General features: G+C 39.3%; 1 protein-coding gene across 1 annotated transcript; it reads right to left on the bottom strand.

Moving 5' to 3' along the window:
* Positions 1-5,259: 5,259 nt before the first annotated feature.
* ZNF292 (zinc finger protein 292) lies at positions 5,260-83,249 on the bottom strand (the record flags this gene model as incomplete). Its single annotated transcript, XM_080700189.1, has 8 exons — positions 83,067-83,249; positions 45,217-45,371; positions 44,951-45,029; positions 42,389-42,524; positions 29,162-29,364; positions 20,749-20,885; positions 18,724-18,865; positions 5,260-12,399 (listed from the first exon to the last, which is right to left on the bottom strand). Exons 1-8 carry the CDS (start codon positions 83,232-83,234, stop codon positions 5,260-5,262), a joined length of 8,160 nt encoding a protein of 2,719 aa, XP_080556315.1. The 5' UTR covers positions 83,235-83,249.
* Positions 83,250-121,896: the final 38,647 nt, after the last annotated feature.

Genomic DNA, 121,896 nt, shown 5'->3' with positions numbered 1-121,896 from the left:
AGAGAAACATCCTACCTCCGTATACTTTGAAATCAAGTGTTTTCCCCCTCAAATTACTTCACAAGCCAGGAGTGGTAGTACTTGTCTGTAGCACTAGCTACCTGGGAAGCTGAGGCAAGAGTCACTTTGGCCCATGAGTTGGGAGATGAGCGAGGGCAACAAAACAACTTTAAAAAGGAGGGGTGTGTGTGTATCTACCTGCTTGATGGGGATATTCTGAAAGAAAGCCAATAGGAAGAATATCATAATGGTTGAGGAAAGAGATGGTAGTGATTTAGTGTTAGTGTTGTGATAACATGGAAAGAAACAGAAAGGTTCTTTTCCACATAGAAGGTAAAAATAAACATAACTATGACTGTAGGCAAAGGACACAAATTGATTATTAGGATGACATTATCAAACACCCTAGTTTGAGAAACACAGGCATATTCCACCTTACCAGATAAAAAATATTGGTAAAGAAATACAAGTAGGGATGGAGAAGAAAACGTACACAATACACTTAACTGAGGTAGGCAGCTGTATATACAACTATAATTATGCAGTTTGATCCTAGCAAAAAAAAAAAAATTTTTTTTGGTGGTACTGGGGTTCCTGAAAGCCCTTCTACCTCTGGGCTACACTCCCAGACCTATTTTTATATTTTTATTTGAAAACAGGGTCTCTTAAGCCAGCGCACGTGGCTGGCTTCGAACCTGCGTGATCCTCCTGTCTCCACCTCCCAAGCATAGGGATTACAAGCATGTGCCACTACGCCCGGCTTGATCCTAGTATAAATTTGAGTGTGATAGGAACATTGATTAATACTAAATTCTACAGAATAAACTAAACCATCCAAGGAGACTTGATAGTACACAATGACCCAGAGCACATACTGTGAGATGAATGAAGGGTAGAGTAACAAACAAGCAAAAACACTTCAAGAGAAAACAAAAAATAATAAAAAGTATTTCAAGGAGAGCTATTAATCTTACTGAATTCTCCTGAGGAAATGAAAGAGGGCATTAAAAGCTAGTAGACATGACAGCATAGAAGAGGCTGGTAATCCTAATAAGAGCAACTTTAGGAGTTTTGGTACATGTTTAGTAGTAAATGACAAGTAGGAAAATTGAATGTGCAACCACATTAGCTATGAATGGGATCAAACAACTGAGGTTAAATTTGGATGAGATGTCTCTCCCCATTGTTTGAGAGTAGGAGTTACTATGGCCTCTCTATAAAATTGTTGAAAAGGATTTAGTAAAATAAAGGTTGATTAAATTAGACAGCAGTTAATTGAGAGTTCTTGAGAGGTTGGGGTGGAATCTAAAAGTTATTTTTTTGTATGAGTACAGATACAAGCAGATTTCTAAATTTAATGGTGAGTATTGCCAACTTTTAAAAATTTCTCAGCAAACTGTGATTAAAAGATTAGGCAATAAGGGAAATATGTCAGTTAAGCATGTGGAAGAAAACTAGAAGGACATTTTGAGATTATCAATCCAGTCTTTGAAAAAATTTCCTTCATTCAACTGCTCAAGAATAGACCAAAGACTTTGGACTTTCTCCAAAAAATAATAACCAAGGCACATGGTTTGAGAACATGTGATAAAGACTGTGCAGAAAAATGAGATCTGGCTGGGCGTGGTGGCGCAAGCTTGTAATCACAGTACTTGGGAAGCTGACATAGGAGGATCCAAGTTCACAGTCAGCCTCAGGTACTTAGGCTCTCTGCAACTTAGTAAGACCCTGTCTCAAAAAAATAAAGTCGGGCGTGGTGGCGCACGTTTGTAATCTCAGTGCTTGGGAAGCGGAGACAGGAGGATCATGCAGGTTCAAAGCCAGCCTCGCTGGCTTAAGAGATTCTGTTTCCAAATAAAATATAAAATAGGTCTGGGAGTGTAAGGGTTCCATCCCCAGTACCACCAAAAAAAAAAAATTATTATTAATAATAATAATAATAATAATAATAATAAATAAACGGGCTGGGGGTTCAGCTCGGAGGTAGAATGCCCCTGGTTTTAAGCCCCAGCACCACATACCAGAGCAAGGGGAGGTAGGTAGATATCTGGGCTCTAAGCCAAATAAACTGAGGACAAGAGAGAGAGGAAGTGTTAGCAAGCCGTAGTTGTGATGGGGCACAAGTATCTCTTCTGTGGAGGAAGAGGAACACATCACTGAAGTGGGCAAGGTCACTGGAGAAAACCAGTAGTATTTTCTTCATTAAGTGGTAGTGATGAAGGGTACAGAAAGTAAACAAGCAACAAATACAAAACATAAAAGCAATAATGTAAAAAGTGGGCATGTAAAAATCTTAGCAACTGGGGTATTCTCTGAGGTGACATTTAAACTGAGAATCGATGAATAAGGAGTCTCCCATAAAATTCACCTTCTATATCCCTGCTATTCCCTAGAACACACATTGTGAAAAAGGCTGGTTAGACTGCACTGCTTTTTACCACCTCTCAAAAACAATAGTCTTTTCCCCAACTCCACTAACATTATTTTTCTTCTGGCTCTCATAAGTTTTGACAGGACTATTTCAAGTCTCCTTGATATAAATCTTGAATTTACTCTATCCTCTACACAGTTCCAATTACCCTTCTAAAATTCATACCTGATTAAACTGTTCAACCTAAATGCATTCAGTAGCCAATTTTTTTTCTCTTGAAAATGTACATTTGTCTAGCCCCTTAAAATACTTCAACTATAGTGAATTTAATATTGCTGAAAACTGTACATTTAACTTAAGACAGTGAAGTATTTTTTAATAACATGGTTCAGAACTGTAATACTAAAATTCTCCAGGACGAAAAGAAAAAAATGTTTTTTTATACGATAAAATCTTGAGCCAATTTAGATTGTAGAAAGAAAATATCCCAAAAGCAAAAGAATGAGGAAAAGTATACCATGAAAAATACAAACTTTTTGATTCTTTTTTTAATACTTAGACGGTACATTCAAAATCAAATTTACCAACATGCTATTCTATAAACTTATATTTATAAATACCATAGTTTGATTTTTTCTGTTCCATGCTATAAAGCTCACTCTACCATAATTACTTTCAGCACACAATACCTGGGATATTCTTAAATTTTTTTTTTCATTTAATGTTGGCAAATCTGTTCCTATAAGATGTAGGAGAATAATTACAGAACTGCCTACTGGTCAGTTTTCTTAAGCTAATAAACAAAAGAAAAGCCCCCCATACATTGGCATTTTCACTAAACAGTGGCTCATCCTTTTCATTATCATAACTAAACCTAATACCACTGCCTGTATCAGACTATTTTGTTAAATGTCCACCTTTACAAGCTAGGTCAACTTGTAAGAAAACTGTATGAAAACACTTAATTTTAACAAAAATTTAATATTAAATTACTTAAATTATTGTTTAGGAAAAAACATGGATTAACCACCAACAAAAACAACTTTTATTTTAATAAATAAGTGGGCTTACCAACGGGGAGGGATTTTAATGGGTCAACTTTTGTGCATATTGATAATAAACCTTAAGAAAGTGAAACCAACTATTCAATATAACCCACTAGGCCCTAAAAATAAAAATTTAATATTTTAATAATAAAACTTAAAAAAATATTTTTTCCAAAAGAAAATAGTTCACTTCTTGACCATGCTTATTTATTCAGAGTACCAGCAATTTCAATTAAGTGCTTCATTTTTTTTCCTGCAAATCTGATGCTACACAGGGAATATACATATTTTTTTCATTATCACAATATCATCAATATCTCAGGCTAATAATATTGTGAATGCAATTGCTTCATAACAAACACAACATAAAAAAAACAATGCTACTATGTATGGCAAACAAAACAAAACAAAAGCAAATATTGAAAGGATGTCTTCTTTTGTTTCCAGTACTGAATGTAGCTGAAAATTGAATGAAGTTTATCAACTTTCCTGAAATAACCTATCTTTCTGGCTGTGAATCCACAGTATAAATATGGTGAATTAAACTAAATGAGAAGAGCTTCCCTATATACTGAATAATCAAAATAATTATAACTAATACTGCTCTTGAAGACTGATCTAATGAAAAAAGTATCATTAGATATGGTGAGAAAATACAAATCTGTACAATCTAACATCGATAAACAGTAAAATCAAAACATCCAACTTCCTTATAGAAAGTGTTTTATCTATGTAACTATAAATGTTAAGGATTCTTGTATTTTATAAACACAAGATGGGCTCGCTTTGATGATACCAATTTTAAGATTTATAAAAATGTTTAAAAAATTCTTTCCACAAAAGTTTATACAATTTAAAGCTATACACCAAGCTATAAATCTCAGAAAATGGGGGAAAAAAACTTTTATAAGATCACATGTATAAAACAAGAAATGAAATGTGATTTTATTTAAGGCAATACTGGGCTACTTCACAAATCACCACCTCAAGTATTTACACTGCTCCACACTACTAGTTTCTATCACATTCACAAAGGATTTTTTAAAATACCAATATTTAAAATCTTCAATGTAGCAAATTTTTAATTCACATTTCCATTATATTTCATGAACTCATAGTAACGTTTTTCAATAAGAAGTAATGGGGAAAAATTCTGTAGCTATAGGAAACTACTAAAGAATCTGTTTTAATTTCACATGAAAACCACCCAAAAATCCTGGATGGCAAATTTACAAAGCAGAGCAAAGTGTTGATATAATGTGCCTACTTTGTGAAACATAGTTTTGAAATCATTTTGTAAATAAATGTTTCATGTAAAAATCAATGAACTATGGCAGAGTTTCTAGTTTTAGTTCAAAAAGTTCTTAATTTAAAATAAAAGTTTAAAAATTTGATCACTTAGTTAAAAATTAAATTCCAAATATAAATGTATCATTTAATAGTTTAAACTTACAGACTGCTGGTGGCAGCAAATGATTTACAATAATAAATATGTACAAAAAAAAGATATCTACAAATAAAAAGAGTACTGTTATACATGAGCAGTGACCTGGTGAAACATACCAATCACAAAGACAATTCAGTCTAGTTCATGGAAAGGACTACTGGGTGATAGAAATTTGAGGCTTAACTCAAATATTTACAATAACTGAATTCTGTTCCTCAAGTCCCATAGGGATAAAAAAAAGTTTTACATGACAAATGTCATGGTGGTTTTTTTTTTTTTTTTGGCCAGGTTAATTCATCTCAACAAAAAATAGTAAAAGTTTCACAATCACAGCATGCTTGATGGCTTCCTATTTAAAATAAAACTAAATAGATGTGTTTATAGTACATTAGTTATCAGTACTGCCCTCTGCCTGTGGCTTTACCTATACTGATTTCTTTCATAACAGACATATCTGGATCATTTGAATGTACTTCAAGTTTTTTCAGACTGACTGTAGGTTTCATTTCCTGAAGTTGCTTTAGGACAAGCTCAGTGCAATCTTTAAGAGTCTTGTCTAAAACAATTTTTACATTATCACTGCACTGAAGCTGCGAAGGGTTGGCAAACTGTATAAAAATTTCACTTTCTTTACAAGAACATACATGATTTCCACTAGTCATAACATTCTTATCAGCATTTTTTCTTGAATTTGAATGAGACCCTCTTTTAGTTCCACCATTTGGATGGTCTTTGTCAGTACTCTTTTTCTGCTTTACTGCAGACTCCTCGAGAAACTTAAGAAAAGATACTTCAAACCCCATTGGCTTAAATGAGCTCCAGTCAAAAGAGGCGGGATGCTCCTCAGTGGTTTGAATTGCAACAGCCGTTTCTTCTTCTTTATGCATGTTACTTAGCTTAACTGCTAAATCCGGTTCGGCTTTTTCAACTTTCCTTTTTTTATTTTGTGAGACATTTTTTTCTTTATTGACTCTCTTCAAATTACTTGCTTTTTGTCTTTCTGTCTGGCATAAATTATTTTCTTGAAAATCATTATTTACATTTGAAGAGGTATTAGTCTGGGTCTCCACAGTTGTGCTATCTTCATTTATTAATTTTGTAATAAACAATTCTGTTAGCTCATCCATTTCATCTTTTTCTTTCTTTTCAACCTCCTTCTGCAGAACAGTAGTTGTCGAGTTATCATTGTTCTCTGACAGACATGTGTCAGACTCTTTCACATCATTCTTATCAACTTCTTGCTCAGAAGTTTCCTTCATTTGCAAGTTGCCACACCGTTTGAAGACAATAAGAAGATTGCGGTGTTGTGATGTAAATGCCTTAGACAATTTATGGCACTTATAATGTCTAATTATATTGCTTTCACTTGTAACAACTGAAGTACATCCCTTTATCATACATGGATACTGGGTTACAAATCTGCTTGTACACTCAGACAAGGCATCATTTCTAGCCTTTATAGAATATACATGCTTCCCACGTTTCAAAGAATAGGGCTTATTTTCTTCAATTTGCACTATCTTTGCATTCTTGTTTTCTAAATTATTTTTTTTCTTTCGTTTGGTCTTAGCCATTTTGATTCCTTCCTTTCCAGATCTGCTGTGTTTTGTTCCCCTATGTTTAGACTTTGATTTTTCTTGGTTTGCCTTGCTTGATATATTTTCCTGGCCAGGCGTTAATTTTCTTGGCCGAATCAAATGAGCTTTATGTTTGTCATTATGCTTATTAAAAATATGTCGGAGGAGATTTGACCGAGTTGCATATATACGGTCACAGCCTTCACAATCACACTTGAATATGCCATCTTCTTCTGTTTTACTTGCCCTTGAACCAATTCCATGGTCTGCCTCAAGATGAACAACATAGTTCAAATATGTTGTAAATGAAGATTTGCACTCTAGCTGGTCACATGAAAATTTACCAACATCCACAGAAGCAGTCATGCTTTCAATCTCCTCAGGAGTCATTTCATGAAGCTTCATGTAGTGCTGTATTAGGCCAGTAATGGCTTGGAAAATGCGAGAACAGTCACTCACTTGACATCGAAATTCTTTCATAGTTTGTTTAGCTTCAGTTTCTTCAATCTCTTTGCCAGCTTCATTGTCTTCTTCAACCTCTGCAGAAAATGCAGGAAGATCTGACTTGTGAACAGCCTGATAATGAAGAATCAAATTTTGCTGTATTGTAAAGGCAGCAAAACATCCCTGGTGAACACAACGGTAAGGTCTATAGGGACTGTATGTTGTTGGATATTCAAGGGATTGGGAAACTGGCTTCTTTCGCTTTTTTTCCTCCTTTTCTTTTTTATGCCTCCTAATTTTCCGTCCTTTGGTTTGTATGTTTGTGAGGGAATTTGTATTATATTGTCCAGAAGTAACTGTAATCAGTTGTGAAGAATTACCTGTGGGTTCAGGACTTTTTTTTTCTGTAAGCTGTTTTTCTGAGATCACTGCTACATTGCTGAGGACATTTTCTGTGTCTGATCCCAACTGTAACACAGGCTGGAATTCTCTTTTATTTTCTTCTGTCAGAGCTGGCTGCTTTTTTACCTGTGTAATTCGTGGGGCTGACACATTTTCACTCTGAGATTTCCTTCCATAAGGCCTTTTTATTTTTAACTTTACCATTTCTTCTGTTGTAAAATGATGTACCAACTGACAATGAGCCCGCAGATTAGAATTCCTTGTAAATGTTTTTGTACACGTAGGTACTACACATTTAAATGGAGCAAATTTCAACTGATTCTTCTTAATTTCAAGAATCATTTCTGGAGTGTACTGATGGATTTTACCATAGTGCTTAAATAGTGCATCCTTTGTCATAGCACTGTAGTTACAGCCTTGATTTTGACACACGAAGGGTTTGTTAACTTTGTCACTAAGCTGAACGTGGATCACTTCAGAAACTGGCTGAACAACTGTGACACTTGGAATTGGTTTATCAGGAGCAGGAGTTGGTGTCACTGATGCATTTATTAGTATACATTGAGATGCTGGAGTAGACAGGTCATTTTCTAGTTTTAATTTTTGTAATCCTTCTAAAATTTCCTGTATTTGATCCTCTTTATGTAATACTTCAGACTGAGAAGTGTTACTTTTTATTGGCATGACACTTATAAAAGAGGAAAACTGAGAAGAATCAGGTAATTTATTATTTTGTACAGGGTTCACTGAAGGAAGCTGAACGTTATAACTTATTTGAGCATTCTGTGATGTTTCACCAGTAGGCTGAGATCCACTTTTTACCTCAAGTATTTGAGAATTCATAGCAGTTTTAATAATTTCAAAAGTCTTTTCAAAGTTCTGTATACCACTGTTCTCTGAAATCTGCAAATCAGAATTCACTGAAGTTTTGCACGAGTTCAAAGTCATCATTTGTGAATCACCATTTTCAGTTTTTAAAGGTAAAGGGGCTAACACTGTATGGGCCTCTAGATTGGTTTTGAAGTTTTCTTTTACATCAGTCATAAACAACTGATTGTCAACATTATTTAATTTCTGTGCTAGATTTTCCACCAAACTCTGAGGTTCACATTTGGAAATTACATTTGAATGAAGATTAGTAGAAGGGATCTCAATACTCTTTGCTATAAGTCCTACTGTTGCTAAGTCGCTTGTTACCAGGTTTTGAGAAGTGTTAGGTGCAATTAGTGGGGGAGCAGCTTTCTTTCTTCTCTTAGAAGCACTATTTCCCTTTTTATTTAAGTGACTGGATCGAGTGTTCTGAGGCCCAGTTATAACCGAAATACGTGAACTGTTACTGGAAAAATTTTGTGATGGTCCAGTGGAATCAGGGAATGAATTAGAACACAAACCATTTTCAACAGTCTTCAGTAGTAAGTCATTTGTTGGAAAAACAGGCAAACTGCTACATTCCTCAATGTTGGGAGTTTTGGAGTTTGGTGTCCTATTCTGGTCTGTCAGCAGGGTGTTTGGGTGGCATACAGTCTGCAACAAGGGTGATACAGTAGGATTTGGCATCACAGTTGCATTTACTTGTGCTGTATCTGAGACACAACCTGTTGGAACAACCTGAGAAAGCATTTCAGCACCATCAAATGTACTAGGAATGCCAGCAGTTTCCAAAGCCTGTTTAATAATTTCACTTCCTTCTTGACTAACAGTGGAATTAAAGTTATTCACACCAGATCGAGGAAACGTATTTGGTAAAAATGTTGAGCGATTTTCAGCAGCAAGAAGCTGTAGAAATGATGGATCTTTAAAACATGCTTCTGGGTTAAAGGTAGACTGTTGTGGCTGCTGCAAATTTATTGCATTTGTGGAGAGAATCATGCTGGCAAGAAGAGAAGGCTGTCCATTATTCTGTAGCAGTTCTTGAGCAATTTCTGCTCCATCCAGTGGTTTACAGTAAGATCGTTTAGATAAGTGTCCACCCAATGACCTGGGATTAGTAAAAGCCCTGTAACACCTGCTACAGATAAATTTCCCATCTCTGATAATTGCAGGCCACTTAGCCCTTTTGTTTTGCTTGGGTTTTCTTTCCTTCCCATTTGGGCCCCGCCCACGGTCTTTTTTTACCTTTTTCGGTGTAGACTGTTGGGCACTGGTGCTACTAAGGTCATCTGCAACATTCACTTTTGAAGAAAAAACTGCATTTTCACCATTGCCCCCATTTAAAAAGGAGGAATTAGTGTTTCCTTCAATCTGTGAGGAATAATGATTTGTATTATTTTCCAGCTGAGAAAAAACGGAATTAGTCCCACTATCTGCTGGTGAAGGGAAGAGAGACATTGAACTACTTTCTGTAGGTAAAGGAAGGAAAGGATCAGAGCCACTGTCAATATTCAAAGGCAAAACTGTTTTGGTTATGTCTTCCATTTGTGTTGGCAAAGTGGTATTAGATAAATTTTCCATTTGAGAACATAACATACCACCACTTTGTTCATTTTTATCCTGAGAAGGTATATCTGGATTTATGACATTTTCCATTGAGGGCAACAAGGGAGCTGACACACTTGCTAAATGAGATGGAAAAATGGAAGGTGAGACATGCTGCAACGAGGCTGAAGGATTCCCATTGGCTTTGGTCTGTGGTGTAAAAAATGCATTATTAGAGCTCACCTGTGATGGCAAAAAATAAACAAACTTTCCATTATTTGGTGTATTTAAGTTATTAGACTTCTGACTTTTTTTACTTTTTTGCTGCATTTTAAATGCAGCATATTGGTCAGGGTGTGCTGTCTTCATGTGTTTCCCAATACTCTGTGAAGAATTATAACTTCGAGTACATCCCTCAACCTGGCAGTTGAATTTCTGAACTGGAGCTTTTGGAGGCACTGAAGGAGTTCCCAATGAACTACTTAGGCTGGGCTGTGATGGAACAAATGCTATACTTTCCAGTGTCTTAAGAGGTAAATTATAAAGACTGGATGATGTTTTAACATTACTTTCACAGTCAAACTTGGAAGTTGGTAAATTGTTTTGAAATCCTGCCTGATTTTGCACAGAAAAGGTCATCAGGTTGTTTACTTGTCTTTCTAAGTTTTGTGGGTTAAGAGCCCCTATTTTGAGGGTTTCTGAATTTACTAAAGAATTCTGAGCAATCTGGGCTTCATTAAAGCAATCCTGCACTTTTCTCTCTTGAAAACCAGGATGACACAAATCATTACAAGTATCTTCAACTGTTGGACGTAAGTTTGTGACTAGTGACTCATCTGGGCCTTCTGCAGTTGAGTGTTCTTGCTTTTCAAAGTTATCCTCGACCCCCTGATTGAGGGATACCTTGATGGAAACAGCTACTTCACTGGCCTGAAGAATAGTAGGAGAGTTGTTTTCCAAACCATTTGTTAATGGTCCATTAGCTTGCCTAACCTCAGAGGCAGAAATCTGGTCTTGTTTGGCCACGACTGACTCTGCCTTGCTTTTATCCCAAGCATTACTTCTATCTGGTAGTAAGGTGTTTTCGATGTTATTTTCTGAAGGAACCATAGCTCTTTCTTTCTCTGTATTCCCTTCTGTATCCTGATTCACTTTGGAGGGCTGGACAGAATCTTCAGATGAATTAAGTTGGCCTTCAGGAGGCAGTGCTCTTTCAGGAGTGCTATGGTCATCTAGATGCTTTTCTAGCTCGCTCTGAGAGCGATAAACTTTACCACAACCTGTGAACTTACAAGTGTATGTATTATAATGTTGTGCTTCGTGGTCATACAGTAAATGAGCTTCTGAAAAAATTCTGCCACATTTAGGAAACATGCACTTTGCTCTAAAGGCTTGATGCTCCTTTCGGTGAGTTAAAAGCTCTGCATAACTATTAAAACCGGCCTTACATTTCATCTGTATACAGATGTATGGTTTACTGCCACAGTGCATTTGTAAGTGATCATTGAGATGAGTAACACTTACAAAATGTCGTCTACAGTACTGGCAAATAACTTTTTTGCTTTGCATTTCAAGAAAGCGCTTGGCATCTTCATTATCCTTATGCCCCTTTACGTGAGCAATTAAATTTTTAAAGTACTTAAAGCCCTTTTTACAAAAAGTTACAGGGCAATTAAATTCATTAACAGGTACTGGTTTCTGGACTGGGATAACTTCTGGCTCGTAAGATTTATCTTTGTCATCATTCTCATCATCTGATCCATCATTGTCATTAAATACTATGAAATCTGTTGAATAGAGACTATTCTTTTTTATAGGTCGCTGTTCCTGCTTAGCCACAGTATTTGTCTTTTGATTCTCCTGGGTGTTTGTAATCTTAGGAGGCCTTCCCAATCTTCTTAATGGTTTCATAGCTGCTAGTCTCTCTTTACTAGACTGCTTAACATGCAATGTGACATGAGGAACAAAAGTTTCTTTAGAATTAAAGTTCTTTGCACATATGGGGCAACTGTAAATGCCATCTTTGTAATGTTTCTGAGCATGTCGTACTATTCTGTGACCAAGGAATTCTTTATCACACAGCACGCAATATTGCATGTAAGCTTGCCAATTCCTAAACCTAGCAGATATAAATCCCCTCTCTCTTAATTGTTTTATCTCCTTCTTCTTTTGTTTTTCATCACCAATGTCTTTAAGAAGGACGGACTTAGCACCAACTCCACCAGAAAGTCCATTCAAAGAAGATTCTTTACTCTCTTCCTGGTAGTCTACTACTTTCTCATATACTTCACTGTCATTTAATTCATCAATTGAAGACACAATGGATGCTTCTTCTCCCATAAGTGCAAGACATTGCCGTTTTAAGGTTTTCCAGTCCCAGAATTCTGGATCAAAAGGCCATTGCATTTTCAAAACAAGTAAGAGCTCACAGCGTAGAGAATTTGGTATTGGAAGATTCTCTTCATCATATTTCTGGTCTGGCTGGTTATACAACATTTCCACAGCATAATATGCATCTACTGTAGGCTCAATTAGAAATTCACTCAGTTGACAAGCACGTTTAACTTCCAGATCATCAGGCAACAAACATGAAATGGTCTTGCAAATGGATATTTTCACTTCATGATTTTCTGAAGATTCCAAACGAAGAGCTTTTACACATAGTTCTATACAGGTAGCAAGTCCAGCACCTTCAGTCTGTGAAAAAGCAAACAGGAAATGTTAATCTATACCAATGAACACATTTACTTTTGAATTTAGTTTTAAAAATGCAGATGTGCTTTTCTCAAGCCCTGGAATAGCAGCAACCATAAATATGGCTCTTCCACAGCAATGCAGTTTAGGGGTGTGTGTGTGTGTGTGTGTGTGTGTGTGTGTGTGTGTGTGTGTGTGTACATGTACATATAAAATGAACTGCATTGAAAAAAATGAGCACTGGAAGCTAAGAAAAGACCTGGCTATGAAATAATCTAATATAGGCAAACTTGAAAGTTATTTGACTTCTGTGACTTCTCATATCCTATTTTAAACAGAAGTCAAAAGAACAATTAGATGTCATATAATTGTTGTTGTAAGCTTTAAAGAAGATTAAACATCTAATGTACCTAGCATAGTTTAGTATAATGTCTAGCACATAATAAATGATCAATAATGTTCTCTTTATCATAAATCCTACTTCCAAGCATATTCTCGAGAGCCTTCTGAAACAACCCAGTTAATCCAATTACAAAATAAAGAATATGCTCAAATCCCTTAGCAGGTAAGTAATAAAAAAAAATTGTTTCTTCTTTCTTTCTTTCTTTCTTCCTTTCTTTCTTTCTTTTTGTGGTACTGGGGTTCCTGGAAGCCCTTCTACCTCTGGGCTACACTCCCAGACCTATTTTGTATTTTTTTATTTGGAAACAGGGTCTCTTATTTGATAATTAATAGTGAGGATTTTAGTGTTGTCATACAGCTGAACGTCAAATCACCTACCGTAGTTATGGCTAAACTGAGAATGAAGAGTAAGAGACATGGCCCAATAAGCAGGCTTTTTTCTTTAGAATTAGCATCCTGAACTATTATTATTAGAATAGTAGTAATGAAGTTAAGAATTACTTGATACATGGAGTGAAGAGATAAAAATGCATTTTAGGGGATATAATGTATAATGCAAGAAACAGGATGTGGCCACATTTATTGGAATGAAATATATGTGACATAAGATAAAAAGGCAAGAAGGAAAAGGAACAAATAAAACTGATGGAGTCTGTATTTTCACCACCCAAGGAAATAAAATATACTAAAATAGAAGCCAAGATTTCTATTTGTGGGGCAAAAAAAGAGTTAGGGGGAAAGGTTAGGATAATAAACTACCCTTGATCTTAAGAAAAACAAGGGGATGAAGACAAAGAAGAAGTGGACAGGAAGGGCAGATATACCTATTTCATAAGTGACAGGGAATACAGGCTATCTTCAGCTTTCACATAAACTTGTGTACTTATTTTACAGTACTTTGAGATAGAACTGAGCTATACAATTTTTATAATAAAACATTTGCATCTCTGTTACATGACCTAGGAACTGCTGATAACAGTAGATAATTATTTTGTCATAAGACACAAGAAAGAAGATATGTAGTCAATGAAGCAACATACAAGAGAAGAGGATGCAAAGAAGTCCTGGAGCAGTCAAAACTGAAGCCAACCATAAGGGTGGTCTGAGGACACAAGTAATAATGTCAATAGGACTGGTTCAAATATAAAGGATGAGTTCTGGAAAAGGCTGTGACTATTTAGAAAGCTTAGAAATGACAGCAAAATAAACTAAGAAAATATTCATAGCTCAGCAGATTTTTGGATGAAGGATAGATATATTTGCTTGGGGAAAAGAATTTTGTCATATGAAAATCAAACCTTTACTCAACAAATGAAAAATGCTGATTCAAAAACTTATGAAAAACAGTTAAAGTTATTTCATAGTTAAAATTATTTTAAAAAATTAATTCGAGAACTTACAAAATTTTTTGTAATTGGATTAAAATTATTTCAGAGGGGAATCTCACTGACACTTCTGGTTCATTTCAACTGATAAATAGCAAATACTTTTAATAAATTTACTTCATATACATTGCAAGTGATAACATTTCAAACATGAAAAAATAATGCTAACAAAATAAACTTACTCAAGATTTTTATTCCTCTTAGTTTTCATGTATAGGTATAAACTAGAAAATTAAGTTGATAGGCAATATTCAAATCATAAGTAGGTCATAAAACAAGTATGTTTTAAGAGTATGTTTTATAACAAGTATGTTTTAAAAACTTTCAATAATACAATGTGATTATCCAGGTGAGGTGGCGCACACGTGAAATCCCAGCATTTGGAAGGCTGGTTCGCCAGCCTCAGCTACTTTGGCCCTTTGCAACTCAGTGAGACCCTGTTTCAAAATAAAGAATAAAAAATAGGGCTGAGGGTGTAGCTCGGAGGAAGAATGCCCCTGGGTTCCATCCCCAGTACTGAAAAACAACAACAACGTGATTAAAGAAGTGATTAACCTATAAAAATCTACTTAAGTCACAACATCAGTTAATAAAATAGTGACAGTACAAGCTTAAGTTTATAGTCACAGGAACAGAAAGCTAAGTGGTATGAATTCAGAAGAATAGATTGACCCCCTTTCTGGTACAAAAAGGATACCAGGCAAGCTTGTCTTTGGTACCCCTTCTATAGTCTTTCTATTCATTTCCTCTGGATATTTAGTTTTCTTGATCCAGAGTTTTCATGTTGATTTTACCTTCACATGTGATTTTCCTTTCAGCCCTCCCTTGTCTAATCATAGCATCATGCCTTACTCTGCTTTAAACTTCTTTAAATGAGCCAAGTATGATGGTGTATGCCTGTAATCCCAGTACTTGAGAGGCTGAGAGAGGAGGATCACAGGTTTGTGGCCAGCTCGACTTAGTGAGACCATGTTTCAAAATAAAGAATAAAATGTAGCACTAAAGCCGGGTGTGGTGGCGCACGCTTGTAATCCGCTTGTAATCCCTGCGCTTGGGAGGCTGAGACAGGAGGATCATACGGGTTCAAAGCCAGCCTCAGCTACTTATTGAGGTGAGACCCTGTTTCCAAATAAAATATAAAAAGGTCTGGGAGTATAACCCAGGGGTAGAAAGCCTCTGGGTTCCACCCCCAGTACCACCAAAAAAAAAAAAAAAAAAAAAGTAGCGCTAGGGATATAGCTTGGAGGTAGAATGCCTCTGGGATAAATCTTCAGTACTGCAAAAATAAATTAATTAATTAAATTCCTTTAGTGGCTACCTGTGTATTTCACAATCAAATAAAACTTAATATGAAATACAAAAGGCCCTTCACAATTGGGCCTCTACCTCATCTATTCTAGCATTTTCTCCCTCTTTCCCACTATCTAAATAGCCTATATTTCAGGCAAATTGAGCTATCTAGTTTCCCAATTATCCATCCCATCCTCTCATTTGCCTCAAAACCCACTTTACATGTTTTTTCTGTGACAGAAACTTTCTCCTCCCTCTTTGGCCATTACTATTTGAGTGTCAAAACAGATGGGTAAGTTAAATGACCCACTTCTTTTGTTCACTTAGCACCTACTTTCTACCAAGCACTATGCTAAACAACGTGTTCTTCAGGAGTCTTGACATTTCACTGGAGGAGAACGCCTATGTTACACTGCAATTGTTTTTGTGTCTCCAACAACAGACTATGAAATCCTGAGCAGGGCAAGCCTTTAACTTCAAGGAATCTAGAAAAGATGATATTCCCTGAATAAAAAGATGTGCCAAGCTATCTGCTCCAATTCCTTTGAAGATCTCAAGATTTAAGAAGAAAACAGTTATTTTTAAATTAGTATCTGAGTGGCTAGTCAACAGTCATTAATTCCTGGAGTTTTGAAAGAAGATGGTTGGTTACCAGTTAACAAATTACTTAACCTTGTAGTTAAGTTTGATCATTTAAGAAAGTGAAAAATTACAGTAGAAAGTGAAAACAGTTATGTTAATACCTATTAACTAAAGCTTAACTTCAAGGTCTCAGTGGTTCTAAAACTGTAACAATCTGTGATTTCTGTTTTAAGATAAAACCTCTGCTTGTTCAGAACTCAGAAAGGAAAAAATTTCATGCAAATATTAACAAATTTTGAGGAGCAAAGAACAAATACCATGTTGCATACTATCCCTTTCAGGAAATGTCCTGCCCTGGCCAACTTTTCCAAGCTATTCATATTTTTAACTGCTTTTTAAAACCTACTCTATTACTCTCTGGAGGAGGGCAACCCCAAAATGCTATTCATGGTGATGAGAATATTCTATATCTATGCTATCTAACAAAAAACCCCACTCAACCACATGAAACTACTAAGCACTAAAATGTGGCTATCATAATGGACATTAAATCTCCTGTCCAAGTTTTCCCCCTCCCCCAACATAACACTGAAGACAGAAAGCCATTTTAGCTAGTTTCCATGATGCATCTGATTAAAAAATGAAACTCAAAGTAGTTAAAGATCATTGAGTGGTCAATAGTGAGTCAAGACATACCCAGTTTGGTTTCTTAGTTCCAAGTTCCTCCTGCTTTGCCATGTAGCTTGTTAAGATAAGATTTATAAGCAGTAAAAGCCTGCATTTTTAAACCTGCATTTAAAAAATTGCATAGCCCAAGAATCAATCTTATCTTAGTTTTTGTTTTTTTTTTAACTATAGCACCACAAAATACCAAAAAAAAAAAAAAAAGATGAGTTACAGGTGGCACATACCTGTAATTTCAGTACTTGGGAGGTTGAGACAGGAGGATTGCAAGTTTGAAGCCAGCCTCAGGAACTTAGTGAGAATCTGTTTCAAAATTAAAGGATATAACTCAAAGGTAAACCGTCCCTCGATTCAACCCAAAGTACACAAAAAAGTAGGGTGGGGGGAAATGAGTTAACATTGATACAGGAAAAACTGTAAAGAAGAATTTGTTTTTATTCTTTACTCCTGAAATAGAAGTTATTTCAAGAGAGAAAAATAAAGCTACAGCAAGACTTATTGACAAAAGGCAGGTTTTAAAAGGCACTTTTAAAGGAGATAGGAGTATCTTTTGGTCTCTCCTTAAAAAAAAAAAAAAAAAAAGAAATTATATACCTAAAATTAATGTGTGTGTGTGTGTGTGTGTGTGTGTATGAACTTAAAAATACTTGTCCTACTGAATCCTAACTTTTAGAATCTATACAATGATGGCACTTTAGGAAGATGTCTTCTATATACATATAAACTGAAACAATAGCATTTCTACAAGAGTTACTCCTGTCCCTACTTGAATATTACAACTTGAACTACCTAGTTACTTCAAGGTCCAACATGTTCTACTTTCTACCAGGTTACACAAGACCAGAATCAATCAGTTCAGGCTTTTTGTTCTATTTTTTAGGTTTCTCTTCATTTTGAATCCTAGGATTTCCTTAATACTCTTGAGGTCTCAGCTGCTTTAAAAAAAAAATGTATAGCTGGGTATGGTGCTGCACACCTGTAATCCCAGTACTTGGGAGGCCAGACAAGAAAATCGCAGGTTCAAGGACAGCCTCAGCAAATTTTGAGACTCCAATCAACCTAGTGAGACCCTAATTCCAAACAAAAAATAAAATTCTGGGGCATAGCCTAGAAGTAGAATGCCTCTGGGTTCTGTCCCCAACAACATACATAACACACACACAGACACACACACAGACACACACACACATTTATCAAGTATTTGTGGTTGATTTGTAGTAGGGTTATTTTTAGACAATATAATCTTCTCTACTGATAGCAATGGAATCCACTTCTATATTCCTTTCACACATTATAAATTTCTACAGAGGCATATTTTCTTTTTCTTTTTTTTGGTGGTACTGGGGTTCCTAGAAGCCCTTCTACCTCCAGGTTACACTTTTTAATTTTTGGAAACAGGGTCTCTTAAACCAGAGCGGCTGGCTTTGAACCTGCACAATCCTCCTGTCTCCACCTCCCAAGCATGGGGATTACAAGCGTGAGCCACCACGCCCAGCTACAGAGGCATATTTTCAAAGAAGTAAAATACCGAGAAGCAAAACCGAAGAAGAAAAAAATAGGTGCATATTATGTATATTACTGTCCTACAGGCTAAAGGCAAACTCTTTGCTCTCCACTGCATTTTTAAGTTTCTCTGGATCAAATAAATTTCTTAAAGGAGCCAGGCGTGGTGGCGCATGCTTGTAATCCCTGCACTTGGGAGGCTGAGACAGGAGGATCAAACAGGTTTGAAGCCAGCCTCAGCTACTTAGTGAGACCCTGTTTCCAAATAAAATATAAAATAGGTCTGGAAGTATAGCCCAAAGGTAGAAAACCCCTGGGTTTTACGCCCAGTACCACCAAAAAAAAAAAAAAAAAAAAAATCTTAACGGAGTAATAAAAAAGTCCAAACAATAAATGAAAGAAAAAAATGACTAAAGAAATTTTCAAAACAAGTCTTTTATTAGAGATGACTTACACATTAAAATATCTTAATAACTCTTACCTCTGAATTAATAACTTTAATCAAGAAGAAAATATGATACACAGTCTTCGTTAACAAAGAAAGCTGACGACACCTCTCTAAGTATACTTGTATAGATGGTTCTACCCTTTGCTGTAATTTACTCCAAAAGAGGGTGAGTTCCCTAAAAAAAAAAAAAAAAAAAAAAAAGATTAAAAAGATCATGGCCCATGTCAGTTTTTGAAACTAAAATTGGTTTTAGATTTCAATTCTGAATGTGGAATGAAGTATAAATACAGGATAATGATTTTCTAAAGACCAAACAAAATCAGGATAAAATTTATCATTTTACTGATCAGTATTCTTTAATCCCAGACAGTTTTACTACAAAAGTACTTAACCTTTAAACAAGTTATAAGCATAGTAATTGAGTGACATCTGGACTTTAAATTATGTAATATAGAAGTACAAAATATGAGTGTATGTAATATATCAAAGTACAATGGATTTTTAAAAAGCATTCATCCAGGATTAGGGGTGTCTATCGATGGTAGAGTACTTGCCTAACATTTGCGAGACCCTGAGTTCAATTTCACCATCACAAAAAAGAGGCATTTATTTCTTAACAATTTTAAGCCACCAATAAAGCCACTATAGTATTTAATATTAGGTGAACAAAAGAACCAATGACAACACAGAACAGAGAAGAAACTAATTTGTGCCAGTTGTTAAACAATGAAAGAAATCTGGAAAAATAAAATTAACCTTGAAATTTATTTCAAATGCAGTAACAATATACTTTTCAGAGAAAAATAATCCGACTAGAGTGGTACTCTTTTACTTATCCTATTCTCTTCGGTCCTCCATAGTTAATTTCAACAAGAATCTTCTTGGCTTTAACTTTTTTCACCAGGTATTCTCAACACAGGTCTTTTCTATTAATTTCCACTCCTAGGAACCATGTCCTTTTCACTGCCCACTTGAGGGCTTCAAAATCTGTTCCTCTAGTCTTGACCATGCTCACCTTTGTCTTTTTTTTTTTTCTTCAGTACTGGGGGTGAAACCCAGAGGCATTCTACCTCCATACAAGCCTTTTTAACTTTGTATCTTCTGCAATCTAAAACCTAGTACAGTCATGTATCCTGATGTTTCAGTAAGTAATAAGCCACATACAGAATGGTTGTCTTATAAGATTTTAAAGCCTGGTGATGTACAATTGTATCCATAATTTATATAGATATACTCTATGATATCCACACAAGCCAAAATAGCCTCTAACCATACATTTTCAAAATGTTTACCTTAGGTAAATCAACGTGTGACAACATATGAAAAAGGTGATTGTCCTTCTTCCCAGTTTATCATCTTCCAAATTTAATGCATCAGTATCACTGAACTTATTGGCCTCTTGCTTTCACCATTCTTGATACTGTTATCTTTGTCTTATTTTTCACCTCATGCCACACATGGAAGCCTATACCGCTTCTTAGATGAACTGTTTATTGGCCTTCCAGCTGATTTCTGCCTCAACTCTGAAGGGCTATTTTCTTCCCCATACTTGCCCTCACTGTTTTCTCTAATCAATTCTCAACTGTTTATCTTCAAGATAAAATCCTATGATGGCCTTTTACTCATGAGTTTATATAATAGACTACTTTTGCTTATCATGTAAAATTCAGACTTAAATGTTTTTATACCAGATTTCTTAGTTACCACTGATTCTTACACTGTAGTGTATCTATAAATCTACTTGTCCTGTATATCTTATTTATTATCCCTTCAGAATCTATCTCCTATTTGTATCAAGCCTATAATTTTTTATTCATAACAATGCTAAACTACTCAGGGGGTAGAAAGCCCCTGGGTTCCATTCCAGTACCACAAACAAAACAAAACAAAAAACAAACTCCCTGATTATCAATTACATAGAATGTAGTACCTTAAAATAAGCTTTTTGTCTTGAAAGGACTTAGAAAGATTTCTAAAATATTACTAAGCTATTTGAATTCTCAGTATCTTTTGTATTTTATTTAACCAACTTTCCTTTAAAAATAAAAATCATCTTACCAAGCACAGTACATATCCCCTTGTTGGAGCTGACGTGATAAAAATGCAGTGCATAAAACAAGAGCACTTTTTTCATCACCTTCAGATTCTAAGTTACAGATCATTTCTAGTGCATCTTTGCAATCAACTTCCGAAATCTACAGAAAAGGAAACAAATATGCAGTAAAATGGCTTTATATTAGGATTTATATATACATATATAAACACACATATATAGTAGTAATATGTTTTACATTTTTCATCAGATATCTACAAATCATTTTCACCAGTAAAATGTCATTAATATATAAATTATCAAGTCATAACTGGTCATCATGACACAAAGTCTGTAGTTTAAGTATTTTTAAGAATTACTATGTTTAGTAAAAAAGTAATATTGATTATAAACACCCTTTTACTCATTAAAAGTCAAATCGATGATATTGGGGAAAAAACAACTTCTTTTACTTTTCCCCCCTTTTATTCAATTTAAATGGGCACTAAAATCAGCAGAGACAATTATACTGAAAAAAAAACTAACAAATTTGTTTATTCACCTCAAAATACAATAGAACATTTTATATAACTATACCACTACTAAAATAAGTTCACCATGATTTTTTGCTTCTAACAAATTTACTCAATTTCAAAGCTTGCCAAAAGCCAGCCATGTATGCATATGCATAACCTAGAGAACATCAATTTGTTTCATTTACTGATACATCTAATACTTAACTCTTTTTGTTTTGTTTTGTTACTGGGGATTGAACCAAGCTGCTCCCCTAGCCCAACTTTATTTCTTATTTGGAAATAGGGTCTCATTAGGTTGCTGAAAGACTAGCTATATTGTGGAGGATGGCTTTGAATCTGTGATTCTCCTATTTCTGCCTAATGTACTGGGATTACAAGTGTGAGCCACAAAACCTGGCTTTACTTAACTCTTTTTTAAAAAATATCTTATTTCAATGATACATAAACAGAACTAACCTACGATGATCTCTACAGGTATTTGCTATAAGACAAGGGGTGAGATAAGCAGCATATAATTACAAGGACAGAAAGATTACTTCCAACTTGGTACAAGTGACAGATGACAAAATAAAGAGCTGAAGACCAAACATAGATCATTAGCACCCACGTACCACAGAACTATGACCCTCCTAGATTATATTCTCTTCCTCTTCCTTAAATACTGGGTAAGCAAAGTTTGTGTATGTGTAAAATGTAATGTAGACCAAGCAAATATTTAAATGGGTGATGAAGACAATCTTTAAGGCCAATATTTACCTATTTATTTATTTATATATACTGGGAATTAACATTCCATCTCTGAACTGCACTCTCAGCCCTATTTTTTTTTTTTTAACAATAGGGTGTCACTAAGTTGCTAAGGCTCGCCTCGAACCTGGGACCCAACTACCTCAGGCTCTCAAGTACTGGGATTACAAGCATGCACCACCACACCCACCACACCCAGCTGAAGATCAATCTTTGACAATGAGGAGGAAGACTGTGGCAATAGAGTCAGGGGTTCCATTTTATATGTGAAATCAGGCTAGAAAACAGGAAAACAAGAAAGATCAAGCTCTGTCTATGTGACTAACATCACTGATTTCTTGAAGTGCGGAGTGGCAGAATTAAGGCCGAAACCTAAATCTTAGTGTAACCTGGTGCATGCTCTTTCTACTAATCCTGTCTGCCACTCTCTAACAAATCTTTATCTAGAAGCAACCCCATTTATAAATAAAAGAAGGGCTGAAGAATATACATTCATACAATAAATATTTTAAATATTTATAGAGTTAAGCATATTGTCAGTTTATGTTTATTATTATTTATATCATAACTTTTCTACAAGATAGGTACTATCATTAACATTTTATATATAATGAATGTGGGGTTCATTCAAAAAAGTTCTGTGATTTGCCCAACTCAAAACAATTAGTAGAGTTAAAAAAAAAATCAAAGCATATCAAACTGACATCAAAGATACACGCTCTTGCCATCTCATCATACTCACTGACTAAAATTGGTGCTAACTTTAAAAAAACAAATACCCTGACACACCCATGCAGACAAACATTAGTAAGTCAACCCCTCAGGTTTGTTTACCTTAGAAAGAGCAATACAAAGCTGGGCATAGTGGTGCACACTTGTAATCCCACTGCTTGGGAAGCTGAGACAGGAGGATTCGGGTTCATGGCTAGCTTCAGCAACTTAGTGAGACCCTGTTTCAAAATAAAGAATAAAAAATCAGACTGGGGATGTAGCTTGAAAGTAGAATGCCTCTGGGCTCAGTCCCAGCACAAGAAAGGAAGGAAGGAAGGAAGGAAGGAAGGAAGGAAGGAAGGAAGGAAGGAAGGAAGGAAGGGAGAGAGAGAGAGAAAGAAAGAAAGAGAGAAAAGAAAGAAGAAATAGCAATGCTAATTCACACAAGAGCCTGCAGAGTAGGTACTGCCACAGGTTGAATGTCCTTATCCCAAAGACTTAATGACTACAAGTGTTTCAAAATTTTGGATTAAAAAAAAATGTAAATATCTGCATGTACATAATGTGATACCTTGGAGTTGAGACCCAAATCTGAATACAGAATTTCTTTATGTCCCATTTAAATTTTACTAATCATATATCCAATTTTATACAATATTTTGGTAGTTGTGTACCTTGTCCTTGACTTGTCACAGGATAGGAGGTGTGAAATTTTCCACTTATGGTGTTATGTCAGTGTTCAAAAAGCTACAGATTTTTGGAGCATTTCAGGTTTCATACAAGGAATGCTCAAACTATGCTTCTTTTTCGAAGCAGGCCAAGAAATTAAGCTCCTTGCCCAAAGTCACACACTTAGTGCCTGTGTCAAGACTTCAACTCAGATTTACTTTCACAGTCTGTATTCTTTTAAGAATTTCATATGGGCATTGTGTTGCACACTTACAGCCCTTGTACTTGGGAGGTTGAGACAGGAGGATCGCGAGCTACTTAGCGAGGCTCTTTGCAACTCAGTGAAACCCTGTTTCAAAAATAAAGGGGAAGGCAGGGCGTGGTGGCGCATGCTTGTAATCTCCACGCTTGGGCGCTGGCTTAAGAGACCCTGTTTCCAAATAAAAATGTAAAAATAGGTCTGAGAGTGTAGCCTGGAGGTAGAAGGGCTTCCAGGAACCCCAGTACCACAAAAAAGGTGGGGGGAGAATTCCATATGCACAAGTACACTGGGCTCTTATATTGCTAAATATGTATTTTTTAACTTGTTTGGGTTATAAAAATCCTTATTTCTTGAAAGTGTGACTTATCTTGTATCTGAACATTTTATTGTTCTAAAAATAAGCCATTCCAATTGAATGCACACATGGCACCAAATATGTACATTATTTCTAAGAAATTTTATTTCACTGATAAGATTACCCTCATTAGTTTATTCTTAGTATTTAAAAATAATACTTGTATGATCACCTATGAGTATTCATATACATAAATACACCAACAGAGCCGGGTATGGTGGTGCACGCTTATAATCCCAGAATTTGGGAAGCTAAGACAGAAGAATCTCACAGGTTTGAAACCAGCTTCAGCTACTTAGTGAGGCCCTCAGCAACTTAGTGAGACCCTGTTTCTAAATAAAATATAAAATAGAGCTGGGGATATAGCCTGGGTTCCATTTCCAGTACCACAAAAATAAATATGTAAATAAACAAACCAACAGAAAATTTTGCTATACTCAAATATATTTCAAATATTTGAAAACGTATACAGAAAGCTTTGTATTTTTTGTTGGCATATTAATAAAATAATTTTGCAGTGCATTTAAGAGCCTTCATTTTTTTTACTTGGAGTGTGATGGCCCTCTTTAAAAAAATATGATAAAGACAAAATGTCAAGAATAATATAACCATTTATAAACTGATAAATGGCTGGGTTAAAATTATAAAAAGTAAAATACAGTGACCAACAAGTAATTATTTTAAAAATCCAAGGCAGCACAATTCAGAAATTACCAATATATTAACTGCCTGTGTAGGAACGAAGCATTCTCTATTTTTTTTTTTTAAAGTAGGCAAACTTTTTAAAACCAGAAAACTTAAAACTTTAAAACCATTTAAAATGATGTATTTCTACAAAATCTTTTAAAGCAGAAAAATCATTTCAGAGATTTTTTATGTTAAGGTATTCTTTACTTTTTTTTTTTTTGTGGTACTAGGGTTCCTGGAAGCCCTTCTACCTCCGGGCTACACTCCTAGACCTATATTTTTTACATTTTTATTTGGAAACAGGGTCTCCTAAGCCAGCACACGAGGCTGGCTTCAAACCTGCGCGATCCTCCTGTCTCTACCTCCCAAGCGCGGGGATTACAAGCGTGCGCCACCACGCCCGGCTCGTTACTTATTCTTGTACTTTTCTTGGTACATTATAGTCTCACATCATAATGTAAGTCATGTTGACTCATTTCAGGGATTTGTTTTGTTTTTGCAGGTCTGGGGATGGAACCCAGGGGCATTCGACCTCTGAGCTACACCCCCTGCCCTATTTTTTTATTCTTTATTTTGAAATTGGGTATCATTGAGTTGCAGAGAGCCCCATTAAGTAGCTGAGGCTGTCCGCGAACTGTGATCCTCCAGTCTCAGCCTCCCGAATGCTGGGATGACAAGCGTGTGCCACCGCGCCCGGCTCTCATTTCAGGGATTTAAATAGTAATTTATAAGTTTTAGCATGCCTCTTTATGCCAGGTATTAAAAAATATAATACACTGTCATTATTTTATATATTTACAAAATTTATTTTTCAAAATTGGTTTTAATCATACTTCACATTTCACACTGATTTGCTTATCAGAATCACTTTCCACACAACTAAGAATTTAAGATGATACACCTATCACAACTAAGAAAATGTGAAAATCAAACATGAGATATTATATCTTAACTCTTGGACTAACTAATATTTAAGAGACTAATAATCTCTAGTATTACAAACAAAAAGTTCATATACTACTTTTACAGAGCATAAATTTGCATTATCTTTTTTCAGTGACAGTTTAGCTCTCTCCATTTAAAATATGTAGATACTTTGATTCAGAAATTTTTCTTCTAGAAACTTACCCTACCAATATACTCCCCAAGGAATGCTAGAATGCATGGACAATTCAACAATGTAAATATCCACCTATCTTATTAAAGAAACCACAAATACAGCCAGGCATAGTGGTGCATGCCTACAATTGCAGTACCTGGGAGACTAAGACAGAATGACTAAAGGTTTAAGGACAGCTTCAGCAATGTAGCAAGACTCTTAATCCAGCAAGACGCTGTTTCAAAAACAAACAAGCAAAAAATAATAAAAAGGACCATAGCTCAGAGATAGAGTGTCCCTGGGTTCAATCCCTAATATTTATTTAAAAAAAGAGAAAAGAACAAAATCTCCCAAACTACAAATCCATACCATGGGATTATGCAGTCATGAAAACGAATGAGGTTGACCTACATGGAACAAAATGAAAAGATATCACGAGAGGGAATAAAGTGGCGGCCAGGGTATGTACATGTGGTTTGAGGCATATAAATTATATATATATATGAATTATGTGCATAGAAAAATGTAAGAAAGTTTATATGTCAAAATTCAAACTTAAAGATTACCTAGGGGTATGTTAAATAAGAAAATGATGATTAGACAAAGACTAGAGAGGATTTTCCTTTTTAAACTTCTGTTACTTTTATTTTAAAAATTGCATTTTAAAACTGCCAACTTTATTTTTACTACCTATACCAAGAACCCAAGCCAAGCTCAATCCTTCCAGAGAAGATAGATGAACACTTACCTCTTCCAGTTCGATTCCTCTGACATATACCAAGTCATATCTGCTATTTCTATAACACTGAAAGGATCCTGAAAAATCAACCGTGGCCTACTAAGGTTCCTTTAGACAAGTTTTTTCTCAGAAGGACCATCAATCCAAGCCATGACTAACTCCTAACAAAGTCTACTCCCATCATCCTCTAAGGAACAGGTTAAAAAACCTCACAACCAATTCTAACTCACTTACCTCATAAAGTACAAGCAAGAATAATTTTCTAAAGTGTGTGTAATATAAACATAATAAAAGAGAAATCAAACAACCTCTATGAAAAAAGGCCTTCTAATAAGGAATATGTAATGTAGACTTAACACATATCCTGATCTTTTCCCCCTGAGATAGAATACAAAGACCTTAGTGAACTCTGCTTAAGAACATAAAAAAAAAAAAAATCGTAATTATACCTACTTAACAAGAGAAAGGATTGAAAAAAATCATTTCATATGACATTTGAGGTTCCCAGGATTCTCACAGAGAATTTCCCTAAGCATCTCCCAGAGCAGATTGTGCTACAACCACTATACTCTGAATAATTATATCAAGAGGAAAATTAGGCTCAGTATTTCAAGATCTGATTATTTAGAGAACTAGAAATAAACATTTTTACTTGAAAACTACAAATTGATCTAACCTTCAAAGCAAATCCAACAATCATATGTTTAGATAATTAGTTACATGCTAGTTAAGCTTCTTAAGGGCAGGGCTTATGCCTTATTTACTTTTAACTTCCCCAGTACCTACAAAGCACACACTATGCACTTAATTAAAATGTTACACAAATTTCAAAGGCTTTTTCATGAAATTCTGTGCTTCTGTCAATTAACTTGTCCAATTCAGTTTTTGCTCTGATATATAACAATTTTTTTTCCATGGTGTGGGGGATCAAACTCAGGGCCTCACATGTGTTAGGCAAGTATTCTACCACTGAGATATTGGCCCTGATATGCAGCAACTTAAAAAGCAAATTACTAGCTGGGCAAGGTAGCATATACTGTAATCCAAGTACTTGGGAGGCTGGGACAGAACGATTGTAGGTTTGAGGCCAGCTCAGCAATTTAGTGAGAACCCATTTCAAAATAAAAAAATAAAAAGAGCTGGCTCTTGGGTTCAATCCTCAGTGGGGGAAAAAAAGAGAGAGAGCGAGAGAGAGGAAAAGATAGAAAATAAGAAGAAAAAAGTAAATTACCTATAATAATACAAAAATTATTCCTTAACTTTTATAAGGAAAAAAAATCTAAAGATTAGCCAATGTCCAAACTAAAGAAAAAATATCCTAGGCTAGAGACTTTGGTTCTACTCCATCTAGCCTAGACATTGCACAAAATCACTCTTCACAGTATTGTCAATATCCTTACTCTTACCCCAAATCCTTATTTCATATTTCAGTCCAAGATTATGACCTGCCTCTTTCTATTCAAGAGAAAAATCATAAAATCACCACACAGTTACAATCTCTAACCTAGTATGGCAATCAGCTTTCTGTATGATGCTTTTGGATTCTTGATTAAAAGCCATGTCTGCACATGAGATCATACATACTCATACTGCTTTCTCTGTCTTACATCTTGTCCTTTCCCTTACTATATCCTCAAGTTTATCACACAGTCCCTTTGTTCTCCTCCCTCTACTGCTCTGCAGTCAACAAATATGTACACTCAAGATAAAGATACTTGTATACAGTGTTCACAGAACACTGTTTATCTGAAGGCTTTACAAGTTGTTACACATCAACTCTTAATTCTCCTACACTGTCTCCAACTTCAGTTTCAAGTTGAGTCCTTCAAAATGCATAAATCACAGTTTTTATTCTATTCTCAGAATTCTGTCATCAAATACGTATGAATACTATTGCTTTCTGCCATAGTGTAAATAAAAACAGAGCCAAGTGTGGTGGTGCATGGTTGTAATCCCAGTACTTGGGAGGCTGAGAGAGGAGGATCCAGGCTCATGGCCAGCCTCAGTTACTTAATGAGGCCCTTCACAACTTAGTGAGACCCTGTTTCTAAATAAAAAATTAAAAAAAGGCCTGGAGGTGTAGCTCGGAGGTAGAATGCCCCCTGGGTCAATCCCCAGCACCACATACACAAAAAAAGTAAAAACAGGATCATTTCTCGGAAAATAAAGTTTTACATTAAATATGCAAATAAAAATATTACATAAAATTAGATATATACTATATATTCTCTCTATAGAGAGAGAATTTATATGACTTCTTTCTAAAAATACTTTGTTACTTAAATTAGCCAGGCAAAAAGATCTGCAAATATCCTAAAGTCAGATAAAACTCAATTACTGCCCAAATACTGCCAAATATAAATAGCCTACTAAACTGATATGCCACCACTATCTTTCTCTTAATTTAGCCAAAGCATTTAAAAGATCCACATCATTTAAAATAGAAGCTAGGTGCAATCAGTTTCCATATAATTCTGAAGGCTGCTTCAAGTCAAGTTGCCACTGCCCAGGAGCATATCAAAACTATAAAATTGACAATGGTCCCTTAACTATTTAAGGAGAAAGGAAGTCAAAGACATTCTAATCTAATTAAAAATTTCTTCACTTTATAAACTAACAAAAAAATATACTCACCTCTTCGATTAACTTTTCATTTGGTGATGATGTGCAAAGACAGACAAGGTAAGTTTGCTTAAAACTACCTTTTGTACCAATCTCTGGATGGTCAGAACACAGCTTTGCTAGAGCAGTTGCTTGACTTAACTGATTTGTTTTGATTAGATGTTTAATTCTCATGTCCAACAAGATGGGACCCTCAAAAGCTAAAAATTCATTCACTTTAAAAAACAAGACATAATAGATTATTAACATTTGGTGATAATTCATTTGCAATACAAATACTTATAAAAATTTTTAAATTTGAAAGTAAAATTTTTTTAATTTGGCAATTTTTCATTACTGCAAATAATGCTATCATAAATATTTAACCTTTTAAGAAGAGGTTATACTCCTAATTTTTAAAAATTTGCATTAAATATTTTTGCCCCTTAGAGTACCACTTGAAAAGAACTGAATAAACTGCTTGATAATAATTCTGCATTTAACTGTAACAGTCAGTAGCATTAAAATTATTACACTAAATTCTTTGTCCCAAAGCAGTTGTTCTTGAATGATAAGAGTTAGTATACCTCAAATTTGTAATGCATTACACAATTTGAGTGATCACAAAGGATATTGGATATTCTAAAAGAAATTCAATACATAATTATTGAGTACATAATTTAATATTGATATATTTTTCATTTTACAAGATAAAGTCTGTATTTTTTAGATATTTAGAATGAATTACATATATATATGGAAGGGGGAAAGTTTGCTAAAGGACAAATCCCTTTAGTAAATCCTTTATAGATTATTATTATTTTTTTAAAAATATCAAAAGATAAACCTCAATATATGCCTGAGATACACTTATGCATAAATAGTTTCTATTCTTTTCAAACATGTGAACCTCTCAGTGTTTTTGTGGTTATCTACAACTAAGAATTTTTAATTTTGTACTTATGAAAGAGAATTCAAGTTTTAATGAGTACAAATTTATATTTTTTTCCTAAGTTTTCTTTACCAGGATGAAAATCATGTTTAAACATTTGGTAATAACTAGCCTAATACCTTTGGAAAATCCTGTGTAATAAAACTTAAAATGCCCTATAAATAAAACACATTATTTTCTCTACTTGTAACAGACTAAAAGATACATCTAGTAAATAGTTTATGGGTTAGAAGATGGAAAATGAGATGTTGTCCTTTCCTTCTTAAAATACCCTATGCTCTTTTGAAGTACCTTTATTTTTATATCTAACTGTACTCCACTCTACTGTGAAAACATTCTTCTATAAAGTACTATGATCATGGCTCCTCAATAACAAAGCCATGAACCTAGAAGCAATATAACATAGGATTCCAAATATCATTGTTTCTTTTCTAGACCTCTCTCCATTCCTTATATTGGACTACATTAAAAAATTACAAAGATTGAACTAAACTATATGCATAAGTATATGGTAACTATCTGAGATAATTGGCATTACTTTTTTAAATATCATATAACTGTATCAGTATACTTATGTTACAAATATTTTCTCACAGTTCAGTTCACTATCAAAATGAAATCTAAAAAGATTTTAAATGAAAGATTTAAGAAAAAACAAAACTAAAAACAGCTATTTCTGGATGTGAGTAATTGACATTTTAAAATAATGGCTTTAATTTCTTCATACAAAATTCCCTCAAAAAGAAAATCTAGAGATACAAAGTCTGTGATTTATTTCAAATACACTCACAAAAACTCTTTACAGAAATATCATGGCAAAGAAATTTAAAAGGTGGCAAGTATCTAACAAAACTGATGGCACTCCTAAAAGACATCTTGAATAGTCTCTAAAAAAATCTCTAACATCAGCATAAAAGTTAGAATGACCAAATTGTACAAAATAACTTCTGTGCTAAACCAATGTTTTAAGAGGATATAGAAATATCAAATGTTTTGAAACCATAGGTGATTGTTTTTTAATGATGGGGAAACATTACCACACTTAGAACAAAGCAGATTTCAAAGAAATACCTAATATTAGAGCAGAAGGGACCTTAGAGATCATTTTGTCCAGCTCCATCATTTGGCAGATGAGTAAACTGAGGCTCACAGAAGGCAAGTAACTTCCTACAGTCATAAAGCTATCTACTGAAAGAACCAAGACTACAATAATGGGTCCTTTGACTTTTAGCTTTATATAGTGTGAGACCAAAAAAAAAAAAAAAAAAAAACCACATTTAATTACTATATCTACTTCTAATTAGAACAGTACTTTTTTTTTTATATAAAAGGGTTGTAAAATAGCATTAGCCTGTACAGGAAAACAACCACATAGCCAAAAGTTCATGATTCAAATGAATCAAAAGAAGATCTTACACTATACTCAAATCAGACCCACTGAAAGCTCACTTCACTCCCTCTTCTCTCTCCAAAATTTCCTTTACTGACTTTCTTTTACCCATTCCTCTGTGGCTTTTAATACTCTCTCTAATCTAGCACATTTTTCTTTATAGAAACAAAGACTACCTGTTTAGTGTGTGACAGATCTTTGAGTAGATGTATCAAAATTTCTCTCCCTATCCCGCACTTCCCACTCTCACCCCACAAAAATATAATTTTATTTATATGTAGCATTTCTATTCATATTCTTTGCATTTATATTCAAGAGAAAATCAGGTTTTACTAAAGTCAAACCTATCAAGCCTAAAAACATAAAATGGCATGTAAATATATATTCAGCCAGTTTATTGTAAACAAAAGCAAAATTACCCTTTCCCTTAAAAATTCTACTTTTATTATATTAAAAATATTACTAGTTCCTACATTAAAGATAATCACCTTAAATACATCACAATTATTTATTGTAATGAATTTTGGTGATACACTGCTCAAATACTGAGTGGGTAAGACAGCACAACTTAGCTATCTTAATTCCCCAAAGTAGGGCCAACTTATTTGCTGAGTGTATAGTTTCATGCCTAGACTGCACATAACTGCCTCAGTGTCATCTCTGACTAGCTGGTTCATGAGCATCTCAAACAGCATACAAATGTCCTTACATCATAATCCGTACTATCTCCATCCACTCAGCTGTGCTCATGCCACAAACTTAACTAAAATTTTGCCTTTCTTATAGCTATCACATTAGCTAGTTCTGCCACTCTATATACTTGATTCTATTGTTTCTCCATTTCTACCTCCCAACCTCCTGCCCAGCCCAAATTCCAGAGCAGACCACCTTAGCAGCAGTCTGCTAATGTTCTGCATGGAATCTTGCCCCTTCTTCATCATTTCTCCATTAGGATTTGGGTTGCTTAGTTTTGTTTTTAAAGCACATATGTAATGGACATCTTTTAAAAAACCTTCCAGTGAGCGAAGCATGGTAGTGAAGGCTTGTAATCCCAGTACTTGGGAGGCTGAGACAGGAGGATTGTAGGTTTGCTGCTAGCCTCAGCTACTTAATGAGGCTCTCAGCAATTTAGTGAGATCCTGTTTCAAAAAAAAGAATAAAAAATAGAGCTAGGGTTGTAGCTCAAAGGTAGAATTGCCCCTGGGTTCAATCCCCAGTGCTGCAATAAGTAAATAAATAAATAAAGCCAATTCAGTGGCTTTCCCTTCAAAGGATAAATTACAAAATTCTCACCGTGGCCTACATGAATATGCATAATTTGTTTCCTTTAAAAGCATACAATTAGGCTGGGCATGGTGGCGCAAGCTTGTAATCCCTGTGCTTGGGAGGCGGAAACAGGAGGACCACGCAGGTTCGAAGCCAGCCACGCTGGTTTAAGAGACCCTGTTTCCAAATAAAAATATAAAATAGGTCTGGGAGTATAGCCCGGAGATAGAAGGGTTTCCAGGAACCCCAGTACCACCAAAATAAATAAATAAATAAATAAATAAATAAATAAATAAATAAATTTTAAAAAGCATACAATTAGTATTTTCTCTTAGAAACAGCTCAGCAATTAGACAAGGAAAAGAAAGACATTCAAACCGGAGAGGAAGAAATACAATTGTTTTAGCAGATGAAATGATCTTACTTGAAGAAACTCCTAAAAAATTCCTCTTTAAAACTGTTAAAATTTACAAAGTTGCAAAACATAGAAATCAACACACAAAAATCAGTTGAATTCCTATATACTAACAATGAAAAATCTGAAAAGGAAATTAACAGAAGAATTCTATATACAGCAGCATCCAAACTAGGAATAAAGCTAACATGAAAGACTTATACAGTGAAGATTACAAACACTGCCGAAAGAAATTAAAGATGACACTGAAAACTGGGAAGGTGGTTTGTGGATTAGAAGAGCTAATAAAGATAAGATATCCATAATATCTAAACAAGTCTACATATTCAACATAATCCCTACTCAAAATCAATAGCAGTTTATGCAGATATAGAAAAATTCATCCTAAAATTCATATGGACTCACAAAGCATGCCAAAAAGTCAAAATAATTTGACAAACTAAGCATGGGGTGCACATCTGTAATCCCAGGACTTGGGAGGCTGAGACAGGAGAATTTCAGGTTTCAGTCTCAGCAACATGGAGAAGCCCTTGGGAACTTGCTGTGTACTTGTTTCAAAATGTAAAATCAAATTGGCTGGGAGTATAGTTCAGAGTAGAGTGACCCTGGATTTAATCCCCAGTGCAAAAAAAAAAAAAAAAAAAAAAATTAACAAAGAACAACAAGGTTGAAGGTATCACACTGCAATCTTATAAATTATCATGTATATCATCTTAAAAGAATGAAGTCAGACCTTATTGTGTACTGTATACAATTAAATTGAATTAAAGACTTAAACCAAAGACCCTAAACTATAAAACTTCTAAAAAAAATCAGAGGAAAAACTTTATGACACTGGACTTGGCAATAATTTCTTGGCTATAATTCTAAAAGTATAAGCAACAAAAGCAAAGTCAGACAGATGGGACTAAGTAACTGAAACTTTTGTGTACCAAAAGCAACCTGGTACACCAATAATCCCAGTACTTGGGAGGTTGAGATGGGAGGATAGTGGACTCAAGGCTAGCCTCAGCAACTTAGCAAGACCCTGGACAGCTTAGTAAGATCCTGTTTCAAAATAAAAAAATAAAAGGGACATAGCTCAGAGGTAAAATCCTTCTTGATTCAATCCCCAGCATAAAAACAAACAAAACAACACAACAAATTATGTTACATTTCTCACAAAAATCTAAAAGTAGATCATAGACCCAAAATGTAAAATCTGAAACTATGAAACATCAAGGAAAAGACCAGGAAAGAAAAATCTATACAATGTTCCTTTTGGTGATGAATTTTCAGATAAAACCATGATTCGTAAAAGTGAAAACTGGCAAGTTGGACTTTATTAATAAAGTGTGGAACTTCTCCTCTAAGTCACTGTTAGGAGAAAAGACAAGCCAGAGTAAAAAACAGATTTGCAAAACATAGCTGATATAAAGACTTGTATCCAAAATATACAAGCAAATGTTGAAACTCAATAAGAAAACAACCCATTATCACTCTCAAGTACAGTTTGACGTGAGACTACAACATACCAATGAAAGTATTTAAATAAAAGAAAGAAAGAAAACTCAACCAGGCATGATGGTACACATCTGTTATCCCAGTACTGGGCAGGCCAAGACAAGAAGACCACAGGTTTGAACATAGCTTCAGCAACATGGTAAGATTCTCAGTAACCTACCTAGTGAGACCTTGTTTTGAAACAAAATATTAAAAAAGGGGGCTCATCTTGCATATTGCATTCTACTCCAAGGTAGATGCCTCTGGGTTCAATGCCAGTACTAAAAAAACAAAACAAAACAAAACACCCACAATCCAATTAAAAAATGGGCAGAAGATTTGAACAGATGCTTCACCAAAGATATAGAGATGGCAGATATACATGAAAGAGTGTTCAGTATCACATTATTACAGAAATGCAAATCAAAACAACCTGACATCACTATACACCCATCAGAATGGCAAAAAGAAAACACAGATAATACTCAATGCTAGTGAAGATGTGGAACAACAGAAATTACCATTCATCACTGACAAGAATATAAAACAGTACAAAGCTAAACAGAGTAAATCTTACTCCTAAGTACTTATGGAATTGATGTGATTCTTACACCCATACAAAAGCCTGCGTTCAAATGTTTATAGCTGCTTTATCCAAATCACCAAGAATGACAGCAAACAGGATGTTCTTTAATAGGTGGATGAATATACATGGTACATACATATAAGGAATTACTATCTATTGATAAAAAGAGATGAGCTATTAAGCTACCTAATAGCATGGATAAATGTTAAGTGTATATTACTAAGTAAAAGAAGCCAGAATAAAAGGGCTATAGTTATATGACATTCAGAAAAGGCAAAATTACAGAGATGGCAAATAAATTACTAATTGCCAGGCATTTGTAAGAAGATCAAATAGGTGATACACCGGTGACATATTTCCTTTTGGGGGGATGGGGCACTGGGAGATTGAACCCAAGTAAATTCTACCTCTGAGGTACACCCCTGGCCCTAATTTTTTTTTTTTTTTAAAAAAAACAGGGTCTTATTGAGTTGCTGAGGTTGGCTTCAAACCTGCAATCCTCCTGTCCCAGCCTCCCAGGTACTGGGATTACAAGTGTGTACCACCACAACCAGCTAAAACTATTCTTTATGATATTTAACAGTGAGTAGATACCATATATTATGCATTTGTCAAAACCACAAACTTTATGGTACAAAGAGGGAAGCTTAACGTACACAAACTTTAAAAAATCAGAAGCCCAGGATGGAATAAAGAATGTGACAAATGTGTCTAACTGTATTACAAATGTGTAAAAAAAAAACCTTACTGAAAGTGATAGAGAAATAGAGTGTTAATCTTTATAAATGAGTTGTTTGTGTAAGAATAAAGGCAAAGAACTTTACATAAGGACTATACTCTAATTCACAGTTGTTTCCCACAGAGGTACAAGTTAACAATTCTGAAATCACTACAAATGTATACCAGAATCAAATGGATGGCTAACAGTAGGAAAAGCTAATCTGAAAACGGCATACATATACTCCATATATATGACTTTCTGTTGAAGTTGGAGATTACAGATAAGCAAGGGAAGGAAGATAGAATGGTCCTTATATAATGGATTAGTGTTGGGCATCAATATGAACTCATAATCTGGTCCAAGATAAATGTGTAGCTGGTTATTACATAAAATATTTATAGATATGCACATACAAACAGGGTTGTATACACACATCTAATTCTTTGCTCAGCCCACTGAGCAGATCTAGAGGTAAAGATACTGCAGGAGCAACAAGTCACTGAGTTCATGTCTTGGTTTATAAGACCATTCTCCAGTAAAAGGAAACATAGCTCCTTGGAAAAAAACATTAGTTTTTTTCCAGGCCCAAGAAATACACAAGATGAGTCTGAAGCATCTTATAATGCAGAAAGCTAGGAAGCAGTGCAAATAAATCAAAACAGATGATTACACAATTGTCAATAGGATGCAGGAATCAACTAAAGAAGCTCCCAGAGCCGGGCGTGGTGGCGCACGCTTGTAATCCCAGCATTCGGGAGGCTGAGACCTGGAGGATCGCTGTTCGCGGACAGCCTCAGCTACTTAGTGAGGCCCTCTGCAACTCAGTGAGACCCGGTTTCAAAATAAAGAATAAAAAATAGGGCAGGGGGTATAGCCCGGAGGTCAAATGCCCCTGGGTTCCATCCCCAGACCCGCAAAAAAAAAAAAAAAAAAAAAAAAAAAGAAGCTCCCACTGTCCAAAGATGAAATGATTTGAGGAACAAAATAAGGTAGTACTGGATTAGAACCAAACTACAAAAATAACTATACATGAACACATACTCATTTAAATACATTACTGAATAAGTATACCTCCGCAGAATTCTAAATTAGTGATGTACATCCTGCTCCCTCAAGGAGGTGGAACATAACTTCCCACCTCTTAAGTGTGGGCTGTACCTAGTAACCTTTGAAGAGCAGAATGGAAGGTAGTGAGATAAAGTAACTTTACAGTGCAGAACCTGACAGACCACCGCAACAGGTAGTCAAGGTTCACAATGTGGGTGGGTAAGTCATGTTGATAATATGCACCCTTGATATGATGTGATGGCAATGGCACTTTACTTGTGCTCTATCCTCCCCAAAACCCATAAACCCAATCTAATCATGAGAACATCAGACAAATCCCAATTGAGGGACTCTACGTAATACCTGACCAGTACTCCTCAAAACTGTCAAGGTCATTAAAAACAAAGAAAGTCTGAAAAACTGTCACAGCCAAGAGAAGCCAAAGGAGACATGATGACTAAATGTAATGTGGTATCCCAGATGGAATTCTGGAACAGAAAAGGGACATTAGGTAAAAACTAAGAAGTCTGAATAAAGTATGGATTTAATAACAAGTATCAATATTGTTTATTAATTGTGACAAATGTACCATAGTAATGTAAAATGTTAATAATAGTGGAACCTGGCCATGGGGTTACATAGGAATACAATAATTATTTACAATAATCATGTAAATCTATAACTACTCTAAAACAGAAGGGTTAATTTAAAAATAATAAATTAAGGGCAAACTGCCATACTGAACAGTCTTATTTGAGACATAACCAAATATTGGTTATGGTCTATCAATGAGTCCTTACAGGAAATAAACTGGAGTATTATGGGCCACATATAAGGAAATATAGGTATATTTGATAAAACAGCAGCAATCAAGGGTAAAAGAACTGGAGGCAAGTGAAAGATTTCTCTCAGTATCCAACGGTCTCTGTTTCTGGACCCAATCTCTCTATGGTTATAATCAAAGACCTGGATGCCAATAGAATGTATGCTAATAAGGTCTGCTAATGAGAAGAAATTGGGAAGAACAAAAACCTTGAATAACAATCATAGGAACCACATGTGATAGTTCATGCCTGTAATCCCAGTACTGGGAGGCTGAGACAGAAGGATCACAGATTCACGGCCAGCCTCAACAATTTGTGAGGCCCTCTACAACTTAGTGAGACCCTGTTTTAAATTAAAAAATAAAACAGGCTGAGGATATTAACTTGGAGGTAGAATGCCCTTGGGTTCTATCCATCCTCAGTATCACACACATACACAGAGATCCAAAAGCATCTTAAAAATTTTGGGACATAGAATGAATGAAATACAGTAAAATTAAACAGAAACAAAAAACTCTGTAAGCCAGGTGTGGTGGCGTGTGCTTGTAATCCCAGTGCTTGGGAGGCTGAGACAGGAGGAGCACACAGGTTCGAAGCCAGCCTCAGCTATTTAGTGAGGCTCTCAGCAACTTAGTGAGACCCTGTTTCCAAATAAAATATAAAATAGGTCTAGGAGTATAGCCCGGAGGTAGAAAGCCTCTGGGTTCCACCCCCAGTACCACACACACACACACAAAAAAAAAAAAAACACAAAAAAAAAACCCACACAAAAAAAAACCACTTGTGTACAAATGAAGAAAAGGTATAACAAGAATACAATTTGATAGTAGTATTTGTTTAAAAATTTTTTGTTTACTATCAGTAACGAGTTGTAAGAATTATGTACTACTAAAAAAAATGATACTATCTTAGGTCATACTAATTCAAATTTAAACTGTTAGGATAAAGGGAGTCAGGGTGTCACTAATCTAAAGCTCACTAACTCATATTTAGGATATAAATTAAATGCTAAAATGACTTATTAAAAAGAATAACGGACATAAAATGCACTTGAAGATAAAGAATCATGTAGGTTTACAATTATGCTGTATCAAAAAGGTCTTCAGTCTACATTAAAAAAATAGTTAACAACTGGGCATAGAAATGATGATAATTACATGCCTATAATCCTACTACTTGGGAGGCTAAGACCGCAGGATTGAAGGTTTTGAGGACAGCCTCAGCAAGCAGTCAGACTCTCATTAACCTAGCAAAACCCTGTTTGAAAATAAAAATTAAGCCAGGTGTGGTGGTGCACACTTGTAATCCCGGCGCTTGGGAGGCTGAAACAGGAGGATCACACATGTTTGAAGCCAGCCTCAGCTACTTAATAAGGCTCTCAGCAACTTAGTGAGAACCTGTTTCCAAATAAAATATAAAATAGGTCTGGGAGTATATAGCCCAGAGGTAGAAAAGCTCCTGGGTTCCACACCAGTACCCCCAAAAAATATTAAAAATAGGGCTGGGGGTATAGTTTGGCAGTAGAATGCTCCTGGGTTCAACCCCTACTACAATATACACAGACAGACAGACAGACAGACACGCGCACACACACACACACACACACACACACACACACACACACACGGTCTTTAAAAATAATAACTGCTCCTGAGTGAAAGAGGTATTCAATATTTGTTTGCAATAGATTTAGGGATACCACTAAATCCAAAAGAGGAAATTCCACAAATGTGGTTATCAAAATGAAGACTTCTAATAGAAGGCTAGGAATGGACAAAACTATTCATTTATCTAGAAGTTTTCAATATAATTTTATTTTTTCAATGATGTTTTAGAGGGGAGTTACAATTAGATAACAAATAATTGAGGATTAATATCTTTCTAATCTAGACTATGACTACAGAAAAGCATGTGTAATATGTTAAGTAAACAGTAACTTCCTTGATATTCAAAACTATCTACTTGACTTGTGCTGGTTTAGTTATTAAAGTTACCTCATTCTAGGTTGTTAAACCTTAAGAAACCAGCAACTTTAAGTACTGCCTATCCTTACACTTCCAAATCAAAGAGCATTTTATTGGTTTAGGTGGAATTTAGCATATCTAAATTTAATCAATTAAAAGGCCCAAGTCAGGATTAAGTAGATTACCCACTGTTAAAATACATCAGAACTCCAACATCTTCCTTATAAACAAACCAATGAGTACAGCCTTTATACTAAGTTTTCGCTCTTCTCTTCAAACTTGCTGTAGGCTAGATTTAAGTTAAATCATGGAGCTACATACAGAAGATAATAGCTACAAGTTTCCCATCTTTGCTCCACCAAACTTGAAAATATGAATTAATTAGTATATAGGTATAATAAGCTAATTTCTTCAACTTTTTCAAAGAAGGAAATAAACATACACATGTAGCTTATGTGATTATTCATCACAGAAGCATTCCAAATAATAGAAGACCTAATAAATATTTTTGGATGCAAACTCTCTCAAATCATATAACATCTCTCTGGGTGCTACATGAGCTCTGTTAGAATCCGACTACCTACAATCTATCTGCTTTGTGGACACTCCTTCTGGCTGCATAGTCCAAATTATTCCAGTGTCTGTATCAGGTGAAGACCAAGAATCAAAGCATCAAAGACATAGGCAAAGATATTTGCTAATATAAAAATGTTAGACACATTCAAACAAGTAAGGAAATTGAGCACATTGTCTTTTAAAATAAAGTTTAAAACTCTGATATTCTTTTTTTCCTGCTTTCATATAATGCGTGCGTTTGGTAAAACACTATTTTAAATAGATAACTGAAAAAAATTTTTATTTGGGTATGGTTAGGTTGAGTTCACTGGGCTAGGTACAACTGGAAATAATATTAGATGTAAGAGATTAATGAGAACCTTACTTTAACTCCTGGCTCTGCCTCTCTCATCATTACAATGTGACCTGGGGGCAGGGATGGGGGAAACTAAACCAGGGTGGCACACGCTTGTAATCTCAGTACTTGGAAGGCTGAAAAAGGATCATAGGTTTCCAGCTAGCCTCAGCAACTTAGCAAGGCCCTCCACAACTTAGTGAGACTCTATTTCAAAATAAAAAGCAAAATAGAGCTGGGGGTATAGCTCAGAGGTAGAACAACCCTGGATTTAAGCCCCAGTACATCCCCCTCCACACACACACACAAATAAAAATAAACAACTATACTTTTTTCACCTCTATTTTCTCAGCTGTAAAATACAGGCAAGAGATAATAAATATCCTATCTTTATCACAGGATCACTCTAAAGGTTAAATTAAACCATGCATATAAAAGAACTTTCCAAACTGTTAGGCACTATATGTCATCTGCTATTACTATTAATACATCATACCCAGTATTTCCAAAAGCTGGGATGATTAGAAAGTATAATTTGATGCTAGAAATAAAACATATCGGTGCTAATCTCATAGGAATGACTCTAATGTCACAGGCCAAAAATAAAAGGTTCTTGATTTTTAGTTAATATCATTATTATTATTTCAAATAATGAGAATCTAGTTTCATTTCTCCAAGGTATTAAGAATACTACAGCTAATCTGTGGATATTCCTGAAGGAAAGGGATGATAACAATAAACCTGCGAGAACCAAGAAAGAGGTAATGTTGCTAGAAAGCATGGAGAAAATGGCAAAGAGAAAAGACAGGAAGGAACAATTAGCCTGAAGAAAAGTTTGTCAGTTGACTTAACATTATCTTCATATGACCTACATAACTTGCTGTCACATCACAAATTTACACAGAATTTGCCATCAGTCAATAAGAAAAGCAGAAATAAATAATGGAAGAAGCAGATAGTGGTAAATATGTTTTTTAATAGGACATGTTAATTTTTTCTTATTTACTTCTCCAGTTAAATACCTTGGAAAAGTTAAGGGTGAAATCTGGGTATACTGTCCTAAATAATTAAAAAGAAAAAAGCATCCAGAAGAAGTGTGCTTTTTCTTCATAGTATATGTAAATTTTAAATTGTGAATATTGTTTCATATATGTATCAGTGACTTAATCAATGTACTTCTAGCAGAATACCTGCCAATTTTGGGTTTAACTGTAATTACCCAAATTCATATAGCAACAGAGCACAATAAAATAAGATTGAATAAAAAACTAAAAAAGAATACTAATCTTAGACACATAAGACTTGAGAATTCTAGCACTGGTTTGTTATTCTATTTTGAGTGAAATCATTTAACTACCCTATTTCTGCTTCTCCATCTGTCAAATAAGTTAATTAGCATGTGTGAACTAGATTGCCACCTGTCGGGATGTTGTTGAGGGAACTCTGTTGAAAAGACACTGAGGAAAAAAAAGATTCCAGTTTCTCTGTTATTCTAAGATTCTATAATGCTATAAATACACCTTCCCCCAAGTTTAAGGAAAAAAAAAAGGTAAAGGGCCTCAAGTACCTCAGGTAAAATTTAATTAAATGGACCTTTGGAATATTTTGAGATGAATTATATTCAAACAGTTTTATTTTTCTAAAGTTTTTTTTTTTTTTTTTTTTTTTGTCTCTCTCTCTCTCTCTCTCACTAGAAAATTTACCTTTATCCTTATCCAATGGTTCCTGGGAAAGAATAGTGGACAGTACCGGGTTTTTCCACACCCCAGTCTCTTGAGCTAGAGTAGCTAAAAAATGCAATTCACAGCTGCCATTCTCCATCAGCTTTTCATGAGCTACCTATAAATATTAAATAAACATCCAAAGAATTACAACAGATTTTTAAAGCAAGCTTATCAGGTTTTAAATATAATACTAAACTTTTGAAAAGAATTTTATCATAAAAATTTCAATAGCATTACAAAGTCCTGAATTCCTTTACTTCTGATATTTAAAGATGAATTCCAAGGATAAGAAATCAATCAATTGTAAATCTTAAATATAAAGTACTCATAGAAATAAGTCCATGTTATTTCTTTTTTCAAAGGAAACCAAAAGTAAAATTATTTCTCAAGGAAACTATCAGAATACCCATGGGTAGCTGGGCATGGTGACACATACTTATAATCCCAGTAATTGGGAGGCTGAGATAGGAGGATTACAGGTTCACAACCACCCTCAGCAACTTAGAGACCCTGTTTCAAAATAAAAAATAAAATGAGATTGGGGTATAGCTCAGAGGTAGAATGTCCCTGTGTCCAATCCCCAGTACCACCACCCAAAAAAAGGGGGGGGGGGGTAAAAGACCTTACACATATTATTTCTTCTAGGTTAATTAAATTTTTTTTCCTCAAAATTCTCCTACTTTTAACAAAAAGAGCTGTAGCATGACCTAAGTAACAGCTTACACACATTCCCATAAAAGAAAATAAATCCATGATTTTTCATTTATTCATTATGTAGCCTTGGCAATTCCACATTAAAGATGATATTGAACCTTGCTTGCTAGTTGATTCCAAGTGCTCAAGTAATTCGCATATTCTTCAATCCACAAAAGACCAATCGTTCTTAGTCAATTCATAAAAATATTTATTGAAACCTTACTATAAGGGAAATACTGGGATGAAAACAATTAGTTGTGTTTATGAGGCTTATGTTTTAGTTGGACAAAGAAGTAGTTAAACAGTTAAAGCACAGAGAAAAAAATTAATGCTACTAAGTAAGAATAAAATAACTTGAAGAAACTCTATAATACAAGAGCAAAGTGTCATGGAAACGCCTAAAGCTGCATGTTATGTTCAAACAAATAACAATGCTTCAAAATTATAAACATCTTCCCATTTTGACAAAGTTCAAGTACTATGAGAAATTTTCTTTCATTTGCAGCTGAATGTACAGATTAAAGTTATTTCCTAGGGCTGGAGATGTAGCTCAGTGATAGAACACTTGTCTGACATACAAAAGGCCCTGAATGTGATTCTCCAGCACTGCTTCCTGCAAAGTTATTTTCTTTTTATTGACCTATATGAGAAAATATCAACTAGTAATTCTGATTCAAAAGTATAATTTTAAAAGTTTGTTTTAATTTGGCAAACAAAACTCAGTTTACAGCGTACAGTATTGTATTTGTAAATAAAGATATGTAATTCTAAATGCCAAACAATAAAAATCTCTGAAATAATTATCTGAAAATAAACACGTGATTGGAGGGGGGGAGAAGACATAAATTACTGGTATGCTAAGGCAGAAACTGCATGATCAAAAGTTAGTTGAATTACGACAAACAGGACAAGACACTTTCATCTCGACAGTTATTAAGCATCTAGTATGTGTCAGGCACTATTTTCAAATACTGTGGTATTGTATACAATATAAATTTCACCTTCAAGGACCTTGCACTGGATATAGAGTTTAATATTAAAATAGAAAAGCTGATCTTCTCTGCCTAACTCTAGCTTATTTCACATGCTTCTAAAATTTAAAACTAATCCTCTTTAAAATATATCTTATAGCGAATAAGGCCATACAGTATTTTAAGAACTCTGGCTAGAGAAAGGAGATGGACAGAACCATATATTTGGAAACAAACTAGCAGGAACATACTTTTTAACTTACAAATTAATCAAAATTTACTCGAAGCAATAACTAGCACAACCTAGTGCTTGAAATAAAATCTAATATTCTTAAAAGTATTCAAAACTATGCTATGCTAAATCGTGTAGTATTCTATATGAGTAAGCACTAAAGAGACAAACGTATTTTCTGATATAGAAAGAAAAGCAAGGGCTTTGAATAAAGAACTCTAGTTCAAGTAACTACTCTATGATAGCTATGCAGGTCTGGAGCAGATAAATATTTAAGAGTATGAGCCTCAGTTTCCTCACCTTTAAAATGGGGAAAACATGCCTATCCCCACAAAGATTTTTATAAGAATTAAATGAGATGTTAAATTCCGTTACAGCATACTGGAGATTTTCGCAAATAGCTAGTATTTCCAAATCCAAATGAGAACGTTTTCTTCTATCTTCCCTTACTGCTTTGGCAAAGTCCTAATTGTCTGATTTTATTCATTTAGCAAACATTTATTGAGCAACTAACTCTATGTAAGACAATAGTGTTAATAAGAGCAGCAAAATATTTGTCATTACTAGCTAAATAAATTTTTAAGAATAAGAAAAACAGACATAAAATAAAACTCATTAAATCTAATAGGTAAATATTCTCACCTGTACCAGTGTCTGAAATTGTTCCCATTGTTTTTCTGATAATTCAACAGGCAAACACAGTAAAAGTTCAACACAGCTTCTAAAAAACAGAAAGTTGGTAACGACACAAATAATTATTATTATTAAAACTCAAAATAAAACCAGTAATTCTAACATCATCAGCAGACTCCCCATAATTAATCTACTTAAAAATTAAACCATAGCACTTGAGATATAAAGGTTTTTAGAAAGCTATAGCTTTGTATTTAACTCAAAGCACTACTCACAATGCCAAGCGTTCCAGAACCAAGGCAACATTTTCACACTCAGAGGTAAGATAAGGTCGAGCCTTAACATAACTTTGGATAGCCACTGTGTATACCTCCAATAAAGGTAAGGGATCTTCTGAAGTTTTCCATTTCTCTGCATATTCAAGGAGTGTCTGTTTTAGAAGGAATAAGAAAATGTATTCAAAATATAAATCAAAATATAGATTAAATCCTGTGTTTTTCCTTCCTCCCTGGAAATTATTTTAAAATAGCATTTTAAATTTATAAAAACAAGCCGGGAGTGGTGGCACACACTTGGAATCCCCATGCTTGGGAGGCGGACACAGGAGGATCGCACAGGTTCGAAGCCAGCCTAGCTGGTTAAGAGATCGTTACCAAATAAAAGTATAAAATATGTCTGGGAGTGTAGCCCAGAGGTAGAAGGGTTTCTAGGAACCCCAGTACCACCATACATACATACATACATACATACATACATACATACATACAAACAAAAATAGGTTGTACTAATTAAAATATTAAAAGAAATAGCGTCCTGTCCTATTTCTAGCAGCTCTCTGTGAGAGAAAACATTAATGTTAATTCATTCAGCAACAGCATCAATTTATCAAGTCTAATTTTATTTTAATTAATTAATTTTTATTTATTTTGGTGGTACTGGGGGTGGAACCCAGAGGGTTTTCTATCTCGGGCTATACTCTCAGACCTATTTTATACTTTATTTGGAAACAGGGTCTTACTAAGTAGCTGAGGCTGGCTTTGAACCTGTGCGATCCTCCTGTCTCATCCTCCCAAGTGCTAGGATTACAAGCATGCGCCAACATGCCCAGCTTCAAGGCTAATTTTAAATAGTACATATAAGTATTTTCCCCCTTTTCTCCCTAGTCAAAATGCCACTTTTCACCCAATAATTGCTAAAGTTTAAAAGTTATTTAAAAAGAAGACACTCAGGCAAGCAATAGCTAACCAACTATAAAGCACTTTAAAAATAATTATGTTTACTATTTTTTGTATAGGAAGCAGAAAGTTCAATATCTATATGGTCAACAAAAATTGTAATTTTTCAGTTCATTAAAAAAAAACTGGACAAGGTGGCATGCGCCTTTAATCCCAGTACTTGGGAGGCTGAGACAGGAGGATCACAGGTTCAAGGTAATCCTCAGCAAGTAATGAGACTTTCAGCAACCTAGTGAGATCCTGTTTGAAAATAAAATTTAAAAAGGGCTGGGGTGGCCAAGTGTGGTGGCGCACGCTTGTAATCCCCGTGCTTGGGAGGCTGAGACAGGAGGAGCGCACAGGTTTGAAGCCGGTCTCAGCTACTTAGTGAGGCTCTCAGCAACTTAGTGAGACCCTGTTTCCAAATAAAACATAAAAAAGGTCTGGGAGTATAGCCCGGAGGTAGAAAGCCTCTGGGTTCCATCCCCAGTACCACCAAAAATAAATAAATAATAATAATATAAATAAATAAATAAAATTTTATTATTTAAAAAGGTATCTAAGCAGGGCGTGGTGGCGTAAGCTTGTAATCCCCGTACTTGGGAGGCTGAGACAGGAGGATCGCGAGACAGGAGGATCGCGGAGGTTCGAAGCCAGCCTCAGTTGGTTTAAGAGACCCTGTTTCCAAATAAAATATAAAATAGGTCTGGGAGTGTAGCGCGGAGGTAGAAGGCCTCTGGGTTCCACCCCCAGTACCACCAACACCAAAAAAAAAAAAAAAAAAAAAAAAAAAGCCAGTGGCAGGAACGTGGTGAGACTCTCAGCAACTTTGTGGGACTTGTTTCCAAATAGTAGGGCTGGGGGTGTGGCTCAAAGATAGAATGCCCCTGGGTTCTATTCCTCTGCACCCCCAAATCAAACTGAGCGTGGTGATGCATACTTGGAATCCTAGTACTTGGGAGGCTGAGACAGGAGGATCACAAGTTTGAAGCCAGCCCCCAAAACTTTTAATGAATCTTTTAGAAACCTAGCAAAACTCTGTTTCAAAATAAAGAATAAAATAGGGCTGGGAGTGTAGCTCAGAGGTAGAATAGCTCTAGGTTTAGTTCCCAGAACCACTATGGAGATCAGTATGGAGGTTCTTCAAAAGATTAGAAATAAATCCATCATATTATCCAGCTCTCCATTCCCTACTATCTTTCTAAAATAACTACTCAGATACTATTATGATACACACATACCTATGTTTATTACAGCATAATTAACAATAGCCAAATTATGGAACCAACACAGGTGTCCATCAACAGATGAATGGGTTAATGTGGTATATACACTCAGTGGAGTTTTATTCAGCCATAAAACCCAAAATTATGTCATTTGCAAGAAAAGGAATGGAACTAGAGAATACTATGCTAAATATGATTAGCCAGTTTGAGAAAGTAAAGGGTCATAAGTTTTCTCTCCTATGTGGATACTAAAGGAAAAAAAAAAAGAGAGACTTCAGATAGCCGGGCGTGGTGGCGCACACTTGTAATCCCTGCACTTGGGAGGCTGAGACAGGAGGATCACACAGGTTCAAAGCCAGCCTCAGCTACTTAGTGAGGCTCTCAGCAATAGTGAGACCCTGTTTCCACATAAAATATAAAAGAGGGCTGGGAGTATAGCCCGGAGGTAGAAAGCCTCTGGCTTCCACCCCCAGTACCACCCCACCCCCCAAAAAAGGAGACTTCAGATAAATGAGCAAAGAAACCAATAGAACAGTGGAAAGAGTTTGGGAGAGGAAAATGGGAGAGGAAAAATTAGTCTCGAGAAAGGAAATGTTCAAATACTGTTATGTTCATATATGAAGGTATCACTACCAGTCTAACAGATATGAAGAGATAGGAGGTGGGAGAGGGGCATATGGAGAGAACTACACTACATGATATATACATGTATGAATCACTCCAAATCTATCATGTATAACTACAACAACAAAAACATAAAAATTAAAGACCTCAACAAATAAAACCAATATTAAGGATACTAAAAAATGATTATAAGGTCAAGTAATTGTTGTACTTAAATACTGGGTTGTTTTTAATTAAGAAATATTCAACATCCTTCAAATTACTCCTCATCAAACCTGGTTATAGTGGCATACTCCTGTAATCCCAGTACTTGGGAGGCTGAGACAAGAAGGTTGCGGTTCGAGGGCAGCCTCAGTAAGTAGAGAGGCATTCAATCTAGTGAAATCCCATTTCAAAATAAAAATAAAAAATAGGGCTGGGAGGGAAGCTCAGAGGTAGAATGCCCAATCCCCAGTACCATACACATACACACACCAAGGGAAAAAAACTTACCTCATCAGAATTAGTTTTTTAAAATGCTGTTGATCTATTCAACAAAAAAATGGAAAAAACTGGAAACAGCAAGTACACAGAAATACATGCTAATTAAGAGTCAAGAGTTATTAAAATCATGAATTATTAAAAACATTAAAAGGTTCTACAGTTATGCTAAATGAAGTGAGACTCTAATTAAATTATTTTACAACATAGAAGACTGTCATACTTGGTTCTCTTTACACGTCAAGGTTTTGTTTTGTTTTTTGCGGGTCTGGGGATAGAACCCAGGGGCATTTGACCTCCGAGCTACACCCCCTGCCCAATTTTTTATTCTTTATTTTGAGCAGGGTCTCACTGAGTTGCAGAGGGCCTCACTAAGTAGCTGAGGCTGTCCATGAACCACAATCCTCCAGTCTCAGCCTCCCAAATGCTGAGATTACAAGTGAGCGCCACCACGCCCAGCTCACTTTAAGCTTTAATGCACATTTAATCACATATGGAAATTCAAGTATCTTTTCCTTTAATAAAAAGGGGGTGCTTCTTGAAGGGAAAAATCTCAATGAGAGTTTGTATCTTTTGGCACAAAGAAGCATCTATTGAGGGTAGAAATTAGTGGAAGTAGGAAAGAAGGTAGGAATGACATCTTACTACCAATCAAAACAAATAATATCTCACCCTTTTGATAACTTCCAAGTAGCAGAGAAGATTAGGAAAGGCTTAGATCTGGCTGCAAATCATATTCTCAGAGGAGACTTTAACCTTATGTCAACTTTTCTTTCACAAAGAAAGTGAAATGAAGGCAAATGCTGATGGCTAGGATTATTAGCATAAAAGCCAATAAAGCTACTGTGGCACATGGGCATTCAACTAGGTCCAAAACCAATTCCAACAGCAAAAATTCCAGGTAAAGTTGAAGCAAAACAAACACAAAACAAAAATACTTCTCCCCCCCACCACCACCAAAAAAAATTAAAATCACTCTCAGATGATCCTGGAAACCAATCTGGTTTCAGAGCCATACTTCCACCTCACAATCCTACTACATTCAAAACCTTTCTGGTACAGAACAGACTTTCCATGAGGATAAAATAGAATCAGAGGTTGAGTTCTCTAGCTTCCTTCAAACTTAAATACCCAGAAACACAAAGATAAAATCCTCACTGAACTTTTCCCCCCCCCTTTTTGTAGTACTGGGGATTGAACCCAGGGGCATTCTATCTCCAAGCTACACCCCCAGCCCTAATTTTTATTTTTCACTTTGAAACAGGGTCTCACTAAATTGTGGAAGGCCTCACAAAGTAGCTGACGCCAGCCTTGAACTTGCGATCCTCCTGTCTCAGCCTCTCAAATGCTGGGATTATAAACGTAAACCACCAAGTTTGGCTTTTCTGAACTTGTAATGAAGGTAAGTATAGAGATGCGGGGGAATGGGGGAACTAGTGTTTCTGTGAAAAAGTACTCTTAGGGTTTTCTATTGTGAGCCATGCATGGTGGCTCGCGCTTGTAATCCCAGCATTTGGGAGGCTGAGACAGGAGGACTGTGGCTTGCAGCCACCTCAGCTACTTAATGAGGCCCTTTGTGACTTGGTGAGACCCTGTTTCAAAATAAAAAATAAAAACATAGGGCTGGGGGTGTAGTTCAGAGGTAGAATGTCCCTATGTTCAACCCCTAGTACAGTTAAAAAAAAAAAAAAAAAGGAAATATAATTGTGAAGTTGGGGGTGGTGGCACACGATTATAATCCCAGTACTTAGGAGGCTGAGACAGGAGGATTACAGGTTTGTGGCCAGCCTCACCTGCTCAGTGAGGGCCTCCATAACTTAAGGAGGTCCTATTTCAAAATAGGAAATAAAAAAAATCAGGCTGGGGGTATAGCTCGGAGGTAGAATGCCCCTGGGTTCAATCCCCAGCACCCCTCCCCATACACACAAATGTAACCACCATGAATGAATGACACTGCTGTAGCTGGACCACATGGAAAGTTATGTTGAGGATGCCTACCTTATTCCAAGGTGATTCAGACTTCACTGTGAGCAGAAATCGATGCCTCACATGTTCCTGGTCAAGTCAAAGTTTTACATATACAAACCATATCACATTCTCAAGAGAATTCTTACATTCCTCTAAATATCTGTATTCAAATAATATTTTTCATGGATCTGAAATCGTTATAGTCTTCAATATTTTGACCAGCCAGATCATTCAGAGATGGCAGTGACAGAGGGCAATGGACACTAGAAGATGAAAACATTCTCTTGCTTGGTGATTTTAATTATTGCAATTATGGCCGGGCGTGGTGGCGCACGCTTGTAATCCCTGCACTTGAGAGGCAGAGACAGGAGGACCCCACAGGTTCGAAGCCAGCAGCGCTGGCTTAAGAGACCCTGTTTCCAAATTTTTAAAAAGTATAAAAATAGGTCTGGGAGTGTAGCCTGGAGGTAGAAGGGTTTCCAGGAACCCCAGTACCACCAAAAATTATGAACTAGTATTAATTCCTGGTTGAAATAACATAACCCAGAAAAGACTACATAAGAAAATATGGAATTCAACAATGCAACCATTCCATTACAGAGGTCAAATGTCCCTGGGTTCCATCCCTACACCTGCAAAAATAAATAAATAATAAAAAATTTAAAAATGAAGAGAACAGGATAGTGTTAATAAGGGTCTTCCTACAAGGCATTAGATTGCCTCTATTAATGAGTAAGCTAAGCATGGTAAGACAAAACTGTTACATGAAGAATGAATGACCAATGGAACAAAAGATGCTTAATCCAGATAAAAAATAGTATTTGGTGAATATTTACCATGTGCTAGACACTGTTTTGAGAGCTTTACATGTATGATCTATTAACAATTAGGCAAATTATAATAACATGCTTACACTAAAAGTGAACAAAACAAGACCACAGAAAGGTTAAACAACAGGTTCAAGGACACAGAGGTAGTAAAAGAGGGACCTATTATATCCCTACAGGGTATCTGCACTCATAGCCTTTGTCCTATAGTGTGTATTATAAGGCAAACCTGAACAAAGGTCAAAGGGCTGTGTTTTATCTCTAATACATCTTTCACCTTCTTTTTCATATTTTCCTTGCATTAGGAGCTTTTTAGCTTTTTTCTCCTAATTAATTGTTCCTCATTCCCAGTGTACTGGGGATGGAACCCTGGGGCATTCTACCACCGAGCTACACCTCCAGCACTTTTTTTCTTCTTTATTGTGAAACAAGGTCTCACTGAGTTGCAAAGAGCCTCACTAAGTAGCTGAGGCTGTCCATGAACCGCCATGTCCATGATCCTCCTGTCTCAGCCTCCCAAATGCTGGGATTACAAGCATGAGTCACCATGCCCAGCCTGACTTCTATTATTTAAATCAGTAGAGACAAAAACATAGATTCCCTGGGAAGAAAGATAGTATAGATTAACTTTCAGTAATTTCCTTTAGTTCTCCTAGGATTATTAGGAGAGAACACCACAAAGGGATTTCACTTAATGAACATGGTGGTAAAAGCACATTATTGTTCTATGTAAAGTAAAACTAGTAGTGTGTCAGGTGTGTTTACAGTGTTATATTCACATTCCAACTTATATCTGGATCCCTAGAGAACACACTCTCAAATGTTTTGATTTAATAATTACTGAGGATCCCCAAAGATTTCATGTTGGTTATAACTATTAATATTCACCATACAAACTAAAAACCGACACCTTATATAAATGGATTTAAAAATTAAACCTAGCATGTCTTAATTTAATAAATACCATAAGGTATTTTATTAAAAATGTGTTTTCTTAAAAAATTAGACTGGCATTGCTTTACATTTTTCAAACTTCGTCAATGTCTAACTTAAAAGGAAAAAGTGGGGGCTTTCATATCAGTTTCTTCCCTTTTTGGGGGGGCGGGGCAGTACTAGGGATGGAACCCAGGGGCATTCTACCTTCAAGCTCCACGCCAGTCCTATTTTTTATTCTTTATTTTGAAACAGGGTCTCACTGAGTTGCAAAGGGCCTCACTAAGTAGCTGAGGCTGTCTGAGAACTGCGATCCTCCTGTCTCAGCCTCCCGAATGCTGGGATTACAAGCGTGCGCCACCACACCCAACTTCACATTAGTTTCTATGCTTAATCTTTTACAATATTATTACATATGTTCTAACTTTTTGGAAAACTCTACTATACACAAATCATAAAAGGCAAATAGTGTCATATTTTTGAGCTTTTGGGGCCTGAGCTTTTGGTGAATTTGGCAAAATGAATTTAGTAAAATCTATTTTAAAATTGTATATAAAAATGATACAGTATTTTGTACCATGCTCTCCCCAAATCTCACTAAAACTACAGCAATTTACTTTTAACTAGCATAAACCTACAAGAAAAATATAAAAAGAATGGAAAAGAAAAAAATAATGTAAAAAGCAGGAACTAGGGGTGTAGCTAGGGGTACAGTGTGTGCTTATTACCATGTGCAAGGCTCTAGGTTCAATCATGAGTATAAACACACACACACACACACACACACACACACACACACACCCCACAGAAACAAAAAAACCTGGAAAGCATATGTAAGACTGGCACTCCAAGAAAAATGACTCCTACTTTTAGGAGGTTAAAAACAAAACAAAACTAATTCACCAGAATCACCAAAGGGCTCAGGAATTAGGAGCAATAGATGTTTCTGGGAATGGGAGTGAAGGTGGTGCTAAAAAGAGAGGACCAGAGCTGGGCATGGTGTCTCATGCTTGTAATCCCAGCATTTGGGAGGCTGAGACAGGAGGCTTGCAGTTTGTGGACAACCTCAGCTATTTAGTGAGGCCCTCTGCAACTGAGTGAGACCCTGTTCCAAAATAAAGAATAAAAATAGGTTGGGGAGGGGGGGCTCAGAGGTAGAATGGCCCTGTACTCAATCTCCAGTATCACCAAAGTGGGGGGGGGGGGGGCGGCGCAGGTGAAAAGTCTACGGAGCAGTTAATCCTGACTGACTCACACCTCACTCTCCATAGCTAGGAGACCTAAGCAAGGTACAGTAACACTCCATTCTCCAGCAGATTGTTTCTAAAGAGGTGTCTGGACCATGTCTCTTACTTTCCAAGCATTAATCAGCTTTATATACCATTTCTCAAGTCCTTTTCTCCAACTCACTACCAGAACCTTTGGACCTTAGGTGAAAGCTCAGAGAGAAAGGACCTAGATGCTGACACTAGGCCTTGACCAAGGTGAAGGCCACAACGAAACCCACAAGTGGGTTGGAGTTCTCAATTGGCTCTTTAGTGGTATACCTTTAAGTGCTGATATACAAGAACTAGATAAACTAAGTAAAGTTTCTAACACCTGAAAGATCTAAAGAGAAAAAAAAAAGCAACTTGGAGTAAGCAGCAATTATGTGGAGAAGACAAAATTTCAAGAAACTCTAAATATCCTTAGAAATGCCATGTCAGGAGCTAATATTTATGAGGAAAAGTAGTGAACATTAAAAACATAATATCAAAAATAAAAATCTCATTTAAAAGAGTTGGAAGAAACTGAGAAATTTCCCCTTAGCTAGGAAGAAAAGGAGATTTGGAGAATAATACTAGAGGTCCTATAATCAATGACATATGTTCCAGGATATCTGAATATAGAAATGGAGAGTTAATTCACGATGGTCAAGTGAGAACACAGACAGGAATCTTAGGAATGAAAAACTCCCCCTCTTTGCTGTTCTCACAACTACTGAAAGTAGACCTATATCAAGGCACTTTCTCATAAAATTTTCAGAGCTCAGAGACAAAGAAAGCTATAAATACAAGTTTGGCAGGGAACAGGTAGCAGCTCTCCAACAAAATTGGGGCAAAGGAACGCGAAGTACGGCCTTAATAACAGAGGGAAAATTATTTCTATTGTAAGTACAATTATAAGTACTAAGATAGGTTATCATTTTCAAGGTCTCAAAAATTTTGCTTTCTAGGCATCTTCCCTCCACTCCCCCAGGATACTGCTGAAAGAGAAATTTCACCAAAATGAGGGAATATGCCAGGAAGGAAGTTGAGAATCATACACAGGAAAAAGAGAATTGAACTTAAGAAAGATGTAAGGAGGTAAGACTTAAGAAGGTAGCTGTGTAATGAGCCCTAATATTGCGGGCTGTGGGGAAGGGGGGAAGGCAAGCTTGAAAAAAACTTAAAAATTTTAAATGTACTTCTGAGTCATGGATGGAAAATCATAACAGAAATCAGAAATCATTTAGGTTCAAACTATAGTTAGGAGATGGGCAGGGTGGCACATGCTTGTAATTCCAGCATTTGGGAGCCTCAGCTACTTAGTGAGGCCCTTCACAACTTAGTGAGACCCTGTTTCAAATTAAATAATAAAAAATAGGGCAGGGGGTGTAGCCCAGAGGTTGAATGTCCCTGGATTTTGTCCTCAGACGGGGTGGGGGTGACACAAACAACTATAGCTAGGTGTGGTGGCGCACCCTTGTAATCCCAGTACTTTTGAGGCTGAGACAATGTTGTATGTAAAGTTTGCGAGAAATGAGAGACTTGAAAGCCTGAGGGAAATGTGCAAATTGAAGCCTTTATTGGCTGGCCAGCGGCAGAGCCCTCAGTCTAAAATCAGACCAGAGGGGTGCGCCAACTGGCCGGGGTAGGGGGCTTATAAGGGTGGGCAAGTGGGTTCCAGAAGCGGAATTCGCGGTTAGGAGGTGTTGGGAGAGGGGATACCACACAGGAATTTTAGGTAGAGATAAGCCCTGTTGGGGGAAGGGAGTAGTCTCCTCCCTGCTGGGAGTAGCTAGTCATTCCTAAAGGAGCTAGGTTAAGAGGTTAAACTTTAGATTTACCACTGGAAACAGGAAGAGGGAGAGGAATTCAGTTACAGGGTAGTGTCTGGTGAGATCAAACTGAGTCTCTGCTTCTACAACAGGGAGATCTCAGTTTGAGGATAGCCTCAGCTACTTAGACCCTTTGCAATTCAGTGAGATCCTGTTTCAAAATAAAGAATAAAAAAATAGGTCTGGGGGTGTTGCTTGGAGGTAGAATGTCCCTGGGTTCCATCCCCAGTACCACAAAAACAAAAACAAAACAAAAAAACTATAGTAACACACAAAAATTTGTAGGTTGTAGCTAAAGCAATCTTAAGAGGGAAATTTATGAGCTGGGCATGGTGGTACATGCCTGTAATTTCAGTACTCAGGAGACTGAGAAGGAAGGATGATAATTTCAAGGACAATCTCAGTGAATAGTAAAACTCTCATCAATCTAGCAGGACCCAGTTTCAAAATAAAAACTTAAAAATGGAGTTGGGAGGTGTAGCTCAGAAGTAGAATGCTCCTGGGTTCAATCCCCAGTACCATTAAAAAAAGAGAGAGAGAGAGAAATTTATACATCAGTTTAGCTTGTCATTTCTACTATAACCTCTTCTTTAAATACATAAATTTGAGCCAGGCGTGGTGGCGCACGCTTGTAATCCCAGCATTCAGGAGGCTGAGACCTGAGAATCGCCGTTGGTGGACAGCCTCAGCTACTTAGTGAGGCCCTCTGCAACTCAATGAGACCCGGTTTCAATATAAAGAATAAAAAATAGGGCAGGAGGTGCAGCTCAGAGGTCAAATGCCCCTGGGTTCCATCCCCAGACCCACACACCAAAAAAAAGATAAATACATAAATTCGTCTGAACATAATGAGTAAAACATGAATTTCCTGTTCGCAATTTTTTCCAAATGTCTGAACATGAGGCACACAGATAAACATGCAATAACTTAGTTATGTTAGATTTAAACTTTAAGCAAATTAGTGCCATTTAAGATGTAAATCTCTAGCTATCTGCATTTTCTGATTGCATTCCTTAAATTTATATAATCAATATAAAACTAATGAAAATACCAGTCAATATGTTAGACAGTGCTTAAAATAGTAATGATTCAAACCATTTTACTTTTTTTCAGGAAAAATTAGTCATAATTCAGAGGTACCTGTTATGAAGATCAAGTATTCTCAAGATAGAAATTATCAGAAAACTCCCTTAACACATGATTGAGGACAGAAAACATTTACTGCTGAAGGTTAGACATGAATGTGCATGGTTAAAACATAATTGATATTGAAACGGGGGTTTCTTGCGAGAAAACCCCGGCGAGTTCTTGTCTACGGAGAGCGAAGAATGACACCCGCAGACCTCAGGAAGGGGAGTAAAAGGTTTATTGGAAGCAGCAGGGAATGGGGCACCCCCAAAGGGTCTGGAACTCTGGGTCCAGCAGCTGCCTTCAGGACAATACTTGAGAGTAGCCCAAGCCGAATTGCCTTCAGGTGCAGGCTGCTTTCTTCCGGAGTCCGCACGATCTGCCAGAAGGGAATAGAGAAAAGTGGCCGAACGCCCCTAGGGGCTGTCGGGTCTCTGTTGTCCAGTAGCTGCCTTCAGGTCACTACTGGAGTGTCGCCCGAGCCAAGTGCCGTCAATTACAAACTACCTTCTCCCAGAGTCCACGCGATCTGCCAGAAAAGAGGTACAGGTCACCCCTAGGGGCCTGGTCAGCCATGATGTCCAGCAGAGGCCTTCAGGTCACTACTTGAGAGTCGCCCGAGCCACGTGCCCTCAGATGCACTCTGCCTTCTCTCAGGGCCAACACGACCTGCGAGAGAGAGAACTGCTCCCCAAAAGGGGAGGGGGTCCCGAGTGGGAAAGTGACCCGCTTTTGCCATCTGACTGGCCAATGCCTGACCGCTTGCAAGTCCGTTTGTGGTTGTGGTGACTCCAAGGAGAATTTGCATAGGACATTTGCAAGTTCTTTGAAGGGTCTCCTTTCAGGAATGCCAGACTTGCTGGGTGGGATTGTTGATTAGGAAACTCAGGATGGCTTTGTGAAGCTCTGGTCTTATCTCTGAGCCTTTGGAGTTTCAGGCATTTGTTGCCCCTCAGGGAACTCAGGAAATTAGCTTTTTTCTACCAAGGCCTTTTCCCTATCTGCCTATTTCCTTTCTATCTCCTCAATATGTTCAGATGATAATAAACTATATCTCCAATTAATGCTTTTTTATTTTTTTTTTTATTTATGGTATTGGGGATTGAACCCAGGGGTGCTCTGCCTCCAAGCTATATCCACAGCCCTTTTTATTTGAAATATGGTCTCACTAAATTGCTGAAGCTGGCCCTGATCCTCCTGCTTCAGCGTCCCCAAGAACTGGGATTACACATGCATGTACCATCAAGACTGGCCAGGTTTCAACTTCTTGACTGAGTTGCTATTAATTTCTCTGGCCCTCTGCTTGCACACAACTAGCACACAGAGGCTAAAGTAGCTTCAGCCTCTGTGATCATGTGAATCAATCTAATAAATCCCACTATTAATAAATATATATTCAACCGGGTGTGGTGACACACTTGTAATCCCAGTACTTGGGATGTTGAGACAGGAAGATCACAGGTTCATGGCCAGACTCAATTACTTAGGGAGGCCCTCTGCAACTTAGTGAAACCCGGTTTCAAAATAAAGATTTTTTTAAAAAGGACTGGGGATGTAGCTCTGAGGTAGAATGCCCCTGGGTTCAATCCCTAGTATCCCAAAATAAAATAAAAAATAAATATGCTTTTGGTTCTGTTTTTCTGGAGAATCCTAATAAGAGTTTTCTGACCTTTAAAGTAAGCCAAAAGACCCTGGATTTCAGAAGTCCCCTCCCTATTCCCAGAGGGATGTCTTTATTACTGAAGACAGGGGGAAACAGAATCTGAACAAACAGGTCTTGCTAAATTCCCACTTTGTCAAATCATATTTCCCTATGACCATATACAGTTCATCAACACTAAGTATAAAAATACACAGGTTTCCCTGTTTCTTTTGGGCCTTCATTTCTGAAGGCTTTCGTGTTATGTAAACATTAAATTCATGTGTATGCTTTTCATTTGTTACTCTGTGTTTTGTTACAGGTGTCTGGTCATGAAGCTAGTAATAGGTGAGGGATTACTTTTTCTCCCCTACAAGAGAAAAATCACAAAAACATTATGAAACTTTAGACTCTTAAAGATATTGACTATTACATACTATCAAAGAAAGACTAAGACACATAAGGAGAAATCACACAGAGGTCTAAACAAATTGAAATAAACTAAGATGGAGTCACAGACATTTTCAAATGCCAACCAACACAGGCCAGCAGGCATAGGGGCCAGCTTAAGCCCCTAGAGTCACGTATTAAATCCAATACTATCAGATCTTCTATTTTCCTACTGGGGACTGAGCAGAGGGGCATTCTACCTCTGAGCTACACCCCCGGGTCCCCCTTTTTTGAGGTACTAGAGATTGAACCCAGAGGCATTCTACCTCAGAGTTACACCCCTCAGCCCTATTTTTTATTCTTTCTTCTGAACCAGGGTCTCACCAAATTGTAGAGGGCCTCACTAAATTGCTGAAGCTGACCACAAATTACTGTCTCAGCATCCCAAGTACTGGGATTACAAGCATATGCCACCACACCCACCTTTTTTTTTTTTAACCTTGCTAAATTTCTGAGGCTTGCCTCAAATCTACCATTTTCCTGTCTCAAACTCCCACTACTGGGATTATAAACATGTACCACTAATCCCTGTTAAAAATTTTCATCTTAACAAAAAACACATGATTTAAAAAATGTTAGCAATTAAATATTCTTAAAGCAAAGGCACATGAAAGAAAGTTTGGCTGCTTGACTGCTACTTATACAGTTAATAAGTCTGCCAAGCAAGAAACCTTTAAAAGAACTATTTTTGCCAGGTGTGGTGGTGGTACATACCTATAATCCCAGTATTTAGGAGGCTGAGAGAGGAGATTCAGAGGTTTGAGGACAAGTCTTATGCACTCTCAACAACCTGGTGAGATCTTGTGTCAAAATGAAAACAATATAGAGCTGGGAGTATAGCTCAAAGGTAGAATGCAGTGGGGTGGTAGCAGAGATTAAACTCAGAGGCATTCTATCTCCTATTGATTTTTTTTTTTTTTTTTTTGAGGGTCTGGGGATGGAACCCAGGGGCATTTGACCTCCGAGCTACACGCCCTGTCCTATTTTTTATTCTTTATTTTGAAACCAGGTCTCACTGAGTTGCAGAGGGCCTCACTAAGTAGCTGAGGCTGTCCGTGAACTGCGATCCTCCAGGTCTCAGCCTCCCGAATGCTGGGATTACAAGCGTGCGCCACCACTCCTGGCTTGTTTTTAATTTATATCTTGAAATAGGGCCTTGCTAGGTTGATGAGAGTCTCACTACTTGCTGAGGCTGTCCTTGAACCTATGATCCTCCTGCTTCTGCCTCCCAAGTACTGGGATACAGGCATTTGCCACACATTTTTTTTTTTTAAAGTGTGGTGAGGGGTTGCAATAAAAGGCAAAGAAATAGAAACAATAATGGTAATTTCCTAAGACAACTGGTAATAAAGACTAGAGAACAAGATCTGGGCATGGTGGTGCACGATTGTAATCCCAGCATTTGAGAGATTGAGACAGGAGAATCACAGACAGCCTCAGCTACTTAGTGAGGCCCTTTGCAACTCAGTGAGACCCTGTTTCAAAATAAAGAATAAAAAATAGGACTAGGAGTGTAGCTTGGAAGGAGAATGCCACTGCTTTCCATCCCAGCAGTGAAGGAAAGAAAGAAAAAGAAGAAAAAGAAAGAAAACAAGAAAAGTTAAAGGAAACCTCAGGAAGGGGAAGGCAGATGACCAATGAAGCAAAAAGAAAGACATACCACAGCATGCCTGTGACAGGAGTGAGGGAAGGAAAGTGATGAAGATAAAGAACAGTGGTAGTTTTCCAGCAGATGGAGGTCACACACATAAATGAAAAGACAGACTTTGGAAAGGGAACAGCCATTTCTTCCTTGAAAACCCAAGAAAGGAAGTGGAAATGTATGGATTTGAGATGAAGAGAAATGAAGAAATGTCTTAAGATGGCCTAGGTCTCCTCAATTAACTTCTAGAAAGAATTAAAGTGAGTATATATGAGGAGCTATTTGTTTATAATTTCTACTACCATCTAATATCTATTGTTTCTTTAATGGTGTGCAACTTCTGAGGCCCAGCTTGTAATCCCCTTGGGAGGAGGAGACAGGAGGGTCCGGCAGGTTCAAGGCCAGCCGCGCTGGCTTAAGAGACCTGTTTCCAAATTAAAAAAAAAAAAAAAAAAAAAGTATAAAAATAGGTCTGAGAGCGTAGCCCGGAGGTAGAAGGGCTTCCAGGAACCCCAGTACCAGCAAAAAAAAAAAGATGTACAACTTCTGTATTCATACTATATACATACCAGTGCTTTGTTCCCAGAGAAATATAATGTACCAAATGTGAGCTTACTTAATTTGCTTTAGCATGTACAATAACAATAAGAAATACAATTAAATTTTTCTTGAAGCCAGGCGTGGTGGCACACACTTGTAACCCAGAACATGGGAGGCTGAGACAGGAAGGATGCTCGAGGACAGCCTCAGCTACTTAAGCCCTTTGCAACTCAGTGAAACTCTGTTTCAAAATAAAGAATAAAAAATAAGTCTGGGAGTGTAGCTTGGAGGTAGAATGCTCCTGGGTTCCACCCCCAGTACAAAAAAAAAAAATTTTTTTTTGACAATTAAAAGTGCAAAAACTTTTATGTTTCTAATAACATTCATTATCTTTGTAACTCTTGAGAAGCAAGCAATAGAATGAGGAAACATGAGACAAAAAACACACCTGTTTAACAAGAATGTGTCAGAAGAGAACTATGCTTGAACTCTACAACTTCTGCCAATTGTGTGGTAATAGTCTAGATCAGTAATTGCCAAGTAACTTTTGTTTCATACATCAAAATTACTAAGTAAGACTGGGTAGAGGGGGAGATTTTCTTTTTAAATATGGAAACTTATCTCGATGACAATCATTTAAACCATATTTTACTAAGATTAGTGCTGTTTATGAAGGAAAAACCTTACATCAACTCCTCTCAACTGCATCAAAAGCTAACACTTAGCCGGGCGTGGTGGCGCACGCTTGTAATCCCCGCGCTTGGGAGGCTGAGACAGGAGGATCGCGCAGGTTCGAAGCCAGCCGCGCGCGCTGGCTTAGGAGACCCTGTTTCCAAATAAAAATGTAAAAATAGGTCTGGGAGTGTAGCCCGGAGATAGAAGGGCTTCCAGGAACCCCAGTACCACCAATAAATAAATAAATAAATAAATAAATAAATAAATAAATAAATAAATAAATAAGTAAATAAATAAACAAAAGCTAACACTTAGCTGGGCACAATGACACATGCCTGTAATCCTAGCACTTGGGAAGCTGAGATAGGAGGAAGCACAGGTTTGAGGATAGTCTTAACAACTCAGGGAGACTCTCAGCAACCCAGGGCATTCCACCTCAGACCTCTACTCCCAGCCCTATTTGGTTACTTTGAAACAGGGTCTCACTGTTTCAAAGTGGCTGAGCCTGTTTCCAATAAAAAAATAAAAGGTCTGGGGGTATAGCTCGAAGGTAGAATGTCCCTGGATTTATCCATAGTACAATACACACACACACACACACACACACACACACACACGCACACACTAAAAAAAAGCCAACATTTACTGGGAACTGCCAGAGCAGTAGGCAAAGTGTTCAGCAAACACCTTAACAGCAAATGCCTTAAACACAATAGCTTCAAGGCAGGTATTATTATTACCTCCAGTCTATACAATAGAAGAGATCAAAAAAAGCCTGAGGTTTCACAGAAAGTAAAGAGTTGGAAAAAAAATCAATAATTTAAATTACTATGTAATTCTAGATTCTTTCTCATCCTCAGCCTCTCAACTTCTAGGTTTAAAATTTTACACAGGTTGGCATGTAGCTCAGCAACAGATCAAGTAGTTAGCATGCATGGGACACTGGGTTCAATGTTTAGCAGCGGCAACAGCATGATCAGTCACACACACACACACACACACACACAATTTATAAATGTTTATACACACTTTTTATACTTTATATTTAACACACACACACACACACACACACACACACACACACACACACACACACACACCTGTAAAGCCAACAGTCTTCTCCTGGCACTCTACATTCGTCAATGAAACCCTGCCCCACACTGGAAAATCAACTTTTACAAATTACTATAAAATAAATTCTACCTTCTCTAAAATTCAAAAGTTGATTAAGTTGATAAATTAGTGGTATTTTTCAATGTCATAATAACAAGCTATGTATGGTAGCACATACTTGTAATCCCAGTACTTTATAGAGGCTGAGCCAGAAGGATCAAAAGTTTGAAGCCACCCTCAGCAACTTAGTGAGATTCTGTTGCAAAATCAAAGGTAAAATATGGCTAGGGAGATGGTTCAGAGGTAAAATGCCTGTGGATTTAATCTCCAGTATTAAAAAAAAAAAGTGGTAACAATGACTTGAAAATATTGAAATTATCAATGTTTCAAAACTATGCTAGATAATTATCATATGTAAAATATTCAAGGTGTGTTCCAAAGTAGCCAAAGTGTAATGAGAATGTTGCTTTATACATGATTTTTTTTCTTTTTTTCTTTTTTTTTTTTTTTTGTGGCACTGGAGATTGAACCCAGAGGCATTCCCAGCTACACCCCCAGCCCTATTATTTACTTATTTATTTATTTTGAAACAGGGTCTCACTAAGTTGCAAGGGCCTCACTAAGTAGCTGAGGCTGGCTGTGAATCTACAATCCTCCCATCTCAGCCGCCCAAGTACTGGGATTACTAGCTTGCACCACTACATCCGGCTCATATATATATTTTTTTAATTGGTGCATTGTAGTAATGTATCTTAATGGAGTACAAGATGGTGGAGGCATACATACACACTTTTAAATAACTGCCTTTAATCAAATCTTAGAACAAAAACAAAAAAAAGGTCTCTGCTATGGTCTGAATCTGGAGCATCCTCCAATAGTTTATGTGTTGTAGGCCTTAAAGTTTGAATGCAGCAAATTCCAGAAGTGGGATATGGCTGGAGGACTGTGTCTGTCCTTGGCCTCTTCCTGTTTGTCTGTGTGCTCCATTCCTGTCCTCCCCCTTCCCTTCTTTCTCCAGCAGGGTTCTACATCTGTGGGCTGACCAACCAAAGATCAACAATATTTGCAAAGAAGCCCGGCATGGTGGTACACACCTATAAATTCAACTCTTAGGATGCTGAGACAGGAAGATCACAGGTTCGTGGACAGCACTGGGTAACTTATCAAGACCTTGTTTCAAAAAAGAAATAAAAAGGAAGCCGGGCATGGTGGCATGCCACCAATGAAAGGTAATGCTTGTAATCCCAGCATTTGGGAGGCTGAGACAGGAGGATTGCTGTTCGTGGACAGCCTCAGCTACTTAGTGAGGCCCTTTGCAACTTAGTGAGACCCTGTTTCAAAATAAAGAATAAAAAATTGGGCAAGGGGCATAGCTTGGGGTCAAATGCCTCTGGGTTCCATCCCTAGACCTGCAATAAATAAATAAATAAATAAATAAAATAAAAAATAAAAAGGGGTGGAGGTATATAGCTATACCTATATGTTCTATAGGTAGAACATCCCTGGGTTCAATCCCCAAAACCTCTAAAATACAGATAGAAAAATAAATATGGAAACCTTCAAAATGGTCTTTTAAGAGCTAGGTGTGGTGGCACATCGTTGTAATACCAGTACTTGGGAAGCTGAAATAGGAGGATCGCAGGTTTGTGGCCAACCTCAACAACTTAAGTCTGTATATGCAACTTAGCAAGACCCCATTTCAAAATTAAAAAAAAAAAAAAAAAATAGGGCTGGGCGTGGTGGCGCATGCTTGTAATCCCCGCACTTGGGAGGCAGAGACAGGAGGATCGTGCAGGTTCGAAGCCAGTGCGTGTGCTGGCTTAGGAGACCCTGTTTCCAAATAAAAATGTAAAAATAGGTCTGGGAGTGTAGCCCGGAGGTAGAAGGGCTTCCAGGAACCCCAGTACCACAAAAAAAAAAAAAAGGGGTGGGGGTATAGCTCAGTGATAGAATGCCATGGGTTCAATGGTACAATCCCCAGCGATACACACACACACACACACACACACACACACACACACACACACACACCCCTACTTATCTCTAGCACTCTCTCTCTCTCCCTCCCTCCTGGTATTCAAAATAATTTCTTCCTAGGAAGCATTTACAATATCAAGGCATCTTTTAAAAAAAAACTTTATAAATAGTTAATAATATACTGACTATAATAAGTCTGACTCATTTCTTGTCAATACAGTTACACTTCACATACAAGGACTGATTCTTAATTACTAAAGAAGTAATAGTTAGGACCCAAGCTTTTGTTATGCTATTGTGTGGCGCTAAAGATTTAACCCAGGGCCTTAATGTGTTCTCCCACTGAGCAAACCTGGCACAAGCATTTTGCTTGCTTGTATTTGGAAAATGTGTGATCATGGTGAGCTGTAAGGTTCCAAGAATAGAGGAGAATGACTTAAGAACTACTTGCTATAATGTCTTCCTAAGACAAGACACTGAGAGGTGCTTTCAACCTGTCCCAACAACCTGCTATGAGTGTTATTATCCCCTTACTCCAGCCTCATTTTTTTCAGATTCAGAGAGCTAAATATCTTTCCAGAGGCTAGAAAAGCTCCTATGTAAAATCAAAGCCATTTCGCTTTTTACATTACATTCCAAGTTATCTAAGCAAAATAAAAGGTAGTAAAATTAACAGATACACTTATGAGAAATATGTAGACCAATATTGATGAAGCAGAAATTCCTGTGAGGAGCAATGAAAGGTAAGGCTGGAAAAGATAAATAGAGGAAGTGACAACACTGATTCATGCTTAAATTTAGATTTTATCCTTTGTGCCAATATTTCTCAAATTAGATTTTTATGTACATATTGTTGGGTTTCCTGTACTCACTATAAGAAATTTAAAACTGTATTTTGATGTTTCACCTAAATAAAGTACAATATTCTGGATCGACTTGACTAAAGTCCAGCTTACATTCAAAGACAGCCTGACTTTGACTTACTGCTGAATTGGAGCCCAAAGATAACCTAAAACAGTATTTTTAAACTAGTCATTATGATGTATTAATGGACCATAAAATCAAGAGCAACATTTTTAAACAAATGAAAAAAGTGTATCATACACATAATAAGTATCATCCTGTGATAATTTTGTTTCAGTATAACAAGTAAGAAAAAGTTACATTTATCAACATAGTTAAAAACATAACTCTGAGTGACATCCACAGACATACTCTCTGGAGTTCATACAGACTCAAGTTTGACAAACACCATTACAAGTACTAGACTACCACTGGACTGAGGGTATGAAAACAAAAGCAAGGACTTCACAGAATTTGACCAGCTAAAAGAAAAGTTAAAAACAAGTTCATTAAGCTGGGTGCACACCTATATTTCTAGTACTTAGGAGACTAGGACAGGGGTATCACAAGTTCAACACCAGCTTCAGCAACTTAGATCTTATTTTATTTTTTTGGTGGTACTGAGGATGGAACCCAGGGGCCTTCTACCTCCAGGCTACACTCCCAGACCTATTTCATATTTTATTTGGAAACAGGGTCTCTTAAGTCAGATGAGGCTGGCTTCGAACCTGCATGATCCTCCTGTCTCAGCCTCCCAAGCACAGAGCCCAGCTTAGTGAGACCTTATTTTAAAATAAAAACCAGGCATGGTGGTGCACACTTGTAATCCCAATACTTGGGAGGCTAAAACAGGAGGCTCACAATTTTAAGACCAGTCTCAGCAACTTAGCAAGATCCTCTTTCAAAAACAAAAATTAAAAACAGCTAGGGGTATTGCTCAGAAGTAGAATGCCTTTGGGTTCCAGGGGAGGAAGGACACAAAAAATAAAATAAAAAAGGGATGGGGGTGTAGCTCTGAGGTAAAATGGCTCTTGAGTTCAATCCCTAGTAAAAAGCAAATAAGCCAGGAATGGTGGTGCATGTCTGTAATCCCAGTACTTGGGAGGCTGATAGGAGAATCACAGACTCAAGGACAACCTCAGCAACTAGACTGCTCAAGACTTTCAACAACTAGAAAAACTGTTTCAAAAACAAGAAAAATAAATAAATAAATAATAAAAAGGGAGCCAGGTGTGGTGGCGCATGCTGGTAATCCCTGCGCTTGGGAGGCAGAGACAGAAGGATCACACAGGTTCAAAGCCAGCCTTTCTGGCTTAAGAGACCCTGTTTCCAAATAAAAATATAAAAATAGGTCTGGGAGTATAGCCCACAGGTAGAAGGGCTTCCAGGAACCCCAGTACCACCACCAAAAAAAAGGGGAGGGGACAGAGGTATAGATTAGAGGTAGAATGCCCCAGTCCATTCTTTAGTACTGCAGAACAAAAATAGACAAAACCTCACTAATCAATAAAAAAGAAGACCTGAAGGGTATGGTGGCACAGGCTTGTAATCCCAGCTCTTGGGAGACTGAGCTCCCAGGATGATCACAGGTTCGCATTCAGATTCACCAACTTAGTGAAGTCCACAACTCAGTGGACTTCATTTCAAAATAAAGAATTAAAAAAAAGGGCTGGGAGTGTAGTTCAGAGGCAGAATACCCCCTGGGTTCAATCCCCAGTACCACCTCTCAAAAAAATCAGATCTGAAGCCGGGTGTGGTGGCACATGCTTGTAATCCCGCGCTTGGGAGGCTGAGACAGGAGGATCACACAGGTTTGAAGCCAGCCTCAGGTACTTAGTGAGGCTCTCAGCAACTTAGTGAGACCCTGTTTCCAAATAAAATACAAAATGGGTCTGGGAGTATAGCCCGGAGGTAGAAAGCCTCTGGGTTCCACCCCCAGTACCACACACACACACACACAAAAAAAAAAATCAGATCTGGTACCCATACCAAGACTAGGGTTGACTTTGTAATGGGACATTAGCAAACATAAGAGTGGCTTGCAAAGTAGAGCACCAGTGCCATAGGGCTTATTCTCTTCCTCCTAACAGGCTACTTCACTAGAGGATAAAGGCAGCCCAACCAAGGGCCCTCAACCTCCTAACGATTGTTGTAAGAGTAAGACCAACTGGGAACAGTCAGCTCTAGATGACATGCAAGCCGACCTCAGATCCATTCATAAAAACCCAAAGATTTGTGAACCAAACAATGAGTTGGTATTGTTTCTGAGGCACTTCAGTAGTTTTGTTGTTGTTTTTACATGGCAGTAAATGCTTCACTGAAAACCAAGAGTTGCAACATTCTGCATTAATTTTTACATCAATGTCTCACACCTGGTAAAGGTCTCAGGTTGGCAAAAAGTATTACCATTCCTGATTCCTAATTTAAGTCTCTAAATAGAAGAAAGATGTCCTACTCTGTCACTGTGGCTTGGGGTAATTTTTAGAATGGCCTGTTATTTACCATACTTAACAAGTTCTTTACCTCAAACAAGCCTCAATCTTTAGATAATATAAACATATAAAATCCATATTTATACAGTTAGACTGCTTTATCTAGAATCCTAAACCCTTAGTCTGGTTCTAATCAATCTTTTCTATCTCATTTTTCATGCATCCTCAGATTTTTCTCCAAATGCTAGTGTTATGGTTTGCATGTGTGATGTCACCCAGAAAAGCTCCAGTGCTCGTAACAGCATTCAGGAGTGACGCAGTTATTCACAAGGTCTCCAACCTCACCAGTAGATAAATTCATCAACGGGTTAATAATCTGAACTGATTTATTGGCAGGTGAGAGTGGCTGGAGAAGTAGGTCAGCGGGAGTCTGGCCTGGAGACTCTGTCCCGGTCCCCCGTCTGGGCTGCCGTGAGCTGGGCAGCTCTCTTCCGTCCCACCCTCAGCCAGGGTGTTTCTGCCTTGGAGCGTGCTGACCACAGACTGGATCTTCTGAAATTGTGGGCCAAATAAACCTCTCCTTTTCTGAGTTGTTATCAGGTTATTTGGTTCAGAGTAACAAAAATTTGACTAATACAGCAAATCTGAATAGTTGTTCCATTTCTCTTGAGTTTTTATTCTCATCTTTCCCACTTTTCTGGATATCTAAATCCCTTCAAAACCTTTCCTGTTCAATTTTTGGCTAAGGTAATTTCAAATGTTCTCTTAATCTAAATTTCACTTACTATATTTATCACTAGATACTTTACTATCCAAAGCTACTACTATTTACATATGCCCTTGATTGTGTAATTCTCTAAGGTCAGAGGTCTACTTCGTAATTTCCTTATAGTGCCCTTAACATTCCCATTTAAAAGGAATTTAAGTATCTGATCAAAGGGCTGAAGATGAGCTAGGTATGGTGGCAGATGCTTGTAATCCCAGTGCTTAGGAGGCTGAGACAGGAGGATCGCACAGGTTCAAAGCCAGCCTCAGCTACTAAGTGAGGCTCTCAGCAACTTAGTGAGACCCTGTTTCCAAATAAAATACAAAATAGGTCTGGGAGTGGAGCCTGGAGGTAGAAAAGCCCCTGGGGTTCCACCTCCAGTACCACAAAATAAATAAATAAATAGGGCTGAGGATGTAGCTCAGTGGTATAGCACTTGCCTATCAGGTGTGAGGTCCTGGGTTTGATGCCCAGCACCACAAAATAAATAAAAAAAAAAATATGGTTAAAAATAAATTAAGAAAGTTACACATGGTAGCATATACCTGTAATCCCAATACTTGGGAGGAGAAAACAGGAAGACTGCTGGTTGGAGAGATCAGCTTCAGCAATTTAGGAATCCTCTCAGCAACCTACCAAGACCCTGTTTCAAAACAAAAAATACAAGCTGGACTTGGTGGTGCATGCTTGTAATCCCAGCACTTGGAAGGCTGAAACAGAAGGATTGTACAGGTTCAAAGCCAGCCTCATTTACTTAATGAGGCTCTCAGCAACTTACACCCTGTTTTCAAATAAAATATAAATAGGTCTGGGAATATAGCCCGGAGGTAGAAATCCCCTGAGTTCCATCCCTAGTAACCCCCCCAAACACACACAAACAGGCTAAGGTGTAGCTTGGAGGTAAACTGCCCCAGTACCATGACAAATAAATTCATTAATTAAGAAAATACAAGCTGGATGTGGTAGCGCACGCTTGCAATCCCAGCATTCAGGAAACTGAGACCGGAAGATAGCAGTTCGCAGACAGCCTCAGCTACTTAGGCCCTCTGCAACTCAGTGAAACCTGGTTTCAAAATAAAGAATAAAAAACAGGGCAGGGGGTGTAGCTCGGAGGTCAAATGCCCCTAGGTCCCATCCCCAGACCCGAAAAAAAAAAAAAAAAAAAAAAAAATGTAGCCAGGCATGGTGACAAAAACCTGTAATCCCAGTACTTGGGAGGCTGAGACAGGTTTGAAGACAGCCTCAACAAGTGTTGAGAATCTCATCAACCTACTGAGATCCTGTTTCAAAAATAAAAATAGGGCAGAGAGTATAGCTCAGAGGTAGAAAACCCCCGGGGTTCAACCCCCAGTACCCCCCACACACACATGATGTAATTGACTGAATAATAAGTCTTCTTGTGTAAATATAAGTACTAGAACCCATCAATTAAGGGAGAGGTAACATTTTTAATCCAAGATGTACTGTGTAACTCTAAATGACAAAAAGGAAGCAATCAGGAGGCACTACTAGGGAAAAAAGTACATAGTTTAAAGATGCATGATACAAGCTATGCATAATGTGCACACCTGTAATTCTGATACTTGGGAGGAGACAGGAGGATCATAGGTTCAAGGCCAGCCTCAGTAACTTAGTGAGACTCCCAGAAACATAGTGAGACTGTTTCAAAGCAAAATATAAAATGGAATGGGTGAAATTGGAGGTAGAATGTCTTTTAGTTCAATCCTTAGGACCAAAAAAAAAAAAAAGCATGGCACATGTAACAAACATGTTAATGAAAGTAAACATTCCATTTTATAAATATATGAGGACACTCAGACATTGGCTGAGTTTTATAAACATGGTTTACCTGCAGGAGTTGGGAAAAATAAGGTAATCTCCAATATTGACAGAATTTCAAGGAAAGTAAAACAGTTTCAGGTTCATAGTTAAGAACCTATGTTTTTAAAAATTCTGTTCTAGCTAGGCATTGTGCATGCCTGTAATCCCAGTACCTGGGAGGCTGAAACAGGAGGATTGCAAGTTCCTGGCCAGTCTCAAAGTACTTAGTGAGGCCCTCTGCAACTTAGTAAGACCTTCTTTCAAAATAAAGAAAAATAGGAATAAGGGTAGAGCTTGGAGGTAGAATGCCCCTGGGTTCAATCCCCAGTACTGTAATAAATAAATACATACATAAGTAAATGTTATCAAGGTCAACTGCAGAATACATCTCTTCTCTCATTTTAATTTAGGACCAAAAAGTATAAAGAAGCAGGAAAGCAAAGGTTGGTAGTTTTCTCCTTTGCTACAACTGGTATAAGCATATTTTGGAAAGTAAAATTTAATAACTCTAGCATACAATCATACTAATTATGAACATTTAAAAAACAATTTCCCATGAGTATTACCTAAACATTTAAACATTTCCCATGAGTATTACCTAAACATTTAAAGTTCAAGTGACTTATTACTCCCTCAATACCAAAAGTAATTATCACTAATTAACCAAAACATCTTTTCATTTGATGTGTCCTACAAATTAAGGTAGCTTCCAAAAATCAAAAGACAAAAATCTAGTTTCTTAAGGATATAGAAATGAAGATCTGATCACAGTTTTTTGTTTGTTTTTGGTATTTTTTGTGGTTCTGGGGATGGAATCCAGGGGCATTCTACCTCCAAGCTACACCCCCTGCCCTGTATTTTATTCTTTATTTTGAAACAGGGTCTCACTAAGTTGCAGAGGGCCTCACTAAGTGCTGAGGCTGTCTGTGAACCGAGATCTTCGGGTCTCAGCCTCCCAAATGCTGGAATTACAAGCATGCACCACCACGCCCAGCTCTGCTGGAGTGTTTTTCTGTTTTGTTTTGTTTTTTTTGGGGGGGGGGAAGTCTGGGTTCAGCCCACGTGAGGGCAGGGTCTGAAGTTCAGAGGATGGTGGCAAAAAGCAGAGAGACACACACAGACAGAACATGGGCTCTGCTCTCACATCATGGGGGGCCAGAAGCAAGAGAGAGCAAGCAAGAGATTCAAAGACACAAACACAATTCCTAAAGCCACCCCTCCCCAGGTACCACCTCCTCCAGCCACAGCCCACCCACCTAGGTTACTATCCAGATAAGCCCATCACAATGGACTTATCGATGAGATCACAATCTTCATGGCCTGATTATATCATTAGTATAACATTAGTGCATGAGCTCTTCAGGGGACCTTCTATATCTAACCATGACAGCAGCCACTATAAATAAAGCTATGCAAAACATGCAGCTAGATAAAAGAATAGACATATCAAACTGGTGAAATTAAACAGTGTCCAAATACATAATTAAAATACTCAGTAACTCTCTTGACAGTTTTGATTTTTACTTCACACATCAATAAGACACAATATTTAATAAGGTCAGTAAGGTCTGCCTCAAATCTCATCTTCTCAGTAAACCCTTCCCTGATATACTAGCCTGAAGTGCTTACTATCTATCTTGAATTATTTTTTTTCATACTACTATACATAGAATTTGTGTATTTGCCTAAATATCCACCATCAATTAGACATACCACAGACCACAAGTATTATGCAATTGTAAAACAAAAGCCATAGAGTTATTTGAGCAGCTATGGAATGAGCCTTAGGACACATGAAATAAAACAGAGATAGGGCAGGGGGTATAACTCCTTGGTAAAGTGCTTGCCTAGTATGCATCAGGCTCTCTGGGATTGAACCATGGAACAGCAATAACAAAAAAATGGGCAAAATATTTCTAGAAAACTCCACCAACAAACTATAGGGGGACTGTCTTTGTGAAGGAAATTGGAAGTGTCTATAGTAGGAAGAAATCACCTTTTCATTGTATACCCTTTTTTGTGTCTGAATTTTTTTTACTTCAATGTACAATCCTACATCCCTTAAAAGAAATACATTCTGAGAAATGCATCACATTGTGGTATATACCATCATATATTCTATTCTTGCAGCATATGGCTGAACTGTATTTTCAGTAAAAAGCAGAGTATTAGTTGGTTCTGCTGGTGCACATCTGTAATCCCAGCTACGCAGAAGACTGAGAACAGATGGCTTGAGATCACTGAGTTTGAGACCAGTCTAGGCAATGAATGAATGAATGAAACCTCAACTATGAATGAATGAATGAAACCTCAACTAAAAAAAAAAAGTATAAAATTAAAAATTAAAAAAAAACAAAGCAGCTAGGTGTGGTAGCACACCCTTGTAACCCCAGTACTTGGGAGGCTGAGACAGAAGGATCACAGGTTGGAAACCAGCCTCATCTATTTAGTGAGGCTGTCTGCAACTGAGACCCTGTTTCAAAATAAAGAATTAAAAAAAAAAAAATAGGATTGAAGCCAGGCATGGTGGAGCATGCTTGTAATCCCAGCATTCGGGAGGCTGAGACCAGAGGATCACAGTTCAGACAGCCTCAGCTACTTAGGCCCTTCTGCAACTTAGTGAGACCCTGCTGCAAGATAAAGAATAAAATAATAATAATAATAATAAGGCAGGAAGTATAGCTCAGAGATCAAATGCCCCTGGGTTCCATCCCCAGACTCCCCCCCCCCAAAAAAAAAAATAAGACTGAGGGTATAGCTCAGAAGCAGAATGCCCCTGGGTTCAATCACCAGTACCACAATAAATAAATGAATGGATGAATTAAAATTTAAAAAGCAAAAATTTATGCCAGGCATGGTAAATCACTCTTGTACCTGGGAGGCTAAAAAGAGGATTGCAGGTTTGAAGCTGGCCTTAGCAATTTAGCAAGATCCTTAGCAACTTAGCAAAATGGTGTTTAAAAAAAAAAAAAATAAGGTTGATGAGTATGGCTCAGAGGTGGACATCTGTCCACCTGTCTGTCTCTTTCCTCTCTCCTCTCTACACACACACACACACACACACACACACACACACACACAGTAACAAATTTGCTAATGCTCCGCCACCTTTTGACATTTTAACTACTATATTTAAATCTTACCTTATTTACATCCTTGTGGAGTTTCCTGTATCTTTAATCCCCTCTAATATGCAAACCTAGATCACCACATACAAATGCCCTTTTTTTGTATGTGCGTGTGGTACTGGGGATTGAACCCAGGGCCATTCTACCTCCAACCTACATCCTCAGTCCCCCCTCTTTTTAATTTTGAAACAGGGTCTTGCCAGGTTGGCAAGAGTCTCACTACTTGTTAAAGCTGTCCTCAAACCTGCAATCTTCCTGTTTCAGCCTCCCAAGTATTGGGATTACAGGCATGTGCCACCACAAAATGCTTTCTTAAAACTACAAATCCTAAACCAGGCATGGTGGCGCACACTTGTAATCCCCGCACTTGGGAGGCTGAGACAGGAGGACTGCACAGGTTCGAAGCCAGCCTCAACTACTTAGTGAGGCTCACAGCAACTTAGTGAGACCATGTTTCAAAATAAAATATAAAGTAGGGCTGGGAGTATAGCCCGGAAGTAGAAAGCCTCTGGGTTCCACCCATAGTTCCACCAAAAAAAAAAAAAAAGTACAAATCCTAAACTGGGTGTGGTGGTACAACTTTGTAATCCCAGTACTCAGGAAGCTGAGACAGGAGGAGGATCACGGGTTCAAAGCCAGCCTCAGCTACTTTATGAGGCCCTCCACAACTCAGTGAGACCCTGTTTCAAATTAAAGAATTAAAAAATAGGGCTGGAGGTGGAACTCGGAAGTAGAATGCATCCCCCCACACACTATAAATCCTTTCTTTCTCTATGTGTGTGTATGTCAGGAGGGGGGAATAGGAATTAAACTCAGGGTATTCTACCTCTGAGCTACATCCTCACCCCTTTTTTTTATCTTTTGTTTTGAAATAGGGTCTCACTAGGTTGTCAAGAGTCTCCCTATAGTTGGCCGTGGTGGCACACACTTGTAATCCTAGTACTTGGGAGGCTGAGATAGGAGGATCATGGTTTGAAGACAGCCTCAGCTACCTAGTGAGCTACATCCCCAGCCCTAGGAAAATTAGACAAATGTGATTATATCCAACTAAAAAGCTTCTGCCCAGCAGCAAATGAAACAACAGACTAAAGAAGCAACCTACTGACTAGGAAAAAATATTTACAAGCTATATACCTAACAAGAGGTTAATATACAAAATAAAACTCAATCATGAAAGCCCATAATATTTGATTTGAAAATGGGAAAAAGAATCTGGCATGGTGGTACACACTTGTAACCCCATTATTTAAGAGGCCGAAATAGCCATACCCAGTTTCAAAATTTAAAAGAGGAGGAGAAAAGGGGCATAGCACAGAAGTAGAACGCCCCTGGGTTCAATCCCCAGTATCAAACTGGGTGTGGTGGTACAGGCCTGTAATAGCAGTACTTCGGAGGTGGGAGACAGGAGGATTGCAGGTTTGTCACCAGCCTCAGCAACTTAGTGAGGCCCTCTACAACTTAGTGAGACCCTGTTTCAAATTATATAAATAACAGGGCTGGGGTATCGCTCAGAGGTAGAATGCCCCTGCGTTTCATCCCCAGTACCACAAAAAAAAAAAAAAGTAAAGAATTAAGATCTGTTTAGTCAGGCATAGTAGTGCACACTTGTAATCCCAGTACTTGGGAGGCTGAGACAGGAGGATCTTGAGTTGGAAGCCAACTTCAGTAATTTAGGCTCTCAGCAAATTAGTGAGAGCCTGTTCCCAAATAAAACATTTTTTTAAAAAAAAAAAAGCTCTGAGGGTATATGTAGTTTGAAGGTAGAAGGCCCCTGAGTTCCATCCCAAGTACCACTGCCCCCCTAATCCCCAGTACTCAAAGGAGGGGGAGTCGTACGTGTAATTATAGTTTTCGAATGCTGAGACAGGAGGATCACAGGTTAGAGGCCAGCCTTAACAACTTAGGGAGGCCTTCAGCCTCAGGGCATAAGACCCTATTTCCAAATAAAAAGTAAAAAAAGCTAGGGGTGTAAGTTTGAAGGCAGAATACACCTGGGTTCGATCCTCGGTACCATAGGTGATATAGATTTAAGAAATGGACAAAAGACTAATAGAAGCTGCATGTGGTGACACATGTCTGTAATACCAGTACTTAGGAGGCTGAGACAAAGATTGCAGGTATGAGAACAGCCTCAGCAACTAAATGAGGTTCCTCAGCAACTTAGTGAGACTCTATTAAAAACAAAAAAAATTGGGGGCTGGGAGTATAGCTTAGAGATAGAAAACCTCTGGGTTCAACCTCCAGTACCAAACAAAATAAGACTTACAGAATTTTCTCAGAAGACAAATGACAAACAGGTATATAAATAAAATGCTTAACTTCATTAATCCTCAGAGAAATGCAAATCAAAACCACAGAGGGCCTGGTATAGAGCTTGTTCTTATGATGGGTGAGGACCTGGGTTCAATCCACAGCATAAAAAGAACTCAAAACCCTACATTATCACTTCATCCCAATTTAATGGCCGTTATCAAAAGACAAAATGAAAATGAAATCTACCCTATCTAGGATCCAGCAATCTCACTACTGAATATATATCCAAAGGAAATCAGTATTCTAAAAAGTTATCTGCAAGCCGGGCATGGTGGCACATGCTTGTAATCATAGCGTTTGGGACGCTGAGACAAGAGCATCCCATTTCACAGACACCTCAGCTACTTAGTGAGGCCTTCCACAACTTAGTGAGACCCTGTTTCAAAATAAAGAATAAAAAAAATAGGGCTCAGAGGTAGAATGGCCCTGGGTTCCATTCCCAGTACCACAAAAAAGAAAAAGTTATCTGTATTAGCTGGGCATGGTGGTCCATGCTTGTAATCCTATCAGTGAGACCCCACCCCATTATCAAAAATAGGATGGGCCCCAGGAGTGGTGGCACACACTCGTAAACTTGTAATACTGGAGAGCTTGGGAGGGTGAGACAGGAGGATGGAACAGGTTCAAAGTCAGCCTCAGCTACTGAATGAGGCTCTCAGCAACTTAGTGAGACTCTGTTTCCATATAAAATATAAAATAGGTATGGGAGTATAGCCCAGAGGTAGAAAAGCCCCTGGGTTCCACCCCCAGTACCACAAAAAGAAAAAAAAAAAAAGACTAAAATAATATAGGACTGGGGGTGTAGCTCGGAGGTACAATACCTTTGGGTTCTATCCCCAGTACCTCAAAAAAAAAAAAAGTTATCTGCATTTCTATTTTTAGTATAGCACTATTCACAATAGCCAAAATATCAAAATCAACCTAAATGTCCATCACATTATGAATGGCTACAGAAAATGCGGTATATATACCCAATGGAACACTATTCAGCCATAATAGGATGAGATTCCATCATTTGGGACAATTGTGAAGCATTATGTTCAATGAAATAAGCCAGTTGGGAGGCTGAGACATGAGGATTGTGGTTCATGGACAGCCTCAGCTACTTAGTGAGATCCTTTGCAACACAGTGAGACTCTGTTTCAAAAATAAAAAATAAAAAAATTGGGCTGGGGGTGGAATCCTCCTGGGTTCCATCCCCAGTACAAAAAAAAAAAAAAAAAAAAAGCCAGTTACAAAACAAATAAGTAAATAATCTCACTAATATACTAATATAGACAATTTTAAAGTTGTGGTTACCAGCAATTGGGGAGAAAAAAAGGGAATAAAAAAATGAAAGTCAGTGATATAAAATTACAATTAGGAGGAGTAAGATCTCTATTAGAGACAACAGTTTTAAAAAATTGATGTATTTGAAATGTCTCACTGCAAGAAATGATGAATAGTTTGAGATGATTGATGGCTATGCTAATTACCCTGATTTGGTCACTGCATAACACATACTTGTGTGCTAAAGTAGTATGCTGTACCCTATAAATATGTACAATTATTTTGTGTCAATCAAAAAAGTAAAAAAAAAAGAAAACTAATTTTCTTTTACAATAAATGCAACTGAAAGGATTACAGAAGCACTGAACATCAACACTGAGAGAATATTAGCTCTGAAGTCTACTAACTGAAAGTCTGTTCATTTTTTGTTGTTGTTTTGTTTTTGTGGTACTGGGGGTAGAACCCAGAGGCTTTCTACCTCCAGGCTATACTCCCAGACCTATTTTATATTTTAGTTGGAAACACGGTCTCACTAAGTTGCTGAGAGCCTCACTAAATAGCTGAGGCTGGCTTTGAACCTGCACGATCCTCCTGTCTCAGCCTCCTAAGCGCGGGGATTACAAGCGTGTGTCACCATGCCAGGCTTAAGTTTGTTCATTTTTCCTTCCTTGAACCATGTGAATATCTCAATTTTATAAGAAAAATATAGAAAGTTAAACGATAATCTCAAAGTTATAAACCAAGACATAATTTTTAGCTCCTAGTATTTGTAACAGTACATTTAGGTTACTCTAATAAATTTTATAATTGTTAACTACTGCTTTGCTCAATCTGATATCAAAATGCTACACAGTAATGAGTATTTATTGCAGTACTAGAGATTGAACCCAGAAAGCACCCCACCCCAGAGTTACAACTCAACCACTTTTTCATGCGAAAGGGTCTTGCTAAATTGGCCCAGAGTGGCCTAGAATTTGTCATCCTCTGGCCTCAGCCTTCCTGGTAGCTGGGATTATTTATATTGAAGATAACCATCAGCTAACATACATTTTCGTATGTATTTCGCCATGGAATGAACTCAGGGTCATTCTAAGTCTGAGCTATACTCCAAGCCCTATTTCATTATTTGGAAGCAGGGTCTCATTTATTGTTGAGAGCCTAAATTGCAATTGCTTAGTGCTGGCTTTGAACCTGTGATTCTCCTGCCTCAGCCTCCCAAGTACTGGGATTACAAAGTGTGCAGACTTAAAATATAGTTTTGTTCGTTTATTTACTTATCGATTGATTATGGGACTGGGGATTGAACCTAGGGGCAGTCTACCTCTGAGCTACACCACCAGCCCTATATTATTTTAACTTGGAAACAGAGTCTCCCTAGGTTGATAAGAGTCTCACTACTTGCTGAGACTGTCCTCAAACCTCTGATCCTCCAGTCTCAGCCTCCCGAGTACAAGAATTACAAACCTGTGCCATTCTGTCCTGATTAAAATGCAAATTTTAGCCGGGCGTGGTAGCGCACACTTGTAATTCCTGCGCTTGGGAGGCTGAAACAGGAGGATCACACATGTCCAAAGCCAGCCTCAGCTACTTAAGTGAGGCTCTCAGCAACTTAGTGAGACCCTGTTTCCAAATAAAATATAAAATAGGTCTGGGAGTATAGCCCAAAGGTAGAAAGCCTCTGGGTTCCACCCCCAGTACCACCAAAAAAAAAAAAAAAAAATACAAATTTTAAGGAAACAATGTTAGCTGGGCATGGTGACGCTCACTTTTAATCCCAGTACTCAGGAGACTGAGACAGGAGGATCTTTCAGGTTTGCAGCCAGCCTCAGCTACTTAGGGTGACCTTCTGCAACTTAATGAGACCTTGTTTAAAATAAATAAAAAAGCTAGGCGCACGCTTGCAATCCCCGCGCTTGGGAGGCTGAGACAGGAGGATCGCGCAGGTTCGAAGCCAGCCGTGTGCGCTGGCTTAGGAGACCCTGTTTCCAAATAAAAATGTAAAACTAGGTCTGGGAGTGTAGCCTGGAGGTAGCACGGCTTCCAGGAACCCCAGTACCACAAAAATAAATAAATAAATAAATAAATAAATAAATAAATAAATAAATGGCTGGGAGTGTAGCTTGGAGGTAGAATGTCCCTGGGTTCCATCCACAGAACCACAAAAAAAGAAAAAAAGAAAAAATGTTTCAAGTCATCTCCCCATAGACAGGATTACTACAATGAACAGATTACTTTTTTTTTTAATAGTACTGTGGATGAAACCCAGGGCCTTCTACCTCTGAGCTACATTCCCAGACCTATTTTATATTTTATTTGGAAACAGGATCTCACTAAGTTGCTGAAAGCCTAAGTAGCTGAGGCTGGCTTTGAACTTGCGCGATCCTCCTGTCTCAGCGTCCCACATACTGGGATTACAAGCGTGCGCCACCACACCCGGCTAACAGGTTACTTTTTAAAAAAAAGTGTGGTCCTCGCTTGTGATCTGAGGATGGTGGTGAACCTGTGATCCTCCTGTTTCAGTTTCTCAAGTACTGGGATTACAAGCGTGGGCCACTATACCAACTAGAATAGGTTACTTAAAAAAACAAAACAAAAAAAAAAAACAGGAAATGTTGTAGAAGGAATCAAGCATCAAATACAGCCTTTTAAAATAATCACTTTTACTTGTAATCCCAGCATTCGGGAGGCTGAGACCTGGAGGATCGCGGTTCGCGGACAGCCTCAGCTACTTAGTGAGGCCCTCTGCAACTCAGTGAGACCCGGTTTCAAAATAAAGAATAAAAAATAGGGCAGGGGGTATAGCTCGGGGGTCAAAAGCCCCTGGGTTCCATCCCCAGACCCACAAAAAAAAAATAAATAAATAAAATAAAATAATCACTTTTAAGTGCATTCAAACTATTGTGGGATTGCAAGTGCACAAAATATAATTCTTTTTTTTTTTTTTTTTTGCAGGTCTGGGGATGGAACCCAAGGGCATTCGCCTCAGAGATACAGCCCCTGCCCTATTTTTTATTCTTTACTTTAAAACAGTGTTTCACTAAGTTGGGGAGAGCTTCACTAAGTAGCTGAGGCTGTCCCCCATCTGTGATAATACCCCAGCATGTATTTCATTACTGTTTGATGTCTTTTTGTCACCATTAGTCAATAAAAACAATTTGTGTGGTAAAACTAATATCAGAAATTACTGTCACTTCTTTATTTTAAAATGCTGTTTGACTCATTTAAAACAACTTTAAGCTGGGCGTGGTGGCACCTACTTGTAATCCCAGCATTTGGGAGGCTAAGACTGGAGGATTGTGGTTCTCAAACAGCCTCAGCTACTTAGGCCCTCTGCAACTCAGTGAGACCCTATTTCAAAATAAAGAATAAAAAAATAAAAAATAGGGCTGGGGATATAGCTTGGAGGTAGAATTCCCCTGGATTCCATCCCCAGTACCAAAAGTAAATAAATAAATAAATAAATAAACAACTTTAAAGTGGCAATTTTATGTCAGACACCTTCAACATGAAGTCCAGCTTTAATGAGACTCCTTTTGCCCCAGAATTATTAATCCTGCTTATAAATATGCTAGCCAAGAGTACTTACAGGAACTGGCCTTAAAATCACCAATGGGCAATATTAGGGAGCGTGGGCCACTATACAAATATACTTGAAAAGTATTTTGAAAAGTATTATCCTGAAGGCAAAGCTAGACTTATATACTTCTCATAGTTAAAAAGCTTACTCGGCTTATGATAGACTTCCTGTCTAGCTATTTTACTGAAATAATTATTTTTATTTAGGTACTGACCTGACCTAGAGATATTCTCTGAGCTATACTCCCAAGCCTTTCTTTTTTTGGAAACAGGGTCTCACTAAGTTACTGAGTGGCTCATTAAGTTACTGAGGCTGCAAGCCTCCAACCTGTGACTCTCCAGTCTTAGCCTCTCAAGTACTCAGATTATAGGTATGCACCACTACGCCTGGTATTTTTCTCTATATTTTAAAGAACACTTTATATCCAAAGACTAAGTAGGTAATCTCCATGGTAGAGAAACTGGCAGTTTCAACAACTGTGGGGTGTGTGTGTGTGTGTGTGTGTGTGTGTGTGTGTGTGTGTTTTGCTGGGGATTGAACCAAGAGAGACATTCTACCTCCGAGCTACCACCCCCAACCTGATTTTTTTTATTCTTAATTTTGAAACAGAGTCTCACTAAATTGCAGAGGGCCTATGTGTAGCTGAGGATGGCCGTGAATCTGGATCGTCCTGTCTCAGCCGTCCAAGTACTGGGATTACAAACTTGCGCCACCACACCCGAGATTTCAACAATTTTTTAATGCTAAGATTCAAAGACATTACAGAATCTCTAATTTTGCCTCTAGACTTGTTACATTAAGTGGGAGCCTTCTGATTGCATATACTCCTAGATGAGCCACCACTTGATCTCATTATTTTTAAAATAATGAACTATAAATAATTAGTGAGAATAAAGTGCATACCCCCAATGGAGATTCTTTTGTATATGATCAGGTATCCCTGATCACAAATTATGAGGAAAAGGTTTCAGAATTTAGAAGCTAAAAGTGGAAGCCGGGCGTGGTGGTTTATGCTTCTAATCCCAGTACTTAGGAGGCTGAAACAGGAAGATCACAGGTTGGAGGGCAGCCTCAACAGATAACACTCTCAGCAACCTAGGAAGATACGGTTTAAATACAAATAAAAGCCAGGCGTGGTGGGGCATGCTTGTAATCCCAGCGCTTGGAAGGCTGAGATAGGAGGATTGCAGAGGTTCAGCTACTTGGACTGCCTGCCTCAGCTACTTTGTGAGGCTCTTCAGCAACTTAGTGAGACCCTGTTTCCAAAAGTATATAATAGGTCTGGGAGTATAACCCGTAGGTAGAAAACCCCCCTGGGTTCTACCCCAGTACCACCCCAAATTTTTTTTTAAATAAATACACATAAACAGGGCTGGGTTGTAGCTCAAAGGGAGAACGCCTCTGAGTTCAACCTCCAGCACAAAAAAAATAAGTGAAAATGTAATCTACTTCAACATGCTAGACTGCTCTACCCTATTCGATATTTCCAAAACGACTTCTCCAGAATGAAACACAACTCTACATGTGGCCTTTAAAAATTATCTTTTTCTTCCTCAATGAGACAATGTAACCAAAACCTACATCAGGGCAAGAAGCACCACCTAGGAATGTCAAACGTTATCTGGAGGCTTGTAATCAAATCCAAACGTCCGCCGTCTGTCAAGAGCAAAAGTATTGTTAACATTCCAAATCCTGATTAGAACGTAGTGACTACTGGTAAGCAAGTGTCCTTGGAAAAGAAAATGAAAAAAAGGTCCAAACCTGACCAAAGCACAGATTCACAGAAACCTCAGTCTCTTTCCTCTTGAACAGGAGGCCAGAAAGGTAAGGGGCGTGGGGGTGCGGAGGGAGGAAACCTTACTCCTCGAAGGGAGAAAGCAAAAGAGAAACGGGACTCTGAAAGGCTGCCCCGAAGGGACCATCGATCCTGCGACAGATGTCCACAGACAACTCCTCTCCACCGAGGAGACGGAGCAACCTTTACCACGGAGGCGGCGCACCCCGCCAAGGCCGGAGCGGACCAGGTCGGCCACCACCCCCTGGCCGGCGCCTCGCCCGGCGACTCCGGGTCGGCGGGAACTGCCCGACGGAGCATCAACAAAGACCCCTTCGGTGGCGAGGCGAAACTCCCACAACAAAGGCCTGGCGCCGGCGGGCCGGGGGCGGAGGCGGAGGCCCGCGGGGGCCGCGCTCGCCCGGGCGCACAATGAGCCTCGGGCGGCAGGGGCGGCCTGGGCCGGGCGCGCTCGCCCTCCGGGCCGGGCCGGGCCGGGCCGCACCGCGCCGTCCGGGCTCGGGCGGGGAGGGGAAGGGCGCTTTCGGCGCGAGGCGCGGACGCCGCCGCCTTCGCGGCCACACAAAGGCGCGCGCCCCGCGCTCCCGCTCCCGCCCGGCCGCGGCGCGCCGATGCCCGGCAGCGCGACCCGCTCCGCCGAGGGGAAAGGGGGAGGGGACGCCTCACCTGGCACAGCTGCTGACAGTACTCGGTGGCCGCCTCCACGGCCGGCGCCCGGCTCTCCCGCAGCTGCCGCTCCAGCTCCTGGAGCCGCTCGCCCAGGCGCTGCAGCTCGGCGACGCAGCCGCCTCCGCCGCGGCTCAGCCTCTCCTGCTCGGCCTCCTCGTCCGCCATCTTCACACCCCGCTCCGTCGCGTACGCACCTGGGTCACGTGATAACACAATGCCACGTTCGGGGGTCACGTGCCGGGCGTGCTCGCACGCCGCCGAGCACGTACAAAGGCCGGTGGGCGCCGGCGGCGGAGCGGGCGCGGGCTCGGAGCTGCCCGCCCGGCCTCCGCGGCCCCCGAGCCGAGCCGCCGGGGCTCCCGCCGGCGCCCACCCACCCCACCCCGGCCCGGCCCGCACCCCGCCCGCACCGGAAGAGCTCGGGCGGCCCGGGCGAGGGCTGCAGGGCGGCCGGCCAGTGCGCAGGCCGCAGGCCCGGGAAGAGGGAGAAGGCAAAACCCACCCATGGACCCCGAGCGAGCGTGAGAGCAGAGCCGGACTGGGACCTGTCAAAACTGCTTCCGACTTCTCGCGGAGGAGGAGGGACCACTGGACTCCCCGGCCCCCAAGAACGCCTCTCCCCTGGACACACGCATTCTCTAGAGCGGGTGGAGGCAACAAAGAAAAATAACAACGGTGTCAGAGCAGAATGAAGTTTAATCCTCAGTCTGGAGAACACAGCAAACTCATGAGAGGCATAGCTTTAAAAGAATGAAAACAGAAGGTAAAACTATGAACGTTGTAACCAAATGATTTTGAAACCAGTGAAACATTTCTAGACTAAGCGATAACCAACTAACCCGTTTCACGGTAACTTAAAGACTCCTCCACACTACAGAAATCACCAACACTGAGAGCAGGCTATGTTATGAAGCGCTTGAAAATAGGTCATGAAAAAAACAGCAACAAGGAATCCATTAAAATCATAATGAAGGAGAGAAAATTCATGCTAAAAGAACGAAATTGTCAGGAATTATTATAAATATCAACAGCATTTTTCTTCCTACAAATAGAGATGGCATTCTGAACTTTATTTTAATTACAAGCTCAAATAAATGAATACTTGGCATTAAGAAATAGAACAAATGCAGGGGAATTTGCAGCTCAGTGGGAGAGCGCTTGATAGCCTTGTGATGTCCCTGGTTCCATCCCCAGCACTGCAAAATATATGTGTGTATATATTTTGTATACACATATGTTTATATAATAAGGATTTTACCCTGAAGTTCATGATAAAACTAGTATTTTGTAATGTTGGCACCTTAAACAAGAAATCTTTTTTAAAACTGAATACAGAAATTTAGAAACAATGACATCCGTGAGGTACCTAGTCTTTTCACATAATTATAATTGACATAATTCTGTGTGTGTGTGTGTGTGTGTGTGTGTGTGTGTGTGTGTGTGTGTGCGTGCGTGCGCACGCGCGCGCGCACGCGCGCGCGCGGATCTGGGGATGGAACCCAGGGGCACTGGACCTCCGAGCTACACCCCCTGCCCTATTTTTTATTCTTTACTTTGAAACAGGGTCTCACTAAGTTGCTGAGGGCCTCGCTAAGTACCTGAGCCTGTTTGCCAACCGCAATCCTCGGCTTTCAGCATCCCGAATGCTGGGATTACAGGCGTGTGCCACCACACCCAGCCAACATAATTTTTTCTAGTACAAGCATCTGCGATAAGAATTTCTGGTGGCACCTGGCTGAAATCTCAGTACTTGAGAGTCTGAGACAGGAGGACCTCACATACACATACTGAGGCCAACACAGGCCACTTAGCCAGAATCAGTTTTAAAATAAAAATGGAGTGTAGCTCAGAAGAATGCTCCTCAGTTCAATCCCTAGTAACACATACAGAGTCCATACTACTACACAAAATTTTCATTGTGTGCAGTGTCCTCGTCAAAGATTTCTATTATCAATGGAAAGTGTTCTAGATAGTATGTTGCCAGTAATGAATGTTTTACAATGTGTCAGTTATGGTCTTTTTTTTTTTTTTTGTACTAAGGACTGAAGGAGGGGTGGCATTCTACCTACCCTAGCCCTTCGTATTTTATTTTTTATGAGCTCTTTTTTGTTTTGTTTTGAGACAGAATTTCACCAAGTTGCTGAGCTAATTTGCTACATTGCTGAGTCTGTCTTTGAACCTGTGATCCTCCTGTTTCACCCAAGTACTGGGATTACAAGCATCCACCTGTGTGGTCTTGTTTTAAAAATAGCACCATATAAAGCAAGTAGACACAACTAAACCCTTTTGTGAAAAACAGTATCAATATTATGTATTAACAATGTAGAATTTTCAGATGATACTCTTGGAAGAGACTGGGCTACATTCAAAGCCTAAGGAGAAAGGATAAATAGTATCACCAAGAACTGAAAAGGCAACAGTGAAGGCAACATTTTCTTGTTGTTTTGACTGTATGAAACTCAGGGCCAATTTGCTCCCTAAACTGAACGAAATCCCTAGCCTGCTGTCAGTGATTCTTAATATTTGCAGCTTACTTATTCAAACTAAGTATTTTAAAAATCCAAATAAAGTTTTGCCACTTTTCCTGTTAATTAAAATTCCAGTAGCAAGGCGAGGTGGTGCATGCTTGTAATCCCAGTACTTGGGAGGCTGAGACAGGAGAATCACAAGCCTTGGCAATTTAGTGAGACCCTGTTTCAAAATAAAAATAAAACAGGAGCCAGGCGGAGTGGGTGGTGCATGCTTATAACCATAGTTCTTGGGAGGCCGAGACAGGAGGGTCTGGGTTTGTGTCCAGCCTCAAGCTAGTGAGGCCCTCCACAACTTAGTAAGACTCTATTTCAAAATAAAGAATACAAGCTGGGCTTGATGGCAGTGCTTTTAATCCCAGCATTTGAGAGGCTGAGAAGGAGGATCACAGTGAGCAGACAGCCTCAGCTACTTAGTAAGGCCCTTTGCAATTCAGTGAGACCCTGGTTTGGTTTTTTTTTTTTTTTTCTCTCGGTATTGTGGGTGGAACCCAGGAGCATTCTATCTTTGAGCTACACCCCTGGTCCTATTTTTAGTCTTTTCTATTTTTGAAATAGGGTCTCATTGAGTTGCGAAGGGCCTCACTAAGCTGAGGCTGTCCACGAACCATGATCCTCTGGTCTCTGCATCCCTAATGCTGGGATTACAAACCTGCACCACCACCCCAGCCAAGACACTATTAAAAAAAAAAAAAAGAATAAAAAATATAGGACCAGCGGTATAGCTTGGAGGTAGAATGCCCCTGGGTTCAATCCCCAGTACTGCAAATAAATAAATAAAATAGGGCTAGGAGTGTATCTCAGAGGTCCCTGGGTTCAATCCCCAGAACCATGACCACACAGACAAAAAAAAAAAAAAAAAATTCTTTCCCGTAAAAAATATAAAAAGTGAGAAATATAAAATAAGCCAAACACCAGTAACTCCAAGGACATAAAAGGTATCAAGAGTTAGAAAAGCTCATTTTCACTTCAAGTGTAATGGTTTGTACCATACCAACAGAAAAGAAAAAAGAAAAATGGAGGAGAGAAACATATCCAAAGAAATATACCCAAATATTGATTTTTTTTTTTTCGGTACTGGGCATGGAATCCAGGGGCATCCTATATCTGAGGTTCACCCTCCACCCTATTTTTTATTCTTTATTTTGAAACAGGGTCTCACTGAGCTGCAGAGGGCCTAAGTAGCTGAGGCTGGCCACCAATTTTAATCCCCCTGTCTTAGCCTCCCAAATGCTGGGATTACAAGCATGCGCCATTATGCCTGGCTTTGATGTGTGTGTGTGTGTGTGTGTGTGTGTGTGTGATAGGTACTAGGGTACTGGAGATTGAACCTAGGGAAATTCTACCTCTGATCTATATCCCTAGCCATTTGGGGGGCTTTTAATTTGGGGTGAGCTTTTTTGCAGTGTTGGATATTGAACCCAGTGGCATCCTATCTCTGAGGTTCACCCCCACCCTATTCTGTGTGTGTGTGTGGGGGGGGGTCTGGGGATGGAACCCAGGGGCATTTGACCTCTGAGCTACGGCCCCTGCCCTATTTTTTATTCTTTATTTTGAAACCGGGTCTCACTGAGTTGCAGAGGGCCTTAATAAGTAGCTGAGGCTGTCCGCGAACTGCGATCCTCCAGATCTCAGTCTCCCGAATGCTGGGATTGCAAGTGTGCGCCACCACACCCGGCTTTATTTTTTATTTTGAAACAGTATCTAAGTTGCAGAGGGCCTCACTAAGTAGCTAAGGCTGAGAACCTGTGATCCTCCTGTCTCAGCCTCCTAAGTACTGGGATTACAAATATAACTACTGGGCTCCAAATATTGATTTTTAAAAGAATGACCTATCCAGCTATACCACTACTGAGTATATTTCTAAAGGGATTGAAATTAAAAACATATAGTAATATATGCATACCCATGTTCATAACAGAACAATTCATAATAGCCAAATTTTGAAACCAACCTAGGTTTCTATCAACAGATGAGTGGACTAAAACACTATAAGATATACACACAATTGAATTCTACTCAGCAATAAAAAATAAAATTGTCATTTGCAGGAAAATGGTTGGAGCTGGAGAACATTATGTTAAGTGAGATTAGCCTGTCACAGAAAGTGAAGGGCCATATGTTTTCTCTAACATGCAAGTTAGGAAATAATTGGGATACCAGATAATAGAGGAGAAACCTCAGTGGAACCAGGGAGGTGGTCTAGAGGAAGGGAAGGGGGAAGAGTAAGGGTCAATGACAGAAGGACTACCATTGGCTTTGCATACATATGTGAAAATACCAATGTTACTCTAATTACCCTGTGTGGGAAAGAGAGAATGAGGAGGGAGGGGGGACACCAAGTGCCCTGTGCATGTTTGTCACTGCCAACATGATTGACATTATGATGTGAGACTATAATGCACCAATAAAAGTATATTAAAAAATAAAAGTAAGCCAGGTGTGGTGGTATATCCTTTTAATCCCAGTATTTGGGAGGCTGAGATAGGAGGATTGCAGTTTGTGGTCAGCCTCAGCTACTTAGTGAGGCCCTTTGCAACTCAGTGAAACCTTTTTTTAAAGTAAAGAATAAAAAATAGGGCTGGGAGTATAGTTCAGATGTAGAATGCCTCTGGGTTCCATTCCTAGTACCACAAAAATAAAAAAGTAAAAATAAGTTAAAAATAAAAGTAAGCCACACATGGTGGCACACATCTGTAATTCCAGTACTTGGGAGACTGTGACAGGAGAATTGAGGGTTCATGGCCAGCCTCAGCTACTTAGGTTACACCCTCCGCAACTTAGTGAGACCTTGTTTTGAAATAAAGAATAAAAAATAGAGCTGGAGGTGTAGCTCATAGGTAGAATGCCCTGGGTTCAATCCTAGTACCACAAAAATAAATAAATAAATAAATAAATAAATAAATAAATAAATAAATAAATAAATAAATAAATAAATAAATGTATCTTAAGCCAGACATAGTCACTCACTTGTAATCCCAGTACTTGGGAGAATGAGACATGAAATCACAGGTTTGAGGACAGCCTCAGCAAGTTGTGAGACTCTTATCAACCTAGCAAGACCCTGTTTCCAAATAAAATCTGGCTGGGAATGTATCTGGAAGTAGAATACCTCTGGGTTCAATCCCCAGTACCACACACACAAACAGGCACACACTAAATAAATAAACAAATAAACAAACAAATAAATAAATGTATATCTTTTTAAAAGCACATGGACAAGACTGATTGAGAGACCCCAGGAAAGATGAGATGGATGAGACTGGAGTCTCAGGGAATCTCTCATGGCAGCATAGCAGGGGAGCTGTAGGCTTGTACCTAGAGGATGGACCTCCACAGCACACAAGAGATCATGGCAGCTGACATGGCCACCGAGAGAAAGACCAACAACACAGCAGCCATGGGCCATGGTCAGATGCCTGTGCAGGGAACTAGAGAAGGAGAAAGACCTGCAGTGGAAAGTCACAGCCACTCTGAAGGACAGCAAGAACCCCATATGGCACATTGAGATAAAGGGGCAGTTTGAGGACATTGGGAAGTCAAAACAGGAATAGGCAGAGGCCAGGCGTGGGCTCCTCCTGCTGCCAACAGCTCTGCAAGGAGAAGGAGGCCTTGAGGAAGGCAGATAGGAGCGAGTTGCTGAGAGTCTGGAAGTCCTTGCACATGCAGAGGCTCAGGCACCAAAAGCTGGTGGAAGATGCCCAGAAGAACCACAAGTTCCTGAAGGCCTCTTTGGGATGGTGGGTTCTCCCTCAAATCCTCCAGCAGATACCCTTGAGGAATCTGGAATGGTTATCCCTTATTTTGTTTTAGAAATTCCCCAATTTCATTATTAAATCATCACCCAATCATCAAAAACCAACCAGTCTGAGCCAGGCATGGTGCTGCAGGCTTTGTAATCCCAGCATTTGGAAGGCTGAGACCAGAGGGTCACAGGTCACTGTTCAAGGACAGCCTCAACTACTTAATGAGTCCCTTTGCAACACAATGAGACCCTGTTTCAAGATAAAGTACAGAGCTGAGCTGGGCGTGGTGGCGCAGGCTTGTAATCCCCGTGTCTAAGACTGGAGGATTGCATAGGTTTGAAGCCAGCCTCAGCCACTTAGTGAGGTTCTCAGTAACTTAGTGAGACCCTGTTTTCAAACAAAATATAAAAAATAGGTCTAGGAGTATCCACCCCCCAGTACCACACACACACACACACACACACACACACGAATGAAAAATAGGGCTGGGGGTGTAGCTCAGAGATAAAATGCCTTTGGGTTCCATCCCCAGTACCACAAAAACAACCAACAAGTCTGGCCAAGTACATGCTCAGCACTTGGGAGGCTGAGTCAGGAGGATTGCCCAGGTTCGAAGCCAGCCTTGATGGCTTTAGAGACCCTGTTTCCAAATAAAATATAAAAAATAAACCAGGTGGGGCATGGTGACACACGCTTGTAATCCCCACGCTTGGGAGGCGGAAACAGGAGGATCGCACAGGTTCGAAGTCAGCCGTGCTGGTTTAAGAGACCCTGTTTCCAAATTAAAAAATAAATAAGCCAGGCGTGGTGGCGCACGCTTGTAATCCCAACATTCGGGAGGCTGATGTACCAGTATTGGGAACGGCCTAGGAAGATTTGGGAAAGCTCTGATTATTAATATATTTCAAAAGAAAATAATTGATATATTTCAAAATAGTTGTGTCAAAATGGCGGCAGACTTGGGTAAAAAAGAATTTCTGCCTAAAACAGGCAGCTATTCCAATGTAAATTAACCTATCCCAAAGTAATTAACAAGTCAATCGAGGAGAGCTAGGCCTTTCTCTATCTAAAGACAGATCTTAAGAGAGGAGAACTAGGCCTTTATCTAAAGACAGATCTACATGAAGATCTAGGGAGGATGGAGCAGGTTTTGACCTTGCCCTTCATGAAAGAAGACACCTTGCCACACCTTGCTGGGCGAGGTACCTTACAGGGTTAAGGGGAGGTACCTTACAGGGACGTTCACTAGTCAGAATTACGTAAACAAGATGGAGGTCATGAGTATAAAGTCTGGTCCACGTGTAATCCCTTTGGTGTGTTCATTTCGAGTCACCCCTCCATGCCAGTCTGGTATGGAGCTGTATTTCTATTTTCTGTATTTCTATCTTTCTAATAAACTTCTTTAAATCTTCAGCAACTGTCCAAGCTATGCATTTACTCTTAGCTTAGGACAAGAACCCGCGGTAATTTTCTGTTTTTGGTCGTTTTTTGACTTTTGTTATGGGTTGGGGGAAAGTGTGTCCGGGACCCATGCAGGGGTTCCCCGGGGAACAGTTTCCTCAAACCATATTCTCCCAATCTGCAACAGCTGAGACCAAAGGATCGCAGTTCGTGGACAGCCTCAGCTACTTAGTGAGGCCCTCTGAAACTTAGTGAGAATAAAAAATAGGGTAGGAGGTGTAGCTCGGAGGTCAAATGCCCCTGAGTTTCATCCCCAAACCCGAAAAAAAAAAAGGTCTGGGAGTATAGGCCGGAGGTAGAAGGGTTCCATCCCCAGTACCACCACCAAAAAAAAAAAAAAAGACACCCTTGGCATGTAGTGAGACTCTCATCAACCTAGCAAGACCTTGTTTCAAAATTTAGCCTGGGTTGGTGGTGCACGCTTGTAATCCCAGCATTCAGGAGGCTGAGACAGGAGGATCGCAGTTCGCGGACAGTCTCAGCTATTCAGTGAGGCCCTCAACAACTTAGTGAGACCCTGTTTCAAAATAAAGAATAAAATATAGGGTAGGGGTGTAGTTTGGAGGTCGATGCCCCTGGGTTCCATCAAATCTACCAAATCAATCAATCAATCAATAATTTTAAAAATAAAAATAAAATTGGGCTGGGGTATAGCTCAGAGGTAGAATGCCCCTGTGTTTCAATCTCCAATACCACAAAAACTTTGTCTTGCAGTTCTGGGGATGGAACCCAGTGGCATTCTACCTCTGAGATACACCCTCAGCCCTATTTTTTTTTTTTTTTTTTGGTGGTACTGGGGATGGAACCCAGAGGCTTTCTACCTCTGGTCTATACTCCCAGTCCTTTTTTTAATATTTTATTTGGAAACAGGGTCTCACTAAGTTGCTGAAAGCCTAAGTAACTGAGGCTGGCTTCAAACCTGTGCGATCCTCCTGTCTCAGCCTCCCAAGCGTGGGGATTACAAAGGCGCACCACTACGCCCGGCTCCCAGCCCTATTTATTTTTTTTATTTTTTTTTCTGAAGATTTAAAGAAGTTTATTAGAAAGATAGAAATACAGAAAATAGAAATACAGCCTCATGCCAAAATGGCATGAGGGGGTGACTCGAAATGAATACACCCTCCCAGCCCTATTTTTTAATCCTTTATTTTGAAACAGGGTCTCACTGAGTTGCAAAGAGTCTCACTAAGTAGGAGCTGAGGCTGTCTTCAAACTGCCAGCCTCCTGCCTCAGCCTCCCAGATTACAAGCGGGCACCACCACACCTGCCAACAAAAACATTTTAAAAATTAGAAAAATTGGCGGGGCGTGGTGGTCACTCTTGTAATCCCAGCCCTTGGGAGGCTGAGACAGGAGGATCGCACAGGTTCAAAGCCAGCCTCAGCTACTTAGTGAGGCTCTCAGCAACTTAGTGAGACCCTGTTTCCAAATAAAATATAAAATAGGTCTGGGAGTATAGCCCCAAGGTAGAAGGCCTCTGGATTCCATCCCCAGTACCACCAAAAAAAAAAAAAAAAAAAAAAAAAAAATTAGAAAAATTACTTAAGGTTGGTATGTAGCTCCACTGTAGAGTGCATGCAATAGGTATTGAGCTCAATCTCTTGCATCAGCTGGGCATGGTGGTGCATGCTTGTAATCCCCGCGCTTGGGAGGCTGAGACAGGAGGATCGCGCAGGTTCAAAGCCAGCCTCAGCTACTTAGTGAGGCTCTCAGCAACTTAGTGAGACCCTGTTTCCAAATAAAATAGAAAATAGGTCTGGGAGTGTGACCTGGAGGCAGAAAGCCCCTGGTTTCTTCCCCCAGTAGTACCACCAAAAAAAAAAAAAAAAAAATCTCTTGCATCAGAAAAAAAAAAAAAGGAAGGGGGATCACCCAAGAATGTAGGTCATTCCTTCTACCCATGATAACTCTAAAACTATGAGGCTTGTTAGCAAATTGATTCTAAGCACAATGACTGATATGTGTCCATCAGCATGGGCAGCCATGTCTTTCACTTTTGGTTATCTGTGAACCCTAACCTCCCTGTTCCTCCATTCCTTCCCTTTTTTTTTTTTTTTTTTTTTTTTACATGTAATATTTTTAGAAAGCCGGGCGTGGTGGCGCAGGCTTGTAATCCCAGCTCTTCTTGGGAGGCAGGCTTGTAATCCCAGCTCTTGGGAGGCTGAGACAGGAGGATCACACAGGTTCGAAGCCAGCCTCAGCTACTTAGTGAAGCTCTCAGCAACTTAGTGAGACCCTGTTTCCAAATAAAGTATAAAATAGGTCTAAGAGTATAGCCCGGAGGTAGGAAAGCCCCTGGGCTCCCCCACCCCAGTACTAAAAAAAAAACACAAAACAATATTTGTTTTTTTTTTAGAGCCTCCAGGAAATATAAGCATTTGGGCTGGGTCATATTATTAGTACACACTTATTGAGGAAATATTCACAGACACTATTTGGTTTGGGAGAATTAGAGGTGAACCAAAACTACCCCTCCCTTGAGTTAGTGTTGTCATGGAAAAGTGACCCGCAATGGCAAAACATGCAATATAACAAGCATTCTTTTATGACAATGCACACAGATTCAGCTCAGAACATCAGAGTAGTCTAAGGAGCTATCTAGGTAAGAGTCTCAAACTTATTGGCTTACCTCTTTAGAAAAAAAAAAAAATAAATTACTCAGTACCCCCTGGGTGATTCGACTACTTCCCTTTAGGTTTTTCAATTCCCCCTCCAACCCTGGGCTACGTTTGTTTCCCTACATCTTTCCAGAGTCCTTTTGGGGTTGGTATCACCCACTTTGAGAGCCTGTTAGACCACAGGTTCAACAAATTGCTATACAAGTGTGGGGTTTTAAATGAGAAGGATTAGGAATACTGAGAGGGGCGTGGCACTCGCTTGTAATCCCAGTACTTGGGAGGTTGAGACAAGAGCATAGCAGATTAGTGGCCAGCCTTAGGTACTTAGGCCCTGTTTCAAAATAAAGAATAAAAAAACAAGACTGGAGGTGTAACTCGGAGGTAGTATGCTCGATTTCCGTCCCCAATACTGCCAAAATAATAATAATAATAATAATACTATCCCATAACAGGTGGACTTCATCTTGGAGATCTCAGAAGTCTCATTGTTATCCATATAAGAGGTATATCAACAAATACACATGAGTTAGTGTGCCCAAGCCCATATGTTAAACAACAGTCCAAGCGGGGGTGGTGGCACACGCTTGTCATCCCAGTACTGGGAGGCTGAGACAGGAGGATCGCAGGTTCGCAGGTTCGCCGCCAGACTCAGCTACTTAGACCCTATTTCACACTAAAGAATAAAAAATAGTGCTGGGGATGTAGCACGGAGGTAGAATGTCCCTGAGTCCTATCCCCAGTACCGCAAAAATAAATAAATAAATAAAAATAAATACATAAATAAATAAATCACCAGTCAATGTCTCAATGTCTTTAAAGACATTCCTTCTTTAAAAGACCAGTCAGCTCATAGGAACCATCACACACACACACACACACACACACACACACACACACACACTTGTTTCCTGGGGGAAATCGCAGGCCCCATAAAACAATAACCTTGAGGTCCAAAAGAATCCCAGTCCCTGAGGAAGTCCATATCTGCACAGCCAGTACCGGCCCATTTTTTAACTGGGCGCGACTGCCATGGGCGTGGTGTAATACTGACCTGCATTCCCTAGAGACTTGATTTCATAGTAAATCTAGGAGACAAACACACTACCCTCACCCTCGCGATCCCTAAAGCTGGGGCGACACTTGCGGAAAGGTACAGACGTGCCTGGCTTCGGCCGCAGCCGGCTGCACGGGGCGGCACACAGTCCTGCGTTCTTTTTCTAGAATTCTTGAAATAGCAGGGCCTGAGGACAGGAAGGGAACCGCGTTGTTTGCTACAGCAGGCGGCGCCGAGCCAGGGGGCGCGCCAGGGACGCCGGACCTCTCCGCAGAGGCCGGGCGGGCCCTTTCCCCCCAGCCGGTGGAGACCCGGCCCGGGCCTTGCTCCCGTCCACTCCGCTGCCGGGTCTGCACCTGTCCACCTCGGCCCGGCCAGGCTCGGCTCCCCGACAGCGCGGTCCCCTGTAGCCCCGGCGTTTGCAGCCTGCGCTTTCCCAGCTCCGGGGAGGCTGCGGCTCCCCAGCCCGCAGCACAGGCCTCGGGCCGGCTCTGCCCAGCCTCCGCGGGGCGCCGAGCCGCAGGGAGCCGAGGGCTGGCGGAGGCTCCAGCCCGCCGCTTGCCTCGCCGCAGGCCGAGGCCTTTGCGTCTCAGCTGTGAGTCTGAAGTCCAGTCCAGTAGGTCTCTTCGGAGGCAGGAAATCAGTGCGGTGCTCACGGATGCAGAGGAGCGCATAGTGCAGCTATGTTGTCATCAGTTAAAACCACGTTACACTTTTCCAAGGAAGACATCCTTTTTGAGAAAGAGCAAAGGAGTCAAATAAAATGCTGAAACTTGTGGTCCAGCACATGTTCCAAAAGCACAAGGAACACTGGGTTTCACCCCCCCCACCCCTAGTATTGGGAATCACATTTTTTGTTTTGTTTTGTTTTGTGGTACTGTGAATGGAACCCAGGGGCATTCTACCTCCAAGCTACACCCCCAGCCCTATTTTTTGTTCTTATTTGGAAACAGGGTCTCACTGAGTTTCAAAGGGCTTCATTAAGTAGCTGAGGCTGTCCTCGAATCGCAACCCTACTGTCTCAGCCTCCTGATTGCTGGGATTACAAGCGTGCGCCACCGCCCGGCTTGGGAATCACATTTAAGAGAATTAACTTTAGTTATTAGTTCTTCCCAGAAGAAAATATACCATACAAATTTATACTTACAGTTTAAATAAGGAGATATATTTTATTGTTTATTTGGATTTTTTCACTTTTAATATGAAGAAAAAGAAAACAATGGAAAACAAGAGTACTATAACTTTGCTTTTTCTCTTTTTGGGGGAGATTGGACCCAGTGCGGTTCTATCTCCAAGCCACACCCCAGCCCTATTTTATTTTTTATTTAGAAATCGGGTCTGGCTAAGTTCCTAGGGTGGGCTCAAACTAGGCATTCTCTTGTCAGAGCCTCCCAAGTAATGAGATTACAGGTATGCACCACAATGCCCCTAAGTAAAAAATCTTTTAAAAAATTCATTTGAGCCGGGCGTGGTGGCGCACGCTTGTAATCCCCGCGCTTGGGAGGCTGAGACAGGAGGATCGCACAGGTTCTAAGCCAGCCTCAACTACTTAGTGTGGCTCTCAGCAACTTAGTGAGACCCTGTTTCCAAATAAAATATAAAATAGGTCTGGGAGTATAGCCCGGAGGTAGAAAGCCCCTGGGTTCTACCCCAGTACCATCAAAAAATAATAAATAAATAATAAATTAATTTTAAAAATAAATAAAAAATAAAAAAATCATTTGGAAGCTGGGATTGGTGGTGCACGCTTGTAATCCTAGCATTCGGGAGGCTTAGATCTGAGGATTGCAGTTTGCGGATGTAGGGGTGCTGGAAAGCAGGCTGGAAGAAGCGCTTTCCCCCCAGTATGAGAAGTTAACTAGAGAAGTCTTCTTCCATATTAGGATTAGAAATAAGGTATTAAAATATAGTTAAGATAGAAGGTAGGATTGGAAATAAAATCAAGATCCATCCAAGGACAAGGGTAGGGGACCCACAAGGTCAAAGCCTCTAATCTCCAGCTTGCCGTCCAAGGTCTTTGTAAATGGGACCCCATCCCCATATCTCTGAGCTAGATCAGCAAACAAGGCCAGCCTAATCTGCTCTCCAGTGCAGAGATAATCTGTTCTTCAGTGCAGAGATAAGCCTGGCCCAGCCAAGGTGGGTGGGAAAGGCAGAGCAGGCTCTGACGTGTGTGGATGCATGTTTTAAAATTATTGGTTGTACTTGTTTGTCCTTGTACCTGATTGGTTGTATTCTAAGGTTGGCGGGCTCTGACGTGTGTGTAACCACTCCCTCATGTGTAACCACTCCCTCCTAGGGTTATAAAATCCAGAGCGTGGAGTGGGGAGGGGTCGAACCTCGGCCATAGTGTCTTGGTCTCGACCCCTGGCTAGCCGGGACAATAAACCTCGCTTGCATTTTTACATCTCTTGTGAGTCCTTCGATATTTGGGTTGGTGGGCAATTCTTGGACCCTTTCATATGGGGGCTCGTCCGGGATCAGCCCCTCCCCATTTAGCGAACGGCACCAAGGGGCAGAGGTTTCATTTTGGGGCCCTCAGGCTGCGAGACGTCGTTGTAAGTCCTGGGATGAGACAAGGGAAAAGGCTTGGGCATCAGGACGCTGTGTTAGGCCCTTGTGACCCTTGATCGAGTCTGGAGGCGACGGCCTCAGGCGGGGGAAAAGGCTTGGGCGGCAGGACGCTGTGGTAAGGCCCTTGTGACCCCCTGGGCTGGAGGAACAGGCTTGGGTATAAAGTCCCTTGTGACCTCCAGTGGTGGTGCTGACCAGGGCCCCTAGCCCGAAGGCACCACCCAGGCCCCGATGCCGGGACGCCGGGTCGGAAGTTGGAGGAAGACCCCAGGGGCAGTGCGACGGCACGTAAGACCAGTGACCTCCAATAGGAGGCTCTCGGTGGAAGTCTCTCTGTGAGAGGGGGAGCTCCATTCTTGAGTTTCTTCGTAAGAAGGGAGTTAGAGCTGTTTTGGAATTTTTTTTTGAGAGAGGAACAGTGTCCTCTGTGCTCGAGCAAAGAAGGAATCCTGGCGCCCAACGAAGAAGTTGATCTGCCACCGGTGAAGTGGACTCCATTCGGCCTCATCAAGGATCCTAACTGTGTGTGAGTGTGAGAGTGTGAAAAGGACCGGTCCGTATGATTGGAGAAAGTGGAGTGAATGGAAACAATTGGGATATGTGATTGAATTTGCAATTTTGTTGTTTTTGTTGTATGATATTTTGGAGTATTGGTACCAGGAAATGTATTATAATTAGTGGTTAATTATAATTCTTCTAAATTTAGAAAGTGCTCTTTTAATGATAGTGGTAATTTGCATGCCTAAGTTTTCATGGTATCCATTTAATATTAATTGCTATTCTAAGGTATTTGGCTAGGGAAACAGCCGATTTTGGGTGGGGTTGAGCAACGACATCTGTAGAGCCCATCCCAGACTCTGGTCTAGGTGAAGGACTTCTACCGATTGCCCAGGTGGCTTTCCCACCACCTGTGGCCCTTAAGGATTGGGGGGAGCAATTCGGGGTGAAGGACTAGCCTCCAGAGTTCTAAAATCATACCCCTAGACTTATAACTCCCCCATCCCACTCGGCTGAGAATAATAAGGATTGTGGTTATAAAGCTTTGTAAATACAGTATTAAGTGGTTTTAAGAGAAAAATATAGAATAAGTTGTTTAATTTTAACAATGGGACAAGCACACATAACTCCCAAAGGTCTCGTCCTCTCCCACTTTCCTGAGGTACAGAAGGAGGCTCGGGAAATGGGCCTGGCTATCAAGAAGGGTAAGTTTGACTCTCTGTTTGGCCAAGTGGCCATCGTTTGGATAGGTGTTGGCATTCTTAAATCTTTACCTGGTAGAGCGGGAGGCCATCCTCAGACTGCAGGCTGCCAATTTGGTTTAGTAAGGACTTGAAAGGGGAAAGAGAGGGACAAAAGCCATGTAAGAACTCTGGCTGAGCACAGAAGCCTAGGCTCAAGTCTGCTTAAGGATGGAAAGCAAGGGCATCACTGGAGTAATGCTCTCAACCAGGAGGCCAGAGAGGCCCTCCGAGGCCTGGATCACAGTGCAAAGGGGGACCATTAAATGGCTGAACGCCCCCAGTTCCGAAGGGAAATAGGATCCCCAGACCTAGGTTCCCAGTAAATTACTACCACCTGAGTTGACTAAAAGAGCCTTAGGCGATCATGCAGTGAGATCTCAGAGGCCAGTTCTAAGGCGTTGCCCTTCTTTCCCGACCCAAGATCCAAAAGCTTAGCCTGGGTGGGGAGGGCTTAACAGGCCAGCCCTGAGCCATCTCTTTACTCAAGATTTAGCCTGCAGCATCCAGAATGACCTTCCCCATTCTACCATTCTTAACCACACCAGAGAATTGGGTGGCAGCCACAGGGAACGGTTTCCCAGACCTAATTTCTAAGCACAAGGCCATCATTACTCGTTCTGGTAACCAGGGCCATCCTGATCAGTTTCCATACATTTTAGTTTGGGAGGATTTAGTCCAGAAGCCCCGTCCTGGCTTAGGCCTTTGGTACAAGCTGGTAGCACTCTGGCATTGGTAGTCCAAGAGAAAAAGGGACCCCCAGGTGTCTTTAATACTTATGGAGAAAAGTCTTCGGCCCTGGTGCTTCCAGAAAGCTCATCTCTATATCCTCTACTAGATTTTGAGACAGTTAGGCCACCTCCATATGCCCAAGCAGGCCAAGTAGCTGGGGCAGCCATCCAGGCAGACCAAGCACCTAGTGCTGCAGTTAAGCCAGTGTCTTTGACAACTGGGGGGCAAAATCTAGAAAGAGGACGTAGACCAAGGACTAGAGGGCTGCAGAGACAGGAAGAACAGGAACTTACCTCCTCAACTCCAGAGGAAGACGTCCCAATCTTCCCAGTTCATGTTATAGGATAGGGGGGACTCCCGCTCGGGACCCCCTCCCCTTTTGGGGAGCTGTTCTCGCTCTTGCAGGTCAGGTCGTGTTGGCCCTGAGAGAAGGCAGAGTGCATCTGAGGGCACGTGGCTCGGGCGACTCTCGAGTAGTGACCTGAAGGCCTCTGCTGGACATCATGGCTGGCCAGGTGACCTGTACCTCTTTTCTGGCAGATCGCGTGGACTCTGGGAGAAAGTAGTTTGCAACTGATGGGCACTTGGCTCGGGCGACACTCGGGTAGTGACCCTGAAGGCAGCTCCTGGACCCCGCAGTTCCTACCGCCCCTTTGGGGTGTTCTGCCACTTTTCTCTATTCCCTTTTGGCAGATCCCGTGGACTCCGGAAGAAAGCAGCCTGCACCTGAAGGCAATTCGGCTTGGGCTACTCTCAAGTATTGTCCTGAAGGCAGCTGCTGGACCCAGAGTTCCAGCCCCTTTGGGGTGTTCAGCCACCCTTGCCCCATTCCCTGCTGCTTCCAATAAACCTTTTACTCCCCTTCCTGAGGTCTGCGGGTGTCATTCTTCGCTCACCGTAGACAAGAACTCGCCGGGGTTTTCTCGCAAGAAACCCCCGTTTCATTTTGGAGGCCCCAGCGAGACATCATCTACGGAGGGGTGAGTAATCGCGTGGATCTCTCAGTCTCCTAGTGTTTTTCTGTAGGATGTTTTCTGTAGCTGCTCAAAATTTCAGTAATATTCCATCTGAGTGGAGATTAACTAGTTGTGTCTTTACTCAATCCTAGTGGAGATGCCTTGTGCTTTTGGAAGGAAATGTAGCTCACAGATAATATCAGAAATCCCTCTCCAGAGAAATAGAAAAAGGGAAAGATTGGTAACTTAAAATGTGCTCTAACATCGGGCTTATTTTAGAAGGAACAAAGTTTGAAGCTGGGGACGCAAAATGTAGCAGACTCTCGCCAGGATTCCCTCCAGAGCCCTCTCCTCATCTAACAAAGGTTCCAGGTTTATTCAGCTAGGGCGGAACCAGGCTTATTCAGCTAAAACTTCTCTTGGGAATTTAGGGCCCACAGACAGGCACTAGGGGTACATGCACAGCGGCATGTGCCGACGGTTGTCAGGGTGCTGGGCACAGCTTGCTGACATTCGGCCATTAGACCCGGGCGTCTAATGGTGGCGACGGATGCCAGTTCCAGCCACGCCGGTAGAGCATGGATAGAACCCGGTAGGCTAAAGCATCATCGTTTATGGCCATGCATGAAACGATATGCGAGCCCAGAGGACGCTCTGGGAAGGTTGCGATAGTGGGAAAAACTATGGGACGCCATTATTTTTTTCCCCTGTCTTTCCGATGGGAAATCGCCCATCTCCAAAGCTCACTAGCACCCCCAGTAGATTGTGTACGGAACAACTGGGGATCCTTATCCCCAGACATTGAGGAAGAAGTGTTTGGCCTTCTTCTCCAGTCGTGCCTGGCCTCTATCAGGTGGGAGATGGTAGAAGCTGCTCTCCCCCCGAGGAAAATACAAATTGTGATACCATCTTAGATGCCTTTTGCAGGCAGGAGGGTAAATGGGCTGAACTGCCTTATGTACAATTATTCCTGGCTTTAAGGAAAGATTAACAGCATATAAATACATTGGTTGGAACAACTCAAATGCCAGTGGCTCCCCCAGAAACTCCAGAAAAGGAAAAAGATATAGCCAATGTTCCTTCAGCACCTTACTCAGGGACTCTAGATCAGAGAAGGCCTATACCCCGTTGTATTGGATGCTCAGGGCACGCACAGACATCCTTTACCCCCTCCAAGCTGTACCTGTTGGGGATAAATTTGGAGAAACTATTTGGGTACAGGTCCCCTTTTTCCCTTCAAGATATGAAACAGATTAAGGCAAATCTAGGAGAATTTTCAGATGATCCAGATAGAAGTTTCAGGAACTTACTCAGACTTTTGATCTTTCCTGGAGAGATGTGAAATTAATAAAGGATCAGACTCTCACAACTAGTAAGAGAAGGGCAATTTTAGATGCTGCTCAAAATTGTTAAAGGTTTTAACCTATTAAAAATTGTTTGTTTGACTTAAATAGAAATTTCAAATACAGAGATATGGTCTTACAAGATATAGAGACTTTAAAATTCCTTTGTGTAATTGGTAATTAATATTGGACTAATACGGCTTGTTTTTATCTAAACTTATATGATAGATTTTCTAAGTGCAGGGGTTTGTGTTTTAACACTTGTGTTAACTAGACTAAGGGTTAGCGTGTCTGACCAAGGTCAATGTTTAAAGCAATGTTCTAACTCTAGCCTGATGGCTCAGAGACAAAGAAATTTTATTGTTTGGCCTACATCTGAAGGCTTATTCTTGATACTGGTTCAATCCTGGAGGCTCAGTCTCCAGCAGCTTTTGTTTTTAAAGGAAAACTTTGTTAAATGTTAAGTGAGTAAAACAAAACTAAGAAAACACCTTAGTTCAGTTCATGTGGCTTAAATTGCTCACAGTTTAAGTTTGTTAATTTCAAAATTGTCACTAAAAGATGAACATGCTTTGGGTTTCTTCAGGTTAAAACAACCACCATCATACTGTCTTTCTGGTAATAAATGTTTAAATTGTAATGCCATTCTAAAGATTTGTTTTGTTAAATTGATGGTTTAATCCACTGGCTGGTTATTAGAAGGGATAAATTAGTGGGCAGATGTAAGTAAACAGATTGTGTCTATACCTGGGACATATAGAGATATTTATCTAAAAACTAAATATGTGTATCTAGAGTCATCTAAATGTGCTAAAAGATTTCAGAAATCAAAAGTTAAAGATTAAAGGTATAAGTTATATTTGTATGTGAACTGACCAATAAGATTTTTGTCTTTAATTCAGAAATTTTAGCCTTAAGACCTGGTTTACATCTGTTTGTCCTGATTGAGTAAATGTCTTCTTGTATAAAAAGTACAGCTGATGGTCGGTCAGGTAACACATTTATTTTAATTATTAAGGTTATTCTCTAAAATTATAAAATTGTTAATGTTATCTAAAAGATAACAAATAGACTTATAGTTACCAATGTAGTCCAATATGGGTCATTGGACTACCAGAGCAAGGCCAGTGTAAAAAATGGGTCAATGTATAAAAAAAAAAACAAAAAAAAAAAAAAAAAAAAAAAAAAAAAACCTTTAGATATATAGACCTGGCTATTATGTTTGATCTAACAAAAATGAGATACATATCTTGTCTCTGGAATGAATGGTCCCATTAATCAGCTTTTAAGTTTGACCTTTGGGATGTCTCAACAACAGAAATAAGGAGACAAATGCAGACACAGAGACAAGCTCATTTAATAGCCCTACATTTGGGTAATAAGTCTTTGCCCCCTCAAGATACCAATGGCTTCCTATACAGAGAGGAAAGGAGCTAAAGGCCTTATACCTGCCGGCATGGCAAAGGTGCCTGGGTGTCATGTCGAAGACTGCCCAAAGAATCTGTCTGCATCTGGGCAATGCCACCTCTAAAAAGCAAGCATGCTACCCTCACCTTCGAAGGAAAGTGAGGTCAGTCTGCTTCCGGAACGTGGCTACCCTCAAAGCTGAGGACTAAGGATGCCCAAGGCTCGGCAAGGCCCCTCTGATTAGCCCTCTGACCAGCTTGGAGAAAGCCTGGGTAGCTCTTGAGGTGACAGGCAAAATATTGTTTTTTTTTTAATACAAGGCTTAGTCCTCTGCTTGCTTTGTCTCTTCTGTTTTGTATCTGGGGTTGACAGCACCCCAAGGCCAAAGAAATTTGTAATGTCTTACTAATTATCTCTTACCCAGAGACCAAGGGGGATCTAGAACAATAGACCCAGCACTCAGTCACCAGTATCTCCCCCTACATCAGGAAAAATAATAAGTCTTCATGGGGAGTACAATGCTTTAAAGTGTTCTTAAATACATAAGGTTTAAAGTGACTCCTAAGTCTTTTAAATGATTTTTAATTGCTGATATATAGACAACATTAAATGATATGCTTCTTTTGGATTTGCTTATATAACAACAAAAGGACAGATGTAGACTGTCTATAGATGTATTTCTTTATATGTTAGTAAATACAGATAAAGAAAAGTTTGTGAGACTAAGAAAGCATATTGTAAGGTTTATCCTGGTTGTCCCAAAAGGGAAATAAAGGACCAGATAAAAGTCAGAGGGTTCAAGCAAGGTGTAAATTATTAATGGAATATTTGTTTGATTGTAAGTTTTATCCTAAGATTGTCCCATATGGGAAAGAAAGGACCAAAATAAGACAAGAAGGCTAAAGTAAGTTGCAGAAGGGGTATGATAGGTTGCAAAAAAATGTCTGTAAAAATGTTTGTTTGCATATGTGATGAAGATGGATTATTAACAGGATGGAGATTTCTAATAAACCTACTGTTTGTATATTCCCAAAAGAGTTCAGCAACAGAATATACTATGATACAGTTTTTAAGGTACATGGTCAAATAAGATATCCATTGTTTTTGATACTACTTCTTTGGAAAAATTAAAAATTGTTGCTGGTTTAGGAGCAGGAATTGCCCTAAACGCAGCCTCAGTGGCTAATTTAACTACCTCAGTGACTCCAGTGGCCAGTGACACTAGACTAAATTGAGACTCATTGGTACACATGGTTTTAGATCAGACTAGCCCTTGATTATTTGCTAGTTGACCAAGGAGGAGTTTGTGCTACATACATGTAAACTCCTCAGGAATAGTAAAAACTAGTACTAAGGACATTCTAAGACAAGCTCAATGGCTACAAAAAGGAGCTACAAAATCTCTGTCACCCCAAATATGGGAACAGATCCAAAATATGTTTCCATCTGTTACCTCGTGGCTGTTGCCCTTACTGGGCCCTTTAATCACGTTAATTGTCATTCTCATCTTTGGTTCATGTCTTCTTAAGATACTAACCAAGTTCATCTCGTCTCCTTTAGAAAAATTCAAGCTACAAATGGTCCTTCAAATGGAGCCTCTCATGAATTTCTAAGCCCCAGTCTACCATGGCCATCTAGATTGCCCACCTCCGATGGGGTCCTAACTGCCGCTACCCAACGACGCCCCCTTACAGCAGGAAGTCGCTAAGAGCGGTCATTGCCCCATTTCCCTAACGGCAGTTAGGGTTTCCTATTCGGAAGGGGGGATTGAGGAGATAGAAAGGAAATAGGCAGATAGGGAAAAGGCCTTGGTAGAAAAAAAAGTTAATTTCCTGAGTTTCCTGAGGGGTGACAAATGCCTGAAACAAATGCCTGACACGCCAAAGGCTCAGAGATAAGAAGGCCAGAGCTTCACAAGGCCATCCTGAGTTTCCTAATCAACAAACCCACCGAGCAAGTCTGGCATTCCTGAAAGGAGACCCTTCAAAGAACTTGCAAATGTCTGTACACTTGTAATAGTCAAATTGTATTTTCTGAAACTGATAGCTTTTGTGAAGGACCGTATCAACTCTGTACAACTCTTGGTCCTCGGACATCATTTTGATCTCTTGGAGGGGCCTAACAGTAAGTCTGAGGAAGATTCCTCAGTTTGAAGAGAAAAAGGGGGAAATGTAGGGGTGCTGGAAAGCAGGCTGGAAGAAGCGCTTTCCCCCCAGTATGAGAAGTTAACTAGAGAAGTCTTCTTCCATATTAGGATTAGAAATAAGGTATTAAAATATAGTTAAGATAGAAGGTAGGATTGGAAATAAAATCAAGATCCATCCAAGGACAAGGGTAGGGGACCCACAAGGTCAAAGCCTCTAATCTCCAGCTTGCCGTCCAAGGTCTTTGTAAATGGGACCCCATCCCCATATCTCTGAGCTAGATCAGCAAACAAGGCCAGCCTAATCTGCTCTCCAGTGCAGAGATAATCTGTTCTTCAGTGCAGAGATAAGCCTGGCCCAGCCAAGGTGGGTGGGAAAGGCAGAGCAGGCTCTGACGTGTGTGGATGCATGTTTTAAAATTATTGGTTGTACTTGTTTGTCCTTGTACCTGATTGGTTGTATTCTAAGGTTGGCGGGCTCTGACGTGTGTGTAACCACTCCCTCATGTGTAACCACTCCCTCCTAGGGTTATAAAATCCAGAGCGTGGAGTGGGGAGGGGTCGAACCTCGGCCATAGTGTCTTGGTCTCGACCCCTGGCTAGCCGGGACAATAAACCTCGCTTGCATTTTTACATCTCTTGTGAGTCCTTCGATATTTGGGTTGGTGGGCAATTCTTGGACCCTTTCAGCGGACAGCCTCAGCTATTTAGTGAGGGTCTCTGCAACTCACTGAGACCAGTTTTCAAAATAAAGAATAAAAAATAGGGCAGGGGTGTAGCTAGGAGGTTGAATGCCCCTAGGTTCCATCCCCAGACCCTCAAAAAAAATATTTGGGTGTGGTGGCACATACCTGTAATCCCATTACTTGGGAGGCTGAGACTGGAGGATCACAGGTTCTAGGACAGCCTCAGCAAGTAGTGAGACTCTTATTAACCTAGTAAGACCTGTTTCAAAATAAAAATAAAATAGGTCTGGGAGTATAGTTCAGAGATAGAATGTCTGTGGTTCAATTCTCAGTAAAACACACACACACACACACACACACACACACACACACATTGTTTTAGGAGATCCTCAATTATCTAAATTTCTAAATAAGATAAGGAAAAAATCATGAAATAAAACAAAATCCTCAAGAACATACACTACCTTTATACCGAATCCTTGAGTCAATTCATAGCATTCCTCCAAAGAAGCAGAGAGAAATGAAGTAACTCTCCTTTCCTGTATTTCCAAATTTTATTCACTGTATTTCATTTATCTCATTAAAATTCTAGTGTTGGGGGTTGAGAGTATAGCTCAGTGTGGTCACTAGCATGGACAAAGTCTTAGGTTGGATTCCCACAACTGAAAACAATCAAAAGCCCAGATATCTAGTGTTAGACACAAACAAACAAACAAACAAACAAACAGAAAAAAAAAGAACATTACTTATATGACAATTCAGTTTTAAAAATAGGACCATTGAGCCTGGTGTGGTGGCACATGCTTGTAGCCCAGTACTTGTGAGGCTGAGGCAGGAGAATCCCACTTTCACAGCCAGCCTCAACAACTTTGTGAGGACCTCCTCAACTTAATAAGACTGTTTCAATAAAGAATAAAATAGGACTGGGGGTATAGTTTAGAGGTAGAATGTTCTGGGTTCAATCCTCAGAACTGCAGAAAATAAAATAGTGTCTGTCATGAGAAAACATGATAATTCTGTGGAGAGTCCTGAGGAGTCCCCCAGGTTTGGGGAAGAGAAACTCACCTCAGGATCATAGGGTCCTTGGCTTCCATGGTGGAAAAAAATTTCAGCATGGACCAGTCAGAGACAAAGACAGAGGTTTTATTTAGGAAAAGTGAGGACACACATTCAAGGGAGAGCCCAGGCCACCTGAGGAGTGTGAAACGCCCTTGAGCTCTTTGCAATCTTTTGTTTATAGGGAACCCCAAGAGGAAGTGGCTAGGGACACAGGGCAGGGATGGGTTGACACAGGGCGGCTGGTCCCCTTGGAATCCTTACGTTCTCACCATTTCATGGGTCGGTGCTGGGTGATGCCTGGACTTGACAAATGGCAAGACTCCCTTTGGGGAATTTTGTTTGTTTGTTTGCCAAGAATCCCAGGAAGTTCAGGTATGAAGATAGGTCATTATGATTAAAAGTGTAGACCTACTGAAGATCTTTACCTAAGGAAAAGGACAGGCTAGATAGGTCATTATAATTTGAAAAAATGGGGCCTATTAAGGGCTTTTGCCTAAGCTAGAACAGACCCTGGAAAATGAAGTTAAGGATTATGAAGTTTCTAGATTTTAAAGCTATATTTTCTTTTCCTTGCCAATTTGTCTCCTTTCTACCTAATATTTTATTTCTCCTATTTTACTTCAATGGGACCATTGAGGTGTGATGATGTTGGAGATGCATAGGTCTCTTCTCTCTCTCTCTCTCTCTCTCTCTCTCTCTCTCTCTCTCTCTCTCTCTCTCTCGGTGGTACTGGGGTTCCTGGAAGCCCTTCTACCTCCGGGTACACTCCCAGACCTATTTTATATTTTATACTTTTTTTTTTAAAACAGGGTCTCTTAAGCCAGCATGGCTGGCTTCGAAAGTGCGCGATCCTCCTGTCTCCGCCTCCCAAGCACAGGGATTACAAGCGTGCACCACCACGCCCGGCCTTCCAGCCCTTTTTATTTATCTTTATTTTGAGACAGGGTCTAAGTTGCCCAGGCTGGCCCCAAACTTGGCAATCCTCCTGTCTCAGCCTCCCAAGTACTAAGATTATAGGCATGTACCACCACTCCCAGCTTGTGGGGCTTGCTTGCTTGCTTTCCTTCTTTCTGGTACTGGAGATTGAACCCAGAGGATTTCTTTCTCCAAGTTACATCTCCAGCCCTATATTATTTCTTATTTCAAAATAGGGTCTCACTAGGCTGCTGAGAACCCTGATAAATGGCCAAGGCTGGCTTTGAGCCTGTGATCCTTCTGTCTCAGCTTCCAAGCACTGGGATTACAAACATGTGCCACCATGCCTGGGTCTTGTACTGCATTTTGAAACCTAAATTAAGCTGGGCGTGGTGGCACACGTTTGTAATCCCCACGCTTTGGAGGCTGAGACAGGAGGATCACACAGGTTCAAAGCCAGCCTCAGCTACTTAGTGAGGCTCTCAGCAACTTAGTGAGACCCTGTTTCCAAATAAATATAAAATAGGTCTGGGAGTATAGCCTGGAGGTAGAAAGTCCCTGGTTCCACCCCCAGTACCACCAAAAAAATAAAAAAATATAAATAAAATAAAACCTAAGTTAATAAATTTTGAGTACACTATATTTATAGAATTTCACATTAATAGTATATAGAGTCTATAATTACTTAAAACAGGAACCGAACCGCAGTACCAACAAATAAAAAAATCAAAAAAAATAAATAAAAGGGGTTGGAGGTATAGCTTAATGGTAGAATGTACCTGGGTTCAGTCCCCAATACCTCTTCCCTCAGAATGTATCACAGGAGTGAGGTGCAGTGGCCAGGCCTGGAATCCCAGCTACTCAGGAGGCTGAGGCCAGAGGAGACATAGTTGGGCAACACAGTAAAACCCCAGCCAAAAAAAGAAGAACAAAATACAGAGAACAGGGAACAATTTATTCCCTTAAACTAAGTCAGTAGAAGAATATAAATATATAAATGCAGGGCTAATGTGCTCATCTTTAATATTTCTGCCAATAAAATACCTTTTTTTCTTTTTCTTTTTTTTGGTGGTATTGGGAATGGAACCCTTCTACCTCTGGGCTACACTCCCAGACCTATTTTATATTTTTATTTGGAAACAGGGTCTCTTAAGCCAGCAGGCTGGCTTCAAACCTGCACGATCCTCCTGTCTCCGCCTCCCAAGTCCGGGAATTACAAGCATGCGCCACCACGCCCGGCTATTTCCTTTTTATTCAATGACAGAAGTAAAGAATATCTTGATTCCTAGTTAGATTCACTTATTTTATACAAAAAGTACTTGGAGAACGAAGGTACCTTCCTTCACTCTCAGAACACCTGCCTGGATCTTGCTGTCATTTCTGTTCTACTTCAGCATTTCCTTCCTCGTGCTCTGCCCTGTTTCAGTACGGCGCTTGTGAGCACTCCACTATCTGCGGCACTGGTGCATCATTTAGAGAGTAAGAATCATTTCTTGGCGAGCGCTGGCTGGCACAACACAGCAGGGGTGGAAAACTGAAAGAAGAAACCATGAGAAATTTATATGTTTTCTTTTCCTGTCAAATACATAAAAGTAGGACTTCAAAATGAACCAAATCTGCCTCTAATGTACTTTCAAGATTAAAAATCAAAGCATTATTTTTAACTTCCAACAGATCAGTATGTCTTGCTTCCCACAGAATTATTACAAGCTGCTCTATACATATTTATTTGAAGTTATAAACCTGTTGCATCTTTCATATACTTGAGCTATGTACATGGGAAGCAGAAGACTATTTCTTTTTTTTTTCATTTTTTTTTTATTGGTGCATTATATTCATACAACTTATTGGCGTAAAAAACTTGTGTGTACAAACATGTTCTCATCGCTGATTTAAGAAGACTATTTCTTAAAAGAGTAGCTGACCACCATTTCTTCTCCATACAGGTTTTTATTTATTTATTTTTTATTTTTTATTTTTTCTGGTAGCACTGGGGGTGGAATCCAGAGGCTTTCTACCTCCGGGCTATACTCCCAGACCTATTTTATATTTTATTAGAAACAGGGTCTCACTAAGTTGCTGAGAGCCTCACTAAGTAGTTGAGGCTGGCTTCGAAGCTGTGCAATCCTCCTGTCTCAGCCTCCCAAGTGCGGGTATTACAAGCATGCACCACCATGCCAGGCTTCCATACAGGTTTTTAACTTTCACTCGAAGCTGGGCATGGCGATGCATGCTTGTAATCCCAGCGCTTGGGAGGCTGAGACAGGAGGATCGCACAGGTTCGAAGCCAGCCTCAGCTACTTAGTGAGGCTCTCAGCAATTTATTGAGACCCTGTTTCCAAATAAAGTATAAAATAGGTCTGGGAATATAGCCTGGAGGTAGAAAAGCCCCTGGGTTCCATTCCCAATACCCCCCCCCCCAAAAAAAAATAAAATAAAATAAGAACTTTCATTTGTTACACTGTGCGTGGTGGCGCACACTTGTAATCCCAGTACTTGGGAGGCTGAGACAGGAGGATTGCAGGTTCTTGGACAGCCTCAGGTACTTAGTGAGGCCCTCTGCAATTTATTGAGACCCTGTTTCAAAATAAAGAATAAAAAATAGGGCTCGAGATGTAGCTCAGAGGCAGAATGCCCCTGGGTTCAATCTCAAAAAATCCCAAAGACCAAAAAAAACCAAACAAACAAACTTAAAAAACTTTTATGGTTACTACAAATCGTCTCCCTTCAAAGCACTGTAAAATCAAAGCATCTTATTCTGGTATAGACGACTGCAGATTAATACATGTGCTTCACAATGTGCAGCATAAAGGGCCAAGTGACATTCAGAGGCAAACCAATTAGAATCACACCAGACTTCCCAAACCAAGTCATGAGAGCCAGAAGGGCTTGGAGTAACATATTCCAAACTCTGAAAGAAAACAACTTCCAGCCAAAAATGTCCTATCCAGCAAAACTTTCTATCAAATTAGATGGGGAAATAAGAAGCTTCCATGACAAACAGAAACTGAAGGAATTTATGTCTTCAAAACCAGCGCTAGAGAAAATACTCAAAGTGATTAACTACAAAGAAGAAATAGGTAACGCACACTAGAATCAGAGAAACAAGATTTCCCATCCAGCAGACAACTAAGATTGGTTATCTGTGGAGATTCATTATTTATGTTAGTCTTTTACCTATCTCTAAACTGTACTGTTTGCTTTTATTGTTGCTAATTTTTAGGATTTCTAGTTGGAATATTAATATACCTTCAGATATAGCATTTGGAAATATTTTATCCCATTCTATCAGTAACTTTTAACTCTGTTTACATTGTCTTTGGATATACAATTTTTTTTTATTCTTTAGGGAGTTTGTTTACCCTTCTGTTGCCTGTGCCATTGAAAACATATCCAAGAAATCACTGCCAATTTCAATGTTGTGATGTTTTATGACCCAGATTTTCTTCTAAAAGTTTATAGTATTAAGATTTATACTTAGGTCTTTTATCTATTTTGAGTTAATATTTGTATATAGTGTTAGGTAAGGGTCCAGTTTTATTCTTTTTCATGTAATTATTATTTTTCAACAATATTTAGTTAAAAGATTAGTATTTCCTCCACCAAATGTTTGTGGAAACCTTGTCAAAAATAACTTGACAATATATGGAAGAATTTATCTCTAGGCTTTTATTTAACTCCACTGGTTTATATATCTGCTTTTAGAACAGTACTACACTGTTTCAATTATTGTAGCTTTATATGGTTTGAAATCAGAAAATATACATCTTCTAGCATTGTTCTTTTTCGAGATCCTTTTGGGTATCTAGAGTCTGATAAGGTGGGTCCTGCACTCATGTGACTTTGTGTCACATGACCTCTGCAGGGCAAGGGAGGGGCTGAAACCCCCGCGAGAATTGGGCGTTCCTGCGAGTAAACCCTCATCTCGCGAGATGCATACCTTGAAAAGGAGAGCCCGCATCCTCAAACTTTGGACAGGCACGCGGGCCCCACGGTGCCTCGCCCTGATCCCCGGGAGAGCGGTGCCATTTTACATGCCATGTGTACCGGACCTCTCTCGTGTTTTTCACACTCCGCCATACTCACATTATTTTTATATTACTCGCATTAATTTTTTATTTTACTTATCAGAGTCCATATTCCATATTAGGATAGATTTTTTTCTGAAAAATAAATAAATAAATGTATAATAGTTTCACCTTTAAAAAAAAACAAAAAATATATTCTCTGGTAAGAAAGAAAGCAAAAAGAAATATTGAAATGTTATTTTTAAGTCATCAAAAGCTTGGTATCAGACAAATGAAACTGTTATGTGAGATTATCATTGTTAATTTTGGATAAATTGCTATAATACTAGATGTCAACCACAAAGCCAAGCATGGGAAGGAGGGATGGGGAGGGAATGGGGTGAGATCGGGAAGGGGCTAATTGGGCGATGTGTGCATTTATGTTTACAAAAGTTTTTTTTCTAACCCATTCTGATGTATGAATACAGTGTACTAATAAAAAAATTATTAAAAAAAGATTTGTAAGATGCACACTTGTATTTTAGTTGCTCAAGATATTGAGTAATTGATTAATTTTTCTTTTGCTTTTGTCTCTAATTATAGAATGTGTTTCTGTTATATTGAGTCTTTGATCTTATGAGAGACTCCTTCAGGCCACTTAATGTTCTTTTTTTTTTTTTTTTTTTTTTTTTTAGTACTGGGGATGGAACTCAAACTCAGGGGCTTTCTACCTCTGAGCTAAACCTCCAGTACTATTTTTTATTCTTTATTTTGAAACAGGTCTAACTGAGTTTCAAAGGGCCCCACTAAGTAGCTGAGGCTGTCTGCATACCACAATCCTCCTGTCTCAGCCTCCCAAATGCTGGGATTACAAGCATGCTCCACCACACCTGGCTTACTTAATGTTCTTCTAATTTTCCTTCCTTCTTTCTTTCTCTCTTTCTCTCTTTCTCTCTCTCTTTCTTTCTTTCTTTCCTTCTTTCCTTCTTTGTTTCTTTCTTTCCTTTTTTTTTTTTTAGGTAATGAGAATGGAACCCAGGGGTATTTCTACCTCTGAGATACTAGCCCTATTTTTTATTCTTTATTTTGAAACAGGGTCTTGGGCCTGCGAGGCCAGTGCTGGGGTCTGTCGAGCAGCGAGGCTGGTGCCTGGGGCCTGCTGCACAGCAAGGGGCCAGTGGGTCCCTGCAATCGTGCAGTCAGGAAGCACTTGAAGCTGCCACTGCCTCACCCCATCTCTCAGCAGATTCCCAGATTCAAGGGATCTCTATTTAAAAATTGGGTGTGACTTGGATCATCTTGTCAAAGTCACTTGCCTTCTGGTGGTCAGTATTTCAGCAAATGGGAATCAGTGTGGAAAATAAAAGGACTTCCAAGGAAGAGATAAACTGTAATTGATAGGATGTGGAGAAGTAGAAAGTCTAACACATTATTGGTGGGATTGCAAATTAATGTGACCGCTTTGAAAAACAGGATGGAAGATCCTCAGAAGAATGAAAATGAATTTACCATAAGATACAGCAATACCACTTATGGGTATCTACCCAAAAGAATAGAAACCAAACTACCAAACCAATGCACGAGTATCTGCAATTAAGGAGACCTATCTGAGGGGATGAGAGGGGAGAATATGGAAACTCTTTAAAGCACATGATGTACTTAAACATGTCAAAATCAATCACTAAAGCAAGTATGGGAAGGAGGAAGGGGGAGAGAACGGAATGGGGATTGGATAAGGGCTAATTGGGTGATGTGTGCATGTATATCTCCACAAGTTTTTTTTTTTTTTTTTAATTCCATTAAGATGTAAAACTACAGCCGGGCGTGGTGGCGCACGCTTGTAATCCCAGCATTCGGGAGGCTGAGACCTGGAGGATTACAGTTCGCGGACAGCCTCAGCTACTTAGTGAAGCCCTCTGCAACTCAGTGAGACCCGGTTTCAAAATAAAGAATAAAAAATAGGGCAGGGGGTATAGCTCGGAGGTCAAAAGCCCCTGGGTTCCATCCCCAGACCCGCAAAAAAAAAAAAAAAAGATGTAAAACTACAATGCACCAATAAAAATATTTATAAAAAATGAAACAGGGTCTCACTGTTTCAGGGCCTTACTAAATAGCTGAGACTGGCTGCAAAGCACCATCCTCCTGTCTCAGTCTCCCAAATGCTGAGATTACAAGCATGCACCACCATGCCTGGCCTAAGTTCCTGCCATTGACCTTATCACACTGTCTATTTTGGCACTTCTATTCATTTTCATAGGTTTGGTTTTGACTGTGTGGGGGGATACTGGGGATAAACTCAGGGACATTCTATACCTGAGTACACCTTCTAAATATCTCATCTTAACTCGATTGCATCTGCAAAGACCCTATTTCTAAGTAAAGAGACTTTCATAGGTACTGGGGATTAGAACTATAGCATATTATTTTGGAGATACACAATTCAACCCATAACAGATTATGAACTACATACGTGTGTGTGTGTGTGTGTGTGTGTGTGTGTGTGTGTGTGTGTGTGTGTGTGACTAGGAATTAAACCTGGGGCATTCTGGAGATTGAACCCAGGGGCATTCTACCTCTAACCTACACCTCAAGCTCTATTTTTTATTCTTTGAAACAGGATCTCACTAAATTGTGGAGAGCCTCACTAAGTAACTGAGGTTGGTCATGAACCTGTGATCCTCCTGTATCAGCCTCCCAAGTACTGGGATTACAAGCATACACCATCATGCTCAGCAACCCAGGGGCATTCTACCTCTGATGTATGCCCCTAGCCTGATTTTTTAAATTTTTTATTTTGTAACAGGGTCTCACTAAATTGCGGAGGGCCTCACTAAGTAGCTGAGTCTGGCTGCAAACTTGTGATCCTCCCGTCTCAGCCTCCCAAGTACAAGCATGCACCACCACATCCAGTTGAAAGGAAGGCTTTAAACTGGCTAATTTTAAATTAATCAGGAGTACTAACTTGAAAATTTAAAATGGACATATTTAAGGAAGATATTAGAAAAATAAGAGTATTTGAACACAAATAATACTTTCAAAATCAGATGCTAATGTTTTGCTGCTAGAGACAGAGGATGCTACATTAAATAAATGAGAGATTCTTGGTTCAGAGACCATTTCTGCATTTGCTCAGTGGCATACATGTGGAGGCCAGCTAAGCCTTTCAATCATATTATTTGTGCTTTGTTTCCCTTTATTAAAAGAAAACTTACTAAGATGATGTGTATGCTCATTAGAGTATGTAGAATTCAGTTGACATAGCCTGATTTAGAATTTCAATTTCACTAGCAGTATCAGAAAGTTCACCCGTGTAAGCAGCTTCCCTTGGGGAAGGCTGCCTTTCTGTGTAATTTGATTTCTATAGTTACACAGAATGAGAACCTGGCCCCTTGAAAACAAGGTATTGATCTGCTAAGAATCAACCTTATTCTTATTCATAAAAGTTCTTTTCAGTAGCAAACATGTAAGGATCTGGAAAAAGTCACCCTATTCTAAAGGAATACTAAGGCATGGAGTGACAATTGTTACCATAACTTTGGCAAGGTGGCCATACATTGAATTTTCATCATATTTTGCCAAAAATAATATTAACCATAGGGAAGTCTCTGACCTTGATTGGAGGCCCAGATTTTTCATACACTGTACATTGTTTTTTTTTGTTTTTTTTTGGTGGTACTGGGGGTGGAACCCAGGGGCTTTCTACCTCTGGGCTATACTCTCAGACCTATTTTATATTTTATTTGGAAACAGGGTCTCATTAAGTTGCTGAGAGCCTCACTCAGTAGCTGAGGCTGGCTTCGAACCTGTGTGATCCTCCTGTCTCAGCTTCCCAAGTGTGGGGATTACAAGTGTGCGCCACCATGCCCTGCTCATACACTGTACACATTAAATGGTTGTGTCTCCTTTGGCTTGTTTGGCTAATGTAGAAATAAAAGAAATAAAAAAGGCATAAAGGAAGAAAGAAGAAAATATAAAAGCCTTCTGCTAAATTCCCCATTCCTTCACACTCCAGGTCACGCCTGTTACCTCCAAATTTCCTGGAAATTTATAATTCTTTACTCATTCACTTATGATGATTACCTTAAGCACTGTTATCTTGCCAATGAATAGTTTAACAGAGAGACATCTATTACCCATGCTATCTATTAGCCAGCTGTAGTGGTGCCCACTTGTAATCCCAGTACTTGGAAGGCTGAGATAGGAGGATCGCAGGTTTGCAGCCAGCCTCAGCTACTTAGTGAGGCCCTCTGCAACTTACTGAAATCCTGTTTCAAAATAAAGAATAAGCTGGGCATGGTGGCACACGCTTGTGATCCCCGCGCTTGGGAGGCTGAGATAGGAGGATCACACAGGTTCAAAGCCATCCTCAGCTACTTAGTGAGGCTCTCAGCAACTTAGTGCGACCCTGTTTTTAAATAAAATATAAAAATAGGTCTGGGAGTATAGCCCAGATATAGAAAGCTCCTGGGTTCCACTCCCAATACCACAAAAAAAAAAAAAAAAGATTAAAAATCAAGGCTGGGGGTGAACAACAATACTGAGTTAATTCAGTGAGAGCCATATGTACAAGTAATTGCTTGAAGTTTTCCTTCTGTTTTTCTAAACCAATGGAGGACACTTCCAGCCCTGTTAATGCAGTACCACGTCAATATGCGTGAGCTTTATTCTTTGAAAAAACTCAACCATGAAATTCCTCCTGGAAGCTAAGAGAAACCTGAAGGTGGTTTCCAGGGCCCAAAGAAGTAGGGCAGGTTGGACTGGTAGGCTTTGTTAAGGCATAAGTACCTGTTAAGGAAGATGTTACTGTATAGAAAAAGCATAAACTTTTAGGCATTTTGCAAACAAGCAAACTGGTGAAGGGAAAATAGTGGCACGGCACTAGCTAATTTCTGTCATCTCTCTATAGTCCACACCTGGAATCATCTAATTTTTATTACTAAAACCTCTAATTTCTAGCGAGATTCTTTTGATATGTGGGACAATCTGCAGTCATATTTTCTACTTTGCTTAATTACCCTTGTAATCTCTGCGCTTGGGAAGCTGAGACAGGAGGATTGCACAGGTTCGAAGCCAGCCTCAGCTACTGAGTGAGGCTCTCAGCAACTCCGTGAGACCCTGTTTCCAAATAAAGTATAAAATAGGTCTGGGAGTGTAGTGCAGAGGTAGAAAACCCCTGGGTTCCACCCCCAGTACCAAAAAAAAAAAAAAAAAAAAAGAGACAACTTTATATTTCATGAAGCTTTTTCTGAAGACACCAGTTTGATATGGCTTTTCTGAAAAGCAAGCTCTCTGCTTCTAACCCTTTTTTTTTTTTTTTTTTTTTTGCGGGTCTGGGGATGGAACCCAGGGGCATTTGACCTCTGAGCACACCCCCTGCCCAATTTTTTTTTCTTTATTTTGAAACTGGGTCTCACTGGGTTGCAGAGGGCCTCACTAAGTAGCTGAGGCTGTCCATGAACTGCCATCCTCTGGTCTCAGCCTCCCAAATGCTGGAATTACAAGCGTGCGCCACTATGCCCGGCTTTCTAACCCTTTTTAAAGGGAAGGTTTTTTATGTAAAAATCACACAAATATAAAGTAATCATAAACATTCTGCTATACTGTAATAACAAAGGACATGTGAGAGAAAAGAGATAATAAATTTTATGTTCTAGCTATGTGTTGTAAATTTTTCCTGAAAAAAAAAATATAATTTATTTATTTATTTTTGGTGGTATTGGGGATGGAACCCTTCTACCTCTGGGCTCCGGGCTACACTCCCAGACTTATTTTATATTTTATTTGGAAACAGGGTCTCTACCTCCCAAACCTGGGGATTACAAGTGTGCGCCACCATGCCCAGCCTGAATTCTATTTTTTTTTTTTTTTTTTTGGGGGGGGTCTTGGGATGGAACCCAGGGGCATTCAACCTCCGAGCTACACCCCCTGCCCTATTTTTTATTCTTTATTTTGAAACCAGGTGTCACTGAGTTGCAGAGGGCCTCATTAAGTAGCTGAGGCTGTCGGCGAACCGTGATCCTCCGGTTTCAGCCTCCCAAATGCTGGGATTACAAGCGTGTGGATTCTATTTTTTAAAAGTCTTTTAGTCAAATAGTATTGAGAATTGCATTATTTTCTCAGTAAAATAAACCAAACCCACCAAAAAAAATTTTTTTTCAGTACTGGGGATGGAACCCAGGGGCGTTCTACCTTCGAGCGACACCCCCAGCCCTATTTTTTTATTCTTTGTTTTGAAACAGGGTCTCACTGAGTTGCAAAGGGCCTCACAAAGTAGTAGCTGAGGCTGTCCACGAACCGCGATCCTCCTGTCTCAGCCTCCCAAATGCTGGGATTACAAGCATGTGCCACCATGCCCAGAAACCCACCAAAATTTTTCACGAAAAAAAAAAAAAAAACAACAATAGCAAGGATAAATTCAACCTGTTTCACTATTTTAGATCCTTGAGGTTTTCAACTAATGATAAACCTATGCATATTACTTGTTAAATGTGTATTGATTTCAGTTTTATGGTAAGAATCATTGTTTAATGGAAGAATGATAGCTGTGAAAGAATAAAAAGAAAAAGCAATGTAACATTAATTTTAAGGATATTGATGGGAATACAATAAATGTAATAAATTCCTTTTGTAATATAGTGGACTAGCAAGAATAAGAATATAGAAAATAGTGGACAAAGAACATAATATTAACCACTTCTTCATAAAAAGCCTTATATGTAGCTTCAGCAGGCTAAATTCACTGTCCCCCTAGCTCTCTGTATATATAATTTTTATTCATGCAAACCTTTGCATTATTTACAAGCACTTCATAGTATTATGGTGATGGAGAATTTAGCAAGAAAATATTAACTTCCTCTTCTCTGTCTCCCCTGAGATCAATGGCTGTACACACATTCTTTGTCAGAGATGCACAGACTCCATTTTTCAGCACCAAGATAACAGCTCCCTACATCACCATTCTCTTACTTGATTAGGGGCAAAATGTCACCCTTGCTGAAAGCAAACCACTGCTTTTCACAGCAATCAAATGATGAAAATTTCACCATATAGATAAAAATTGTTAATGGGTTTTCATAGAAAAAAAAAACTCAGTTAAGAATTGAGAAAACCTAAAGGAATCTAGGACAAACTTAATTTTATGATTCATTTAACAATAATAATTTAAATGGATTGTGAAGTCCTGTTTCTCACAAGTATTATTTTAGTGTGTCCTTCAATAGTTATTAGACTACCTTTGACACCGACTTAATGAATGTGGTCCTTTTTCATTTTCCCCTCCCTTAATGCTTCCCCAATAGAAATACTAGATGAGTAGACGTTAGGCTTCCATTGCCTCACAGACAGTGTCATTCCAATAGAACCAGGGCACCGAGCCAGTGACTTTCTGGTTTTATTTATTTTCTTGCTTGATTTTTAAGTTCAAAATTTCAGGTCCAAGTCCAAGGCAGAAAGAGTTGAAAGGTACCTGATAAATGAGTATGCTGCCCTCACCTTTCCATATTCTGTTAAAAGAAAAATTACTCAGGGGCTGGGGGCATAACTTAGTGGCAGAACACTTGCTTAGCATGTGTGAGGCCTGGAATTCCATGCCCAGAATCATGGGGAAAAATGATTCAATGACACTTGTTAATATAAGTTAATAATGGTAAAAGAGACTTTATTCTAGGTCATTGTGGTAGGTATAAAGACCACCACAAGATGATTTTTAGTGGAAGAAAGAGATTGCACTCAGCCAGGAATTCCTGTAATCTTGGGAGGCTAAAACAGGATCATAGGTTTAAGGCCAGCCTCAGCAACTTAGCAAGACTCTTAGCAACCTAGTAAGACTGTTTCAAAATAAAAAATAAAAAGGGCTGGGAGTTTAGCTCAGAGGCAAAATACTCTTGGGTTCACTGGGGTATGGTGGCACGAGACTCTCATCAACTAAGTTTCAAAACAAAACCCTGTTTCAAAACAAAATATAAAATAGGGCTGGGGGTGTAGCTTGGAGACAGAATGCCCCTGGGTTCAATTATCCAGTACCATAAAGGATAGACAAGTAGGAATTTATAGTCAAAGACAGGGTAGGGAATCAGTGGAAGGAAAGTAACTGAGAGGAAACATCAAGTATAAGGGAGGATTCTGGCTAAATGGGCTTACCAGGATTCTTGCTAAAGATGGACCAGCGTAGCCAGACATGGCGGTGCACACCATGTGATCCCAGTACTTGGGAGGCTGAGACAGGAGGATCTCAGGTTTGAAGTCAATCTCAGCAACTTAGCCAGGCTCTCAGAAACTTAGCAAGATGTTTCCAAATAAGAAGTAAAATAGGACTTGGGGTGTAGCTCTGAGGTAGAGGTTCCCTGGTTCAATCCCCAGTACAAAAAAAAAAAAAAAAAAAAAAAAAAAAAGATGTACCATGGTGATCAGACAGCCCCTGGGGCATGGTGAAAAATACAGAGCCTGATCAGCTAGGGAGGGCGGGTGATCAAATATTAATAGGGGGTGAGCCGGGCGTGGTGGCACACGCTTGTAATCCCTGCAGTTGGGAGGCTGAGACAGGAGGATCGCACAGGTTCGAAGCCAGCCTCGGCTACTTAGTGAGACCCTGTTTCCAAATAAAATATAAAATAGGTCTGGGAGTGTAGCCCGGAGGTAGAAAGCCTCTGGGTTCCATCCCTAGTACCACCAAAAAAAAAAAAAAAAAAAAAAAAAAAAAAAAAGGGGGTGGTGGTGTTCCTGACTTACTAGGTTTCTCACCAAAACTGGACTTTAGAAGGACATATACAGATGGATCTAGAAGAAAGGTCTGGAACCTGATTAGGGTTTGGTTAAGGAAAAGATCTTTGTTGATTCCTACTTGTAAGAAAATTAAAAGACAAAATGAATGAATGAATTAACCAACCAACCAACCAACCAAAACAAAAACCAAAAACAAAAAAACCCATAAATAAAACCTTTTTCTGTGCTAGGACAAGAAAAACAAAAGAAAGTTAAATGCTAATGACTGGTCCCTAGAAATAAGGTCTGTAATTCTCAAACCGAAGCCCTGGTTGAGGTAGGGACAATCAATGCTGATAGACTCTTCAGATACATTTGGGCATCCAAGATGGATGTGTTTGGTGTTCTGCTTCCAGGCAGATGGCGCTAAGGATCAGGTGAGATGTTTTGGGGTGTGTGTGTGTGTGTGTGTGTGTGTGTGTGTGTGTTAATGAGGACTGAATCTAGGGCCTGATGCATGCTATGGACATATTCAGCCATCTACCCTTTAGCTATACCTCTAAGCCAGAGATGAGGTGCTTTGCATAAACAATAAAGGAACGTGGAAGAAGTCCAATTGAGCACAACTTGCTCTTTATTTCAATTCTGCTCTTTAAAAATTGCACATGACAGATACATAATTAATGAACTAGAGCTATTTAAAAATATGAGTCAATGAAATATTTATTGAATGTTATGTGTGGCCACCTTAGAGAACCATGGAGGGAAGTTTTGTGCAGTCCATATAATTAAAATTTTAAGACTCGTAGAAGCAAGGCATGATGGCACATACTTGTAATCCCAGTACTCAGGAGGCTGAGATAGGAGGATTGCAGATTCAAGGCCAGGTTCAGCAACTTAGCAAGGCACTGAGGCCTGTTAAAAAACACAGAGCTATGCCGGGCGTGGTGGCGCATGCTTGTAATCCCCGCACTTGGGAGGCGGAGACAGGAGGATCGCGCAGGTTCAAAGCCAGCCACGCTGGCTTAAGAGACCCTGTTTCCAAATAAAAATATAAAAAATAGGTGTCTGGGAGTGTAGCCCCGAGGAAGAAGGGTTTCCAGGAACCCCAGTACCACCAATAAATAAATAAATAAATAAAAATAAAAGTAAAAGTAAAAACATAGACCTGAAGGTGTAGGTGTAGCTCAAAGGCAGAACTTCCTGGGTTCATCACTAGTATCACAAAAAAAGAAAAAAGAATAAGAAAAACCGGGGGTGGGGGGCACAGATACATGTCTATCATCCTAGCTACGGGGAAGCCCAATAATAAGAGCATCTTAAGTTTGAAGCTAGCCTGGGCAACTTAGTAAGATCCTCTCTTAAAATAAAAGAGTGGGGATATAGCTTAGCAGCAGAGCAGCACCCAGCAGACATGAGGCCATGGGTTCAATCCCCAGTACAGCAATTAGAAAAAAAAGTTCATAGAAAGGAAAACTTTAGAGAGGAATAAAGTAAGATTCATGGAGGGAGGAGGTAGATTTTGGACAGGAGGTAGAAATATCTTTGATTACTAGTAAAAATAAAACAAACAAAAACACAAAAGTCGGCCAAGGAAGAAATGGGTCTTCAAAAGAATGTTCGTTTCTTTCTGAATCCTCTCTAGGCTAAACCAGTTTACT

This window comes from Muscardinus avellanarius, assembly GCF_963383645.1.
Source record: "Muscardinus avellanarius genome assembly, chromosome: 8".
Taxonomy (NCBI): domain Eukaryota; kingdom Metazoa; phylum Chordata; class Mammalia; order Rodentia; family Gliridae; genus Muscardinus; species Muscardinus avellanarius.
The sequence above is the reverse complement of the archived record's forward strand: the minus strand, read 5'-3'. Positions and strand labels throughout refer to the sequence as shown.